The sequence below is a fragment of the Pipra filicauda genome, unplaced genomic scaffold (genome assembly GCF_003945595.2).
Source record: "Pipra filicauda isolate LSUMZ 115617 unplaced genomic scaffold, ASM394559v2 scaffold37_size4185640_pilon, whole genome shotgun sequence".
NCBI classification, from domain to species: Eukaryota; Metazoa; Chordata; class Aves; order Passeriformes; family Pipridae; genus Pipra; species Pipra filicauda.
Window position 1 is genome coordinate 1,932,742 of NW_024104509.1, and position 102,256 is coordinate 2,034,997.

The window sequence follows — 102,256 nt, forward strand, 5'->3', positions numbered from 1 at the left end:
GGCTAGTCTGAAGCCACTCCCCTCTGAATGTGTTCTATGTGGGTGGTTGGTTCTCTTGTCTTCCCAGCATCCTTTGGCAGCACAGGACTGAAAATCCTGCCCTACTTATGCTGCCTGCAACTGCAAGCCCAAGCAAAGAATGACTGAAATATAACGCAAAAAAAGGGAAAACCCAGCATAATAGAGGAGTATAGGAGAAGGACCAACTCGACCTTTGCATGCATATATACATTCTGTTTAGAATGTCTAAACTATTTTAATACTGTTTTCAGCAACATTGTAAATATACGGTTCAGTTCCTCTTTGACAGTCTTGACAGGTAAAAGAAAGCTTTCAGTGGTCTTGTTTTGTCAATTTTAATGTTTCAGTATGATCAAAATGTAACATCTAGTAGGCACTTTTAAGTTACCATTTTTTCAAATGCCTTGAGCTTTGGATTGATCTGATGACACACTGAAGTTGTTCACAAGAGATGCCAGTGTAAAGAGATATACCCTTTGGCATCCCTTACAAGAGCACACTAGTTCACAGTACATGATGGTGATCAAACCAGAAAAAAAATCAGAATATAGTCTCATTTGTTCCTCAACTCAGAAGCGAGGTCAGGAGGGGATTTCTCTCCACAATCTACACACTATTAGTAATAACACAATCTCTCTGTGAGCACAAGAATTGTCCTTTCAAAATTAAGTGTCTTTGTAATTACGTTCATAGTATTAAAGTCTCCATCTGATGGTGAAATATCTGCTATATGTCTTTCTTACATCTGCACATGAGTATGGTGACTTGTGGTCTGGACAGTAATAAATGAAGACTTAAACTCTGCAAATATTACACAGGTAATCAAGGAGGTCCTTTCCTTCTGGGCTTGAATCACTATCATGTTGCCCCAGCTACATACCAAAGCAGTACCATTGAAATTTACTGGGATGAAACACAACAGTATTAGTTGATCTTTTTATGAACATTGCTTAAAGTGTTAGCAAAGTTGTAGTCGGTATTTCACCGAGAAAGAATTTTAACAAGAGAAATGAACTTGTTGCATGGCCTTTCAAAGCTCCTGAAAATGGACTACTAATAGCAGCAGCAGTTACTATGTTTGGATTGAAACGATTATATTTTTTCATGTAGTTCTTGAAGGCAGTGGTTGTCTAGGTAAACAATGTAGAGGAAAATCTCCACAGATTTCAGTAGGACTATTTTTTTTAGTGAAAATTCCTTTAACACTATTGAAGGTACACCTTTAATTTTCATGAAAGTAGGACGAAGGAGAAGATATTGCAGTCTTATTGGAAAATTGTCTGTTTCAAGGAATTTTATACTATATAGAAAACCAAGTCCTAGAAACTTGGAGTCCTTAAAGTCATTGTCTTGCCATCCGTGAGGTGATCCCTGCCCCTGACACAATATTTTTTCTAAAAAAGAGGGAAGCTTTTGAATAGCAACAGAGGCATAGAGAGACCCTTAGGCTATTCAGTCAAAATAGTGAAGTTGTAAGGAATTCTCATTCTGTCTCAAGAAAGAAAATTACTGATAATCCTTGACTACTAGATATCCAGGTCTTAAGACAGACAAGAGAATATATGGAGAAAATATTCAGAGCAAGAAAGGCATCTGGCTTGGATAAAGAGTGAAAATTCCCTGATGAAGTAGGGCTTTAGGGAGGTATTTGAAAAGATGTGAGAACTTGGCAGCCAAAAGGATTGTGGGGAAGCAGGGTAGGCTATTCCATCTGGGACACAAAAGATAAGTGAAAGAAAAAAAGGGAGAAAGGAAGGGAGCTGTAACAGAAGCAGTAACAGAAGTACAAGGAGTCTGATGAGGAAGGAAAGCAAAGTTAAGGATCACCTTGAGATTCTGATAGATCTCACTGTAAGATCTCATTATAATTTTGTAAGATTTAACATGAAGGACTTTAATAGACGAACTGTGCTTCTCCAGCCCCTTTATCATGTTTGCTATCATATTGTTTTTGAATTCCTGATTCTTCTGCTCTCTGTCTTTTCATTCAAGTCATGCTCCAGTTCTCTTGGTGTTAATATTGTCTTCCAAGTGAGATTTCAATAACTCCTTATTAGGAAAAGTCCACTTTAAACTAAAGTAGCAAAAAAAGACTCTTTGAAAATTTGGAAATAATAGTTTCCTGTGAACCTAGTAGAAGGTCTTAAGAAATGAATTATAACTCTTATTATGCTGACGGAAAAACAGGGCCTTGATGAATATAGTGCTCTGGAAACAAAAGTAAAAGATCTCGAAGCACAACATAAGCTAACTCAGTCAATAAAATGTTGCATGAAAAATTGGACAGGCATAATGAACTCATAAAAAGAACTGAGTATTGGGTGATTTAACTGCTGAAAATGCACCTTGTGAAGCAATCCTCAAAGAGCAGCAACAGAGAGGATACATACACAGTATAATAAATTGTCCATGCAAGAAGACCATAGTTGCTTTTACACATTACTAGGAGACAATGCAGTGAGATTTGGCAGAAGTATTAACCAAAATACCATGTAGTTGTCCTCAATGGAAGCAGAATAGAGGTATCAACTGTACCAAGAAAAATTATTATTACAGAGGACCTTTTAGAAGGAAGAAAGCTAGAATAGACTGCAGCAATGAGAGGGTTTGTTATATTGTTTTAGTTTATATTCTCATAATGCTTATAGTTCCATGTGGAATATAATATTATGACTAAATAATAACTTGACAATTACAAATTATCAATATGACCAATCCAAGATGTTTCTGGACATAGAGAGTAATATGATAAACCCTGACAAGCATTCAAGTTGTTAAACAAAGCACTGCATGATCCTGCAGGATCACTGGCCGTGATCCTTCCACTGTCAGCACAGAAAAATCCCTTATTTTTTCATGTACCTTATGAGTACCTCTTCATTTACAATTAAGAAGCTTTGGTAATATAGCATGATCCATATAGCACGAATCCTGCTGCTGCAAATGAAACAATGATCATTGATCATCAAACCTTGACAAATGCTACAAACTGTCGAGGCCCTACCTATGGGCTCCTAGCATGTTGGTAACTCCAGTAATATGGATTCTACATTGATTCTGTACTCCCTATTACATGTAGTGACTATGCTTGGGACCGAGGAGCACACTGTGGTGACAGTAAGAATGAGACTTGCAAAATTAGAGCAACATTGGAGGTGTATTGCCCTTGGAAGAGAAAAATGTCTGACAGGCAAATAAGTGAATCAAGCAACACTGTCCACAATTACCTATATTCAGGAACCAAGAAAGACTTTGTAGGAGTGTGATGAAAGAAAAGTGTCATGTGAACTTTGTATTTGGAGTTTAAATAAGTCCCATGCATAGACACATGAACACCCACTTACTATGGACAGATCATATATTTCTGAGCACTGTGTCTGTTAGAGAGCTGACTCTTACATAAAGAATCTTTGGCCCTTATTATCCACTGTATTGATAGCAATCTTTAAAAAGCATAAGCCTCTGTGAGGGAGCAACGACAGCTGATAGAGCAGTAAGGAGATAGAGGAGAGGAGCACTCCCGGTTCACATGCACCAGTTCCATGTCAGAAAAAAATCCCAAAACATAGCTTTGTTAGTATCTCCTTATGACATCTAATCTACAATAGGAAAAGCATTAAGGTTTCTACTGCTTCAGCCTTCTTTTCTTGATGTACATACTCTTCTGTGCTCCATTGCTATCTCTCTGTTAACACTTAAGGAGATGTTCAATATGAAGTTAGTTGTCCATGCTGAATGTCATAATAATAATAATAATTTCAATATAATTGAGAAATACAGTTGTGGAGCTATTTACATGTAAATTAGCCATGGTATTAAAGAAACAGTCCCCTCTATACAGCTAAAGATACCTTGCAGTCTGATAAACATTTTGTTTCATACCTTGTATTTTGCTGATTTGATGACAGAAATGTTATGTTTCATTATGTTTCTCTCTAGACCTCAGCAAACAAACTGGAACTGACAATTGAACTCAATGATCTTAGAGGTCTTTTCCAACATTAAAGATTTTATGATGGCTTTAAAAAAAAAAAACAAAACACCAAAAGGGTGCCATTAACTCTAAGGAGTGGTCCAGCTCCATAAGAAAGCGTCCTAGGAGCCTAAACATTACACTCAGCAAAGCAAGATGTTTGTTTCAATCACAATAAGTTTCCTCAGCCTGCACTGTGTCACTGTACTCCTCTTCAGAGAGGTCCACATTATCTTTAACAAAATTATCTTCAACAAAAAGGAAAATGTCCCCATTACACTGTTCACTGATACAAGATAGAATCTCAGGAATCATCTACACTGTTTCCTTTTCTGTACGTGGTGTAGTAGCCACCACCAAGAGAGCCCTTGTAAAACCTTCAAAATTTTATCTTTAATTTTTCCCCTGCCTCTGTGAATACACAAGATTTGTGGCTAACCTCCACTGACTTATTTACTGCTAGAAACTGGCCTACTTAAATATGTGGTTTTATGGACAGCGGAAGACACTTTTTGAACTTTACTTATGCAAATGAATAATTTTTTATGAGGTGTGCTTTTTACACATGTTTACTACCCATTTATTTCATTCTTTTTTTTTCAGTAAATACTTTGCTGACAGAAAAACCTACCTTTAAGTACTAATCCTGTGCAACTGACACACAAATATGAGCTCCTATGTAAGTCATTCTATTATGGAGTGAATTTACGAGAACATGACATGGCAAAATTTTAATTCATAAAGGGAGATCATGAAAATTAAACACTTTGACAGACTAGACATAGAGGTAGAAAGAGTCCTATGCTGCCTTATCACCAAACATGCCTGTCTGAGTCAAGATTACAGTGGTTTCATTGCCTCCTTCTGTGCCTACCTCCCTAGCACACAAGCAGCTGCCTGCGAGAAGAGTGGGTGAGGCAGCTTGATGCAGATTTTTATGTGGTATTATGGTACTATTGCAGCCAGAAAACATGAAAAGTAGAGACACACAGTTCATTAGGAGTTCCTGAATGTCATACAAAGAGCTGGAGAAGGTAGTTCTGTATCAAAATGACTAATTTCTGACAGTCCGAAACTTTTCATAACCACCAACCAGCAGAGTCTGATTTAATTTTTCACTGTTAAATCTTGCATTCAGAATTGTCCAGGCTTTGTCAACAACAGAGACCAGCCTGAACACTCTATATAACCTGAACAAAAATTTCAGTCTCATTTACTAAAAGATTTTTTAAACAGAATATTTTTAGGAGTGTCAGCTGTCACTAGCATTAATTTTGACAGCTCTAGTTATGCGTGTGACTCACGTAAACATCTCCTAGGAGCATTGATATGCTCTGAATAGAAGAATCAGCGGTCTGATGCTTTACTGCCTCAGGGCTGTTTGTGTGATGTTACTGCTTTAACTTCCAAAACCATGTTTTTATTTCAAAGATGCACTTTAATACTTAAACAAACCAAATACACAACTTTAATTTTTCTCTTGAATAGTACATGAAATAAATTATTTTGAAGGTGAGACTTCTAACAATGGTATTCAACCAGGGAAATGTAAAACAAATGTAGGGACAGAATAAAGACCACATCAGTTTAGAGAATCCAGAAAGAAGTTAAATATTTAAAACTAAAATTCTTACTGTGTAAATAAAACACTACATGATTAAACAAAAATATCTGCTTGTTTTTTTGTCACTGTGCTCTCTGTGAGAAAGCTTGTTGCTATTAAGTACTGATGTACAAATCTGTAAATGTGTGTGGCAGTGAACTACATCATCATCATAACCACGGCTAGACTTTGCTAATGAAGATTTGGGAAGGGCTCTACCCACATTTGCTACAAACGGCCTGGTGGCTAAAGAGGCCAATGCAAGATAGACAAATCCGGTTGCAAAAGACACAGCAGAAAGACTCCTTGGATGGTATCGACAAGACACGATTCTTTCCGTGTTGTCTTTTCTACTCGAGAGTGATCCTGCGTGCGTTCTCAAAGGAAGCAGAAGCGTTATGGATCGTGTGTCTCCAGACCTCCCGATTGGAGGACAGAGTAGACCAGTTATGTTGATCAATATGACCGAGGCTGAGATGTTGTTTCAGTGAGTCCTTGTATCTTCTCTTCAGGGCTCCTCTCTTGAGGCAGCCAGTGGCAAGTTCACCATAAAGCAAGATTTAGGGGGGTCGTGGTCCTTCATCCTGGAGACGTGCCCTGCCCAACGCAGCTGTGTTCTCAGCAACATGGCCTCTATACTCGTGACTGCTGCCTGTTCTAGAACAGATGTATTGGTCACATAATCTGACCAGTGGATATTTAGGATTGTACAGAGACAGCGTTGATGGAAACGTTCTAGGAGTCGCAGGTGGTGGCGGCAGATGACCCATGATTCGGATCCATATAAAAGAGCAGACAGTACAATGGTTCTGTAAACACTTTGTGCTTTTCTTCAGCCATTGTGCATTTTTCAGCACAATGGCTCTGTAAACACTTTGTGCTTTTTTCTGATGAAATAAACTGTGTTTATTTCATCAGACTCTTTTATAGAGTTTTCAAAAAGCTTTATATGCCTTTGCTAACCTGTTGTCTATCTCCCCATCAATCTTACCATGTGAGGAGATGATGCTACCTAGGTAATTAAACTGCTGGACTGATTTGAGCTCTGATTCCCCAATGGTGATATGGGGATGATGGAAGACTTCCTGAGGTGCAGGTTGATAGAGAACCTCTGTCTTCTTCAAGCTGACTTCCAGCCAAAAAAGCTCAGCAGCCTCAGCAAAGCAGGATGTTAAACGCTGCAGAGCTACTTTTGTGTGGGCGACAAGGGCGTCGTCATCAGCATAAAGCAGCTCCTGGACAAGATGATTTAAGGTCTTAGTATGGCAGTGAACTACAATCACCTAGTAAAATGTATAATTCCAAGGTCAAATTTGTTCATAAGATGAAGGCAGAGGGACCCCAGTCGACAAAGTGGACAAGATTTTGTCTTCCCAAAATTTTACAGGCCTAAAAAACACAGCTCAAAAAACAATCAGGGACAAAGACATAAAATAAACAAGACTCCTTACTGAGAAGGGAGAATATATTTCTATGCCAACAGAAAAGCTGTGCTATCAGTAGGGATTTGATGCAGAATAACAAACTGAAACTTTTGCAGACATAGAAAGAAAATGTCTCATATTATCTAACAGACTGCAAAATTAAAGCAATTATGATGTTTTAGCATTTGTAAGAATGCACTTTTGGTTAAAACATTTAAAAGTGACAATAAATGAAACATTCTACCCCAAGGCATTTTTCAGCTATCATTTAAAAAGTCCAGTTCCTAAGCTTTATGGCTCTTCCTTGTATATTTCCCTAAGGAATACAATTCCAGGAAGAGTAGAGATGAGCATATACATATGAAAAATTTAAAACTGAGAAAAAAAATTATATTGAACATACTTGGTATAATGGACAGATTCAAAGAATTCATAGTTAAGATTAGACTTAAAAGAAAAGCAAGTACTTAAGGCTGAAATGCCTGCAGACATCAGTATCATATGTACAATGATACTTTGTAACTAGCAAAGGAGAAGATGGCATTTGAGAACCTATGCAGAAAGGTAGAGGAAATATTTTATTTAATTTATGTTTTATCTTATTATATATTGTCCTTTCTTACCAATGCTTATAAAATAGCTGCATAAAAGAGCAGAATAATCCACAGATAACCTGCTAATGGACAGACGTCATTCAGCTCAATCTTTGATGCAGTCTTTAATGTGGATTTCAAGAAGATTTTGAACAATGGCTTAGCTGTGAAATCAGATTCTATTGCTATGACATTTGTGACAGATGGGTCTTGTTTTCTCTTCACAGTAAAAACATTTTTCCCTTTCTATAGTGCAATACAAACACTTCCTCAACAGTAACATAAACAAAAAAATCTATATATGAAAAAAAAAATCTATCAAAAGAATACCTGCAGAAGAATTTATATAAAGGAAATGTTCCCAGCCTCAAGGAGGTGATTGCACAACAGTACTTTAACTCTCCTCGTCTGTCAGCGCAACAAGAAACACAGGAAAAAACAATGATACAGTTACTGCAAGACCAGGAAGGATCCTGTTTTAACCTAAGACTGAAATATTCTTTATTTCATAATTGGCCTGGGAGAATATCATACATTTTATGCCACAATCACCTATAAAATGTGTAGAGCTAAATTGTATAAAAGTACAATTGAGTTAAAAGTTTGTGGGTTTTTTTGCTTTTTTTGCCCTTTTTTTTTTTTTTTTTGCTCTTCATTGAAATCTCTCCTAGGAGACTGACAAAATAGCATAAACATTACCTTGCATAAACATTAGGGTTGCAATCTAATCGGAAGCCATCCTTGCTGTCTGTGAACGAACATCTCCAGGTTCTCTGAGCTCTCGATATTCAAGTGGGCATATTGAGTGCATTGAAATGAAATCTGAAAAATCTTGCATGCTAAGCACCAAGCAAACAATTGCAAAACAGTAATGAGTAATAGGCAACCAAACATAGCACACAGGCTAGTGGCCAGTTTCCTGCATTTACAGGGAATATCCCCTAAAATCACTGGGCTCTGGAGTCTATCTCTGGCACAGGGATACTTTGTTACTAATAAAAGAGTAGGAAAGGAGAAAATGCCATCTACAGAGCAGGCTCCTGTATTGACATTTCCTGGAGAGAAAAAAGACACCACGAAAAGTCTGTTATCAGAGATTTGACACTGGAGTCCTGCACAAAAAAATCCATGTGCCACCAGGACAGAAAAAGGGGACAACCAGTTTGACTGTTCACACAGTGTTAGCCATGCTCTGCAATGCTTGCATCTGACCAGATTTAAACCTGAAACTGAGTTTTTTACTCTTGGTATAATTTAGGTATATATGGGGTGACTCAGCTTTTGGCACTTGAAACAATCAAGTTTTAAGCAGGCCCAGACATGCCCAAGCAGACACATGTGTACCAGGGTAACTTTGCTGGTGGAAAGATGTGTTCACAGAAACTTCAGATAATTTCAGAAAAAGCAAGGGGAAAAGTTTTACTCTGTTATTCTGAATGTATTCCACCATGAAAGCCTATCTTTTTTTGAGGATTCAGGTACTGCCTCTTATTTTGTATCTCTCAGCTAGGTGGATCTGACACAGTATCCACCAATTCCTTGACCATTCAACTGAATCACTTTGGATGGCCATGTATTTGTTTGGAGACTAACCTTAGCAAAAGAAACCAAACTAAAAGAGGAAATTCAAGCAGCCTTGATGGATAGTAATCAAAGCTCACCGAGTGTGCAGAGATGATACCATCACTTGACATGTAAAATGAGCAGTTCTGCTATGTATCTTTGGCACATCATAAAACAGTTTAGAAAAATAATCCTACATCAGAAGTAAAATATAGCTAACAATGATGCAGGATGATAACAATGAGGTGGGTTGAGAAGTGGTTGAATGGCAAATGCAAAAGGATTGTAGTCAGTGGCACAAGTACTAGTTGAAAGCCTGTAACTATTGGTATCCCTCAAAGTTTAATACTGGGCCCAGTATCAACGACTTGGATGAAGGGTAAGATGCCTCCCCAGCAAGTTCCCTGATGACATAAAGCTGGGAGAAGTGGCTAATATCCCAGAGGGCTGTTGCAGCCCTTCAGAAGAATCTCAACAGGCAGGAGAGATGGGCAGAGAAGAACCTTCAAAAATACAACAATTTGTGGAGTCCTACACCTGGAGATGAATAAGCCCAGCCAACAGCATAGCCTGGGGCCTCACCTGCTGGAAAGAGGAGACCCTGGTCTCTGTGGAGAAGGACCTGGGGGTCCTGGGGGACAGTAAACTGTCCATATGCCAGCAGTGTGTCCTTGTGGCCAAGAAGGCCAGTGGTATCCTTGGGTGTACTAGGAAGAGCACTGCCAGCAGGTTAAATCTTGACCCTTTACTCAGCCCTGGTAAGGCTGCATCTGGAGTGCTGCATCCAGTTCTGGTTTCCCCAGTACAAGGCTCCTGGATCTCATCCAGCAAAGGGCAGTAAAGATGATTAAGGGATTGGAACACTCTCTTTTATGAAAAGGCTGAGGGAGTTGGGCCTGTTCAGCCTTGAGAAGAGATGACTGAAAGGGGACCTCATCAATGTATACAGGTGTATGAAGGGAAGATGTCAAGAGAATGGAGCCAGGCTCTTCTCGATGATGCCAAGGATTGGACAAGAGGCAGAGGGCAGAAACTGATGCACAGGAACAACTTTTTTACTGTGCAGATGACCATGCATTGGAACAGGCTGCCCAGAGACGTTGTGGAGTCTCCTTCACTGGAGACATTCAAGAACCATCTGGACATAATCCTGTGCAATGTGTTCTAGGGCACCCTGCTTGAGTAGAGAGGTTGTACCAGATGACTCACTGTAGTGACTTCCAGCCTTACCCATTTTGTGATTCTGTGATTCCACAGTGATGTCCAGTTTTGTATTCATACTTTCCTGGAGTTAATTTTCCTTGTTTCTTGTTGTAAAATTTCCATACTATTTTAGTCTGCTTGTGACTTACAGAAGACAAAAAGAACTTAATCTTCAGTGCATAGTGGTAGCTGAAGTTTAGGTCATTTTGTTTTTTACTGGTGCACTGCTAGAAGTTGTCTAGAGGAAGTGTTGTTTTCAGATGTACATTTATTTGTTGTAGCTAGCTGAAATACAAAGTGGTGAATGGATATAACACTCTTCTGCATGTAACCAGGCTGTTCTGCCTTACATTGAGATGAAAATACCTTCCTTTCTGCACCTTCATGCTTGCTTTTTGTTAGGGAATGGAAAGGTAAAGTCTGAAGTATTCTTGAACTTGTTTGGCCATGATGTGAAAAATGAAGGGATAGGTACCTGTATCCTTCTGAAACAGATGTCTCAGCTTTTGAAGCTGTATTGCATCAACCTACATGGGCAGTATATGTGAGGAAGGACAATACTTCTGCTCTATTCTGTCACAGCTTATAAAGGCCATGGATTTCTCTTCAGTCATATCTTTGCATGTGATCTCTATTGTGGTGTTTAGGCCATTACATATTCATCATAACATGGATTGTTTTGAGTGCTGTTTGCCACCTCTATAGAGGGAACTAGAGTTTATAGTTTGTCTGAACATCTTTGTTTTGCAAAGATTTTCCCCAAATTATTCTGGATAAAACTTTTCTATCTCTATATTACTACACATCTATACATTTATCCAGGAAAATGAAAATCTATACTTATTTATTTTAAACAAGACATGTAAGACAGAGGGCTTTTTTTTTCCTGACCAAATAGAAGCTTCTGAAATGAAAACTCACTTTGATGAGTTTGCAGTTTGCCTTTTCTGTATACTTATAAATAATGTTTAAAACTGGCTTTTTAACAAGCATTTAATATTGTCATATTATTATAAGAGGATAGGTGGACTATTTTAGTCTGAGAAGTACCTATGATTCAGACTACCTGGTTCAGCAATTCTGCTTTAAAAAGCAGAAACCAAAAGTCTTATTCCCAAGCAGTTATACTATCACTTATTTTCTCTGAAAAAAGCCACTAATATTGGAAAGGGTTTTTTTCCCTGAACTTTTCCATGCACTATTTCAGACGGGCTAATAAATTTCTTGTTTCTTTTAGAGAGCCACAGAACAGCAAAACCTGCATCATTTGCACGAATCAAAATATCATATGAGCAGACTTCTGGCATTTCCATGAATTTCCAGTTGATTTGAAACTATACTAGCAGCCTTGGTTCTGTAAACTTTTACAGGATCAAATAGAAGGGATTTATTCTTTCTTAAGGCAGTTGTTCACATGGATAATGGGAAGTATCTTATGTTGTTCTGACCTCTGCTGGAGATAAGATCAAGGCACATGTAAATTTGGGGTTTTTTCCTTTCCAGGAAAGTGGAAGGGAAAAGAAAAAAACCCTTTTAACTTCACTGTAAGTTTTAAAACCATTTCATATTATGCATACAGGTAATAGATTCATGCGTATTTGGTGGCCCATATCAATATGAAACTAATGGTTAGGTACTCACAACCCTAGATGTTCACTTTACTAGTAACACTCAAAGATCCCAGTCAGTTTTGGAATAGGTCTGCAGTGGGACCCTCACAAACAGAAAAAAAATCTAAGGTACCTCAAAATGTTTACATATAGTTCAGGATATGATGCAGTCAGTAAATTTGACAAAGTAAAATAGCTGAAAAAAAGGTGGCTAGGCAGATAAAAGTAATATTATTTTTTTCTTAATTTTTTTAATGAGTTAAATTTAACATAAATTCAACAGTTAATAAAGTGAACACACTAGGAATCTATTTTTTTTACTAAATTCATATGTGAATGCTGGATTTTGATCTCTTTATCTACAGTTTGAAGTGATAGAGTGAATAGGGTAGAAGCTAAACTACAAATGAGATTCAGAATTAGCAAGGAGGAAGGGCAAAGAGCAAGATTTCAGGAGAAGGTTGAAGGTTGAGAGAAAGACAATCACCTCCCTCAACCAGCTGGTGGTGGTTTGCCTGATGCCCTCTAGGACATGGTTGGCCCTCCTGGTTGCCAGGGCACTGCTGACTCATATTCAGCTTGCCACCAACCAGGACCCCCAGGTCCCTTTCCATGACACTGCTTTCCAGCATCTCATTCTCCCATCTTTATGAACATCCAGGGTTGCCTCATGCCAGGTATAGAATCCAGTACTTCTCCTCGTTGAACTTCATATGATTGGTGATTGCCAAGTCCTCTAATTTGTCAAAGTCTCTCTGCAGGACCTCCCTATATTCAAGGGAGTCAACAGCTCCTCCTAGTTTTGTGTTGTCTGCCAAATTGCTTAGTATCCTTTCCAGTCCTGTGTCCAAGTCAGTTACGAAGATGTTGAACAGCATAGGGCCTGAAATAGAGCCCTGTGGAACCCCACGGCTGACAGCTCACCAGTCTGATGTCACCTCATTCACTATTAACCTCTGTGCTCGACCCATGAGCCAATTGCTCACCCACCACATAATGTGTTTATCCAGCTCTGTGTGGACATTTTGTCCACAAGGACACTGTGAGACAGTATCGAACGCTTTACTGAAATCCAAAAGGATTACATCAACTGGCTTCCTTTGATCAGCTGTGTGGGTTACCTTGTCATAAAAGGAAATCAAGTTTGATAAATGTGGCTTTCCTCTCATGAAGCCATGCTGTCAGTGACTGATGACTGTATTGTCTTTCAGGTGTTTTTCAATACCTCCCAGAATAATCTTCTCTGTAACTTTACCAGGCACTGAAGTGAGACTGACAGGCCTGTAGTTTCCAGGCTCCTCCTTCTTGGCCTTGAAAATCAGGACAACATTCGTCAGCTTCCAGTCAGCTGGGACCTCTCCGAATTCCCAAGACTACTCGAGTATCATTGGGAGAGGTTTTGCGATGACATTAGCGAGATGTTTGAGGATGGTGAATCCCATCAGGCCCCATAGATTTGTAGGGATCCAGCTGGACCAGTAGATCCTGCACAATTTCCAGGTTGACTGGGAGCTGATCATTCTCACAGTTACGGTCCCTCAGCTCAGGGCACTGAGACCCCCTTGGTCCATCACTGATGTTGAAGACAGAGGCAAAGAAAGCATTAAACACCTCTGCCTTGTCTCTGTCCCTGGTTGGGAAGTGACCATTCTCCTCTTGTAATGGCCTGATATTATTTCTACACTGCCTATTACCATAAATATATTTGAAAAAGCTCTTTTCATGGTCCTCCAGATTTCTGGCCAGCTGCAACTCCAGTTGAGCTTTGGCCACATGAATTTTCTCCCTGCAGTGGCAAGGAGCATCTCCGAATTCATCCAGTCTCACTTGGCCTTGATTCCACTGGGCATAAGCCTTCTGTTTTTGCCTTCTTTCCAAGAAAAAAACCTGCTCAGACAAGCCAGCCTTCTGCCTTGCCTGCTTGACTTCTGACATTTGGGAATTGCCTGCTCCTGTGCCCTTAGGAGGTGATGTTTGAAAAGTGACCAGCACTGATGGACCCCAGCACCTGCATCAGTTGGTGAACTGATGAGGTAACTAAACAGGTGAACTACTGAGGTAAACTACCTCCTAGTTCAAACACTCTAGAATATAAAAATACAAAAAGGATTTTACCAACCTAATTTAATTTGGTTGAGAGGTACCTTCAAATAAAGAAACAGACTAAAAGTGTGTTTCAAAGAATTAATGAATGCCTTTTAGAAAACATTAGAGTCATGTCAGAGATACCAAATAATCTTTAAAAGTGAACCTATCCACCTTGGGTTTGCTCAGGTAAAGGCCTAAATAACCTTACATATAACCAGGGGCACTTTTTTCTAACTATACTTTGCCAAATTGCATCATGGAAGTGAATATAAGACAGTGAGGTAAACTCATACAATAAATAAGCAAATATAATTTTAGCATCTGGCTCAATTAAATGCTGCTGTAAACGGTGAAGTGAAACAGTAGAAACAGAGCAAGAAGAATTCTGGGACTTCTCTCATCTATACATCAAACCAGAAATTAAATACTGGATTCTCCCATATGGGAATGACTTGAAGAACATTGCAGGCAAAGAAATCACTATCTGGGTGTGTGGGGGTCAGCAAGTGAGGGCGAAAAGGAAGTAATTTTTTGTTTCTTCATCAAAGTGGAGTCAAAAAGAATCTCCCTTTGTTGTTGAAATCATACATCTGCATATGAAAGAAGGAGAAGAGAGACCTATATGAAACTATGTAAACAATCACTGAGCTCTTAGTGCTGGTCCCATGTGTAAAAGAAGTCCTACAGTCAGAAAAGGACTGCCTGGCTGGGCTGCACTTCCAACAACACTGGTTAAACAAGAGCACCTCCCCTCCTGCCTCAGCATGACATAGTGCCACTAGTGTAATATGCATGCCTAACACACAGACAGGGAGGGATTGGCTCGGGTAGAGGAGGGCTGTCTACACAACCTGCCTTAACCACAAGTTATTCAGAAAGCCCCTGGGAGACCACAGTGAAGCAGGAAAGAAACCCATATATAATAATAAGAAAACATGTAATGTGCTTTATGTTCTTTATTATGGCTGATGTCCATTTTCTAAGCTGTCACAGAACCTAGGACATAGGTTGTATATAGATATGTAGATAGATAGATAGATAGATAGATAGATCCTTGTGATGAAAGTAACATCATATAACAGGTAGATGGTAGGCACTCTGTTTCTCTGAACAGCGCTATTTACAGTATGTTGTCACCATATCTCAGAGCATCTCACTTCCAATGCATGTTATATCACATTCCTCTGTGTGTGGAACTGGCAGAATACTTGCTTTCTACTGTGCGGCAAAGTTCATTTGGGGAAAGGAAATGCCAAACACCAAGGAGCTTATTTCAGCATTAGAGACCAAGTTTACAAACTGAGAATACCCACATGCATGATGCTATTCAGCAAGCAAGAGCAGCAATGGCACAGACAGAGCTGTCAGTCTGCTTTTGCTTGGTAAGACTGAAGCCAATCTTGACAATAGGAAACTGCTTATCAGAAAAAAGAAATGCACTTCCATAACTTTAATCTAGTTGCAGCTGGAACATAGCTGATTTATGCTTCACCAGCATCACTGTCGTGTGTGGTCATCAAAGACAGTGGAAGCTGCCAGAATGGTGCTATACACAGGCAACAAGTCTATGCTTCTAAAATTACATAAGACGTTTTAGAGTCTTTCAGTCTTAGTTATTTACAACTGTAAGGACCTGAAGAGCTCAGTTGCCTGTCTCAAAACACTGTGAAGCCACAGAAGAAACTTGTCATAAGATAGGCCAACACTCTGGGAACTTGAGATAAGAAATTAAGACAGGACAGTGCTAATTCCAGGCCTGGTGAAGTGAGATCTGATTAGAGCATCCTGGTTAAACTACTCAGACAAAAATTCCCACTGTGACAAACTGTGGGAAAGGAACAAACTGCTCATACACATACCACTCCAAGTTATGAGAATGGCATCTGTGACTACCCTGTGGATACACAGAACTTGGACTGTATACAAGTGGTACCCCCAACAGAACGACACAGGGACCCCCACCAGCACAAAGCCCAGGGTCAAGAAGGACTGATGGGATGCCACTGGATCTATGGGTGGTAACTAACTTCTGCTTAATCTGTCTCTGTCACTGCCTCTGTCTCTCTCTCCTCTTTCTTTTCTATTATTTTCTATCTCTCTACCTCACATTTTACTGTTAAATAAAATCTGTACTATTGACTTCAGCATATGATGTCCTTTGCACCTTAATTCAGGCAGAGGCATCTGTTGTGCACTGGATTAAGCTATAAAATGCCCAGAGTAGTTACATTTTTATTTAAGATTTTTTAAAAGTCTTTTTTTTCATTAGCATCCAGAGAAACAGTCACACACTCTTCTCTAAGAGAAATTCTTTTTAATTTAGTGAGAAAAATAAGATATTTTGGCAAAAGGTAAAATACAGGAGTAAAATACACCCAAGAAAAGCATTTCAGTAAAACATTCAGCACAAAGACCCATTCCACAGGAAACACCCACTAAAACCAATCCATATACCAGCTTTAGTAAAACACAGTTCATTGGTTTTAAGTTACCTACAATAGAAGGAAAGGAGTAACAGAAGAAAACAGCTTAAAAGGGGTAAAGAAAGAGAGAAAAAGGAGAGAATAGTTACCGACAAGATTCGATGATTCACATGGTGTTGGCTGGAGAGGGAGAAGAGAGAGACAAGAAAGACCATATGGAGTCTCGTGTATTTATGGAGCTCAGTTTTCCCTCCCAGGCAGGATATCTCGGCAGTGCTTTCCAGGCCAGAGGGAGCTGTGCTGTAGCAGTCACAGGCTGCAGGGGTGTGCTGTGGGCGGGCTGCCAGGCAGGTTTGCCTTGACTGACAGTCTGGCGGCAGGGCCTGCAGCTCTGCCTGTGCTCTGTGTGGGCAGCAGGCCTTGCCCTCCAGCTCTGCCCTGTGCCCCAAGCACAGGCCTTGTGTGCAGGTTTTGCCATGTTCCGGCAGGTCCAGGCCCAGCCCTTTCCCACATGCACACACACACTCACGGTGAGGTGGTTCCGACCCATATCAATAATTCAGTGAGATTCGGATCCAGGATCTCACAGCATCTCTCACTAATTGGATTATAACAACAAGCAATAACATGGCTTACAAGGTGTTGGGAAAAATGTCCTCAATGTTTTAAATATGATTCCTTTAAATGAATGCAACTTGCAGACTTTCTAAAAATAGCCTTTATCCAAGATATCTGGACACATGGCTCTAGTTGCGGAGTGATTATTAGGTAATTTAAAAAAAAGTTAGATGAATAAAAAAAAGATTTTGAAATATCACATTTACCTTCAGCTAGTGAAAAATTAACTCCGTGTTAATGACAATGAAATTTTGCTACATGTTTTCACACTATAAGGATCAAATTTTTACTTATATAAGTTATATATTAGATTGATATCATCTTATGAGTAGATATTGGTGTTTTGCTGGAGCATTGATCTTCACACTTTAAGAACTTCTGAAATTATTTTAGAAGATTTTGTTTCCTACAGTTATTACATATCACTTTTTTCTTCTTCTTTTATCACTGTTAATTTTTCCAGTTCTTAAAAAAGTTTTTATCTAGTTAGAAAAATTAAGAAATTCCTTATCAGAGATGCAAACTAATGGTCTTAATGCTCGATTAGCCCATTCTCTCTCTTTTGGTTAGCTCATTGCATAGCAGTACTTTTTAGTTTGTGGATTAATCACTTGACATAACTACGTGTACAGTTTGGTAGTCAGAAAGTTCAATATTTTAAAATGATAGTTTTCATGGGTAGAATTGATATTGATTGAAAACTATTGCTCTAAGATTTATGCAATTTAAATATCTCAAATGTTATTGTTTTGTTTCCTGCTCCAGTACTTTGAGACAATTGGTAATAAATACTATTTACTGCTAATTAAATAATGGATTTTTTTTCTTATCTCTTTGCAAGAAAGAGAGGGGAAAATGTTCTAGTTCTATTTTTTTTAGGAAGTTCTTCACAATGGATTAAAAATTTGCAATATTAAAAGCTCTCTACAACTGTGGAGAGCTGGCAAGGACACAGACAAAGAAGTCAAATGGTAAGTGATGAACATTATTTACTGAAAACCTCATTAGTTATGTATGATATAATTTATACATGATAACAGCAGATTTAGGCAGAAAATCAACCACAAGTTTTGAAAATTCTCTTTTCTTTTGCAATTTTAAAATTAAGTCAACAATATTTTTCAAAATGTACATACCTGGGGCATTTGAGGCACAGACAATACACAAAACAAAACCAAATACAAATACACAAAACTTTTCAACAAAAAGTAAATGACAAAAAAATCCTCCAACAGAGTGTGCAATACTGGTTTTTATTATTATTTTGCTAACACTTCAACTGATGTGTTTCATAATTTTCTATGACTATACACTGCAACTGAGATTCTATCTCAAAGGAAAGCAAAATATTCTGATGTCATATACGAGCTCCTTTCTTTAAGTCTTCATGCTAAGTAATCAGACCCTTGAAGTGCGGGTCAGTATATTCAGGTGTTCCCCGGACACACAGGAAGATGATACTTATTCCTACCTTGAATTATTATTAATGGCAAATATCTTTCAGCTCTTTAAACTAACATGAAATCTTCTAATAATGTAAATGCAACTAAATACTCCAAGGAGAATGTTTACACCCAAATACGATACTGGTAGTGCTTTTGGGTCCTAATCTTAGCAACATTTCTGTTTGCTGTTTCTATTCTATTTGAAGTCACAGCTTCATGAAACAGAGTGATGAAAGACCTTTTTACCAAATAATAATATCTCATTTTCAGTAATAGCAGTCTGATGAGCAATATGTAGTCTTGTTATTGCTATTCATATTAGCTATTACATGCTCATCACTGCATATACGGGTGTATTATAAGAACACATTGCTGGAAATATATCTATCTATCTATCATCATGGCCAGTCTTCGCGAATGAAGATTTGGGAAGAAGTTCTACCCACATTTGCTACAAGCATGCTGGTGGCTAAAGAGGCCAATGCAAGATAGACAAATCCGGTTGCAAAAGGCACAGCAGAAAGACTCCTTGGATGGTATCGACAAGACATGATTCTTTCTGTGTTGTCTTTTCTACTTGAGAGTGATCCTGCGTGCGTTCTCAAAAGAAGCAGCAGCGTTATAGATGGTGTGTCTCCAGACCTCCTGATTGGAGGCCAGAGTGATGAAGGTCAATATGGCCAAGGCTGAGAGTCTTGGGGGAGGGAGTCCTTGCATCTCCTCTTCGGGCCTCTTCTCTTGCAGCACCCAGTGGCAAGTTCATCAGGATATCCAAGCCATAAAACATTTTTAAAATTAGTTTCTTCATTTGTTCTATAAACAATCTTGCATTTCCTAAGGAATATCCAACATTTTCTTATTATGAGATGCTAAGAAACAATGAGCTAAAACCTCTGTACAAGTCTCTGCTTCAGGATAGATCAATCCCAGCTTGTAGGAAAAGGTTTATCTTAAAAGCATGGAAGCACTAGAATGCTGGGTCCCATGTTTAACTTCAATAAGACTACTGACAGTCTTTTCTTTCTTTTCTCTAGAGACATGAGCATTCCAAAAATTAATCCTATTAGAAGATTTCAAATTAATACACAGTTCAAATTACTGTACTTTTTCCGCATGTCTGAAGTCCATAGACAAGAAATTTTATCTAAGAAAAATGAAACAACTTACACTGCACTTATCTACACTTTCTCTAATTTAAAATATAAGACCCACAACACCCCAGTTGCAGATATGTCTAGCAGACACTTACAGAAGTAGTGCAAGAGTCAAGTATAAAGCTAACTTTCCTTTGGTTTATCCTTCCAGGCTCTCACAATTGATTTAAAGACTGCTTGAGCTGGAAGTTGTTTCTGGATCGCTGTGGTTTATGGGGATGCCTGTATGCTGGGGAGTTTTTGTAAGCCTTTTTTTAATAAGTGCCATGATTTAATTAGACGGAGGTTGCTTTAGGATGTCACAGACTTTTTTTCTACTATACAAAATGGACCCCTATTATACAGAAGGCCCTCAGTGGAATTACATTTATTTTTAAGAAGACAGTCAGTTGACTAATTTTGTTGTTATTACACTTGTGAGTTATTACACTTGTGAATTATCAAGACCCGAGTTCTGAAAAAGGAAATAAAATCAGAACAAAAAAATCAACCTGTCTCATTGGAATAAGTGACATCAGCTCGCACATCTATCCTCTTTTTCCATAAGACCTGTTAGATTATGGACCTGTTTCACCTTGGACCCTGTGCAGGCCAATACAAGTATCCAGTGATAAATTTACAGAGAAGATTATACAGCAGACATTCTTATGCAATATTAAATGTCTCTATGCCATAATACAATTCTGGTGACCATTTGGGGGAAATTAATGCGTAACTGTCTTACCTCTATTCCCTGTATATGTTTTTCTGCACAGGAGATATTTCTTTACCACTCTGATTTTTAAAATTTATTTCTAGTCTTTAAGAATGCAAATAAACCATTATTAGCTAAAAAGTGGTATTTTAATAGGAGGTAAATTTTCTTCATAGTAACAGGCAAAATAACTCTTTTCTTTTTCCTTTTTAATACTTCCACAAAGACTTTATATGGAATCATGCAGATTTCCCTGTGTTTAGTCCTAGTTTTCCCATGTACAATCTGAAATCTTTGGCCAAGAATATATGACCAGCAGAAGACAAGATATATGCAAGGTTTAAACATAACTGACTCTCACAAACTTTATATACAGCTGTGTTTTCAGTGAACCGTTCTTCTAAGAAAAAGGAAAAGATTAGAGATACAGTTTCAAGCTTTTAAGAAAACAGTCAACTTAATACAAATTGCTTTCCATTCTTCTAAAAAATATCCCCCATTTTATATCCATAATTCGAGTAACCTGTTGACACAGATAACACATTTTCACAGTGTCTTCAAATGCAAGACATATGCAATGTTTTCTTCTGAAGCTCCCATTGCGCAAAAACTGAAGCACGTGGGTTACTTCCATGCACATGAAGATTTACAACAAACATAGTCGGTTCTGCACTTGCAGGAGCGTGTTCGGATTTAGGACCACTCTTCTGTCCTTCATCCTCCATCATCATATCACCGTGTGCTCAAGGCTCCTTATCTGCAGTTGTGAGGCCCCCTGGGCATTCCTGGCTGTGGTCCTGGGAAGCACGGATTTCCAGGTGGATAGCCTGGCATTCCATACCTTCTTGGCCCCGGGGGCCTTGTCACAGCTATGGATGGGGGAGGAAGGTTTCCTGCTTGGCTCTGTGGGGGATAATGGCTGCTTGGGGCAAGGCTAGGATGCTGGAGCACCTGAGAGGAGCTGGCTTCTTGTGGTTGTCCTGTCTTCTTTGATTCGTTGCCATCCTGTCCTTTCTTGTTGTCTGAAATGTGTTTGGAGGACAGAATTAACAAAAGAGCATGCAAGCCAGAAGTTCCCTGACAGGGAAATCCTTCAGCTGCCTGACCACTCCAGAGTGCAGCAGAAAGTGTGGGCCTCCCCAGCCAAAACCTGGGGTAATGCATGTTCATGATCTTTGTGCTGTATTTTCCATCCAGTTATTTCTTCAATGCTGTGAGAGACTGAAATGGTTAATGGCTTAAACATTGTTAAAATCACTGAAGTACTTTTGTCCACTGTAGCAAACCATGAAAAGAACCAACTGCTTTGTCTGTGACTGACAAAGCTTGCCTACCCAATATGCCTCCTACCTGGAGGACTATGGGGAGCTTGAGGCAAGATAAAGGTGATACTGTCATCCAATTATCTCAGGTCTAAGGAGAAGTAAACAAGGCTGGGAGGAGAAGAATTTATCCACAAGGAAAGCCAAACTCCGCAGCTGTGTTGAAAATCAGCTCTGGCTGGGTTTGGCGGAGGGAGACTATAGCCCACAGACTCATTTGCTGAGGCCAGGTCTGCACACTCTTCCCTTCCTGTGAGAGACTGGACTGTCAGTGGTTAATGACTCAAATAATTCAAATGTTTAATGACTCACCCATTTGTGAAGGCACCAGGTTGTTTTGCTGAGGCCAGGTGTGCACATGCCAGGGGGAGGCTACAAGCCAGACAAGAAGCAGACCCTGCACATTGCTGGTGCTTTTTATCGGTAATTTGCCCTCCATTACACAATTTGAAAACTTCCCCCTCTGCCCATTGAAGGCCTGATGGGACATAACTGGCTCAACCGCACTACTTGAGAGGCTGTTGTCCTTTCTTAGAAGGTGTCATAAACCGTCAAAGACCCCCAAAGTGCCCCCCAGACCCAATCGTGAGGCCTTACATCAAAGGACTGCATGTGATATGGAAGTCTTGCAACAGATCCAGTCTGTTGCAAGAGATAGTGTAAAACTTCCACCTCCTTCCCCAGGGGAGGTGCTTGGGCATTCTCACCTAGGCTGAATGTATATTAATCCACTGAACTCTGTGTGGGACCCTCAACACCAAGAAGTCCAGAGGAAGAGGACCAATGGGACACCATCAGTACCCACATCGTGGTGATATTTTCCACCTGATCTGTCTCTCTCTGTCACTCTCCTGTTTCCCCCTTTCCTATTTATTTGTATCTCTCTTTAGCGCACATTTACTGTTAAATAAAATCCATACTATTTCAGCATAGGTCTTGTTTTCACCTTAATTCAGGCAGAGGCATCTCTCTAATAACTTTAATAATCAAATCATACAGGCCCCCATGGGGGAAAGTAGAGACTTTTCCCAAGACGCACTTAGATATCATCTGTCAACAGTGATGAAGGCACTAATTAGACATGGCTCTTCCAAAGACAGTCATCTCTAATCTGAGTTTCTCTCCTAGGCTTGAGCCAGTTGAACTGCTATGTGGCACGCATGCATGATAAGGAAAAGGAAACAGCCAGCAAAATCCCTCAGGACAGACTGAAACCTGCCTGCCCAATCTAGGTTTTCTGTTAAGGAGTGCTACCATATTGTGTTCTGACTATACTTTCTCTAGGTGAACCTGGTACAGAGGACCAAACTGTCCTGAGTATTTCTGGGTCAACAAAATATGACAGAAGGGGCACAAGATTTAGACTTTGACTGATTTATGGTAGATAAGAGGCATCACTGACATTCAGACAAGTCTTTAAGTGGTTTATTTTTTCAGTGAGACTGGATCCTTCAATTCATTATAGTTCAGCTTTCTACTTTCGTGCTGCCTGGTGTGGAATAATGTTACAGTATTTCTTAAACAAGCCAAAGAAACAAAAGTGAACTGGAGATTAGGCTAACACTTGCAATTCAGTATTGTGAATATGTTTCAGGTTAGGAAGCAGTCAAGGCAGTAAGGAAGACTAGGATCACACATACATGAATTCCTCATATTGAGACGTTCAAACCAGTCCTTACCTTGGTTTGGAGTGGATTCATCTTGCTTACCTCCTTTAGGCTTTGGCGGTTCTGTCTCAAATGGATTTTCTTCTTGTTCATTTGATTTTTGTGCCTTTTGTTTATTTCTTCTTTTATTTTCTTCTGCTTGCTAATATGGGGAGAGAGAAGGCATCTTTCAGCAACCCAAAAAGCTTCTCTGACATTTAGTAAAACCAAAAAATCAATAATTCTTTATTCCTTACACTTTGTAACTTCTTTTTAAGTTCCAAGTTAGCTTCCTTGTAGGATTTGGATGTTGCGTTGAGATAATAAATACTCAGGCTAAATGTAAAGAATAATAATTTCTTGTTAGGTGATGATTTACATATAAGGACTCAGAACATTCCTATAGCAACAACTACAGTTGTGATAATATGTAGTCTATATCTTTTCCTTATGTACTGTGCCTAATCAGTACTAGTATTTTGACAATGAACAATGAACAACGTGTTTCCTTACAGTATGAAGAAGGCACTGTTTTTTGAGGGGGTAAAAAACAAAAGAAATTATTCTCTCTCTCTTAATACTCTACTTTCAATCTTACAGCAGCTAAGGATGTTCCATAAAGCAGTGCTTCACTGCAAAGTATCTTCTAAAGAATAACTTATAAAAGTTAATTAATTTGTATGATACACCTTAAAAATTACTGAATCATATTTGTAAAAGCTATTGAACTAATACAGTAGGCAATCTGAAATACCGTGGAAAAAAACCCAACCAAAAGCATAGTTTTTCATTTTTGTTTTTAATTATAACCTCCTTCTTCTAGTAAACAAAAACATAACTGCATAACATAATGCAATTTTCATTTGTTAGTGTATGAAATTACTGTTGTGATAACTATGGAATCAGTAGTTTTCACCATCCTGATTTAATTAGAAAAAATCTGATATGCAGTCTTTTATTGATGTAATCAGTAAATAATGAATTATATATAAAAATAATTATATATTAAATATAATATTATATAAATAATATAAATAATATAAATATATGGGACATATAGATATATAACATACATGTTTTTATATAACAGATAGTATTTTTATATTATAGCTATATTTTCTATTTATATAGTTAAATAATCACACTACTACTAATAATGATGCATATGCTGTTTCCTCTGCTTTGCCTGACTTTGCTTCGTATTTTCCCTATGTTATTTTTTTTCCCCTCTATTTATTTTTGGTGTCTTTGCCCTTTATAGCTAAGGGTTAAAATAGAATATGATATTAAGTGAACATTGGCAAAATTTCATCTCATAATTTCGTCTTCCTCATGCAAAATCCTTCTGCAAATTCTGTTGTATTTTGTAATCATCTTTATATTTATTCGCAGTTCTACAATGCAAAGTTAAATCCAAGCTCACATCTATGCAGAATTAACTTTTAGTTCAGCAGTATGCTACATAACCCAATACATATATATATTTGCACACAGCAGGTTAAAATGCTTTTATAAAGCAGAACAAATATTCTGGGGTCATTTTCTTTACCAGGTATTGACTGATTTACAAAAATCTCTACCAGTCCTGTTTTATAAAGCCTCCAAAACCCTGCTTCACACTTGTCCCAATAGCATAGAGTAGTCTTTAAAAATTAAAGGCATCAAAGATCAGACTCACTGAAAGTTACTGAAAATAACTCTGCTCCATGGTGTTCATGTCTATTGAACTTGCTGAGGATATACGATGTGCTAGTCTGCGTATGGCACTAGCAGATCAATGTTACAACACTTCAGAGCCCCTACAGGCTTTTTGCATTTTAATAGCTTTGTCATTATTGTGGCAGCAACATTTCTTTTGAAAAGAATAACAAAACCAAAAAGAAAGCCATTGAACAAAAGAGAGATATCAACCTTTCTGCAAATGGACATTAAGTATGATCAAATAAAACACGAATTCTTCAAGTCCTGACCACTGGACAATCAGTACTGTATTTAATTAGATATTCAGGCAGTGAAGATTCAGAGTGAAAGAAACTTAACAGGCCTTATAGTTAATATTCTATACATACACCATCAGCAGTATAAAGGGTAGGATGAGTCCAGGGTTAGAGGCATAGCCAAATACCTTCCCGAACCAGGAAGGGAAATCATGCTCCAGAGTTTCTGATATGACTTCAAACATTCTAGTCTTCCCACTATTAAACAGAAAAGATGACAATATGTCACATACTAATATTATGGCAACTATGAATATATATGCTAATCACATCACATCAAACCTGGGAAAAGGACAATAAACTGTATGTTTATTTAAAACTTTGCACTCCAGAAGGAATAGTATCTTAAGTAATATTTATGTATTCTAGAGGGGAAAATAAACACCAGAATTCTTATTTTATGCTAATAGTTTTCGCCTGCAGTTGCCACCAAGATTACTCCTCAATGAATCAGTGTACTGAGTTGCAAACTCCTCACCACCAACCAATGAGTGAAGTGAAATTTGTGCTCTATGAAGACATGGAGGAAAATTCAAATCCAGTTTTTATGGTCGATAAGCAAAAAATAGTCTGCTTGTAACTAGTTTTTGATCAGCAGTGTTCAACCCAATTCACCTCTCTCTTTGCTGTGCACCAATGCTACAGAAGTCAGTGGCTGTGCTTCAGGAGATATTTGTTATTGTTGAAGCAATCTAATTACCTTCGTATGTAATTGTTCCATGGATGGCTTATCTACAAAGTATTTTCTTCCTAGACTATTCTTCTTCAGAAATATTTAAGTAGATGTTCCAGAAGTTCCTCACATTTTATTTTGCCTTTGTCTGTGCCTCAGAACATAGAGTTTGATATTTTCAACTAAGCAAGACTGGCAAAATGCCTCTCTGTGTATCAAGACTAATTGGTAATTTTACTTGGTTAAAGGAGTTGTCTCCAAATTGCCACCTGATAGTTGTCATTGCAGCCTCCTGTCGCTGCTTTTCAGTTCTTGTAATGCATTTCTGACAAATGGGTCTTTGTTTTTAACTCATTCTCAACACTTACACTCTTCCAGGTAGTATAAAAATGTTGCAGGTAGAATTCCTCAGGTCAGTTCTTTGTCTCTACACTCTCTAGTCACTCGTGGTAGATGAGAAATTCCATCCTGTGCTCTTCTTATCTTTCCCCAGCATACACAAAGCTTTTTCTGTCGCAACTTTGCTAGTTCTGCCCTACTACTGGCAGGCCTCTGTTGAGTTATATATGTTGCTTTTAATGAATGGACTAAAATTTGAAAAAAAAAGAAAAAAAAAGCCCCAAGGAGTCACAATTTTCAAAATAGATGAGCCACTGAGCTACCAACAGGAAAATCTTTTTCTTTTTAAATACGGAGCCATGTATTACCAGTATTTATCCACTGGCTGCTCAACTTTGGCATTACCTATACCCAGCTTGAATGAAACTGCATTAGTTTTACGTGCTCCTCATAACAGTTACATTGAAGGTTTCATATTTTTGATGAAGAACAACTTATCTCTGCATATGACCAAGAAAAAGTGGCAGGCATCTTTCTCATTTTGAAAAATAATATTACCATTTCATTAATATCCAATTGAACAACTGTTTCTACTCAGATCTGACCTCAGATGTCTCCCTTTGTATTTTTTTGCTATGACTCTCATAAAATATCTTAACTTGTATCTTTTGCTTTGTTAAAATTTCTTCTGTCCAAGGCTTTCGATACTGTGAGCAGAAAAGGTCTGTGGCAGATTTTGGAACATTTAGGATGTCCGCCCAATTTCCTTAAAATGATCATCTCACTCCACGAGAATCAGCACGGCCAAGTCAGATATGGCAATGCACTTTCTGAGCCCTTTCTAATAACAAGGCTGCATTCTTGCACCAACCCTATTCACAGTCTTTTTCAGCAGGATGCTCCAAAGGGCCATGGCAGACCTTGATGATCAGGACGGTATCTACATTCGATACCGTACCGATGGAAGTCTTTTCAACCTAAGGTGACTGAAGGTCCACACCAAGACCTTAAACCATCTTGTCCGGGAGCTGTTTTACGCTGACGACGACGCCCTCATCGCCCACACAGAAGCAGCTCTGCAGCAGATGCTGCTGAGCTTTTGGGGCTGGAAGTGAGCTTGAAGAAGACAGAAGTTTTCTATCAACCTGTACCTCAGGAAGTCTTCCATCATCCCCATATCACCATTGGCCAATCAGAGCTCAAATCAGTCCAGCAGTTTAATTACCTAGGTAGCATCATCTCCTCGGATGGTAAGATTGATGGGGAGATAGCAAAGGCATATAGAGCTTTCAGAAAACTCCATAAAAGAGTCTGGCGAAATAAACACTTGAAGAAAAGCACAAAGATCAGTGTTTACAGAGCCATAGTGCTGTCTACTCTTTTATATGGGTCCGAGTCATGGGTCATTTACCACCACTACCTGCGACTCCTAGAAGGCTTCCATCAATGCTGCCTCCGTACAGTCCTAAACATCCACTGGTCAGATTATGTGACCAATACATCTGTTCTAGAACAAGCAGCAGTCACAAGTATTGAGGCCATGTTGCTGAGAACACAGCTTCACTGGACAGGGCATGTCTCCAGGATGAAGGACCACCGCCTCTCTAAGATCGTGCTTTATGGTGAACTTGCCACTGGCTGCCGCATGAGAGGAGCTCTGAAGAGGAGATACAAGGACTCCCTGAAACAACATCTCAGCCTTGACCATATTGACCTTCATCACTGGTCTGCTCTGGCCTCCAGTTGAGAGTTCTGGAGACACACCATCTATAACGCTGCTGCTTCCTTTGAGAACACACGCAGGATCACTCTCGAGTATAAAAGACAACACGGAAAGAATCGTGTCTTGCTGATACCATCCAAGGAGTCTTTCTGCTGTGCCTTTTGCAACTGGATTTGTCTATCTTGCATTGGCCTCTTTAGTCACCACATTTGCACTTGTAGCAAATGTGGGTCGAGCCCTTCCCAAATCTTCATTCACGAAGCCTAGCCATGAGAATTTCTTCTGTAAATTCAAATGATTTTCTGTTCCATCACAATTTTTGTCATGTCATGCAATTCTCCCTTTTAGGTACCTGTGGCTGTTACAGGTGTCTAGAAACAATCTCTCCAATTTTGTCTTTAGCCAAAGTTAATATGGCAAGGCTTTAGAAAGTGCACTGGGGATCATGCAGATGTCATTTTACTTACAACAGTAATGTGTTATCTAAACCTTTCATTGCAAACAGAATGTCTCTTACTGTTCTCCTACTGTTGCTTTGTTAATATTTTGTTTAAAAACAAAGACTAAAGACTTTTAGAATTTTTAATTTCATGTCTTGAGTGTTGTTGTGTAATCATTTTAGTTGTATCTCATGCTACCTGGCAGGTAAAGATGATGAAAATGGTCTCATGTAGTGTGCATAGAAGGAGAAACTGTGGCAAAATCTAAACTAGCTTGAATGCAAAGCATATGTTTGCATAGGCAGGCCAAGCCAAAGTGTTTAGAAGGAACTAGAGTATATGGAGGTCTTGAAGACTTCAGAAACAAATTCAGCTTGACACTGGTAGTACAGACACATGAAATTCTGAATTGGAGAGAGTCATGACAGTCAAAGACTGAACCACAATACCTTTAGCACACCATCATACATTCTGATATGCCCCTCCCACATGACACAGACATTTCCTAAAAGCCATCACTTTTAAGCCAACAGACTGATATTCACAACAGGTCACTGCTCTACTCCTGAAGAATAGTTTGTCTTTAGTGTAGCAATAATGATAATATTTACATTAAAATTAACTAAAAGATTTTCTGTTCTGTACCTCAGATAAAACTTCCTAAGGAATTGCTCAGTTTTCCAGGATTCCAGCTTTAGAATTATGCACAATTAAACTTAATTAAACACTCAGCCTATCAGGTGCTAATGTTTATTATAGAAGCAGTTTTTCTGTGCTGCATCATTCACTGTGATGTGATGAAGTAGTTCACTACATCAATTACAAAAAATGGTATATAAAATGCAAAGAACCTGAAAGGACCACAGTCAAAAGATGGTGGGATGGAGACAATGGTGTACACAGCAGGCAGTGTGGAGAGAAAGAGGATGAAAAGCAGCATGGCCATGTAGAAGTTATTGGATCTGGAAGCCTTGAAGACCCTCTCTTGGGGGACATTGCAGCACATCACTGCCCAGCACTGCAGGTACATTGATGTGTGGAGGCGAAACACATTGATTGCTGGGAGACATGGAGCATAAAAAGATCCCATCCTAGAAAAGAAGCAAATAAAAAAATAACCACTTAGGTTATAGGACTTCTGTCTTCCTAGATATACCAACCATTCACTATGTCAATGTGCTTTGTAGCCATATGCACTGTGCACTCAGAAATTCATAAAACCGTCTTTCTTACTGGTCTTTTTTCTTTTTTTAAGAAGAACTGGAAAGAATTCTCTATATGAACCTTTTGTTTAAAAGTCCTCTTTCTCTGCAAATTAAATGATCACTTGATGAAATGTTATTCACTCTTAATTTGTCTGGTAGCATCTTGCTTGTTTTGTGTAAAAACTAAGTATTACCAACCCCAACACCTAGGAGTAAACAAAATAATTTAGTTTATACTTTATTATTTTTTTAATATACTAACGCTATTTTAGGAAGGATATTTTTACTTAGTTGACATTTATTTTAACTTCTGTTTTCATGGTCATTTAGTGGTTTAGGCCAACAATCTGTTTATAGATTCTGCTAAACACTGTTTTTCCCCTATTATACGTGGTTGCATGGTTGTCACACTGACACAGTTGGCACCACCTTACTTTTATCACACCTTGTTTCTTGTGTCATGCTGACTGAAGAGCAGTTATATTCATTTGCTTGGCCCTTCCTTCTATTCTGTTTCAGATGAGAAGAAGCATGTGAAAGAGAATTTACAAAGCTCAAATAAATGAGAAGCTAATTTATCTTACACATGTATTAATGATAAACATGTTTCGGGCAATGTGTGCTTATTATAATTCAGTCAATTTTTTTTAACTCATCTGATGTGCCTGATTCAGTTTAAATCATCAGATATTGTTTTGAAAAACACCATAGCTCTATTGCCTTAGCTCTGCAAATATGAATTAGCATGAAAATGTGGTCCCAGCTCTGCAATAAGCAGTAAAATGAAGGATTCTGTATCTAAATAGCATCACAAACGCACAAGTCCCAGTTTCTGTGTCAGACAGTATATATTGGAGCATGGCAGCTTAGTGCACACAGAGTCTGTACATGTAATGAAGTATAAAAATGATAGACGTGTATAGAAGTTTTGTTAGGGAATAATCAGGAATCAAGTCCCTCACCCAGTCCCCAGCATCTGTCTGGTAGAGAATGATTTTCAGCCTATCTTCCAAAGTGTTTATTACAGCAGTCAAAAGTATTAGTGACATCAGTTGGCAAGTATCAAATGGCAAATAGAGTTTATGCTGGAGCCTCATCATTTTGATGATCAGCAGCCTGAGAAATGTTTCCTACCAGAAACTGGAATGGCAGTCCTAAGGCAGATAACAAGATGCCAGTTGCAAAGCTGAGCTGCTTTTGTGAGATACAGGACACAATGTGAATGCCTCAGATGCCAGCAACAGCTACTTACAGCATGCCATCACTGCAAGGCCAGGGGTGGCAAGGCCCTGGTCATCCACAGTGATAAATCCTCAAATCCTCCATGTGAACGAACCCACAGCGCCACTGTCAGGCTCCCAGTGCAACCCCACAGCGGGGTTTGGTTGCAGGGACTGCAAGATATTTGCAGCCCCTTGTCAGTATTTCTGTGGCATTCTAAGATTCTGTAACAGTAGCATTGCTTGCACATTCACATGCCTGCACAGTTAAGCGTAAATACATTTGTTTTAAGGTCTTTTTTCACAGGAAACATGGGAAAAGAGTGGTAAGGTATGTTGAAAGGCTGAAATTCAAAGCTATACAGTACAGCAAGCAGTCAGACAACAAAACTATAAGATTAATCTACGCAGCTTTTTACTGGTTGGTCTTACCAATTCATTGCAAACCCCTGATGTATCTGGTCCCAAAATCTTAGCCCAGAACTAGTTTTGAAGTGTTCTCACTGATTGCAGTGTACCAGAGTTTGGTATATATTTCATTATGCTTCCATCAAACTAAAGAAATGGGACACGATCAGGATTTCAGTAGAATCGTTCACAGATACAGTTAAATCCTGCCATCCTGCAGATGCAACATGCTTTGTCACACCTACCAGATCATGCCTTGGTTAAAGATCAGTCCCAGTACATTTCCACTTATATCAAACTCAGAATATGATGGCTGAAAGAAATGATACAGATGTTTTTGTTAGGTTTGCAGAAGGGTATTTAAGATGATTTACAGTAGATTAAAACTCTCACTTCCTACAGCAGCAGTACACTGGTATCATTTTACAAGACCTCTTGCTGCATCTTATCAGCGAATCACAAAATAAATAGTATAACTCAGGGGCAGGAGGCAGTCTTTTATATAGTTTGCAGTATTTTATTGAAAATCTTTTTGATATTTTTTCAGAGGAACGTGCCAAGGGAGAATTAAAAATTATTCTGGTTACTGGGTAAATTTTAAAGCAAAAATTCAAAAATTTTTCATTGGAGTGGCTAGTGGGGTCACGTAATGTGTCTTCTAATACAATACCGGACATGATATTCAATGTGATTAATGTGATTTAGTGTGATTGAATACCTGATTGAACTACAGCATTATTTTTCATATTTCAGCAGTTATACTGTTGAGGAATTTCTTTTAAGCGTTGATAGATGTTGCCAATCATCGTTTTCCTTGCTTAATATGAATATCTTATCTATAAATCGAGTGTGTTTGATTTTAATTTTTATTTTAAGATTCAGCCATGGAGTGTCATTATTGATTTGTCTGTTGAAGAAAGCCCTGTATCATATACTTTTATTTCCAGTGTAGACACATGCCACAAAAACTATTTAGTCTTATGTTTCTGAACTCTTCATTTGACCCCTTCATTCTGTTTCTCCAAATCTTTCATCATTTTTACATCTGTTCTTTTGCCCTAATTATTAATTTCTTATTCATGAACGTTTCCATTTGCAAACATTTAATACACTGAATTTAAGTAACAATTGAAATGCATCCATACACATTAGTATGTGTGCGTATGCACCAGAAGAAAACTTTCCGGTAAGAAATTGTGGCTGTAAACTTTTTGTTTGCACTTAAATATCTGTTTCAAACATATTATTTATATGGTTTGCATCCTCACAAGATCTTGCTCACTCACCTTTCTCATAAAAGAGTATTGCTACATCACAGCTGGTGACTTGCATGAATCACCATACTGGAGGACAAAAAGACCACAAATAATGTGTGATTTCTAAGTATCAATTATGCTGATGACTGATAGAAGGAGTAAAGGGCATGAGATGCAAAAATAACTATTCCGTTATGGCTGAACAACAAAGTTATTCTATTGAAGTCATCAATTAAAGCCAAAATTTTGACTTATACTATGTTATATTGTTGGAATATTTGAGATCCCTACATGTTTTCTGTGTAGTTTTGTGTATGTATACATATGTTCATATGTTTACAGTGATCTGCTATACTTACATTGCATGTATTTATGAATCTGCTTCCATACAAGTAACAATTTAATAGATTACTAATATTCAACTTGAAAGGCTGTAGACTAACAAGATCTGTATAAGATATAATATCAAAAGCAACATGGAGAGAATTAATAGGATCACACAGAATCAAATTATGTATGACTGCTCTTCATAACATATGGGTTAGCATTAACAAATAAATAATTGGAAATCTAATTTTTAAACACATAAAAGGAAGCAGTTTTTCCACACAACGTGTAAGTTAATTTCTGGAATTCTTCACCAAAGGATATCTTGATTGTCAAAAATATTTAGGATATAGAAAAAGTCTAAAAATTAATGGATCCATGGCCACTAGACACAGAGACATAAGTATAGCTAGTTCCTAAGGAGCCTTTTAAGATCAGATATTTACAGAAATTCAGTGATTTCCAGTTTCAACTTCTACTTCCATCTGTTGTTTCAAGCAGTTTACTGGACCTGCAGATTGTAATGGACCAGACCATCATAGACAGTCCTATATACTGCCAATTAAAAATGTCAATTATGAGTTGGTTCCAGGACCCCCTATGAGCAGATGTCTTGTTGGCAATTTTTCTGCCCATGGTGTATTCAAACTCCTCCATTTGATTTTGATATTGCAAGGGTTATAATTTGTTTGTGCACAACCTGGTTGTCTGGTAGTCTCTCTCCAGCCTTATACCAGTACTATTTGAGGCACAATGTAAAACCTTTAAATAATGCTGAAATTCTGTAGGAGCCAGTGAGTAACAATGTGATTGTTGTATCAGATACCTGAGATTTTTAGTAGAAAATACCCAAACTTTCTCTTCCTCTGGAAAATTAACATTTCCAGTTTTTAATAAAGCAAGAAATTTCTACATTTAGGAAGGCAAAATTTCGAGGGAAGAAGGACATAATTATGGTAGAACAGCTATGATGACTGGTTATGCAGAGGTACCTATGATAGTCTTAAATTACTTTGCTCTTTTCGGTACTAAAGTCCTCAGGAACTTCACAAGCTTTTACAATACCATGACTACTATTTAAGGATGAAAAGCAGCATCAAATCTTACAGTATACATTTAGCAGGCAAATTTAGCCTAGATCAGGTCAGAGTAAAAGTGTGAAAGTCTCAACTCCCAAGTGAAAAGTTCTATACTTCTTATGTTACTAGGTTTACTAAGCTACCAACCTTACTAACTTTATCTAAGCTAAATTAATTCTAATAAAAAAAAATATATAATAAGATTTCTAGAACAGGATCTTTCCTATATTTCACAACAAGCACTGTGTGCCAGAAAACCCTATCCCAACTCCCATAGAAATTAATGCAATTGTATTCTGTTGAAGAGAGAATAAGTCTTCAAACTATAAACATGTGAAAAATACGTACTCAGTGTTCTTATACAATCAAATACATTTTAAAACTCCTTAAGTTACAAAAATCTAAATAATAAGACAAATATTAGAGCATATACAAATGCCAAGAAAAACTAACACAGGGATTTTGAAGATAATGTGTCTAGCCAAAAATTAACTGTAGGATTGAAAGGAAAATGCAATTTTTTACATAAATGTGAAGTAATAGATAACAAAGACATTTAAAATCAGATACTTACAAATCCATACTCCAAGTCCCAGCACCAGCAGTAATTGAAAAACCTAACAAAGACAGCTCTCAAGAAATCGCCAATTAGAATCGTGATGTATGTTGTCATCGTGTCAGACACTGTCAGGCGCACAAATTCCTGTTAAGAGCAATATTCTCTTTTAACAATATATTTACGTAATTAATAGTTACAATAATAATGAAATACTGGACTAGATCTGTAATTGTGCTTCAGCATGGAAAAGACTCTGATCCTCCTCTATAATCACTTATTCTGTAATAGGCCAAGGGAAATACTGCCCCTCATTTGCCAGAGGTATCCTTTACTCTAATTTGTGCTTATATTTTCAGATGAGACTTCCTGGGAATGATTAGACTGGAAAAGATTTCCAGCCAAGATTGCTGCTATAACAGAAATCTGAGCTAATATCTTAAACTGCTGCAAATCCTCATTCCTCTACTTTTATTTTGGTATGTTCCACTAAAGCCTATTGTAACAGGCCCAATAGTCCAAAGCTTACCTCAATAGTCCAAAAAGCTATTACTCTCCCTGATCTGAAATTAAGGGGAAAGTTATTTCAGTGATGAGCTCTTGGTGTTAGCTTATTATTCAGCATCAGTGAAATGAATAGAGCGCCTGATTTTTCTCCCTATATGCTCCCTGCTGGTGATTTATTCATTCAGGAGGACAAATTGCCAGAGTGATGGAGAAACAGTGAAAGTGATTCAGAATTGAAGTTGTTTTTGTGGACAGAACAATAACAGCAAAGTATGATCAAACAGAGGAAAAGAATATGTTAGAAAATTGTTTGGAAACCACATTTTATATTGATGGGTTAATATGAATAAATACTCAACTGAATCAAAGAAAATAATTGAGCAGATTTACCATTTAATCACTATTGTTGTTTTACATTATTTTACTTATGCTAAAGACAGAGACAACTTCTCAAAAGCATACTGCTGTAAGAGCTGTCATACACACATGTCCTTGTTCTTCAAAATTGCTAAACGAGTTTTGCAAGACAAAGATGGAATCAGGAACAGGAAGATAAGTCAAGAGGATAGTGAAAAGAAGGGTAAAAAAATAAATGTTTTCAATGCTGTCAACTAACAGGAGAAAGAATTTCCTTCTAGACAGGGTTCAAAATACAATAATATAATTTTTAAAAAAAATTTTAGTTCAAGGAAAGGTCCCACATCTGCTTCTGTTCACCTTTTCCCACCTTAATGACACACTAGCAGAAACAAAGAGAGTTTAGACATCATATTGTGTAACTGACCTGTTTTAAATATGAGTTCAAAGCAGATATATTACCTGTCCCACCATTGTTTCCCAGCATGGCCCTCTGGGGACATCAGCAGGGTCCACCTGTATTGGAGGAGCAGTCGAATTTTCTGGAATAGTACCATTGTACAGACTGGCTTCCCATATTGTCATGTTATATTTGACTATCTTTTCTTCTTCCAACTAAGTAAAAAAATAAATTGGGAGAAAAAAAAAAACAACAACAACAAAAAAAACCCAGCATGAGCTTGTTACAAACTCTCAGTGTGTTCTGTTCCAAGATTCCCATGATAGTTCAGGCATGGATGTAATTTAAGTATAGAAAGAAAAGTATATCTTTCACTGACATGCCTGTAATTGACTGGAAGTCCTCATTTCCTCGTTCTTGCCCAGTGACATGTTAAAAATAGTGAAGGGTAGTAAATATCTTGCCTTGAGGTTGATTTCATCCATTAGGGCGATAATGAAAGTGTAGAGATTGCCAAGAAAAAGGGCAAAGATTCGTCCCAGCTGCCATCTTAGAGCTATTCGAGGGTGGTAATTCTCCAGGGAACTGATTACATCAAACAAAGTTGGACAGAACATTCCTAAAAGTGACATAACCATGTTCACCTGTGGAGGAAGGGGAGAAAAAAGTTTACAGTGAAATGTTAGAAATTAATTCTTCTATTATTATTTATTTGGATGAAAAAGCCATTACTACTTCACATTAGGGTTTTGATTTAATAAAAACCAAAATCCAGTCTTAAGTATCACAAGTTGTTTTCACAAAGGAAGAAAGATTTGAAAAGTCAGTTGCAATCTACTTTAGATGGATATAAGATTTTTTTTTTCATTTTCCATTTCACATAAATTTCAAAAATATTCAAATGTTAATTATTCTGACCATAATCTACAATTTAACTAAAATTCTACTCTAACAGGACTTAACAAAACCTATCTCTAGTACTGGTTTATGCTATCATCTCTACCACATCTTCCCCAAAGACAGACAGATACTCTATAAAAAACTTTCCTACAAAAATACTGCACTAAATTTAATTTATCTGAGATCTCACCTATAATTAATTCTAGATGTTACAGAATCATAGAATCACAGAGTATCTCAAGTTGGAAGGGACTCATAAGGATCATCAAGTCCAACTCCCTGCTCTCCACAGGACTACCCAAAGAAAGCCAAATAAATAAGAGTGTCATCCAGACACTCTTTGAACTCTGACAAGCTTAGTGCCCTGACTACTTCACAAGGGAGCCTGTTCCAGTGACTCACCACACTGTCTGTGAAGAACCTTTATCTAATGTCCAATCTGAATTTCCTCTGATGCAGCTTCATTCCCTTTCCTTGTGCTCTGTTGCTGGTCCCCAGAGAGAGCTCAGTGTCTGCCCCTCTGCTGCTCCCCTTTGATGGGATCACCACTCAGCCTGTTCTTCTCCAAGCTCAACAGGCCAAGTGACCTCAGCGGCTCCTCTTTAGTCTGGCCATCAAAGCCTTTCACCATCTTGGTCACTCTGGACATGCTCTAATATTTTGATTCTATTGAAGCACCCAAACTGCACACGGGACTCAAGGTGGGGACACACCGGTGCAGAGCAGAGTGAGACAATCACCTCCCTCAACCTGCTGGTGATCCTGTGCCTGATGCACCCCTGGACATCATTGTCCCTTTTGGCTGACAGTGCACTGCTGACTCATATTCAACTTTCATCTACCCAAACCCCTGGATCTTTTTCTCTGGAGCTGCTCCCCTGCCTCTCATCCTTCCACTGGTACGTATACCCAGGATTACCCTATCCCATGTGCAGAATCCAACACTTATTCTTGTTAAATTTCATGTGGTTGGTGATTTCATACAGCCCAGCTCTCCATTTCGTATCTCATCTCCTCAATTCGTAAGAAAATTCAAATCAGTCCCTCTTCTTTCAGCCTGATTTTCTTAGAAACCTCTAATAAAATTAACTCATCATCTTAGCAGTATGGAAATGGAACAATTTTACTGGAACAAAACAAAACAAACAAAAAACACAAGACATAACAAACAAAAATACAACATAACTTATAAATGCTACAGATGAGTGAGACATTCCAGTAATGTGACATTCCTAAGTGATGGCTGAAAGTTATTTCAAGTCTACTTGAACCTTGTTGTTCTAATTCATTTTGCCAGCCATAAATGAAAAGGAATGAAAAAGTTTAAGAGTGCAGTTAATTACCTTCAATGTGAAATAACACTGTATTACAAAACATGTGTCTGTAAGGGACTAAAAACAATAAACAATAAACAGGAGATATTTTCTCTATCTAAGTTATAAAGGTTGTTAGAAAGCACAAAGATGTTTATTTGAGATTCATCATACCAGAACAACCAAGAAGAATAACTTGATTTAGTCACCAAAAAATTAATTGTTCACAGGACCGTAGTATTCTAATTGCTCTGCAACAAGCTTTTCTGAGCCATGCTTGAATCCATTTTGCTAGAACAAGTATAAACTTTTAAAAATTTCTGATTTTCTGCTGCCAAGAGAGTTAAAACTGTTCTTGCTTCTTGGAAATAATATGGCAGCAGAAAGGCACTAAACCAACAAATAAATTCACTCACTTGCAAATGTGTATGTTCCTACTACTAAAAATTTACGTACATTTGACTGGTGTTCTTGATGAATAGAAGTAAATAGTTTTCTTTTTGTTTTTATATTCTTGGTTTTTAATGACTTCTAGAGCTTACAAATGAGTTTTGGGGTTTTTTTGCACTTGTAGGCAATTAGTGTATTCTGTGCATGGCTTGTGGCACCCCCTGACAAATATGTAGATATTGTATTAATGATTACAGGAATTCACTGATGTTTATTTATTTATTTATTTAGATGGCGTTATTCGTAATTAGGATTATCTTGTTAAAGTAATAAGTCACTGTTACCTCATAACATTCAAAAGAGAAACAACCAGTTAAAAACTTGTAGCTATCATCTGTTGCATCACTTGGATTTATAACTTAAAAAGACAGGATTTACATTTGAATGACTGCTACCTTTTACCTTATTATATTAACAGTTCTGTTGAGTTTCATACATTAGTGCTTTGAATAAATTTTCACTTATGAGAATTGTCCTATTTTTTGTGCTTATAGTAGGTGATGAGAGTTTGGTCGTAGAAGTATTCATTAATTTCTCTTTGTACTGAACTGCACAAACTTGATCTTAAGGTCTTCAAAGTATCTAACATAGTGTATACCACATTGTCTTAGTCACCATCAGACCTAAGAAATTATGCTCACTATGGCCCAAAATGGCAACAAGTCAACTACAGGTAGTGTGACTAACCACAAATTCCTAAAATTCAGACTAATTGTAACTGGATTTGTATCCTGTTTATCAATAGGAATGCTGGGTCTTGTTGTGGTGCTGAAGAGCTCAAAATTGTCACTGACTCCGGTGTCTCATTCTCCCATGGGAACAAGTCCCAGAGGCATAAGAGGAGATGTTCTGGGTCACACCAAAGGCTGGTGGAGGCAAACAGGTACAGGCAAACAGGGATGAGCAATAACAGGACAAACATATATGAATAAGTCATAGACTACAACTACATTAAGTTTTGGGAACTTGTTCATTCAGGTCTGTTCATTATGCATCAAGTAACACACAGAGTATTTCTCTTTTATGCCTTATATAAATCTTCCTTCACATAAAAGTAAATTTTGGTACCCATAGCACTGGCATCCATCATCTACCATTCCTTCCCTTTCGCTTTTTCTGAACCTGGCTTCTACTTAATTTATTTTATGTCCCTTAGTTCTCATACTGGAATACATAGTAAACATATTTTAGGAGAAAAGGTGTGTTCTTTGGGCAGTACTACATATAGTACCTGTTAATTTTATTGAAAGTTTTCTTGTTGTTACATGTGAGAGGCAGGACAGAAGGCACTGCTTTTTTTCCTCTCAAACATTCACTTTCTATATTCTTATTATTTTCTACATTTTTTACCACGTATCTGAATTATGTCTGTTTTTTCTCATTTGCTTTCTGTCTCCATTTTACCATGCCTTGACTGCTCATGCTCCCCATCTCCAAAGCACTTCTAATTTTGGGGAACAGATGCTATTAAGGTAAGAAGCTAAACGAGGTACAGCAATTTGAAAGTTGAAAAGTGAGAAATTATTACAAATGAAAATGCAAAGCTTTAATGAGACAGAATGCAACATATTGATTTTTCAAGATATAAAAACCATGATGGGGTTCTAAATTTCAAAAGTATAAACTTTTCTCATATATTTTCAAAGATATAGTAGCATTAGGCACAGATTAGACAAAAACAAATGGTATAGGACCCTTGGACAGGGCAGACGGAATGGGAAGGCTTGAGTTTCAACCTCCTGCTACGCTGCAGAGCTGTATCCATGAGGCCCCAGATAACTTTGTGCCCACACACCAGTCACTTTGCTTAGGACAGTCTCAGAGGAAAGCATCAGGAAACTGGGTTCCTTGAGTAGAGCTTGTGAATTCAGAGTGTCTGGAAAACAATCTTAAGAGCACAGAGGAGGAAACATAATGGCCTCAAATGGAAACTAAATACAAAGCATTGTATTGACATTTGAAAGAAGCAACCAAGAAATTTTATGAAGCAGGAGTCAAAAGCACTTCTTTTGTTAGATATTTACCACCCACACTCAGAATATTTAAATATCAAGAAAAAAATGCAACATGCAAAGCAGAGGAACACAGTTTCAAACCACATCTATCATAGAAATATGCTAGCACGAACTTCATTTCTTTCCCACCACCCGTAGTTCTCCAGACCTTCCAAGGCAAATTTCTGGGATCTTCTGACAACAAAAAAGATGAGGTAGCCACTTCCAGCAAGTGTGCATAGGGCTAAGAAGTTAGCAAGAACCCTCAGAAATCGAGTCAAGTGAATATTTTCTTCTTTTCGGCTCTCCTGCTCCTCCACGATTGCTTCCTGCACTTGTTAGAAAGAAAAAAATATTACAAATACTTTAATGATCAAGGCCCTGTATTACTTCCTAAATTGTTAAAAGTCAGTTAAATAAATTATAAAGATGCAAATGCACATCTGCATTTCATGTTTTGAGATGAGCTTATACTATCTCATAAAGTCTTGTTTAGGCCTTGGTAAATTCTGGGGATTTGGCTCCCAGGGTCTGCTTTGCCTTTGTTGAGTGTGTCCCCACTGAGTCTTGTTACGCTTGTACTCATGTGCCAACAAGAAACTAGTACGTTTTGTCAGCTTGCAAGGTGATATGAGGCTGAGTGACACAGCAGGATAGATGTGTGATTATCTGTCAGCAAAGGAACTGTCACACTTTAAAAATGTGCATTTGTGAGAAAAGAGGAAAAAGTTTCATTCTGAAAGTCAGCAATTTGAAGGGAATAAAAATACAGTCCAGATGTAGGAATCCCAGAAGAGGCAGACAGTGCAGACCTTCAGTCTTCAGAATAGAATATTTGTCCCACATTTACCCTTGGCCATGACTGATAAATATTAAGACTGGTGTAACTCTAGTCTCCAGCTTTTTGCTGTAGAAGGAACTTTTACTGTGGAGTGTCCTCATGAAAGGGAGTTCGGTTACAGAGATAAGTTGCCCAGAGGGGAAGCTGAACTCCTGCATTGTAATAATTGCCCTGCATGGCTCTGCTTTTTTTACAGCTTGCATTTGTCACATAAATGAAAGGAGATTGCCGCAGCTTTTGAACAGAACTCCGATGACCTCACCCAAGTCAAGACTTCACCCTTTATCTCTGAGGTTCTTTGCTCATTTGCAAGGATCACTGTAAATCTTCATGAGTTTATTTCTCAAAATTAAGCCTTTGTCTCAATTGATTTGTTATCTTCCCCAAATATCTTTCAGTATCTGACTCTAATAGGCAGACAGGGAAAGCTGATAGAGTTTCAGTGCTTTAAGTCTATATTTCTTCAGTATTTGTTTTCCTAGGATCTTTTCTTGATGACTTACGCTGACTTTGAGTGCATTTATCTGTTATGCCTGCAGTTGAGAAGATGGGCAGGAGGCGTTGGTAAATTGGCAATATCCCTACTGTGGACAGGAAAGGTGGTGTGTGCAACTGAGCAGTGCAGCTGGCGCTCAGTCCTCCAGCTCCCCTCATGCATGTTGTCAGTGACACTGCAAGCCTAGCATATTCTTCATTGTCTGGCAACATTTTGCCAGTGTATTCCCTGCATATTATTACATGGAAAAATAAATTTTCCTTTACATGATACACAGATGTGTCCCAGAGACCCCAGTGTGGAAACTTATTCTTTCACATTCAACATATAGAATATATCCCCTTCACTGTTTTCACTGTGGTGCATCTCGCTCCTTGCCCCACATTCCTCACACAGTGACTCTTGAAATCAACATACCTGTACAGTGAAAAGAGGTCTAAGAACATCTTACATTGTTTTGCAAATTGGGCTATATTTCGTAATTAATTTGAAAATAAAAACATTACATTGTGCAAGGAAAGTAATCTTCTTTTCTTACTGAAAAGCAGGTATACACTCAAAATTCTGAGGCCAATTCTTATGACATGATAAATAGCCCTTTATAGATTATTCTATTATTTTATTTTATGATATCTCTTCTCTGTAACAAGAGAAGGTGGTAATGTGAGGTTAGCAACATATGACCAACATCCAAAAAAAATTTTTTCAGACGAGTACCATAGAAATTGGAAGCCATCAGAGATGAGAAAAAGGAAAATACTATTTTTACAGTAGAATAATTTTTCTAAAGCTTGTACTGTCAGCATGGAGGACACAAGACATGATAAACCTTTTTCTTCCAAAATTAAAATGAAAAAATAAGATGACAAGGCACAAAGTCTCAGATTCAGAAGGGTATGATGCCAGTTTGAGTTTAAGCTTCTAGGCCCCAGGCACAACTTACACTTGGCCTTAGTTCCATCTGATTCACATTAATGTGAAAGACAAATACTGTTACCTCTCCTTAGTGAGCTCTGTTTTACCTTAAAGCTTGTTGTGATGGAGGCAAACTTATTATCTGCTGTCTCAGGATTGCCAATCAGGTAGTCCCAGCTTGTAAACATTTTCCAGCTGAAATTAAAACTAGTATCATCTCCGCCACCGTCGTCATTTGCATTTCTTGCCATTCTACAAAAGGCAGAAAGACACAGGAAGACCTTGTTAGAACTAGTTCTACTTTGTGAGCATGATTTTTAAATTGTTCCTTAGTTTTAACATTTTTCTGAAAAAAAAAACCCAAACAAACCAAACCCTGCATCATTCTTGCTGTCAGTTGTTATACTAATTTTTTTCTCAAAGCAAAAAGAAATAAGAGAAAAGGATGGTGGTTTTCATATTTAGACAATTTATGAGCTCACAACACACAATTTGATGAGGAAGAATGAATGTACCTCATTAACACCTTGACAAAACTTTGCTTGATAAGAAACACAGTGGAAAAACAATATCAAACAATCTCTTAAATAGAAAGCTGCAGAGCATCCTCAACTGCAATAGATTTTATTAGACACTTCGCAAAGAGAAAAAAGAGAAAAATTATAATGAATAAAATATTCTAAAAAAAAGTATTCTAAAACCAAAACAAACAAATAAATACAAAAATCCCCAAAATAAATAAATATATCAAAGAGTATAATAAATATTCTAAAATAACAAGCCAGAACAAAATCTGGTTATAGAATACAAAATATCACTAATAGAGTTTTCTATCTCCTATACACATACACAAGAGATTTATAATAGTATGCAGAAACATCAGATTATTTCTTCAGAGAAATACTTTTTCAGATTTGGCTTAATCTGAACTACAAAATTTTCTGTTTCAAACAGTTGTCATTCATGTAATAACCATGGTCTTGGTTCTGCATAGTTGGTCACCTAGTTCAAATCATTAAGCACAAGGATGAAGTGTATTGGTAGGGGGAAAATCATTAAGCCTTCAATAATGTATTTATTTATCAGTGACAAAAAGGCAACATCTATTTTAAAGCTCACTAGTGCAGCAGAGTTATGTTATTAATATTAATGCATTCTACATACCACATTTTTAAGAGAAGACCATATCCTCTCAAATCTAGGAGAAGAATAGTAAGAAAATAATACAGCAAATCCTTTGAGCTGCCATAAATCAATACCAGGGTTGGTTATATACAGAAGGATCAGAGATCATGGAAGATTCTTGGTAGAATCTGCCCTGTTTCTAGTTTATAGACTAAGATAATTCCTTCTCAAGAGTTTCTAATGAAATAATGAATAATCTTGTGGTTAGAATATAATTTCTTTGGGACCAGAAATGTTTCAATTTTATGTTGTGCACTTTAAGAGCTGAAGAGAGCAACCCTTTATGTAAATATTTCCCTTAAAGAGAATAACAGTGTTTATAATCCTCACTATCTCTTTCACATAGATATTTCCTTTCCCAGTTCTCAGTCAGCAGCAGAAAAATAGTAGCACCTCCTGTTACACTGCTCTTAGTTTCACTGCCCACTGTGCTTCTTTCTGGAGAAACAGAAAAGAGCAGAAAAGTCTACAAGCACTCTCATATGATTGTCTAAATGTTGGTCAGCATTAGTGTCATATGGCCAGATGGAAAGTTAGTACATACAATGTATTTTCGACTCAAGGATATTCCCTTGTTTGGGCTATAGGGTTTTTCTGCTAGAAAGCATTTATTTATTTTTGTCTGAGTGACAGTCACTGAAATAAAATTATCTGAGACTAAAACTTTTCTAATCATTATAAAAAAATATTTTAAAATATATTTTTGAACTAAATGAATTGCTTTTTTATTGTGGTAGTTTGTTTCCTCTCCAAAAATACATATATGTGACTGAAGACTTCTTGGTTTTTTCTTTTTTTTTTTTTTCTGAAATGCTTCTTGCCCCACATAGGAACCAGTTTGAAAGACAGAATGTGAATTAATCCAGTGCTCACACAAATGAAAAATACTGCCTTCAGCTTGAAACAGTGGAAATAGATTAACTGCATTTTTCTCTATATTTACAAATGTCTTTGAATCTTGACCTGCAACGCTCTGATTTTTTTCACCATAGGCATTTTGTGAAGCCACCGCTAGGGCTAACTGTATTACTGTGTTAGGTGGTCATTTTGCTTGAATCAAGGGTACTAAAGATTAAAAAAAATGGCAGCATTTATTGCTGACTGTGAGCTACACATGGAATTATTTACCATATGCTTCTTTCCTGCTTTGTAAAATAGTTTAGTTCACATAAGGTATCATTAAATGTAGAACAATTGAATTTCCTGAATGTTAGCTGACAAGTATCATGAAAAGATACCAAGTATTATGGAAAGATAGGCTAACAGCTCTCTTCCATACTTTATGCATTCATTTTTTATTCTGAAGATCAGGACAGAAGTGGGGTTTTTATTTCAGTAAAGATCTATTCCCACTTTCACAACACTGTAACACAAGCTTGTGCTGCAGAACAACAGAAAAATAATATAGGTTGAAGGAATTTTACACAACTTCGGCCTTGCACTTGATCTTGCATTGCCTTGTCCTTACAATTACCGTATTTTTAAAAAGACAGTCTCGGGGGTCCATAGTGAAATTATTTGCTTCTTTGAATTACTTTATTCTAGAGCCAAGGAACACTTACGTTCTTATGACAATCATAAAACTGTAGCCAATAGTCCCAACCCCAACAAGGAAATACGAAAGAGGCATCCTGAACTTCAGCCATCCAATTGTCCTCTGGTTATTGTAATAACCGTAAAAGAGTACAGAATACTGTGCAAAGCCCTGAAAAGTCAGCAAAAATTATAATGTTACATTTCTTAATTATGCTCATAGTCACCGACTGTAACAATAGCAATGTACTAAAACATTCACTTCAATGAAATCAAATCAGTTGTAAGCAAAACTATAATAAAATAGTTTTCTTTCCATCCACAGGATGGAAAAGGTCTCCTTTTTTAAAAAAAGACATAAAATATTTCATAGCAACTTCAAAATCTTTTATCTTTAAAACTCTTTGTGAACACTCTGTCTACAATTTAATGAGTCAAAACTTCTTCATCCACAAACTTCTTGTAAAGACAAAAGTATATTATTTTACAAAATTTATTTTTCAGATTGTGTGCAGATTAAATGCCAGATTTTTAACTTAATATTCATATTTCTAAAATTTACTTACATAGCCTATTTGATATGGAATTCTATGTGTTCATTGTATGATGGGTGATCATTCAATACATATTAACCAATAGGTAGCTGCATTTTATGGGTGATTATTCAGTAGGTAAGGTTTTTACACATTTAGAGTAAACTCCAAGGCTATAAAAATTGCAATATGAGTGCATTGGCTTTCTCAGCAATTAAAAGTGTATCTTCTTTTCTAAATATCTTAATAGGAACTGCCCTCTCTTCTACAGCTCAGATCACTGTTTTTTCAGAATAATTTACTAGTATCTTATTAACTGTAAGAAATTGCTGGTATCGACATGGATAAAATATCTAAAACTTCCTGATAATTTTCAGAGCAAGAACTCACCTCCTAGAAGAAGACCAAAGCCAGAGTCTTTACAAGCTCAGCTTAGCTCATGCACAGCAATGGCAAAGCTCCAGACGGATGTGAGGATTTCAAGTCAAATACATAGTATTTGAACATGTAATTGGAGGATGGACAACGCATTATTTTGATGGCAATACAACAAGCTGGAGGGGTTGTGAGTTAAAAAAGCCATATGTTTCCCGTCTGTTTTTCAGTTGCCCATTTTCCTTAAAATTAATAACATCTTTATCTTATATATTATATATTATGAACTTTTTAAGTTGCTATATTTTGCAAAGTTAAAGATAATTCCTTCACTGTGTGTCATTCAGCACATTGATTCCTGGGCTTTGTCAACTGCATTTCACTGTAAAATTTGAAACAACTTTAGTTCTGTAAAGGTAGGCATGCATGGAAGATATCTTTCACTCCCTTGTGAGCCAAGCATGAAAGAGTGTTGATCAAATATTTTATTGTAATAAGCTTTGAGAGTCTGATTTTTTTTATGTTTGGACTATTACCTGAAAAATATATGCTAAAACTGAATTCCAATTAATATCTATTAAAAGCCAAAAGTGTTTCTCTTTACAATGTCAACAATACAAATACAATTTCTAGCAAAAAAAAAAAGGCAAAAGATAGGCTGTGCTCATCTTTTATTTACTGTCTTATGGACTGGTGGGATTGGGGCTTTTTGCATTTTCGTTGGGTTTTTTTACAGGGATGAAATTATGATTGGTGGTGTGTGTTCATATATTTGTAACATACTTGGTAACATACAAGTACTGGTAGCAGATGAAAGGTATTATCTCCTGTGCTGTTTAAACAAAGATCTCATTGACTTAAGGGAATATTTGTCAATCTGACATGCCTCAAGAAAATTCTTTTTTTCCACTCCATATTTCAGGGGATCCATCTCTTTCATTGCCTAATTCTGTGTTTATCGCACATGCATTTGCTCCTTGTGTAAACTGTTACTTTGTTCCTTGAGGAACTAAGGGACACTTCCAAGTCAACCGCCCTTGTCCTTATGGGGGACTTCAACTTGGCAGAAATGAACCAGGAGCATCACACAGATGGTTCAGCCCTGGCCAGAAGATTCCTAAAAAACCTGAGTGACAATTTTATGGAACAGGTCCTAAGGGAGCCGACTCAGAAAGACGCTGTCCTTGGTCTGCTGCCTATCAACAGAGGGGATGTCGTGAGAGGAGACTGATGGCCATCATGGCCACAGCTACCATGAACTGATTGAGTTTAAAATTTCTGTTGACAGGAGGAAAAGTGCCAGCAAAACCCCAACTCTGGACATGAGGAGAGCAGAATTCAGGCTGCTCAGGGAATTAGTAAGGAAGGTCCCCTGGGAGAAATGTTTTTGCAGCTGCTGAGGTCCATCGGTGCTGGTCACTTCAGACCACCTCCTAAGGGCACAGGAGCAGGCAATTCCCAAATGTTGGAAGTGAAGCAGGCAAGTCAGAAGGCCAGCTTGGCTGGGCAGGGATCTTCCTTGGAAAGACAGAAAAAAAGGAAGGTATATGCCCTGTGGAAGCAAGGCCAAGTGAGACTGGATGAATTCAGAGATGCTGCTTGCCATCGTAGGGAGAAAATTCATGTGGCCAAAGCTTGACTGGAGTTGCAGCTGGCCAGAAATGTGGAGGACAATAAAAAGAGTTTTTTCAAATCTATCAATGGCAATAGGCAGTATAGAAATATTACTGGCCCATTACAGGATGAGGATGGTCACCTCACAAAAAGGGACAGAGGTGTTTAACACTTTCTTTGCCTCTGTCTTCAACATCAGTAATGGATCAAGGGGGTCTCAGTGCCCTGAGCTGAAGGAGTGTGACTGCGAGATTGATCGACTCCCAGTTGACCCGGAAATTGTGCGGGATCTGCTGCTCCAGCTGGATCCCTACCAATCTATGGGGCCTGATGGGATTCATCGCAGAATCCTCAAAGAACTGGCTGATGTCATCACAAAATCTCTTTTCATGATTTTTGAGTGGTCTTGAGAATCCGGAGAGATGTCAAGAAGGGCAAGAAGGATTGTCATGGTTTGAGAGCCCCAAAAATCTAACTTCCTATCTTCAAACCCCCTCCCACATCTCAACTCAATGTGGGAAGGTTTTTTCCAGACAACCACACGAGAGTTAAAATGGGGGAAAGGGAATATATTACAATGACTGTACAAATAAATACTACAATACATTATTTACAGTCTTAATTATCTCTACCATGACATAAGTATTTACAATGATCAGATCTCCTCTCCCCTCCAAATAAAAGTCCAGGAGGGAAGAAGGAAAGATCCTTTCCAGTCTCAGAGCAACAGTTTCTCTAAGGCAGCAGTCATCTATCCTCTTCTCATGCAGCAGCTGTAGCTGGATTTCTGCCAGCACACACGAGGGGGGAATCCAAGCCCCCTCAGCCACTCATCTTTCAAGCAAGGGTCTTCTTCCTTAGGCTGTGTTCACCAGGACAAGGGTCACTTCACTACATTATATCACGAAGCTCAGGGGTCTCTGTGATGGTCCTTATCTTTAGGGGATTCAAGCCCCTTTGCAGAGCTCCTGTGCTCTGCCTCAAGCAGCAGGGGCCCAAGGTACCCCCCTCCCCATTCTGTCTCTGAGCTTTTTATCTCCTTTCCACAGTGCTGTAGCACTCCAAGGCTCTTTCAAGTAAGAGTCCATCATCTTCCTCCTTTCTAGGAGGGATCTCAAAGCAGTTTGGCGGTTTTATTCAGTTCTTACCCCAACTTCCTCTCTCTCTGTCTCTCTCTCTTCTGCCAGCTTTCTGTCTCGGCTCGAGCAACTCTGAGTCTTCCTTGGCTGCATGCTGTTTACTGTTCCTTCAGTTATCTCTTGGCTCTTAACCACTGTCTCTGGACACTGCCACCACTTCTGCTGCTCACGGTGGAGAAAACTTTTTTAGCTTTGAGCCACAGGTACTTAGCCCAGCGTTACGCTGTTCCAAGACCCTGCAGCCCCCCCCCCCCAGCCAGGGGGTGGGGGGCCCCAGAGGCCCCAAGGGGCTCTGAGCCCCCTTCCTCGTGGCCTCAGAACATGGCTACCACTTCTACCACCAAACTACAACCAAGCTTCTCTTCCGTTTGCTTGTGGTATGTTTATGTTTCGCAGAAGCGCTCATTGGTTAAAACTTCAAAACTTCCAGGGTCACCACCCCCTGGGGTTTTACCATTTTATAACTGCAGGGGAAAAACTGTTTTCCCCCCACTACAAGGAGGAGCCTGGAAACTACAGGCCTGTCAATCTCACTTCAATGCCAGTAAAGTTATGGAGAAGATTCTGGGAGGTATTGAAAGACACTGGATGACAACACAGTCATTGGTCACAGCCAGCATGGCTTCATGAAAGTCCTGCTTGTCCAATCTGATTTTCTTCTATTACAGAGTTGATCTAGGAAAGCCAGTAGATGTAATCTTTTGGATTTCAGCAAAGATTTTGATACTGTCTCATACAGGAGCCTTCTAGACAAAATGTCCAGCATACAGCTGGGTAACTGTGTTACATTATGGTAAGCAACTTCCTCACAGGTCAGACACAAAGAGTTTTAGTGAATGGTGTGACATTAGGCTGGTGACCAGGCACCAATGGGCTTCCACAGGGCTCCATTTTCAGCCCAGTTCTCTTCAACATCTTCACTAACAACCTGGACTCAGGACTGGAAGGAGCACTAAGTAAGTTCGCCAATGACACTAAATTGAGAGAACCTTTCAATTCTCTCTGAAGTGGAGAGGCCCTTCAGATAGACCTTGACAAGTTGAAGAGATGGGCAATCACCAACCGTATTAAGTTTAGCAAGGGAATGTGCCTGATTCTACACATGGTACAGGGCAACTCTGGCTGTTGGTACAGACTGAGAAATGAGATGCTGGAAAGCAGTGTCATGGAAAGGGACCTGGGAGTCCTGGTCAACAGCATATTGAATACGAGTCAGCAGTGCCCTGGCAGCCAGAAGGGTCAACTTTGTCCTGGGGGGCATCAGGCAAAACATGCCAGCCTGTCAGGGGAGGTGATCATCCCACCCTGCTCTGCACTGGGGCAGCCTCAGCTTGACTGCTGTGTGAAGTATTGTGCACCACAAAACAAAAACAGCATCAAGCTATTAGAGACCATCCAAAGGAGGGCCACAAGGATTGATGGTTGGAGGGGAAGCCTTATGAGGAGCCATTGAGGTCACTTGATGTGTTCAGCCTGGAGAAGAGGAGACTGAGTGGAGACCTCATTGTAGTCTTCACTATCCCCATGAGGGGAAGAGGACAGATAGGTACCAATCTCTCCTCTCTGGTGACCAGTGGCAGAACTCGAAGGAATGGCATTAAGCTGTGTTGGGGGAGGTTTAGGTTGGATATCACCAAAAGGTTCTTCACCCAGAGGGTGATTGAGCACTGGAACAAGCTCCCCAGGGTAATGATTACGGCACCAAGCCTGTCTGAGTTCAAGAAGCATTTGGACAAGGTTCTCAGGTCCATGGTGTGATTCTTGAGGTGTCCTTCATAGGGCCAGGGTTGGACTCGATGATCCTGATGGGCTCCTTCCAACTCAGCCTACTCTATTCTATGATTCTATGAATTTATGTGGCAAAATGAAGCAGAAGGAACTATTCATTTTACATGACTTTATAGTCAAAAGACAGACGAATATTGTAATTTCTACCTATCATTATATTACTTTATTTCAATTCAACTATCTACAGTTAGGAAGCCTGAAATATTTGATTGGAAATGGGAAAGTTGTTTATCCAGTCTAGATTTTTCTCATCTTCTGTTCTCTGACAAACTGTTATTTCCTCCATTGGTAGCTGAAGTTTGAAAATAGAGCCAAAAAAGTTAAATAACTGACCAAAATCTGGCATCATCTGAGTCTCTGCATCAAAATACTGAGCCACAGACCAAGGAATCTTGTTTAAGATTTGTTTGTCACAAGATCTCTCAACAGCTCAACCCTATTAAAAAAAGGTATTACCAATGAGAAGCATAGACATAACAAGAGTATGCCCTTGTTATGTTTTTTCAGGAGACATCAGACTTGGCCTCCTATTGAAAAGTGAACTGGTATGGAATCTGCCTGTGCACCTCCTGGGATTGCCTGTGTAGGGCTGTAAAGCCTGCACAGGTCTTTCACCCAGCATGGGCCCCCTCAGAGGGGCCAGACTGACATAGAGATACCACTTTTAGACATGAGTTTTGCAGACAGCTGGAGGAGCTGAGCTGTAAACTGGAGTAACCTGTACCTGAGTTTATTTTTTCAAGAAATGGGTCTGCTTTCAACATTATATTAATTCTTGCTGTTGCTAAAACACCTGAAGTGCTAAAAGATATGTAAAGGCATTACTCTTTAAAAGTCTTGGAACTTCTTTTCAGAACTGAAAGAGTGCAGGGGACTGAGGAAGAAATCACACTTACTTCAATGGGTGCTGCTTCCATGAACCTGAAGGAAAACTTCAGGTTGCGTGTTTTCACAGATGGAGTACCCTAGGATGACATTGACTGCACACCATAGAGAAATGTAACAGTCTTCTAAGCAACATATTGTAATAACAAATTTCACCAGCTGACTTTACACAAAGTTGTACCATCTTTATATATAAAGACATTAACTATAGAGATCTGCCACAATAAGATAAAATTGTTGTTTTCAGGAAGAAAAAGCAGTATGACATATTTAGAAGTATATCATTAGCTTATCAGTACAGGTTAGACTGGGCATCACATCAACAGTAAAGCATTATAATATGCTTCTCAATTCAGCTAAAATATCTGCATGTTCTGTAAGACTGGGAAAAAACTAAAAGCAGCGTACTTTGTTTTAGAAAAAGAATGCAGACGTGTTTCTTTTTAATTTAATTTCCTTTTTTTTTTCTAAGTCACACTACATTTTAAAATTCAGGATCTTAGTCATACAAAAGCTGAAGACCAAATTCCTGCATAAGAAATGGAAAGTCAGTACCCAGAGATGGCAAACCATCTTTGAGATATTTCCCCATGTGTCTTTGGATTGCTACATATACTTGAGCTTGTGAACATACAGCTTCGTTATGTGTTTTGTCTGAAGGAAACATCTATACAGAGAGCTTGTGAAAAAAATATGTAAATTAATTCTATTGCCAATTATCTCTAGAAATAATTCATATTAAATCACTGAATATTAAACAATGAAGTATTTATGAATAAAAGAGTCATATGAATATGAAGTAGTGCAAGATTATGCACTTACACTAAAATCCCAGAGAGTAGCAAAGTTCATAGCAGTTGCTTCTTCAGCTCTTGGGACGGTTTTTCTAGGTAAAGAGCCATATGGCTTACCCATCAAAGCCTGAAACCAAAAAATGAGAGTGATTTACATATTAAAGCAAAATATTAAGGAAGGGAAGGAAGGGAGAGTGATTTGTCATTTCTTAGGAAGACTTGTTTTATGCTCCTAAACTCCTTAGCGAGAATGACGTACTTGTACAACTCCTTTCATGAATCCTCACATTAGTGATTCAAACTGTGCCTAACATATACATTCAATGGTGTTTTCTAAATATAAAGTTCCACTAGGCTCAATGGATTGTCAAACTATGTCTCTTACATTTAAAGGCAACACAGAAGTCCAAATTTCTCTGACCAATGTTGTTTTTCTTACAGAGAAGAACAGAAGATTAATTTTTCTTGCATTATGGATTTCATTGGGTGGTTTTTTTAATTGAAATGTGTGGGAAGATGGCAGGGAATCAGTTTTTGGATTCTCACAATCCCATTGCTACTGGGAAGATGCTTGCTCAGGCACAGTATATGTCCTCTTCCAGGGTTAACCTGAAAACTGTTGGGCATTTTGTCTGTTCTGGCTTCTAAGGAAAATGGATCACACTATTGAAATGCTGTACTAGGAATTTGTTGGAAATTCCTATCTGATTGTTTCCCATCTGCTTACTAGAAAATAAGAAAGATAAGAGGATATGGAATATTCAAATCAGGGAGATGGCACATAATTTTAATTCCATAAAAGTCCTGCTTTCAGGAGGATGATATGATGGCTCAAAGGAACCCAAACAATGTTACATTTCATAGAAGTAATATCTGTTTGAATTACATCTGCTCTAAGTACCATTACTAATTGTAATGCTGCAAACAATACAAAGCATGACAGGTCTCTCTCATGAATTTACAGCCCAATTGGGCCTTATCACCATGTGAGTATTACATTTAAAAATATCCTCTGAGCCCCATAAAGAATCTTCCTAATGCAATGCACATATTAGTCAAGATACTCCACTTGGTTTCTTCTTAGTCTCAGTTCCTTTACTCAGTTCTCCATAAAATCACCAAAACAAAAAAAAAAAAAAAAAACAAACAAGAAACCCCGAAACAATCAAACAAAATCATACCTATGTCATCCCAGACACAGGAAAACACACTTTCAGTGGACAACCCTATATACATTTTACCTTTTTCTGTCATGTCTATTTCAAGGCATCTCTCTGTAGAGACAATTGTCCACAAAGAAAGTACATCTTTACAGGCTTAGTACACCTTAATAGTTTCAAATAGATCACAAAGAGATTAAAAATTTATTTAGGGGTCCAATCCTATGAAATCTCACAGAATCACATGATACACTGAGTTGGAAAGGACACACAAGGACCATTGAGTCCAACCCTTAACCCTGCACAGGATAATCCCCAAGAGTCACACCACATGTCCAAGAGTATCATTCAAACACTTCTTGAACTCTGTCAGGCTTGGTATTGTGACCACTTCCCTGCAGAGCCTCTTCCAGCACCCAACCACCCTCTGGCTGAAGAACCTTTTTCTAATATCCAACCTAAACCTCCCCTGACACAAATTCAGGCCATTCCCTCAGGTCCTGTCACTGGTAAACACAGAGAAGAGATCAGCGCCTGCCCTTTTCTTCCCCTCACAAGGAAGTTGTAGACTGCAATGAGGTCTCCCCTCAGTCTCCTCTTCTCCAGGCTGAATACATCAAGTAACCTCAGCCACTCTTCATAAGGCTTCCCTTCAAGGCCCCTCACCATCTTCGCAACCCTCCTTTTGACACTCTCTAATAGCTTAATATCTTTCTTATATTGTGGTGCCCAAAACTGCCACAACATTCAAGGTGAGGCCCCACCAGTGCAGAGCAGAGCAGGACAATCCCCTCCCTCACCCAGCTGGGGATGCTTGGCCTGATTCTTCCCAGAACACGGTTGGCTCTCCTGGCTGCCAGGGCACTGCTGACTCATATTCAACTTGCTGTTGACCAGGACCCCCAGGTCCCTTTCCATGACACTGCTTTCCAGCATCTCATTCTTCAGTCTATACCAACAGCCAGGGATGCCCCATCCCAGGTGCAGAATCCATCACTTCTTCTTGTTGAACTTCATATGATTAGAGATTGCCCATCTCTAATTTGTCAAGGTCTCTCTGCAGGACCTCTCAGCCTTTGAGTCAACAGCTCCTCCCAGTTTTGCACTGTCTGCCAATGTGCTTAGTATCCTTTCCAATCCTGTGTCCCAGTCATTTATGAAGATGTTGAAGAGCACAGGACCTAAGATGGAGCCCTACAGAACCCCACTAGTGACAGATCATTGATGTTACTTCAGTCACTATTACTCTCTGTGCTTGACCCGTGAGCCAATTGCTCACCTACCACATGATGTGTTTATCCAGCTGTCTGCTGGACATTTTGTTTAGAAGGATGCTGTGAGAGACAGTATCAAAAGCTTTACTAAAATCCAAAAGGATTACATCAACTGGCTTCACTTGAGCAACTAGATGGGTTACCTTTCATAAGACTAAATCAGGTTTGACAAGCAGGACTTTCCTCTCACGAAGCCATGCTGGCTGTGACCAGGGACTGCATTGTCTTTCGTATGTTTTTCAATACCTCCCAGAATAATCTTCTCCGTAACTTTAGCAGGCACTGAAGTGAGATTGACAGGCCTGTAGTTTCCAAGATCCTCCTTGGTCTACTTGAAAATAGGAACAATGTTCACCAGCTTCCAGTCAGCTGGGACCTCTCCAGATTCTCAAGACCACTCAAAAATCATGAAAAGAGATTTTGTGATGACATCAGCCAGTTCTTTGAGGATTCTGCGATGAATCCCATCAGGCCCCATAGATTGGTAGGGATCCAGCTGGAGCAGCAGATCCCGCACAATTTCCGGGTCAACTGGGAGTCGATCAATCTCGCAGTCACACTCCTTCAGCTCAGGGCACTGAGACCCCCTTGATCCATTACTGATGTTGAAGACAGAGGCAAAGAAAGTGTTAAACACCTCTGTCCCTTTTTGTGAGGTGACCATCCTCATCCTGTAATGGGCCAGTAATATTTCTATACTGCCTATTGCCATTGATAGATTTGAAAAAACTCTTTTTATTGTCCTCCACATTTCTGGCCAGCTGCAACTCCAGTCAAGCTTTGGCCACATGAATTTTCTCCCTACGATGGCAAGCAGCATCTCTGAATTCATCCAGTCTCACTTGGCCTTGCTTCCACAGGGCATATACCTTCCTTTTTTTCTGTCTTTCCAAGGAAGATCCCTGCCCAGCCAAGCTGGCCTTCTGACTTGCCTGCTTCACTTCCAACATTTGGGAATTGCCTGCTCCTGTGCCCTTAGGAGGTGGTCTGAAGTGACCAGCACCGATGGACCTCAGCAGCTGCAAAAACATTTCTCCCAGGGGACCTTCCTTACTAATTCCCTGAGCAGCCTGAATTCTGCTCTCCTCATGTCCAGAGTTGAGGTTTTGCTGGCACTTTTCCTCCTGTCAACAGAAATTTTAAACTCAATCAGTTCATGGTAGCTGTGGCCATGATGGCCATCAGTCTCCTCTTCTCTCACGACATCCCCTCTGTTGATAGGCAGCAGACCAAGGACAGCGTCTTTCTGAGTCGGCTCCCTTAGGACCTGTTCCATAAAATTGTCACTCAGGTTTTTTAGGAATCTTCTGGCCAGGGCTGAACCATCTGTGTGATGCTCCTGGTTCATTTCTGCCAAGTTGAAGTCCCCCATAAGGACAAGGGCGGTTGACTTGGAAGTGTCCCTTAGTTCCTCAAGGAGTGATTTGTTGGCATCATCATCCTGGCTGGGAGGTCTACGGCAGACTCCCACAATGACATCTGCATTATTTGTTTGCCCCTTGATTCTTACCCAGAGGCTCTCAACTGTGCCATTGCCAACTGTGGGCTCCATACATTCTATCCCCTCTGTTACATACAGTGAGACCTCTCCACCCCTCTTGTTCTAGCTATCCCTCCTGAAGAACATGTAACTATCCAACAGGGCACTCCAGTCACAGGATTCATCCCATCAGGTTTCACTGATGGCAATGATATCAAATCTCTGGGATTGGGGTAAAGTTTTGAGTTCCTCTTGTTTGTTCCTCATGTTTTTTATATTGGTGTAGGAACATTTCAGGTATGTTACATTTTAGCCTACACCTCTTGAAGCAAATTGAGGAATCCCATTACTGCTTGTTTTTTTGGTTTGGCACGCCATCTCATTGTTCATTGCTGGTAAGCCTAGTTTTGTCTCTTTCACCCTTCCAAGGTAGTTGAAAGCTCTGTCAACAAGGCCCATGAGCTCCTGTGGCTTGAACTCTTATTACTCCCTGAGATACATGCATTAGACCAGGTGTTGAGTAGATCAACCCATGGTCAAAAAACCCCCAAATTTTTCCAATTACACCAACCTTGGACTGCTCATTGACCTGATGGATCTATCAGTATTATTTCTTGTTGCCAGGAGGATTGAGGAAATCACTATCTGTGCTCCTGATCCCTCTACAAATCTTCCCATGGCCTTTAAGCTTCTTTTGATGTCCTCGGAATTCTTTGTTATTCCATTGCTGCCAGCTTGAACAACCAGTAATGGATAGTATTCAGGTGGCCTTATTAGACTGGAGAGTTTTTCAGTAATGTCTCTTACCTAAGCCCCTTGGAGACAGCAGACTTCCCTATGAGTTGGGTTTCATCTGCATATCGAGCCTTCCTTTCCTGTTAGAAGGCAGTTTCCTATGGCAATTTTCAATGAAAACTTAAAAGATTCCCACCTCAGGCACCATTACAAGTCCAAAGGTCAGTCCAAAGAGAATCATGTTTATTCCATACATCCAGCGCAAGAATATGAAATAAGATGCTACTGATGAGCCAAAGTGACCTGTGAAAACATCAGATGTGACAAAAAGGCAGATAAATTAGCTGTTTGAAGTTATTTTACCTAGGGATGAAGATGATCAAAGTTTATTTAAAATAAAGAAAATCAGTGGAGGCTTTTAATCGTCTTTATTACCATAATTCTACTAGCTTTATTTGCATATTGCATACTAGTATTCACTGACCCAACTGAGAAAACAGAAATAAAAAATATAAAGGTATTAGTTATATGTACTACCTAGGATCATATAAAAGCTATGACACTTGCTACTATTAAGTAACCTCTGTAAGTACATTTCGATTCCTTTTATTCTTTTTTCTGTTAGATGTGGATTTTAAGCATTCTTGACATGCTAAGCCAGCACCTGCCCAATGTTAATAGGAAGCAGCACAGAATTAGCCAATGGGGATTGTCAGCGCTGTTATTGGAGTGCTCACCAGAGTTTTTCATAAGGGAAGAACAATATTAAGTGCAAGTGTTTGTACCCTTTCTTTCTTTTACTTTGCAGTTTATGTGTTCTACCAGTATGCAGTGTGAAGGTAGTCCTATTATCAGGTGAAGGCTTCCTTAAATTACTGGCATTCTGGCAGATGATCCTTTCTGCAAATAAAAGCAATTGCAGCTTTCCCTAGCAATATATTGAACAGAAGAAAAACTTAAAGAAAAGGAGTAAACTTTGCAATCTTACCCCTTGAGATTATGAAACTATCCCGTTGGGATTTTGGTACCCTTCAGCAAAAACTTTACTTGTTTCAAATGAAAAGATAAATAGATACAGAAACAGGTCTGGAAAAATTATCCTGTTCCATTTTTGCGTTCTTATTTTAAAAGGAAAGAAATATGCCTGTTGGAAGTTATTACTAGCAGAAGAGCTTGTGCAAGGACTACTCCTTTAAAGAATCTTGCAGAACCATTACTCTTACAAATCCCCAAGATAGCTATTATGTATCCATAATAGATTATGTGTTCTAAACTCCACCTCAAGAGAATAGATAATCTGTTAAACAGTCTGTAGACTGTATGTTTAAGGACATTATATAAGTTCTCCTCAAAGGTTTTTTTTTCAATCCAAAGCCCCACAAAATTCACCATTTATCATTTTCCTGTTTTTCTACTGTTATGGTTATTGCCTTTTGATGCAACCCACAAATCCTTCCAAATGCAACTTTTCTAAAACAAGTTTCATTGCACTTTCATCTGCATTTCATCAGTGGCAGAACCTCACTCAGGTATCTATGCAGTTAAGTCAAATGTGCTCCAAAGAAAGGGCTGCAATTTAAATTCATCACTGGAACTACAAGGCAAAACTGACTTGTGACAAACATCTACTATCAAACATACCTATAGTACCAACTACGTTGCCTTGTTTATATTTATGTCCAGTATATGTGGACATCCAAGATTGCTATCATTTTCTCTGTGCTATAATATGTGTCTGAGAATGAGAGAAATACATATTACAAGAAGATCAAGATAATGAAAAATAGCAGAAATAATTGCAGTATAGTCTGTGTAGTATAATCTGTATATTATAAATACAGACAAAATAAAGTGAAGATAGGAAATAGCTTTTTTTTTTTTTTTTTCCACCTTTCCAAGACTAACTTCAACACTGGCTCTTGAACTGGTACCTGTGTATGGAGGATTTTTTCTATGAAGTGACTAATACTCTCTCAGGGAAATTTTCAACTAACTATAATATCAAGCTCAACCAATATTAATGAAAAAATAAATACTAATTGATTTTAAACTATACATTGAATACTGACACATATTCTGAAGTAATTTATCATTTTGGCAGACATCAGAAGTATGACAGTTGATACTATTTTTATTTACTTACTTTCAATCTCCTTAATTTTCATTTCCCAGGGTATGCAGGCTGTCTTAAAATTCTCGAAATCTCTTTGAAATTTCATCCATTTCTGAAAAGAGTCACAGAAAAAGAAAAAAAAAAAAACCACACCATCATCTCAGTGTCCAAATGCTCAGTTCTCCCTTGAGCTAATGTAAGCCCTTAACCAAGCACAGCATCCTTTGTCAGAGTCTACAGAGTAACAGCCTCTGTAGTAAGAGCCTACAGAGTAACCATCTCCTTTTGTTTGTTCTGAATATGTCTCCTATTGGCTTTGTGTGAAGTTTCTATTTCTTCCACAGTTATTAACTAATTACTTCCTTTTGTGTCATGCTCTTTCTCTTTTTCCTTTTTCCTTTTCCTTTTCTTTTTCTTTTTTCTTTTTCTTTTTCTTTCTTCTTTTACTTTTTTTTTCCCTTTTGTCTTTCTTTCTCTTTTCCTTTTTCTTTTCTTTTTCTTTTTTTTTAGAATTGTTTCTGAGACTTAATTTCTTATTTCCTTTGCTATTCAAAATTTAAATCTGGAGCTTAAGCTATGTCATTTAACTACAAATACTTTACCCAGGAGTTTATCTATTAATGAGTTTAACTTCTGTAACTGAGCTTCCTATGTCCAACTGAGTTTGAAAGCCTGATTACTTTTTGTGACCATCAATGCTTAGGAGACGGGATCACACGGTTGCTTGCAAAAATCCAGTCTAACTAAGGGTAAACCTGGTCATAACAAGTAGTCCTGACAAATATTCTTAGCATTTTTCTGCATCAGCATTTTAGTTTGGGGCAACAGTGTGCTTTTGAAGTGAATCTCCCAAACTATTCCAATTCAACACAGTTAGATTTGTACTGTAAAGGAGTGTCAGAACATAAAACTAAGTCAAAATATGTGTTTGGAAGAATGCAAATCTCAAGAGAAAGACTGAACTCTAGATTCAGTCCACAAAAATACCCAATCTACACCAAGAGAAATTAACTTTCACAAGATATTAAATTCTTGAAAACTCCTGTAAAACAGTTGATTTTTGTTTTGACAAGAAGTTTCAATCCAACTGTCAGCTCTCATTAGAAATACTTTCATGCAAGGGCAGTGGAAATAAAAGTTTTAAAATGCAAAGAAAGACAAGGAACTCTACTTTGGAAGATGAGTATCTATGGCAATAATTTACAAAAGGTTCGCCATTAGCTTTACAGGAAGTTAGTGAAACAATTTACCTTGGTCATCATCACTTTGTATGCATAGAATTTTTTTCCTTTCCCTTTTCCAAGAGCACCTTCAAACTTTTCAACAAAAAGTTGGGCTTCCCTGAAAAATAATGGCAAAAGAGAGATATAGACAATGATACAGTAAATTTTATATTATCTCTACCATATTAATTTAATTTTTTGTGTTTCAGCTCCTCATAGAGTTTTATAAAATCTTGTTCCCTTAGTAATGTTGGGAAAGAAAATCTCTGAAATTTTGTATTTCACAGAATACTAATCATATGTAGTGCAAAAAGTACAAGCAATTTCAGAAATCTGCTCCAATCCAAGTGTATTTGTAGCTCTGAGATCCACCTACATCCAGTCAATGTTATCAAATATTTTTAGTCACAGTGAATTTAGAAGTTCAGCTACTGCTCATTTGCATGATTTACAAACTGCTATTCCTCCTGGTCCCACTTAAAATAAATTGCTGCCCAGCTACCTAAGGAAAATTTATTTTCATTATTTGTTTTGGAGATAGGTATACACTAAAGCCTTGGTTCTGTTGTGGCTATGCTACTCAATACTAGGTTTAATTCAACTCTTGAGAATTTCTGCATATATCTTCTCTAGCTGTATCATTCCCAGAGTCATTCTTAGAAGTGTAACTTCACTAGCCCCCATAAGACTAAAGTTTTGCTTATAAATATATGTAAGTTAAAGAATACAGTCCACGTATTCACCACTTCAGAGCTGTTCCTTGAGGATCGAGTCAGTGTCATTTTAAGGGTCTAGATTCCTTGTTCCCAATTCTGTGCTTCTAGATCACATTTGTATTCTGGATTTTGGAGTCTGATCTTTCTGTATTTAGCTAACATTGGCACTGACTGTGTGTTTCTTATTCTCCAAGCCACTCTGAGTCCTTCCAAGATTTTATGGTTCAGTGGTCACAGACCATTCTTTAATTTTGATACTTAAAAAAAATCTACATTTAAATTTCAGCCCTCCCAGATTAGTCATAGAAAATAGATTGGTTCAGCTTCAGGAAACCAGTGTCCAGGAGACCCCTTTAAATCCAAGAGTCAGTATTTGAAATCTTGCTGCAGTCAACAGATTTAAGGCAGTCCTAACAGCAGATGGCAGCTTCCTCCTAAATTCAGCAGCCAGTGCTGGAACACTGCCATAAAAGCAGACAAAATCGATAAACTGAACATGTGCCAGTCTCCCAGGTCAGCATATCGTATTCTGAACTAGAAAGGAAACCCTCCAACTATCATTTTGATCTCTAAGTAATTTAGACTTGTTCATGAAAAATTTCTGAAATCAAAACCTACAGAGCTGTAGAAAACTTGTGTTTTCAGTCACTAATTATGTTATGCTGAGGAATATGAAGACTTTAAATTGTAGGCTGGGGTTTTTTTACAGTGAAGCAGTAAGAAATTTAAGGAGATAATAAGAAAACAACCATTAATAAGTAAAAAAATCCTCTGTAGCAGATATGAGCACATCTTGCACCTGTAGATGAACACTAAAGCTCTCCACAAACTTGTTCTGCTATAAAATGAAGCTAAGCAAAAACAGGATAGGATTTTTCAGAATGAAATTCATGAAAATATTTATTTTAAATGCCTAATTCAAGCCCTTTTTGATTTATTTTAAAATATTTTCACAGGCATTCTACTAAAACTAGTTTTTCTTATCCTCCTCTGCCTCCTTGACCCTCCATCAAGCAATATTTCAAGTTGGAGTGTTATTAGTATTTCAGTTTTTTCTTCAGGACAAACCAAAACATTATTTTTTGAAGGTGGTTAACTGGACATAGGGGTTTTATGCTGCTGACTCTACTGGATGCTTCCGTACATTTTGCTTTGCCAGTGGCTGAGGTTTCATCTCTCCTTGCATCCCTTCTTCCTCAAATGTTTCTGCTTTATAACTTATTTTTCTCTGATTTTCACTTTGTTTCTGTGCATTGGACTGAGTTCATCACTGCATCACAAACAAACCAGTTACTTCTTAGTTGGTGGTTATGCATGCAGCCAACTCAGTTTCCAAGGTAAGGCTGGAGCACAAAACCAGTGGGATTCATGCACAATATTTGTGAAGCTACTTTCATGTTTCATGAAAGAAGTATGAAGTAACTCCTCTCATTTTTTTAATACATTGTTTTCCTGTACTTATAAATTCTTGTATAAATCTGGAAAGAAATCAGCTAAGCCCAAATGGTGGACTTGCAGTATTGCTTTCATTTTCCATTTACACTGAATTTTGTTCTAGTCAGTAACAATGCACTTTGATTTTTGTTTTAACTAATAGAACTACTGGCATTAATGCATATATCACAGTGACCATGAGAAGTGGATGTTTCAAATATGCATCAAAAACTGTGTCAATAATATTTCCCATTCTTGAGAAGTATTAGCCAAAGTCATCACATACTCAATAATCATCACATAATTAATAAAAAAGTAGCACAGGTTATATGGTCCAAAGAGTGGTGGTGAATGGAGTTAAGTCCATCTGGTGTTCAGTCACAGGTGGTGTTTCCCAGACCTCAATACTGTGGCTAATCCTGTTTAATATCTTTACTGATGATCTGGAAGAGGGGATCAACAACACTCTCAGTTTGACTCCTGAAAGGAGACTGTAGTGAGATGGGAGTCAGTCTTTTCTTCCAGGTACAAGCAACAGGACAAGAAGAAACAGCCTCAGTCTGTGCCAGGGAAGGTTTAGATTGGATATTAGGAAAATTTGCTTAACCAAAAGGGTTGTCAAGCATTGAAATAGGCTGCCCAGAGAAGTGGTTGAAACACCATCCCTGGAGGTTTTTAAAAGAAATATAGATGTGGTGCTGAGGGACTTTGTTTGATGAGGGACTTGGCAGTGCTGGGTTAATGGTTGAACTCAATGATCATAATGACCTTTTCCAATCTAAATGTTTTTTTATGCTATTATTATTATGTATTTGAAAGAATATTAAAAAAAACAATTATTTTGCGAAAGAAAAGTTGAAGTCTTCTTCCACTGCTGGAATAAATGAAATCAAGTTGCTTTTAATGTTCTACAAGCATGTCTTACGTTTCAGTGTGTGGTGGATTTCACCAATAACTTTCTTAATAACAAGTTCATATTGCTCTTTTAGAGATGCTAAGTCTTACAAGAGAACCTCACCACATGGAAATATATAGAGGAGTTACTAAGGGCCCCACAGCAGCCTGTCTGTTAGTTGCATCCATGAATACTTGCATCACTTATAGATCTTATTTAATTGGTAATTAAATGCAACATTCAATAACAACTTGATACTATGAAAAATTCCCACCAGAGCTTTAATGGTTTATCTGAAAAGCAAATTCAGTGCAGAAAAAAAGTTTAATAAAGGCCCTATGAGTAATGAGGCTGAAACATCTGTACAGTTACATGCAAAGAATTAATACAGAAAGCATAACTACCAGATGATGCTGGAGTCATCAAACAGAATATGTTTTAGTTCTGCTCCTCATCTTTTCTTTCCCCACCAGCTCTGCAGCGAACTAGTCCCACTAGGTTATTCCCAACCTCTGTGGTTCATGGGTTACTTAAGCCTCCTGGCCTTAAAGTTCAGGGACTTCAGTCAGGGACCAGGCTTGCCATGTCCTTTCCATATCTGTGACACACACTGTTTTTTTGTTAAATTAATTCAATAGATTACTCAATTAAGATTTATACCTTGATGTCTAAACTATCTCACTGAAAGATCTCTATTTGTACATCACTGCAGCCTTTTGTCACACTTTGTCCTTTCCTCCATTTCTTTTTTGCTATGAATAAAATGTGAGAACAGGAAGAATGATCAAGTAATAAAAAGTAGTCTTATAATTACTTTAGAAACCACAACAAAAACCAAAAGCACATAACATACATACATATTCATGCCCACTTGGAAGTAATGAGACTTCACTAACATGAGGATGTGTCAAAATCAACACAGAGCAACAAAACAGAGCTTTGTAATTACTGGTATCGTGTTATAGGTAAATTATCTATATCACAAGATAGGCCAAAGTGTGCCCCTTTAGCTAACTGTGAGTTTAAAGAAACTTCAGAGAAAGCTTATTAAGTGAATTACAGATGCAAGAACTAGTAAATGTTTCATGGGGCCAGGCATTATTGTCCTGGAGAAGCCTGAGTTAATAATTAATATTAGGTGTGGAGTTACAGCTTCCAAAGTGCTAGGTGTATGGTACCTAGGGCACTTCTGTGTTGCAGAGAGAGGATGAATTACAGCTCTCAGAGGTTGTTGCTAATGAATTGGATTTAAGTGGATTGATCACATCTTTCAGTAACAGGTCAGGAAGGTTTCAGACTCTAAGATCTAGAAACTCATTAAAAAGAAATGTCACATTAATAATGATCATCCAGGACTTCTCCAAGTCTTAAAAAGTTTGGCTAAAAACATATTTCAAAAGAACTGTTGTCAGGCACAGGCCACTTGAAAAGCTGTTCAGCAGTAATAATGGGAAAATTACAGTGTTATTTAATATCCAGCTGGCCTCCAGGACAACCAGTCTGGCCTCCAGGACTACCAGTATGTCCACAGTAAGAGAGATTAAATACTGATTTATGGGAGTACAAAGAGTGCATCAAAAGATGAGAATTTTTCACTATCTTATACATGCATCTTAATGTATCTTTGGGGTTTGCATGTCTATCAAAATAAACCTATTTCCAATTCACCTGTCTTGATGGGTAATCTGAGTCCTGTAATAAAATAAATTATGCTAAAAAATTAGTGAAAATCACCATAATATGTTCTCTCCCTAGCATGTGGCCTTCTGTGATGGAGTGACTACACCTGTGAACAAGGGAAGGGTCACCTGGACTCCTGTAAAGCCTTTACACGGTCTCCTACAACATTCTGCTCTCTAAATTGTAGAGATATGGACTCAATAAGTGGACTGTTAAATGAGTAAGGAATTGGTCAGATGGTTAAATCCAGATGGTAGTGGTCAATGGCTCAGAGTCCCAACAGACATCAGTGACAAATGGTGTCCCTCAGAGGTCTGTGTTGGGATTGGTGTCATTTAGTATCTTTGTTAATGATATAGATGAAGGGATCAAGTGCACCCTTAGTAAATTTGTAGATGACATGAAGTTAGTGGTGCTGTTGACACACTTGAAGGACAGGATGCCATCCAGAGGGACCTGAACAGGCTTGAGAAGTGATCTCATGAGAATCTCATGAAGTTCAACAAGGCCAAGTGCAAGGTGCTGCATTTGGTTTGGAGCAATCAAACAGCCTAGGGGATGAACAGGTCAAGAGTAGCCCTCCTGAGAAGGGCTTGGGGGTGCCAGCTGATGAGAGGCTGCACATGGCTCAGCAATGTGCACTCACAGCCCAGAAAGCCAACCATGTGCTGGACTACATCAGCAGCAGCAAGGCCAGCAGGGTGAGGGAGGTGATTCTGCCACTCTGATACACTGGAGTGATGCATTCAGCACTGGAGTACCCAGCATAGGAAGGCCATCAAACTGTTGGAGTAAGTCCAAAGGAGGGCCAAAAAGTAGATTAGAGGGATGGAGCAATTCTCCTATAAGGAAAGGCTGAGAGAACATGGTTTGTTCAGCCTGGAAAATAGAAGGCTTTGGGGTGACCTAACTGCAGTTTTCCAGAATAAGAAAGATGGAGAAGGACATTTTACAAGAGGATGTATTGATAGGACACGGGGGAATGGCTTCAAGCTGAAAGAGAGTAGGTTTAGGTTAGATATTATGAAAAAAATTCTTTACTGTGAGGGTGGTGAGGCACTGGAAGAGGTTGCCCAGAAAAGCTATGAGTGCTCCAACCCTGGAAATGTTTAAAGCAAAGTTGTATGGAGCTCTGAGCAACCTGGTCTAGTGGAAGGCATCCCTGCCCATGGTAGGGAGTTGAAACTAGGTGACCTTTAATGTCCCTTCCAATACAAACCATTCTGTGATCCTACGCAGACTTTATACTGCTCTGATTTTCTTAGGGAAAAAAAAAGAACCAAAAAGTTCTCATGTCTTTCTTTATGGTCTGTGTTTACCTGGAAGTCCTTAAAAAAGCCTAAGCATGGCACTGTACTGTCTTTTTATATAAATATACATTTTATTATTTATTTATATTTCACATGTTTTCACAGTTTACTAACTGGCTTGTGGTACAACTTTAAAGTGAGACCACTGTCGGCACATTTCTGGATTCTCGTGCTCAATTCTCTGGTTATATTAGTATCATGACAAGCTTTGCTGTTGGATATAAACTACATACTTACTAACAGACTTTGTGATTTTATAGCACAAACTTTTGGTTATCTCAAGTGTATGAGCATTAATAAGGGCAGTGAGATGAGTATACCAGAAGCAAATACAGTAGCACAGCATTTAAACTCAACCCTTTCCTTCATATTGTTGCAAAACTCAAACAGAAAAAATACACACACTGGGATGCAGTTCCCAAAAGTAGACCCTCAGAGGTAGGTTGAGATAGCTTTCCCTGGATGTTCACCAATTTGCAACAGCTGAAGTTGTGGTCCATGAGTTTTATTTTTTTTGTACCTTCTAACCCAAAAATCATAGAATCATAGATCAGTCAAGGTTGGCAGAGACTTTTAAGATCATTCAGTCCAACCTTCAACTCCGCACTACCACTGTAACCCCTAAACCACTAGGCCATATTACCCACTGCCAGATCCAGATACCTGTTAAACACTCTCGGGATGGTGCCTGTGCATTCAACAAATAATGGAGACATCCCTTGACTCTCCTTTTGCTGTCAAGGTATTTGTAGAAGCTATTTTGTTGTCTTTAACTATAGCAGCCAAATCAAATTCTAGTTGGGCTTTGGTCATTCTAATCTCCTCTATACATGACCTCATGACATCCTTGCAGTCCTCTCAAGTTATCTGACCCTCCTTCCAGAAATGATAGGTTCTTTTTTTTTGCCTAAATTCAAACCTAAGTTCTCTATTTAACCAGTCTAGTCTTTCACCCGACAACTTGTCTTCCTACACATGGGGAGGAAGCCAGCTCCTGAATATTTAACAAGCCTGCTCCTGAATATTTAAAAATTCCTTTTTAAAGCATATCCAGCCTTCCTGGACTCCTTTTCCCCTCAGGACTGACTCCTAAGGGACTCTGTCAATCAAATCTTTTCAATAGTTTTCCCCCCTCTCTAAATCTCAGGTGTGTAAGTAATGATTGATGGTCATGATCATCTGATGGCTCTTCAGGTAATTTTGTGCTGACCTGAGTATGCAGTGACAAGAAGAAATGTGCACAAGTTATCATCTCCCATAGGAAATATAAAACAACAGCCCTCACAAACAATATAAATCAGTGGAAGGAAAATGAATAGATCAAGAAAACTCTCCTGATAGAGAATATTTGTCTTGGAACTGAGAAAAAGTCTGGATTCCAGGCACGCTTAAACTCTCAGACCACTATGTCCCCAGCCTAACATATCTATTGCTTAAGGCCTAGGAAAGTGGTGATGCTATTTCTGCATAATATGTTTCCATCCCTCTCTGTGTCTTCTGCTTCACTTTTTTTGTATCTCCAGACCTCTAAAGATCTGACCATAACATCTCAGGATGAGGTTAGAGTCTGACCATATTGGTACAGCTCAACTTCAAACCACAGGACACTCTGCAACAAAGCAGTAGCCTCATCTAGTCACAGTTCTTCAGAGAATAATTATGGGCTGTTTGAAATACATCTTTTTAGATACAGAGATCTAAATTAGAAATTAGAGCTGATCTAAATTGCCGGTGCAGTTCTATTAAGAATCTTATTTTCACAATGAGCTCTCAGCCGTGTTTCGACAGAAGGCATTTTTGCAGAGTAACTAGTTCTGCATCTGTGTTCTAAAGTTATTGTTTGATCATACATTTTCAGAACAGAATAATAAAGGAAAAGATTTACCATTTTGCAAAGCAGTCACTGAAGCTAAGTATAAATCATCTTTCCCACCATATACCTTCTAAGCCATGAAAAAAAGTTACTTTGAGAATGTTGAAGTAAACTATTTGAACAATTTTAAATTTAATATTTTTTTTAGAACACAAATTTTAGAGGAAATTAAATATTTCCAAAAAAAATTGTTTGTTCTGACAACACTTCTTTTAAAAAAATAACATTTACAGTGAAAAGTCCTAATCGATGCTAACATTCACTGTTCAAAATAATAAGAAAAGAGTATATTTTTTGAGTCTTATTTTGTCATGAATATACGGAATATTCCTGGAGAGTACTTTTTTTCATTCTTGGGGGGAAAAAATGGTGCTGATACTGAAAAAAATGTGGAAGTGAGGCTTGTTTTGGCTTACACTAAATAACATTTCTCATAATGCTGAGAAGAAATCTCCAGAGAAGTATCCCTCTACTGTGAAAGCTGGAATACAAAGAATTGGGCAATTTGTTCTTCTACCTCTAAGAAGATAGGTTGTTCTTTTTCTCTACACATCTCAAAATACTCTAAATCCTCCACAGGGGAAGAAGCAGATGACATAGGGAAATACTCACTAATAACAACTGTTTACCAAGAGCCTCAAGAGTAAGAAATGTTAATATAAGAGTATTCAAAAGTCACATTATTGATTTACAAGTTTAAGGCGATTAAAGCCAGCATGTGTCCATTTTTCACATGTGCAAGAATAATGCCAATAATACCAGTCTTTATGTACATGGATTTTGTTGGCATTTGATCAGTGCTGCAGGGAATGAGCTATTCAAAACAGAGGAGCATATCAGTTTTTAACAAAAGAATTAATTTCTCTCCATTTACCCAGTTTCTGTGCTTGGTGGAAATTTAACTGTAAATGAAAATTTTTAGCTTTCGTGAAAATATAGCAATTGGTGTGCTAGGGTAGTTTTCTATGTGGTATGTGTTAAAATGAACCAAAATGCAAGTTCAGTTTCCAATCAGTTTGCTTTTTCCTAAGTTGAAAAAAATCCATTTTTCTTTCAAAAAATTTAGACTAGAGAGATAAATCCTCTTTTCTCCCCCCAGTAATCTTGAGGTAATCATGAAATTTCTCATTTTTTTGAGAGATGTTAATGAGATATTAATCTTACCAATGGTAGAATTTACCATCATCAACCTAACTGAGAAAAAGGAAAGATTTTGCATGGGGTTATAACAGAAATTCCAAAAAGAAAAATATATTAGCTTTTCATATTTGATTTCAGCTCTACGGGACAAGAAAGCATGGATCTGCAATACCATTCACCTCTACTTACTGTGAAAACACATACTGGGAAAGAGAGATTAGAAATGTTTTGAAATTAATTTTGTGAGTAGGTCGAAAATTACAGCAATAATTCAGAAAAACAGTGCAAAGTGCAAAGCAGAATAGCAGATATTCATTATGAAAAATAAACCGTACTTCAGGACAGACAACTTCTTTTTCATTTTCCATGGTTTGTTTCGTAGTGTGGCAATTAGTTTCTTTTTTTCTTCTACCTCTTCTTTCAGCTTGGCCAATTCCTCCTCTGTAATTGGCTCCTCCTCAGAGTCAGAATCAGAGCTTTGAACAAAAGCAAGAACAAAAAACATCATCCAAACTCAGATAGGACAGAAGTTTTCACAGAAAAACATTGTGTTAATTTTAGTTAACTTTGAGACTTCACACTTGCACAGAAGGGAGGACACACTTCACGTAGACTTGTAATTTATTTAAGTATGAAAAGCAAAGCTTGCACATGAAGTGCAGAGCTGCAGGTGAACCAGCACTACACCTTCAGCATTCCAGATAGAGCGGGCAGAGCTCTTGGGGAAGCATCTGACACCCACGGATTGTTCCTGCAAGTGTAACCAGCTTCCTAAAAGTCCAACCCAACTCACAGTGGTGAGGTGATGATGCTCTAGCTGCAGCTGTAAGATTTTAGGTACTCTCATAGGGAAAGGAAATGAAGTAGAAGTATATAGAAATGAGACAGACAGACAAATTAATACAACAACATATCTCATTGTACTTTTTCCTTTCACTCCCACTGTTCTCTCCAGTAATGTCTCTGGGAACAGAAAAAGCTGTAGTAAGTACTGAATGCAGGATGGGATTTTCTCTCCCTCTCTATTGAGAAAACCATGCCTAGCTCCATTTGCTGCATTATACACCATTCCCATGGGTTGCTTCCTTTCAAAAGCACAAGGAGGGAAAAAGGAGCAAAGGAATCCTAGGATGGCAGAAAAATAGAAATGATTTTTTGAAGTGCTGTATGTCAGTGGGTTCTTCCAAAGACCCCTGGTTGCATTAGATGCTTTGGAAAGTTGAACAGTGATATTTAAGAGGAAGTGAGTGAGAGACAGACTGGAAAATCCCATCTCAGTCCTTGGTTCTGGGTTTTTGAGATTTTGACACCAATCTTTTATAAAAAATCTGGCTCAAACCTGGCTGGGAAAAAAGAACGTGAGAAGCATAAAGATTTTAGTTCTATACTGGAAATAAAACTAGACCCTGGCTGTTTGTCAGGTTATCAGCTTGGAGTTTGGGGGATCTTATTTTTCTAGAAAGGAAAAAGCAGGAGAGATCTCACCTGTTATCACCTCTCTCTGTCATTTTCTTCTCTCCTCTATCATTTTCTCTCCCTTTTGCTAGAGAACAGCTCATAAACCTTGGATCTTTAACCACAATAAGGGTGACCCTGGCTTGAGTTCCCATTCTGCCTGACCAGATTTGACCTAATCCATGGGGTATCAGCAGTCCCAAAAGGGTCTGGTTGGTCATTTCCTGAGGTCCCACCCTGGACCTGTGACAAAACTCTGACTTCACTCCACTGAATTAGATATGACTCTGTGGAAAGTTCCCATTCACTCACCCAGTGCTTCCTTACTGCAGGAAAAAATATATCTGTCTGGCTTTAATTCAGCTGTAACATATGAGTCCTGCTGACTCTTGGTATTTCACAGGTGTAAATGAAAGCAAGTTTTATGCAGGCTTTATTGTAAGAAAAAAAAAATTACTGAATTACCCAGATCCTGATTTCTTTTTGTCTTTTTTCTTCTTATTTGCCTTCTCTTTTTTCCCTTTCTTATCAGGCTTTTTGTCCACTTTCTTCTCATTTTTGCCTTTCCCACTCTTACCCCCTTTCCCATCTTCCTCTTCTTCATCATCTTCCTTGGATTTCTGGTTTGCCTGGTTCTTCCTGGCTTTTGCAGCTTCTGCATCAGAATCACTGCCCTCATTTCCAGCCGCTCGTCCTCTTCTACGGTTTCTGTGCCTGTGATGCCCAGCTCTCCTTGTCCCATCTTCATCATCCTCATTCTCTTCATCACCATGCCTGGCTCTCCCCCTGCCGTGGCCTCTTGCAGTTCTTGGAGTTGCTCTCTTCCTCCCTTTATCTGTGATCAATTTAAAAAAAATAAAAACACATGAGAGAAGGCAGTATGTTAGGAGGAGACCTTTCCTACTCTTTCATTCATATTCATAGTCAGAAAATGTCTGAATCTGCCTCAAAATAATCCACATTACTGACCTGTTCCTTTGACATTTTCTTCATTCTCAGCTGCACTGCCTTCTTCATTGTCACCACTGCCATCTGTGGAGTGAAAACAAAGGCTAGTGCACAGGAAGTGTGGATTGGTCATTAGGAATGCAGAGTTTTCAAGAAATTCTTGGCAATTACTGCTTTGTACTCCTTTACACCATTTCATGAATACAGGGTTTTGGAACACGGCAAACAGTTTTCAAGAAATAAGATGAAAACAGAAAAAATAGTTCCACTTTCCTTCAGCACTCAAATACATAAGCCTCAAAGTGATGCCATGAAGTCTCTCTCATGGAAAAAATAAGTAGGACAGGAGAATTCTAAAAATATTCTATGGTTTGAAGAAGAACAAGGAGGATGAAAATACTTCTCAGAGAATTCTCAAAGATTTTCTTAAACATGAAAGAAAAAGGACTGGCTGAGATTAAAGAAGAGTAAAAGAATAATTTTAGATTTGTCTGACTGGAGGGCTTGAAGATTCATAGCTGCAACATAGCTGAAGAGGGCAGTTCCAGAAGAAGGAGATTTACACTAAGTTCCAGCAACCAAATCTCTAAGCATAGTGACAAAACTTGACCTAGCTCACTTGTATGCTGTACCACAGTCCCACTCTACCACTCATGAGACAATAAAAATGTTGAAGGCTTTAGAGAGATAGTCTATTTCAGAAGAGTAGTGTTTCTCCTTAGAAACATCTGTGGTTTGGAGTGGGTCTCTTGCTTAATTTTCTCAGTCTCAATAAATTTAATAAGAGATGATGTCTCTGTTGCCCATCAATAAGCAGAAAATTATCCAAACTGAGATCATGCTTATATAGAGAATAAATTAAAATACTCCTCTCATATGTATCATATCCATCATAATATCTAATTGATATGTTCTCTGAAAACATTGGTATGAACATGTTACTCAACAGGTCTCTTCTGAAACTGTTACTAATATTCCTTAGCAATGTTTCTTCAGAAGCAACACATGAGAAGTCAGGTGCTAATGGATTCTCTTGAGTTTCTACATGTGGGACAGCAGCTTAGACACATCAGTGGAATTTATAGAAATAGATGGTAGTAGGAAATTAATGAGAAGATTAAGAGATATTACCATGAAATAGTAGAAATAGGTAGCACTCCTATAACACTATGCATGTTCAATGTGTCTGTTGTCTAATTTCCCCTCTGTACAGAGAGAACAGGTGACGTGTAATGATCCCTACAGTCACAGTTTTCAGGCAAGAAGAAACTACAGATATCTTCCCTTTTCATTCATCTATAATTGTTCTTTATATTCTTTTTTCAACCACTCCCTAGTTCCCCAGTTCCTTTCATACACTTTACTAAGCCACTAGTGATTCATTGAAAATTTATATGCAGTTCAATTTATTTAGGGACTACTACAGATAACCATGAAGCACAACTTCTTAGCTTTACTTAATATCAAAGAAAAGCAGTAAAATACGTAAGGCTGCAAACAAGAAGGAATCTAGGGTCTTCTTTGTGCAGTAACAGGTAAAGAGTTATTATCCAGAATTTGACTGGCATTTTACAGTTGGAGTGTATGTATTTCCTCCACAAAACATTCAATTGTGATTAACACTTTCTATCACTTCCCCAGCATCTGCACCATAATTTTTAAGGTTGTGCAAAAATATTATCATTCGGCATTATCAGTGTGATGCGTCAATAAGTGCTCCTTTGTTCTACCTGGACACATGCCTTCTGCTGCTGACGGTAACAGGATCATCTTGGATCATCTTTTGATAAAGATCATTGTGTTGCTATTGAAAGCTTGCAAAGATGAAGACAGACATCTCTAAACAGATACTTCACATGCAACAGTAAGACACTATTTTTTATTGAAACTAATGTTTTTGCTGATCTCCTACAGCTGAAGAGAATTTCCCAGAAAAGCACTTTAATGGTAAAATATTGGCCTCAATGCAGAGTCTGATGAGCTTATACAACTAGCAAACACAAGGAGGTTTATCATATATACTGAAATGTGCATTAGCAGTGAAGTGTATTAAGCTTGAGTTGACATCATGTTAACATCATATTCGGGTAACAGTGAAAGTGAGAAGGGACTATGCAACACAGAGACTTAAACAGGGTAGAAGATTGCTGCTGGAGTCTGTCTAACTCTAATAGCATAAGGAAAATAAATTTGCTACACTGAACCCAACATTTGAGATAAAATGAAGTCCTAAGCTAATTTACAGATTTCAGAATGCTTGAAGAAAGTATTGAGAACACTACTACAGAGGAGCGTATCTGAATATTAACTTAACTGTGGTTTTGTGTTTTTTGCATCTAAATGATCAGGCACATGAGAGATAAAGACAAATTTTTAAGAAATAAAGAAAACACATGAAATCAGACAGAAATAGATATAGCCACAAAACAAACCTAGAAAACACATCCAGTGATTACATGGAATCATGCAGCTAGAAGAAAAGTGGGTGCTATAAGCACACCCAGCAAGTACAGATGCAGCTTAAAATGTTTTTTCCGCAAAAATTTAAAATTGTATCTCCAAACTGAACTTCATAGAAAGATAAAATGTGTTGATATGAACACATAGAGGTGTGCCCTTCTTCCTCTGGTGTATCTACAGAATAAGAGATCTCTTCCAGGTCTTTGGGTATGATGCAGATGCAGAAAGCATTTTACTAGAACTTATTTTTAAAAGGAACTGGAAGCCAGTTCCTTTTTATTCCTAGAACACTGGAGGACTCTCCAATCCTCCAGTATTCTAGCTCCCTACTTTATTCCATGAGCTGTGTCACCAACATAAAAGCTGAAGCTCACGATAGAACTAAAAGTTATTCACTTGTGACAGCTCTTATAGCAGTTAGTGCTGTTCAGGAGGGAAAAAAATCTCAGAGTAGAGGGGATAGAAGAGCTTTACCACCCCAAGATCTGTCCCTAACAGTGTATAGGCATGGCTGCATGAAAGCTACATTACCACCCCACACAGCAGACACATTGCAGCTACCCCTGGAGACTTGTATTTCAGACAAGAGGTATTAATAACTGTCTTTCTCTGTTTTGCACACCCCATAAAAGACCTGTGTTGTAAGTTGGTTGTGTATTTGAGCAATAAGAGATAAAAACATTACTGTGCTTATTATTATTATTTGAAAGCTACTACAGGTGATAAACTGTAATACTTTTCAAAGAGGAAAGGGACAGGCCAGACAGCCCATAACTCAGCAATTTAGGTGCTTTGTGGAAAATCCTGTCTTACTGAATTACTGGAGAAGTATTTCAACAATACACAAATTACACTTCATGGTGACACTATATATAAGTGCAGTGTAGCACTTAATTTAAATGCTCTGCTATAAACTGCAACATAGAGAAACAGTAGAGTGCATTCCTCAGACACTGTAATAGAATACTATAGGAAGCCAAGGAGCATTTTTGATGCTGTGACCTGTTAAAGTTAAAATGTAGTATTTGATGCAGGAACAAAATCCTCACTATAGGGGAAGTTCATATACTGGTCTTGGGATTTTTTAAACAGATCTTCATGTGATCCTGCTTATCAAAAGTTTGGCGAATCCTCCAATAAAATCAACTAAGTCTCACAAAAGCACTGTCTAGAATTACTCATTTTTCTAGGAAAGGATTGATAAGACCTCTTATCTTCACAGTATTAATATTCATAGGGGTAATATCAGCTTATTAGCCTTTGACTCACCTAATTTGAGTTTATGTGACCCAGAGCAAAAGCTCAACTGCTATGTCTTCCAGGATACATCATCTTGTCCTAATGACGGTATATTTGTATATATCATTAAGTATATTTGAAGATATAGTCCATAACTCCTTTTGCTCTAGGAAATACAATCACTTTCTCATTTTTTTTCCACAGTAGTTTAAGGGAAACGTTCTCATCTTTCTAGATTAAGGGCAGTGACAGTGTAATCTGAGTAAACTATCATTTTACCTGAAGTCTTATTTAGACTATAGCCACAAATGAGCCAACAAGGCTAAAAGAGGGCATCCTGAATACGGGCTCAGTCTAACCTGCATGACACAGACACAAGACAGAACAGCAGACAGCTCAGGAGAGAGCTCTAAACATTAGCATGTTGCTGCTGACAGAACTAAGGACAGAAAAAAAATTAGTAACACCACAGTCTTTGCTCTGTGAGGTGCCTATTTAGCAGATTATGGGGGTTGTTTTGTCCTTATCTTGTTTCCCAAGTTTTTTGTACACTTTCTATCAAGGCTACTACTCAGATTTCATGGTTTGGATCTTTTAAAAATTTATTCCATACTGACATAATTTTCTTGATTTTCACTGTGAGAGGCATAATGATTCTTGGAACTATCTCACGCAGTGTGACTCATTGTAATACCCTGCTCCCATTACTGCTATGTGAAACTGACTGCTGTTAATCAATTCTGCATTTTGGTGCTACAAAAAATTCAGCACTACGCAAGGTAATCTGTATATCAAAAAATGCTGTCAGACTGTTTGTATATGTTATAAGATAAATTTCTATTTTATTAATTGTCAAGCCAAAGAAATAGGTGGTATATCAATAGAGCTGTGCAAGCAATTACTGTGTATTCCTCTGAACTGGACCGTGCTGGGCATTTTTCAGTGCTGGAAAGACATCAGCCTAGATAGATAACAAACTGACTGCCCAACATGTAGAAATGTCAGCAACACAAGGTTATATTAGAGAATAAATGCTTGTGAAGTACTAGTCAAAAAGAGGGAAGAGCTGCACAATATTCAATTCCATGTATTTACGTACATTTCTGTGTTTTTCTAAGTGATCATGTAAATATGAGAGTATCTCAGAACACTTCAGGTCCAGTAAATATCCCTACAAGCAACAGCTGTGAAACACATCAGAAATAATATACCAAGATCTCACAGAAATTCTGTTGCAAGAGTGAATTAGTGTAGACTTCAACATCCAAGATTTGAAACCCTAACACTAGAGATCTCATCCTCTTAGTCTGTTTCCAGACATTGGGAAAAACACCTTAGCCCACCTCAGGCCCAAAAGAAGGGAATTTGAAACACTGAAATTTCAAATAAAAGTTACCTGTATAGAACAATCATTACACTCTGTATTTGAGACCATGCTTGATTTTTCCTCTCTTTTTCCCACTTAGTGTTGCAATTTTTTCTGCCAATGGACAAAAAATAAAAATCACAAAACACAAAAAATTTGTTCTGTCCAGCAATAGCTGTGAATTTATAAAGTAAAATAATAATTCCTATCCAGTTACACATATAGAAGCTAATATCGTGCTTATCCTTCCCATCTGAATTGGCAAGATCATAAATAGTAAAGTAGGCAGACTATTTATACTACAATGTCATAGAGACACCAGGGTCTTGGAAGACTTTCTAGTCTTAATATATATGCTGTGTCCTGCAGACTTTTACACATAAAGAATTTCCAGAAGTTGGCTCAGGGGCAATAAGCTTTTCCTCTCTGCAGACTGCCAGTGAAGAGAGTTTGTCCAGCTAATTGTAGCCCAGTCAAAATTTGAAAATTACGGATGAGGACTACAAGGGAGCAAATGGAATCCATTCAATTCACATCCATAAATAGCTCATTTGCTCTCCATTAGTAAGGAAAAATTACTGATTACTGATGTTCTACTAAAATGACAGAGACTGAGCTCACATAGGTCATGTTGACACCATGGCTGGCATCAGGGCCTCATCTGATTACACTGTCCTCTTTCCAGTTTCCTTCTGGGCTGTACTTAAACATGCCAAGGTTTGAAAACTGCCTCTCAATTTGTGGGTCAGGACTTCTAGACAAACTTTCTCTTCAGGGATGAATAGGTTTATTGCACAATTTCAGAGCAAGAATTTTGAGCCAAATCTGATTTTATTGTTATAAAACCTACAGAAGGTAGAGGAGGAAGATAATTCAGTGAGAAGCCCCTCATATTTCACCACCTTCAGGAAAACATGCATAAAAGTTTCCAGACCTCTATATCTTACACCATCTCTGTATGCACATCTACATTTTCCCTACCTCTGCCCACAAAGATCTAACCATGTAGTCCTTTGCCTTAATCAAGACTAGAGAACTAATGAGCTTGCAGGAGCCATTGGCTACTCTAATAAAACAACAAGGAGACACCACACGTGCATTGTGTCTTCACATTGCATTGTGTGATGGTGGGCAATTTTTCATTTTAATTGCAGTATTTACTGTAAGAATTAAGATTAGAATAATAAGTGTTCAATGCACTCTGAGAAGTCTGAAACTGCAGTAAATCATACCAATCAGACTTTTTCAGGTTCTAAAATGGGGTTTACTTAGTTTATTGTCATTCATTCATAGTACTGTTAAAATGAGAACAATACATGATAATATGAAGGAAAGAGTTTATGTTCAAGTTACATACGTAATGTTCTTAATGGATTTGAAGTCAGTTGTATTTTTGACTATCTCATGAGAAGAAAGCTCTTTTAAGGTGCATAACTAGAGCTGACCAGCTCATCACATGTTCTCTTTATAATATTTAGAGAGTAATAGGCACTTTCCAACTGTTCCCTTTTAAATATACACTCTGAATATTTTTGCTTTTGTTTGTCTTTTCCTGCATGAGATGCCAGGAACAATGAATTCGCAGCCATGAATTCTGCATAATGAACCATACATTTCCCACTATCATAGATTTTTCAGAAGACATACTATGAAACAAAAAGAAGGGCCAAACCAAGAATGGCTTCACTAAAGATATCAAAAAAACCAAAAAATGTATGGCTCTAGAATGCACTTTTTGCATATGTTGCAAGAATATTCCTCAGGACTGTCAGTAATGATGAAGCAAAACCTCTTGCAAAGAAATCACAATTAGATTAGCTCCTCGGTCCTGTGCTAGATAACTCCAGCCCTTGGAGCTTTCTAAGTCAGAGGTGGATTGAGAACTACATTCTGAAAGTGTCTTATATTTATTTGTAAGGGAGCTCCAGCTTTGCAGGTGTTCTAAAATCAGAACACAGTCTTTAGTTAACTTACATGATCTTATCTCCAAATATTACCCATAACTGTAATTAAGATAATTAGACTTTATTATAAATTATATATGTAGCATAAATTTTCATCCAAAAAAAGGAAACAGTGTCAAAGAGTGATCATGATTCTGCAACACAAAGATGTCCACCTTCTCCGGTTACAAAATGTGCAGTATTGGCTCACCATAGGAATGCTATCCTCTGGAATTTGAAAGAACAATAAAGTCACTGAATCAGAAGATAAGTCAATTCAGTCAGATATTTGCAAGTAGAAGGCAGATGTTTATGGTAAACTTAGAACCTTGATATTCTTAGAATTTTCTTATTTTAAATGCTTATAAAAATGTACATGTTCTGTCATCAAGCTCATATGGTTTCTTACTCAGAAATTCTGTTGAAGTCATTAAGTAATTTCTTATGCTGCATTAAATTTTGTGCTTGTCTCATGCTGAAAAGAATTCCATTAGCATGAACTGCTTGAAAATTAAATTCATCAGTAAATGGTCTTGTAGTAAAAAAACTGAGGGCAAGAAAAATAACAGAGGAGCTCAGATATAAGGGAAAAAATAGGATGGTCTTTTAAAGGGAACTACCTGTTATATGCTGCCAAAAATGCTAAGCAGACCCTTATGATGTTTTCTATGGAAGTAGAAAATATTTTATTACTACTGTGTGTTACAACTATGGATTAAAAATATAGAAAGCCTGTTTAGTAGAAGTAGCCCTGGTACTTATCAAGATCTAATGAATTCATTCAGAAACCAGTCTAGAATAAGGACCCTGACAATTTTCTTCCAGGTTGAAGATAATAAAGGTTACATTTGTTCCACATGAAAAAAATCTGTATTTTAGAAAGAGTAGTATTGCCCATGGGAACAGAAAGCACTTCTCATATTAAAGAGTTGCCTTGCACATTGCCAGAGTAAACTGCTGGGCATTATTATCCTACAAAAATATTTTTTAGATCCAGAACAGGGTAGTATCAGTATAGAAATATTATTAATCTTACTGTGAAGGATGTTTGACATTTCATAACAAATACTGAAAGCAATAAGAAAAGTAAGCGTTGCTTTTGTGCAGCTTACAGAAGCCACAAAATACATCTGTTTTTTTAGTCTTTCCTATAAATTACATATAAGTGTAAGACAAGTAACAGGGCTGCAGTTACACTCTTTTGATTTACTAACCAGTGGAAAGCCACCCTCCCATGCTATAACCAGCCAATTTCCACAATAAAACATATTTCTGAGCAAAAGAGTGAATTACGACTAGCAAGATTTTATACTAAAAAGAATGAGAAGAAAACACAACTTGCACACTGTTGAACTACATGCAGAAAATGAATATGTGCTTCAGTTGCATAATTATATTTGTAATTACCATTTCCTTCTGTTGACTTTTCATGCTTAGGCATCGTGACTATTTCAGACGGCTGCTGCTGGTGCTACCTATACAGGAGAGAGTCTGAAGGTTGAGTGGTTCAGGATGAAGTGTACCACGACATCATCCTGTCTGTCACTGAACAGATGGCGCTGGTGAAGTTTCATTCACTGAAATATAAGAAGATACTAATTTCCTAAGTGATTAATCTTTCATGAATGTTTAGCTTACTATTTAGGGTTGACAGGTTAGGATCAAAAGAATCAAATATGTTGTTCACCTTCTTTATTATTATTGCTGAAAATAACAAAAACTCTCCTGCAATGTACTTACTTATGACTAACGCCAATATTTAAATGCTTAAGTGCCTTACTGAGCAAGGATGTTGCACAATGTCCACATGGACATGCTCTTATGCTGTATATGGGTCTCCACTTCCACATGTGGAGGAGGATACAGGGATTATTTTTTTTTCAGGGAAGTCAGTTTATACCTTAGACGTATTTAAATTGAATGGCTTTAACAGAACAGTTTGACACTGATTTAAAAGATCTTAGCAAAATTAGCAGGATGCTGATATATCTACTGGTTTGTGTTTGCATTTCCTTGGAGTTCTATTAAGACTCTGCCTTTATCCAGATATTACATCCTAAGTTTATCAGTTTTACCCTGATTGACTTTTTATCTAAGTTAATGGTGAAAGAAAGCAAAAATATAGTTAGCAAGACAGATGAGGCTTGGAAGTAAAGGATATGAAAGAATATATTACAAATAATACAATATATTACAGATAAAACAGCATAAAATATAATTCTTGATCTGTATTTAACTAGGTTATTCCATAATAATTTCCCCATATTACTCATCTGAAATTCTTTCAGTGTTACTCAGCTGAAAAAAAGTGTAAGCATCTACAGAATACTCTACATTCTCAGATGTTCCTGTTTGAACATCTGGTTTCTGGATCCTCTTACCCACATGGCTATGAATGCAATTTTTTTTTTCTTTGGAGCTTTCGTTCAGATGTCTGAAGGAAGTTTATCTGGATGTTAATCCAGTGATGCTGGATACCTTATCTTTTAATTTTCAAGTTTGGGCTTTTCAGTTGGGGCTTGTTTTTCTTGTTTTGTTTTGTTTTGTTTTGTTTTAATTGAAATGCATTCCTATTTCTGTTAGAACACTAACATGTTATGTTTGAAATACTCCCAAAGAAATTAAGCTCACATACACAATTATAAGAGTCCCTAGCAAATGTTTTCTGAACAATTATTTCCTTTATTGCATTCTCATATTAGTCTTTACAAAACATCTAGATCCTGTGCTTTTAGATACTAGGGAAAGACTTCTAATTCAAACAAAGAAATGTAAGAAAACATTGAAATCATCTCTGAATATCCATAGTTGGACTATGTTTCAAGTTTCAGAAAAATAATAAGTTCTAAAAATTCATTTGGTAGACTTCTGTACTTTAATAACAGAAAAAAGAACGTCTTTGGAAGAATGGTGAGCATGGAATTCAAGTTAATGGTTCTGCAAGCATTTGTAAAAAGAAGCAGTCAAAGAATTCTAACAAAGTGCTTTGCAGTTGCAGTCAAATCAGGACCATAGAATTGATGAAACTGCATGAGCCTTCATCAGAATTTAAAGTTAATAATACCTCACTTACATCTATTAGCCACATTGGAAAATATTTTACTGGATATATGAAAAGGAAAGGGACATATATTGATGGTTGATTAATTAATCTTTCCTGAAAAAAAAAGACAAAAAAATTATGAAAATCAAGGATGCAAAAGTAATATTTAAAAAGACACCTAAGTAAAAGAATTAAGATCATATATGCAGTCTGAATGTAGTCTCTGGGTGAATATTTGTTATGATATATGTGAATTGCACATCCCATTTTCTTTGTTTCTCAAGGTGTCCTGACTTAGTCAGTGATCAGATTTAACTAAATACTTTTCTCACAGTACAACTGCTTAGTGTAAACAAGCCAGATCCAGTCTGGTTTGTGGTTTATATTTGTGGCTATAGGAGTTAACTGTTTTCTTTGAGTTCCATTACTTACTGCCCTCAACAGTGTGCCACTAAAAATGTCTATGGGTCTGCCCTGCAGACTGGGTCACTAATCAAAGCAAATAATCAGTTTCTTAAGTCAGTTTAGTGCAGTGATCCCATCCACAGCACGGTCCCCAAACAATTGTATTAACATAGAAGTGGTAATCAAATTGTGACATGATGTGGGAAAGGGCAGCCAGGATCAGGAGACAGAAAGAGGCTGCAAACCTTTGAAGACAGATGTGCCACTGGAAATAACACAGCAAGGAGATACATGCTATATTTCTCTTTAATCTTGGAGTTCAAATAGTAATCAGAGATTAAGAACAAACTGTACAATTTTCATTTACACAGGGTTCTCTTTACAGCACACCAGGCTTAAAAGACAAAAAAAAACCAAAACAAACTACCAAACAAATAAAAAAAAAACCCTCTTAACCTAATTTAGCTCTATTTAATAGTAATAAAATCAGAATAATGCAGAATGCTATTAATATATAAACATTATTAGAATGGCCTCAGTGCAGACAGGTTTAGTGAACTCGCCTCATTCCTAAGTGGGTTTGTTGAACACTGCAAAATTTTCCATTGTTGGAAAATACATCACATTTTTCTCCCTTTGTTCAAATCTCTATCTTCTTATCAGAAACACTTACTATATATCCTAAGAGCTGAAGCATGCACGGTATGCAAAAGTTGAGGATGGAAATACACAGTTATCTCTTTACCACAGCTGAAAACCCATAATGAAGGAGAAATGGAAAGTATTGGTCCATATACTCTTCCACATACTACTAAAGTGATAAACCATTTGATAGCCATCTGCCAAACAAATAAGTCTACCAAGGAAAAATAATGATGACACCAAAGACTGTTGCCATAAATATGTTTGGTACAAACATTAGTGCCTCAGTAAATCTGCTAGCATCAATTTTGCTTGTAGTCAGCTTTTAATTTACAGTGCCATAACCTATGCACAAAGAACAAACCACTATAATTTCTTTCCTCATACTTTTGCACATCAGTTGTAAACACTTTCCACAATATGTTGATTTTTCCATGTTTCAAGGTGAATTTTTCCTTGGTTTCTAAACTTACTGCAAAACTTAGGGCAAGAAATTGTTTTCTGACTTTATTGCTAAAGGTGACTCTTTTAAGAATGGGATTTTAAAATGCCATTTTGTTTAGAGGAACACAAAATGTATATTCTGCCCTGTTGAAGGACATGATAAAATTAGGCAGTTCGGGAAGCAGATACGTAAACAAGCTGAAGTCATGGCATTGTAGCCATACTAGCTAAAATGCCTTTTTCATTCTAACGTAATATGTAATGTTGATCTTCCACTAAACTGCTGCATTCAAATGAGTCACAAGAGTCTGAACAGCATGAACTGGTAAGTCTGTGCCTACCATCCTCATTATCCCACATCTTTTCACAGTCAAGAGGGTGATTTTGCTGATCAAGTCTTGGAGAAGCGGGAGGCTGCCCAAGGAAGGCCCTGAGGCGGGATGGGGGTCAAAACCTCCCTTAGGGGCACCAGCCTGCAGCAGTGCTAGCAGAGCAGGGTGGTAACACTGGCACTGGGGGGACCCTGGCGAGGGTGGAAAGGTACAGTCAGACGACAGATCAGATTGATTTCATGCCAGAAACTTTCAAAATCTGGCTCGCATTCTTTTCAAATATTAACTCCCAAGTCAACAAGTTCAGCTCTTGAACATTGATTAAGGAATGCCATGTAACAGAAATACAAGTAATGTTGCACTGGTCTTCACAGAGAAAATAGTTACAGTTTAAATCTATTCATAGAAAAAATTTTATTTGTGTAGAGATCGCTGAGGCACTCATGAAAAGGAAGTCTAACAAATAAGTAAAAAAAATACATGACATTCTGAAAATACTACTTATAAGCCATTTGTAACTTTTCTGATGTTTCTGAAATACTGTATTTCAAGTTTTTCTGAAAAACTGGAAATTAAGCTAGAAGTACAGCAGGATGTAATTTTCATTATACTCAGGTTCTTTAGATTCTCCTGGTAGACACAAGCACTGGGTTCAGAGAAAAAAACATCAGAAATCACATGGAGAAGCCCGTTTAAAAAATTTTCTGGTCAATCAATCTGAATCACAAGAAATTAGGGAAATATATATGATTTAAAGGAATTTATCCAAATTGGTCTTGGTCACTGAACCTATCCTGCTATATATTATTCATCAGAATGCCTTATTAGAAGTTCAAAACCAGCTTTAAATTCCTAAACATTCGCTAAAATTCTGTAAAATTATCTGTTTTTGTTAGAAAGGAAAATATTTAGCAGAATTTCTACAGATCCATATGCTCTGTTCTTCGGACCCCTTCCGAAAATTTGTAGCTGGGAGCATTTGTGAAGTTCCTGTGAAGATATGACTATATATATTTCCTCTAGTAATAATGCTACTTAGAAATAGATAATTCTACTTAGAATCATATTCTTGTCTTTATCCTAGTGAAAAGGAAGGGTTGAATGAAGTGTCACTAATAGAACTGCTTTCTTTATTAAGATCCAATATCACACTCTGCCGGCTACATCTGACTGTTCAGCTCTATGCTGACGAATGGGCACACTGCTCAGATAATTGCATTTACTGCTTAGTTGTGGCTGCATCTAGTGAGGGGACTCCAGATTTACTTCCATTACTGGAAAAATACTAGAATGCTCCAACCCTGGACACACAAGCTGAGGCTTAAAATACATACTTGAAACCATAAAATCCCATTCTCATTAAAATCAAAGCTATAAAGTTAAGTACCCTTGAAAGCATTATTTGTAACTTCAAAAATCCTATGAAAAAATATCATTAACTTAAATTTACTATGGCATGACACACAAATCCTTTTTGGCTGTTGTTTCTAGCAGTAAATGGATGCTGGCATGCACAAATTGATCTTCTCAACAATGCAAACTAGAGAAGAAAACAAGAAGATCTGAGTTCTTTAATCCATCTCTTCTTTCATCCAGAAGGAAAAAAAAGGGGGGGGGAGGCCTGTTGGGTTTAGCAAAACTTTTGATATTGTCTATTACAGTATCCTTATGGATAAATTGGCCAGCACATACCTAGACAAATCCATAATACTTTGGGAGATCAATTGGCTGATGGGTTGGGCTCAAAGGGTTATAGTAAGTGGGATTACATCAGACTGGTATCCAGCTAACAGTGGAGTTTCCCGTGCTTACCTTTAGGGCCAGTGCTTTTTAATACTTTTCTGGACACAGGAATCAAATGTAAATTCGTTCAGTAATTTTGCCTAGCATGCTAAACTAGGAGGAACTGTAGAATCCATTGAGGATAGAGAGGCCTTACAGAGATATGTAGATAGATCTGGGCAATCACCAGCCATATGAAATTTAACATGAGGAAGAGTTGGATTCTGCATCTAACATGGAGAAATTCCAGGCATTTATGCAAAATGAGGGATGAGAGGCAGGGGAGCAGCCCCACAGAAGGAGATCTGGGGGTTTGATTTGGTGGCAGGTTGAATATGAGTAAGCAGTATGCCCTGGCAGCCAAAGAGCCAACCATGTCCTGGACTACATCAAAAACAAAATCATGGGTTCATTGAGGGAGGTGATCGTCCCACTCTATACTGCACTGGGGTGGTTGTACCTCGAGTCCTGTGTGCAGTTTTCGGGTGCCTCAATACAAGAACCTCAAACTCTAGAGTTTGATTGGAGGAGGGTGACCACGCTGGTGAGAGGACTTGAGTGCAAGACTTATGACGAGCAACTGAGGTCACTTGTTCAGCTTGGAGAAGAGAAGGCTGCCGGGTAAATCTGTGGAAGGGCAGCAGCAGAGGGGGAGGTGCTTGTCTCCTCTCTCTGGATACAAGTGATAGGACATGAAGAAAGCAAATGCAGTTGCATCAGGAGAAATTCAGATTAGTCATTAGGAAAAGGTTTTCACTGAAAGCATGTCAGTCACTGGAACAAGATCCCCAGGGAAGTGGTCATCAAGTCTGTCAGATTTTAAGTAGCCTACAGACAATGCTCTCAGTCATGTGAGTTTTAGATAGTCCTGTGAGGAGCAGGGAGATGGACTTGATCCTTAGGGATCCCATCCAATTTGAGATATTCTATGATTCTGTGATTCTATGATTAGCTGTTTTGCCATTATCTATGTGTACATTGATTGAATGTTTCAGCGGAGGCACATGAGCTTCTGTCCCAAGATACCATCAAAGGCAGTGGAAAGGATAAGGAATGGGAAGAACCATTAAAAGTGAAGAACTAGGATGCTAAGATATGTATAGTTTGTCTGAGTACCAGCATGAAGACTTGAAGGTCTGGGACCTGGTTGCAGGTCTCTGGAGGTCTGGGTCCTGGATGCAGTGGGAGATGCAAGGGTCCTGCTAGGGATGCAACTTACCCTACAGTCCTGGATAAAGCAACACACACACAACAAAGATGGCAGTGAAAGCTACCATGAAGGAACTAATACAAAAGCTCTTGAAAGAGAAGCATGACTACTTGTAAGTACCTATTACATAGGCAAAGAGCCAGTAGATGGCACACAAGTATATGTATCACTCTTCCCGGGGCTGACAAGGAGAGGTAGTGCTGTTTTACTTGGCTACAGGTTGCTGTGTGCTGCTTTTTACACACGGGGGAAATTTGAATCTCTTAGTGATGTTATAAATGCAGGTGCAGGAATGAGGCATCTCCTTAGCAGTCAGTACAAGCGCTCCCGGCATTGTCCACAGACCCCAAGGTGCTGAGGGACCTTGTGGTCTCTACTCTGAATCACAAAAGTTTCTTTCCTGCTTCAGCAGGACAAGCTAGAGATGTTTATCTGTCAAAGTTTATCTGCAAACCAGGGTTCGTAAGAGCTTAACAGAGGAAATTGTTTTAGAAAACGATGAGTAGAGGATATTTGTGCTGTGAATGCAAGACCCTTCTTGTCTTCTGAAAGGATTTAAGTTTTTTAAGTGCTTCTTTAAGGCGTGTTCTTTTACCGACAGCAATGACTTCAAAATTACAGCTGAGCATGTTTTTTCTCCCTTGGAGCAGCACTGGAGTACATCAAACACAGAATCCACTGGTCTTCACAGTGGCCAGTACAGGGCTATGTTCTGCATTTGTGCTGAACACTGGGTTGATAATATAGAGATGTTTTTGTTATTGCTGAGCAGTGTTTACACAGAGCCAAGGCCTTTTCTGCTTTTCATACTTCCACACTGGCGAGGAAATTGGGGGTGCATGGGAGGCTGGGAGGAGATTCAGCCAGGAGAAGTGACCCAAACTGACCAAAGGGATATTCCATACCATATGACATCATGCTCAGTATATAAACCTGGGGGGGGAAGGAGAAAGAGTGGGACATTTGGAGTGATGGCATCTGTCTTCCCAAGTAACCATTACGTGTGATGGGGCTCTGCTCTCCTGGAGAGGCTGAACACCTGTCTGCCCATGGAAACCAGTGAATTAATTCCTTCTTTTGCTTTGCTTGTGTGAGCAGATTTTCCTTTCCTTATTAAACTCTCTTTAACTTAACCCACAAGTTTTCCGGCTTTTACCTTTCTGACTCTCTCCCTGATCCTGCTGGTAGGGGAGTGAGTGAGTGGTCGTGTAGGGCTTGGCTGCTGGCTGAGGTTAAACCATGACATCATTCATGATAAATTTGGGGCCCTTCTATGATGGACGACTGATGGATAAGAAAAGAACAACAGACATCATCTACCCAGATGATGTTTGTGCAAAACATTTGACACTGTCCCACATTACATCCTTATTTCTAATTTGGAAAGACAAGGATTTTACAGATGGACTACTCAGTGTATAAGGAATTGGCTAGGTGGTCACACTCACAGAGTTGCCATCTATGGCTTAGTGTCCAAGCGGAAAGCAGTGATGAGTAGCATTCCTGAGGGGTCAGTATTGGGACCAGTGCTGTTCAACATCTTTGTTGGTCACATGGACAGTGGGACTGAGCACACCCTTGACAAGTTTGCCGATGACACCAAACTGTGTGGTGTAGTCCACATGCTGGAAGGAAGAGATGCTGTCCAGGGGGACATGGACAGGTTTGACAGTACAGGCCTGGACCAACCTCATGAAGTTCAACAAGGCCAAGTACAAGGTCCAACACCTGGTTTAGGGTATTCTGAAACAGAAATACGTGTGGGTGGGTGGAGAATGTATTGAGAGCAGCTCTGAGGAGAAGGACTTTGGGTTGCTGGCAGATCAGAAACTCAACATGAGCCCACAATGTTTGCTTGCAGCTCAAAAAGCCAACCACATGAGCTGTGTCAAAAGCAGAATGGCCAGCAGGTTGAGGGAGGTGATTCTGCCCCTCTACTCTGCTCTCGTGAGACCAGAGGAGTGTTAGGTCCAGTTCTGGAGTCCTCAAGATAAGAAATGTTGAAAGATATTAGTTGTTTATTTATTAAATGAGTTCAAAGTAGAATGACTTATAATACTGCATGATTTAGTATTGTTTGTTTAAATTTAATTTCATGCCATGAGTAGCTGAATTTGCTGAATCCTTAGACAAGCTCTGAACATTCACCAAGACATGTTGCCATCTGGAACAGAGCTAATTTTCTTAGTAAATTTCCCAATAGCTAGTACAGTGCTGGGTTTTGTCTTTAGTGTGAGAAGACTATTGATAGCACACCGATCTTTTGGCTATTTTTAATAATGGTTATCCTAAATCTAGAGAGAAGGACAAACCAGATGACAAGGAGACTACGGCATCAGCAGAAACTACAAGTCAACAAGATAAGAACAGTGAACAGCCCACCTGCAAGGACAAAGAGAAAGATGATCCAAGAACTGGAGCACCTCTTCTATGAAGACAGGCTGAAAGAGTTGAGGCCTGGAGAAGGCTCCAGGGAGACCTTAGAGCCCTTTCCATTACATAAAAGAGGGCTTCAAGACAGCTAGAAAGGGACAAGGGCACATAGAGATAGGACAAGGAGGAACAGCTTTAAACTGAAAGAGGAAGAAATTCTTTACTGTGAGGGCGGTGAAGCACTGGTACTGGTTGTCCAGAAAAGTTGTGAATGCCCCATCCCTGGAAATGTTCAAGGCCAGGTGGGCTGGGGCTTTGAGCAACCTGATTTACTGTAAGGTGTCCCTGCCCATAGCATGGGGGCTGGAACCAGATGGTCTTTAAGGTCATTTGGTCTTCCAACCCAAATGATTATATGATTTTATGATAACTTGGTTAAATGAATCTGTGTCTGAAACAGGGTGGAAAACATTCAGAGATTCAAGATATTAGATCTGGGGAGCTTTCATTTACACTGATTTAAATTCTATGTACTCTGGAGAACATACTCTAACATGCAAATCAATGAGACGTTGTGACAGGACACTAAATGATCTGTACAAGCTAGGTTCAGTGTACAAACTATAGTCAGCATTCCTCCTCCAGCAGATTTTCAACTTGGCTAGGCTGGTGCAGGGTAAGAGAATATTGTGATCATTTTGTTTCTTCTTTTATTTCTATTTTTGTGTGTTTTATTATTATTTTATACTGGGTTTTTAAGAATTGACTGAAGTATACATTAATGTATTTTTTTTCTGAGACTGTGAGCATAAAATGAAAGTGTATTAACCTTCTCAAGGGCTAAAAAGAGCCATTGTTGACCAGACCCAGCAGACTGCAGTAGAGGTTGCCCAGAGGACTAGTGGAGACCCTAGTTCAGGTGAACATCGAAGCACATGCTCATGTGAAGTATTTCAGGAATCTCGTCCATGAAAACAATTAGCCATATTTAAGTGACTAAGCATGTTCCTACTTATCATATGGCATAAACGTGATATGTTTGATTCTCAGCAAAGCCAACGGCAAACCGCCCATCGAAGAATTGACCATATCAAGGTTAGTGACTTGAGGTCACCCCAACCACTTTCATCAAAGACTGTCCAAATTAAACTGTGGAGGTTTATGGAAGTCTTTGCACAGATGATAAGACACTGTTGAAATTCACCATTTCATTATTCTAGTTTTGGACATGTAAATCCATTGAAAACTAGTTTTGAACCTATAAAAATTATGTGATTCAGCAGTGAGCAAATCTCAAATCTTTTGTGGCAATTATTTTTTTCTTCATCTTAACATTTTACTCAGAATTAATGATGAACTGAAGAGAAATTTCTCTCTTCGCTCATTTTCAGTTTAGTCTGTTATAAGAGATTGATCTCTCCTTTACTCCTTTTTCTTCCCCTCATAATTTAGTTTTAAAAATACTACATGGATCATGTATGTTAAACCAAAAAGATTGACTTCTGATGAGATGAAATCAGAATAGATTTCATTATTGTATTTTTGTACTAGTATGCTACTTTTTCATGTTCATTTTTAAAGTCAAAATTTTATTTATATAATCATATAATGAAAAGCAAAAAACATACAAAATTCCATTTTTGCTGCTGATACTGTTTAGCTACTGTGCATATATATATATGATTGAAATTTCAGTATCTATATTAATGAGCTAACATGATCAGTTTTTCTCCCTGTGTTCTTTCTGAGGGATAGAGAACAAAAATGGTCCTCCAGAAAGAGATCATTAGGAGAGTGATTAGTGTGTATAACCATCGGTGATAGTTTCTCTATTAGCTTTATACCGATCACTAAAAAAGAACTTATTCATATACACACACCATTTGCAAAGGTATGCAACTGGATTTTGTGCCTGTCAGAATAATTAAATCATTACTGTCAGTTAGTTAATCAAGCCAGTGTAGGCTGTGCAAGATTGCCAGTGGCTAGTGCTCAGTTGCTTTTGTAGAGGGCATACTCAAGAAAAGCATATGACTCCTAACTGCCAGACAACCCCAGAACAAAACTGTAACCAGAAGTTATGATTTATGCTTTTTCTCCAGTTTTGTACAATTTAGAGAGCAAACAATTCAGCATTTGAGTTTTGTTTTGTCACAACAAAAAAACCCTCATGCATTTTATATCATGGCTTTCTTTATATGTGCTGGTTTATTGTGAGTCACTATAAAGAGAACAACCATGGTAAAATGTGTTTCAGACTAATTACCCACTTGTGGCATTATGCCAGTTAGATTGTTTAATTGCACTGATTAGTGCTAGATATAAGAAGTTCACATGTGCTAATGTTTATGCAGCACCTCATGATTTAAAAATGGAAGCTGACCTTCCTGTTTTTAACCACACTGTTCTGTCATGTGAGAGTTGTGCCATTCTTACAGGTGATGCCAAGTCTAGCTAAGTTACTCATTGCCTCGTGAGTTAAGAAAACCTTGCACTGGATGATGCCCTACCAAAGACCTCGCTTAAATCAATTTTTGGTGAGCTGAGTTTGTGGGGTTCTAAGGGCAGCTTCTATACCAGAGGCACGTGTGAGGACAAATAAAGCCTTTTAGACACCTTTGTTTTTCCCAAGGACAGAACGCAGAGTACAAAGGAAGATATTCACTAAAATGCAGCAGAACAGCCAGTGAGATTTACAAAGGATGTTTATGTAGTGGGACTCTTAACACCCACTGAAACTAATGAAGCTTAATCAGAGTCAGTTCCCAATGAGATCCGCATCTGAGCACCCAAACACAGAGTCACACTAAATCAGTGGGCTCTCACGAAAGCACTGACCTTAACAATAAACATCATCCTCCATGGTGAGTCACAAGTACCAAAACGTGTAGGAACACTTGTTGCAAGGCAGAGACTGCCCTCTGGAAACCATTCCACCTATATTTTGTAATTTCCTTCTACCTCACAGAATTCTTTAAAAATAATGTATGACTATACGCTTATGACTAACACTAAGAGCCTATACAAAAATTCTAAGCTAAAATGTTTCACCATGACAAGGGGGGAAATCGTCCATTCATGATGAACACCTCCTGCCCCCAGTAATGTCAGTATCCCTAACTACAGACAAACATTTTAGAAAATTTTAGATGAGTGAGTAAAAGAGCCATATTTTTAAAAAGCATCAGAAAAGATCCCCTGTCATTTTCTAGGACATTTTTGAAAGTAACACCCCACTCTTTTAATGGTTTGTTATTTCAAAATGGGTTGTGAACTTTTGCACAACTACAAACAAGAACAGCTCTTCTGGAATGGGCAAAGGTTCGTCTTGCCTGTAACACTGGCAATAAGTACAAGCTATAGAAGTCAGGCGTCTCCAACTCTTCTCTCTAGTGCCCTCCTCACAACTTTCACCTTTTTTAGTTCACAGACCTCCTGAACCTGTGCATTAAGCAGTCCTCAGGGAATTTCTTTGTCATGAATTTGTCCCTCAACCCATGCATAATTTGGATGCCCTTTCACACCTTGACCCCTATCAGCCTGTTGGACCAGCATCTCTGCTTGTTGGTTCCTCGCTCTTTTGGAAGAGTTAGGAAACACATGTCCCTGTCTGATGCATTGAATTCATTAATTGATAGTTCCCTCAGGAGAAGCCTCACTGGCCTGATATCTCAGACATGGCCAGTCTCTGCCAAGCCCTGCCACTCACCATGACATACACTGGACACCTGAAGGTTTACCATCCAGGAATCACTACTATTTTTTCTTGAGACAGTTACAGGGAGATCCTGTGGGGACACACTAGGATAAGTCACCACAACGTACAGTCAGAGATGCCTACTGCAAAGTAGAGCAGGGGTGATTTGGACCCTTGGAATCTCTGTGTGGAGACAAGTATGGTTCCCAGAGTAAAATCCATGCATTGCCACTGGGATTTAAAGAATCTGGCTCTTGTTTGTCGGTTTTGTTTGTTCGTTTATTCATTCTTGATGCTTTTACGCTTTCACTGACTGCTAGAAAGTGAAGAAAAAAATCCAACACCTACAGAGACTATTGAGAAATGTTCTTTTCTTCTACAAGAGGAGAGGGGGAGTTTGGCTTTTTACATGATAAAAAAATGACTAAAACAATCTGCTTCACCCTGTGACATTCATGTGTGCCTGCAATAAGATTTTTCAAGTTTCTTTCTAACATCCTGAGTCAGAGCACGCACACTGGAAAAGATCCTGCTTGATAGGGCCTCTGAAGCTTTCTCTTCCTGCCGCCGTCCCTCTCTCTCCACCTTAGATGCTCTCCCCAGATGAGACTCAGTGGTAAGGTACAAAAACAAGGTCCCTGCAGGTTTGTATGCATAGATGCTATATCATTGTGTGCATGGAGACCACAAAAGTATATTTGAAACTCCAGGCAGAGAACCACTGCACCACACAGAAAAAATTCTTGAGCCGCCCCAGAGACTAAAACTACTCTCAAACACACAGAGGACTGTTTCTATTCGATCAGAGCTGTTGTCTGCATTAACTCCTTAAATTAACTGTTCAACAATTCCACATTTGTTTTTAAAACCAAGTCATCATGGAAGAAGGAGTAGCCAGGTGCTCCAATCTGTGTCAGAATTTCAAAACAAATATTGAGCAATGTAAAAAATGACTCATTCATGTTATTATAGGGTTTCTCACTGGCACAGTTGGATGAAGTGAATGAAAACAGAAAGAGAAGTACGAGCTGATACAACTTTTTTAACCCAGAGACAATAGGAGTGTCTGCTCCATAACCCCTGAAGATGCTATCACAAACACATTTTACAGGATCTTCTGCACCAGCAAGAAGCTATACTCTTCAACCAGCCATTTCCCCTCTTTGCTCTGGATTACACAAGAAACTAAGCAGATGCTTATAACACTGTGACTGCAAAGCCTGACAGTCATTTGTTCTTGGCGGAAAAAAAAAAAGCTCTAAATGAATTTAGCACAATGAGGTTTTCCACTCCCTTTGACACTTTTTTATTTCTCATTTCCAGGCCTGGACTTGCAAACACACCAATCGGTAGCCAAAGAAATGTCAGGTTTCCTCCTGACCTATTTTTAAACCAGGAAAATATTTTTCCCTGGAGCTGATATCAGATGTTGCTCTGAATTAGACTGCATGTTAGGTTAACCTGGGTGGGAGCACTGAAAATATCTGCTTTCCAGACACTGTTTTATTACTTAATATGTCTTTGCTAGCAAAATACATCTTCTCATGCTCTAAATTACAAAAGCTCAGTGTTAAAAGATCTCAGTGTTAGCCTGAGGAAAAGTAACTGCTGTCATCCCTCCCTCCCCCTCTTCACCATGTCACACTGGCTGCAGGCACTCTGGAAGCATTGAATAGCATAAGGCAAAAGCACGAGTCATGTCTCCCTGCTTTGTATCAGGGGGTGAGCAGGAAGTAAAGCTGAATGATGAATGCAGAGCTGACTCCAAACCAAGTTATTCATTAGTAGCTTAAAGAAGGGAAACGGCTAAGATGCTGTACTACATGACATGGGCAAGAAGAGGGTTCCAATGAAGTCTGTAATATTGGCATGATTTAGTTTAGCTAAAAAATGAGTCTAGCTGAATTAAGCAAAACTAAGTCATTTTCAGGAATTGAAGATGCTGTGCATGCAGTTATCTGTCACTCATTCCACGAAGCCTGGTCCTGCAGAACAGGACACCACAGGCAACCAGGGCTCAGGCACTAGCTCTCAGTCTCAATACAGCTGAACGTGAAATTTCTACACTGTGAAAAGACCATTTTCAGTTCCCTCCTTTTTAAGTATTCATGTTGAATATGGCTAATATATCTATGGTCATCTGAGGCATGGTTCTTGTGTTCTGTTCAGTATGACTCTTCTAGACCAGCAATTTTTATTTGGAGGGTGCTACCATCTAACACATAATTTTTAAAATGTCTGAAGGACCCACGTATTTTTGGGTTTATTCAGTATATCTTCAGCTATCTGATTTAGACACTCTCTTTTCTAAGATAAATGGAGGATAGTAGTTTGTAATGTTCCAATTGTTATGACACAGAAAAATATGCCTGAAGCAAGTCTTCTCATAATGTTCTTAATATACTTTTTTGTTTCAGTGAGATAAAGCCCTTAGTTCTTAGGTAAAAGACTGAGCGCTCAGGTTTTGTGCTGTAGAGTGATATATAAGAAACTGCCACCTACACACTAGATTTTAAAAAAAATGAAACTTAAGGTGAAGCTGAGACCTTTACAATATTGTTGAGATTTTGTTGTGATGGGAAGGACATAAATTGAAAAGTACAGCAAAATGGCATGTGGTGCTCAGGCATAGGCATGAGGAGCACACAGATGTGTCCTGGATACCTGTATAGCCCAGAATCCAACTTATCTTTCAGAGAGCTTTCAGCTGACCCTCATCAACTGTCTGGGAAGAGCTAATGATTAGAGCAGTGATTGACATTTCCGAGCCTGAGAAAAAAATATATGAAGAGTTTAACCTCACATTGTCTCCTTCCCTTTCAATAAAAGCAAGAAAATACAGAAATTATCTACTTTGCCACTTGAAATAAATAAACACTTCCACTGGTAAATAGAGTCAGGGTTCTGCTTTCACCCACCTTCCTGAGGAAAATATTCTTTCTATTAGTAAATAAAAAAAAAATTGTCTTTTCTGTGTCATATCATTAAAACACTACTTATAGGCAAACCTGAATCAGATATTGCAAACCAAAGTGGGTCTTTGTTTTCTTGGGTTTACCAAGTCTGAGCCAATGCAGGAGAAATAATCCCCAAATTTTAGGTCTGCTTTAAAACTGGTTATAACTGTAGCTCATGGAAACCTCCAGTGTGTACAGTGTTCACAAAAACAACTTGTCAAATTTCCCCAAACGGGATTTCCCTGAAATCACAGCAATCTTCAAAGCTTTATCTGTTTTACAGAGCCAGACACACAAATTGCAACTCACTGGGACACTAGGAGAGCAGAGCAGGTGCTCTGTGGTGACTGTACAGCACACCTGAGGAATAGTGCATGATAATTTCAACTCACCATGCCAAAAAGCACAACACAGGGAAGGAAGCCTTTCACACCCAAACAGTATGTTTATTTATTACCAAAGCTGCTCATCTCTTTCCTATGATAGTACCATTGACAAAGAAGTCACATCAAATGGAACTCAAAACTACGCATTTCACTTAATTGCATTTAAAAAATGAAGCTTCCTCAGAAAGAAAAAAGACCATAACCACTATTTAGTGAAGAGTAGTGCTAGATCAAGATTTATACACTTTGTTCTTCTATTAAGTCAGGAGAGAAGAACAAATAAAACTAAAAGGTGTACTTGCAAATTAAGAAGCAGAGCAATTTTTCCGTTTTCTATTGTCAAGAGCCATCTGCAATGCCCCCTTATATATATAGCTTCTGAAAAGAATACCCTTAGAAATTCATTTCACCTGTGACAATGAAGGGCAGAGTTAAGGTTATGCAAGTATACCAGGATGAGAATAAATGAAAGGGGTAACAGCCTCTAACACAACACAGCCACTAAAAGAAATGCTTATCAAGTCATAGTTTGAATTTCTTTATGAAAAATAGCTTTCATTAAATGATATCTTTCCTTAATTTCCAAAGGCTATTTATGAAAAGTTCTTACTATGCAAATGTAGTCATGATCAACTGGCTAAAGAACTAAATTATATATTTCTATTTTCTACTGGAAGTCTATAACAGATAGTTTTAAAATAAGCAATACAAAACTTGAAATGTAATATGATTGCATAATACAAACCAACAGCAGTTATAACCAGTTCCAATCAACAACCTGAAAAATGTACTGCATGTCTTCTGAAAATGTGTACATGTTTTCTCAAGTAGTAAAACTGAATATCCTCAAGGACTTCAAGGATATGACTCTCTGAAAAAAAAAATAGACCATTTTTTAAGTTGAAAAAGCAGTATAAAGTTATTGAGATGCTTAAGCCTCTTCTAAATACTACACATAGGACAGGGAGTTTGTGCTCCAGATGATCACAGATCATGAGATTCCATTGACTAAAGCAAGCCTTTGGAAGGTAACCTTTGCTCGGCTGGTGGCAGCGAAAAGCTGGTGACAATAATCTCTTCATCCAAGAAAGAAATGTTCAGAATTGGGCATTTTAGATGATCTAGATCCATTTTAGATGATCTAGAGCTTTTGGGGATACACTCAGCAGGTGCTGTCCAAAGTACACTAGCACCAAGAGGAAGCACTGGTAGAAAAAGAGATCCTCTGCGACCATATAAATCTCCTTCTTTCAGACTTTCATCGACTAGCCAAGTCCTTAAACAAGCATCTTGAAATTAAGAGGACGTTCGACAGCAGGCATGTCCAGGATCAAGTAAAGCTGGTCATAGCACTACCATAAAATATAACAACGTAAAAATACAAGGAGGTAGGGTTAGCAGTTATTGTTTTTCATTATCTAGAAAAATGTTAACAGTTAGTGTTTTTCATTCTTTTGTGGGAGATAAAATAGTCCTCAAGGTTGTGAATCCTGAACACTGAATTCACTATAGAAAAGAATGGGGGGTATATTTTTAAGGTAATTTTTAGGGTATCTCAGACATTTAATAGATGGAATTCTTTGATGAAAAAAGGCTCACTAAGACAAAAAGATATTATGGTAAGCATTATTATTATAATCTTATTATTATAAGATAGTATTATTATATTCAGTAACATCACAAGTAAACATGCTACTTTGCAAAAGCTTCTTTAGACAAGCATTGAATAAGCCATAAAATCCCTGCCTTGAGAAAACTGCAGTCGAAGCTCATGTACTCTTGAAAACAATTGTGATACGCTATTGTTCTTTAAATATGTGTATCCTAAAAATTATACTCAATAAATGTCTGGTTTGTCAGTCCTTTCTCGTCCAGAAAGTGATAGAGTTGACCATTAGGATATATAGATTAGAAATATAACAAAGTGCACAAAAAAAAATCACTAAATGTTTTCACATGAGTTTAAGAGTCTTACTAAGGTTTAATTAGTTAGAATTAGCCTTTTTTTCCCCACCTCATTCTCCCTCTCTCGCCCCCCAACAATTTTATTATTATTTGTTCCAAAAGAATCATTCCTTTCAGCAGATATTTGTAAGAATATCTTAATACTTCTAGCAGAATGTATGATTTTAAAAAAATAATTTAAAAACATTAAAACATGAGACCAGTCATAGATTCAGTCAGTTAATCAAGGAATCCCTTTCTGCAGCACTTTTTTTTAGTGGAAGTAAGTTCGCCATAGCAAGATGCAGTGAAGTCACTGCAATGATTCTTCAGTAGGTCCTACTCCCCATTCCTCACCACTCTCACTGAGTCACCAAAGGGTTTCCAGTGTTCTTTTTCAGTCAGTGTTTCTTACCCACTGACATAATCTCCACTCCCATATCTCTGCTGATCTCCCATGAGGGTTAGTCCCACTAAGACACCCTTTTCTAGATCTTTAAGTATTGTCTTGAAGTATAAGAGGAAGGCAGACTGCTATACTGTTGCCTTTATTCTGGTTATGTCTGAACAACAAAACATGTTTCAAGCCTCTCTTACACTCACCCTGTCCTTCGTTACTGAAAAATTGTTTCCCTGGTTACAAATGTAACCTTCACTTTACATTTGTTTGAAACTTGGGACTGTGCTGTATGATGTTTAAGTACTTGCAGCCTTCACCTTCTGTTCTCTTTTCAAATTGCTTTTATATCCTTCTTCCATCTCCTCTCACATAGAAAGGGATTTCTACTCTGATAACTCTTCCATATGCAGCCCCTTCAGGCTGCACAAAACATTTTCTCTCACAGGTTAGATTGCACCAAATGGTGCTCCTTGTTGTCGCTGCTACTGCTGCCACTGCTGCTTACACCAAAGAGTACCTACTTACCATGGGAGTCATGACAATAAATGTGGTATAAAATTTCCAGGAGTAATAGGACAGGAATAAACTCTGCTCCTGCAGCTATGTAGGCCATAAAGAGTAGGATCAAAGCAGCTGAACATTGCATTGGTTCATACTCCATCCAGATTCCATCTCATTCTAAATAACTAAAACATACTTCAAACAGAAATAAGGAAGGATGCAAAATGGAAGGAGAGAAAAATAGGCTGGAGACATCCGAGGAGTACAATCAACAACTGTAGCCTTTGGAACAAATTAAGATCCTTATCCCTAGCTGTCAGACTTTTTTTCCATTTTCAAGGTTCTGTAATTTTGTCTCTCTACATTCATTGTCTCTCGTGTCACTCTGCTAGCAGTCATTTATGTCTCTGTGACTGGTAGTTTCTCACAAAGTCATTTCTATACTTTTGTTGATAGCCCTCCTCCAGCCCATGCATGAATTTCTCCACAGGCCAACATTATTTCCACTTTTAACTTAATTCTGTCTTTAACCCCCAAAATAAACATATTACTGGGGTCTTTAGGGACTTTTGTCTATCTTGTTTTTTACTTGTGGACACTCTTGTTTGTTTCAATAACAATTACCTTTTGCTGTTCTACTTCCCTCTTCTGTCACTTTGCCTTCCTCTTAGATGTTGACCCATTGTGCTACAGACTCTTCTGTGCATTTGGAAAGTACCTCGCGTGTCATTGTCACTGTACGTCATTGTCCCTGCTGTAAGCAAAAAAATCTTCTTAATTTATTGCTCATGAAATATCACTTTATTTCTTGAAATTTGTACAATCATGTGGTCACTTGAGTCTTACCAATCAAAACACTAAAACAATTCAGAGGAAACATATGAAGGACAATTTATATTTGTAACCAGTTTGGTCAGACAAATAAAATCTCAGTATTATAACCATCTGCACTTGGTATCAAGACTTTACCCTTTAATAATTCACTTTTAAGTGTAGATTATCCAAATAGAAATATTTTTAAGAAATATCAATATTTCTATAGGGACATTCCCAAATCTGTCCCTTTTTACTTTAAGCAGATTTATTTGCAAATAAAATCCAAGAAACAGTTACTAACTGTACTTCCTTAGTTGAAACAAGGTCAAGAGGTAACTTAACTGAAGAATTCTAGCTTTGGGTTGGAAGAGTGTTGTGAACCCTCAGATTACTTGGGACAAAGAAGCTTTCCTATATTGGATCATCCTTATTATGAACACCCTCTGCTAATAAGTCAGTAACATCCCAACTCTTCATTCCCTCACTTGGTTCTCCTATAGGAATTCTCTTTAAAACAAATTAATTGAAGAGTCACCTGTTCTGTCAACGTTTTCATGTGTCTGAGTAAATCACAGAGTCAATACAATTAAAGAATAGGTTTAGTTGGATGGGATATTAAAGATCATCTCATTCCAACCCCCTTCCATGGGCAGCGACACTTTTCACTAGATCAGTTTGCTCAAAGCTCCACTCAATCTGGCCTTGAACACTTCAAGGGATAGGGCATCTACATCTTTGCTGGGCTACTTATGACAGTGCCTCACCATCCCCACAGTAACAAATTTCTTCCTAGTATCTAAGCTAAACCAACCCTCCGTTTAAAACCACTACCTCTTGTCTATGTGCCCTAGTGAAAAGTCCCTCTCCAGCTTCCTTACGGCAGTCCTTCTTCAGGTACTGGAACACCCTACCACCACTCTAAAACCTGATCCAGCCTCTTAAGAAATCCAGCAAGTGATTCTTACCACTGAGTGACTTCCTAGAAACTTACGCCCAACAAGAATATCACTCCATTTACACTCCTGTGTAATCCCCTGCACCTGCCAGCTCACCAGCTAGTGTCTGCTGGACTGAAGTGGTCCCACATTCACGGCAGGAGATGAAGCTGGACTCCTGGCAGCCCACAGCTCTGGAGCAGACTACAGGGCTCACCCAGTGCCTCCTATCATGTCATTTATAACCCGTGTTTTTTCTGAGCAGCTCACACAGTTTAACTGTAGTTGGAAAATACTGAAGGGGCAGTGTGGAAATCCAATACGTTAGTCTCTGTCTACCTGGGTTCACCCACTCCTCATACACAAACTGATATGTCTTGTCTCAAATGTTCAGCAAAAGGTTACTCACATATAACTCCTACTTGTCCATACTCATATTTGATGGAATTTGGGAACTGTTTTCAGGAAGAAAATTTCATCCTTCCATGCACAAATGTGTGCTAACTGGAGGAAGAATGTGCTGGATAAGGAATCTAACTGATGAGCCTATTGATACCAACGTGGGTACATCTTATCCTTGCCACTGTGACTGATTAAGTATTTCTCTTTCGTTCAGGTTTTGGGTTTGGAGGGAGGGAGGGTGGTAGTGGTGGTGTTGGGTTTTGCTGGTTTTTTTCACTGGTTGAGTTTTTTTGTTTAAATAATGTTTGGGAATAGAAGCCAAAAAACTGCCTGAACAATTTCTTCTTTATCAAGTACAATACAGGCTTGAAGCAGCACATAGTAGTGTTATTTTAGCACATTATGTGACAGAATATGTACTTCCTTTACTGTTAAACACGTGAAATTCAGTGAAGGAAGTCTTAAAAAAGATGAGTTTTTAAATGCCAATTAAAACACACAAACAAGCAGCAAAATTCTTTCCCCTGACAAGGAAAATGCTATAAAAACAACTACATTCATAATAATCTAAATCAAAGGAGTTTTGGAAGCATCAGAAGGCTTGAAAATATCTGGGGCATGACTTTCAAATCTAAAACATCACCTAATTAATATCAAGCAAGGTATCTACCTTTTTTTTTTTTTCAAGAAGCGACATAACACTGCTATCAGCATCTGAGGCTAGATGTGGCAGAAACTTCATTATAGTTCCCTTTTTGTGAATACTGGCTTCCGATATGTTTTTTTCAGAAAGCAGCTGAAGCTTCACTTGCTTTTATCAGTGTTTTCTTATCAGCTCTATGATATCTGCAAAACAAGAACCAAAAAGTTTAGCTGATTAGGTCTTGTCAATAGCAATGTAAAAACTGAAAGGAATTTACC

At 38.2% G+C, this 102,256-nt stretch overlaps 1 protein-coding gene across 1 annotated transcript; it reads right to left on the reverse strand.

The window, feature by feature from the left end:
• Positions 1-21,165: 21,165 nt before the first annotated feature.
• On the reverse strand, positions 21,166-80,507 carry TMC1 (transmembrane channel like 1). The gene is made up of 20 exons (XM_027729016.2): positions 80,474-80,507; positions 72,080-72,142; positions 71,576-71,945; positions 69,991-70,131; positions 60,635-60,725; positions 59,415-59,496; positions 57,468-57,574; positions 52,651-52,749; positions 45,524-45,666; positions 42,884-43,028; positions 40,659-40,853; positions 36,332-36,511; positions 35,930-36,082; positions 34,622-34,750; positions 31,631-31,698; positions 29,404-29,643; positions 25,450-25,575; positions 23,638-23,716; positions 23,414-23,543; positions 21,166-21,434 (listed from the first exon to the last, which is right to left on the reverse strand). The coding sequence occupies exons 1-20, from the start codon at positions 80,505-80,507 to the stop codon at positions 21,166-21,168; spliced, it is 2,844 nt and encodes a 947-aa protein (XP_027584817.2).
• Positions 80,508-102,256: the final 21,749 nt, after the last annotated feature.

Bases quoted from the DNA above. Each gene is read 5' to 3' on its own strand.
- TMC1 (XM_027729016.2), bottom strand. From the start codon at position 80,507: ATGCCTAAGCATGAAAAGTCAACAGAAGGAAATG. The intron at 31,699-34,621 runs GTAAGTATCTGA...CATTTCTTTCAG, and splicing joins GGGACTTGGAGTATGGATTT to CCATCATATTCTGAGTTTGA. The intron at 23,717-25,449 runs GTATGTATAGAA...CTTTACATTTAG, and splicing joins CCCTTTATACTGCTGATGGT to CCTGAGTATTTATTATCTCA.